General features: G+C 42.2%; 2 protein-coding genes across 3 annotated transcripts; both read left to right on the plus strand.

The window, feature by feature from the left end:
• Positions 1-24,529: 24,529 nt before the first annotated feature.
• Positions 24,530-55,646, plus strand: MTCL3 (MTCL family member 3). 2 transcript variants are annotated; one of them, XM_063124701.1, is made up of 8 exons: positions 24,530-25,523; positions 26,776-27,000; positions 29,231-29,389; positions 33,379-33,450; positions 34,851-36,026; positions 41,278-41,656; positions 52,261-52,430; positions 55,567-55,646. In XM_063124701.1, the coding sequence occupies exons 1-6, from the start codon at positions 24,543-24,545 to the stop codon at positions 41,386-41,388; spliced, it is 2,724 nt and encodes a 907-aa protein (XP_062980771.1). In that variant the 5' UTR covers positions 24,530-24,542; the 3' UTR covers positions 41,389-41,656; positions 52,261-52,430; positions 55,567-55,646. The 2 variants fall into 2 exon arrangements, with proteins under 2 accessions (XP_062980771.1, XP_062980772.1); XM_063124702.1 differs by lacking the exon at positions 55,567-55,646 and adding an exon at positions 53,821-53,999.
• A 30-nt stretch (positions 55,647-55,676) lies between these two features.
• Positions 55,677-69,656, plus strand: KIAA0408 (KIAA0408 ortholog). The gene is made up of 5 exons (XM_063125450.1): positions 55,677-55,814; positions 59,316-59,624; positions 60,704-60,783; positions 65,234-66,572; positions 69,510-69,656. The coding sequence occupies exons 1-5, from the start codon at positions 55,677-55,679 to the stop codon at positions 69,654-69,656; spliced, it is 2,013 nt and encodes a 670-aa protein (XP_062981520.1).
• Positions 69,657-112,071: the final 42,415 nt, after the last annotated feature.

Genomic DNA, 112,071 nt, shown 5'->3' on the forward strand with positions numbered 1-112,071 from the left:
CTGGTGGGAGGGCCAACAATTTTCTTAGGAATTTGTTTTGTATGTTCTCAAATGTGCGTGGTTCTGAACTACCCCATATCTCAGCACCATACGTAATCTGTGGGATGACCTTCTCTGCAAAGACTGATAGCCAGGATAATAAGTTGTCCTCCTTTTGCTTTTGCAAATTTCAACACTGCATTGATTTTTGAGCTTTCAGTTTGGTAACTGATAGCTGACCTGGCCAAGATCCGTTCTGCCTAAAACACATACCTAAATAATTGAATTGATTGGTTTGCTCCAAATAGTGCTTGTTTAGCCTCCATTGATGTTTAGGAGGCTGGGCACCAAAAACCATCACTTTAGTTTTAGAGTAGTTCTCCTGAAGGTGTTCTCTTTTGCAAACCTCCTCAAACTCTCTTAACAATCTTCTCATGCCTATGAGGTTCTGGGATAACAAAACCGTATCATCCACATATAATAGTAAATTCAGTTTCCTAGTGCCCAAGCCACAGAATAATTAAAATTGCTTAGAAGCGTGGAATTGTTTGCATATATATTAAACAAGATTGGAGCTAACAAGCATCCCTGTCTTACACCTATAGTTGTTTTGACCTTCTTTGAGAGTTGACCTCCTTTTCCGACTCTGACTTGAATTGACATGTCAGTGTATAAGTTCTTAATCAGGATCAGGAGGCATTTATCCATCCCTAAGTGCCACAGTTTGTACAACAGCCTCTCCCGGTTTAATCTGTCAAAGGCTGCAGTTAGGTTCACAAAAGTTGCGTATAGATACTTCCTCGGGGCATGGGCATGTTTTCTCTCAGGTGGTTTAGCATGAAACACTGGTCTATGGTTGAGTTGCCACAGAAAAAGCCTTCTTGTTCTTCCCCAATGATGTTATGTTGATCTACCCAATCCTCAGTTTTAGTTAACAGGAATCTTGTATACAGTTTGGAGGTTATATCTAGCAAGCTAATAGGTTGATAGTTTGCAACGATGGATTTGTCCCCTTGCTTAAAAATAGGGGCCACAATACTTTGATCTCATCCACTAGGCAGTTTACCATTTGCATTAATGTAATTGAATAACTTGGCCAATATGGCCCCCCACCGATTTGTTTTCCATGAAAATCTCTGGTGGGAGCATATCTTCCCCAGGGGCTTTCCTTCTTTTTAAGTGCAGAATTAGGTGCTTTACTTCACTGATAGTTATATCCGGCCACTTGTCTGTCTCTAAAATGGTAGGAAGTTGCAATTCATGCCTGAGCCTATATTGCCCACTGGGTTGAACGCTTGCTGGAAAAGTGTTTCCCATATTTCAGCAGTAATGGGAGAGACTATGGCCGGATCTACACTACTGTTTTAAAGCGCTTTATAACAGTTTTGAAAACGGCATATGGAGTGTGTCCTGGGCCCCAACAGTTGTCAAAAAGGTTATAAAGTGCTTTAAAGTGCTCTAAAGCAGTGGTGTAGATCCTGCCTTGATCATAAGTAATGTTTTTTAATTTGCAGTTAATCAGTTGCCAGAATTTGGTTGAATCTCAAGCCCTGGCAGCCTGCTCAATATCTGCCCACAGTTGGATATAGTGGGTAGTTTGCTTTTGTTTTAGCAATTTCCTATATTGGCGGCATTTCATTGTTAGGTCATGCAGCAAGGAGTTATGACTTTCTGCCTGAGCCTGTGTACTCAGTGTACAGAGTTCCCATCTTGCTTGGCTGCATTTCCTGGTCAAACCAACTTTCATCATGATATCTTTGCTTGGGAAGTAACTTATTTATTTATTTATTTATTTATTTATTTATTTATTTATTACTTTTATATACTGCCCCATAGCCGAAGCTCTCTGGGTGGTTTACAAAAGTTAAAAACAGTAAACATTTTAAAAAAAGTATATAAAATTTTAAAATCATCAAACATAAAAACAACAATATAAAAGCATCCAGTATCCAATATAAAAACAACAGCATAGTTGTACATATAGTGCCAAGTTGGTTTGTTATCTTATGAAACAGTGGTAGCACATCGTATGGGTCCTTTCCAAGAAATCTTTTCCTAAGTAACAACATATTCTCACCGAATAGAGCCACCGCTGTCTTCATATGCGGATTTGCATCCCATCTTAGTCTGCGCTTCCCAGACTGAGCATAAGGGAGATTTAGGGGTCATCTACACCAAGCAAGATATGACACTATGAAAGTGGTATGGAAGCGGTATATAAAAGGCAGGAGCCACACTACTGCTTTATAGCAGTATTGAAGTGGACTGACAACTGTTGGGGCCCATTGACACATGCCCTATACCACTTCCATAGCACTATATCCTGCTTGGTGTGGCTCCTGCCTTTTATATACCGCTTTCATACCGCTTTCATAGTGCAATATCCTGTTCAGTGTAGATGAGGCCCTGGTCTCGGGACATTCTTGATCTCTTGTAACCCTCCAAGTTCCAGGGTCAGCGGTTGATGGTCGCCCGTTGGTTGGGCATCCACAGAAAATTTCTTTGCATACGGAGCTGATAAGGTGTTTATCAGGAAGTAATCTATTTGGATTTGGACAGACACAAGATATTGCTCACATGTGAGAAAAATTATGCTTGAGTCAAATTACACTGCAAAAGAGAGAAAAGGTGCCAGGCCACCATCTCATGGCCAACGTTATAATTGTGGGGGACCTGGACATTTTAAAAGGGACTGCCCTGCTCCAACCAATGGGAACTCTCCGTTCAGATAAAGAACTGCTGCTGAGAGCAGGAAAGGAAAAAAACAAAGAAAGGATTTCTCACACCAGTCCAAGCAAAAGGCTCCTTAACGTTGTAAGGATTTTTCAGTAATGCAAAATACCAAAACAGCTGCAGTGTGGCTAATTGACAATGGGGCTAGCTCACACATGACTTCAGATGAAAACTTCTTCAAAGAGTTAAACCCAAGTGAAGGCGGAAAGGTGTTTCTAGCAGATGGAAACTCCATAGCCATAAAAGGGAGTGGAAAAGGAGTGCTAAGCTGCAACAGGCCGGATCTACACTACTGCTTTAAAGTGCTTTATAACAGTTATAAAGCACTTTAAAGCAATAGTGTAGATCCAGGAATAGAGAATGGAAATAATCTAATAGAAGCAAAAGATGTCATGCATATTCCAGGTTTGGATGGGAGTGTCCTAAGTGTTTCTACATTAATCAAAAAGGGGTTTAATCATGATATGAATGCCATATTGGATATGGAAAGAAAGAATTTAACAAAAGGCATGTCAGCAAAGTCATGCAGCAATAGCAAAGATAGATGTGTGAGTTGCATTAAAGCAAAGAGTGTAAGGCCATCTATCCCAAAACAGAGTGAAAGGCAATCAAGAAAACTACTGTAGTTAATACACACTGACCTGTGTGGACCCATGCAAACACCTTCCAAGGCAGGAAACTGCTATTCCAGGTACTGTGTAACCTACCTGCTGAAGGAGAAAAGTCAGACCCTGCAACTGCTGAAAGAATATGTTGCGACTGTGTGCAACAAATTTGGAAGAAACCCCCAAGCTATTCAAACATACAATGGCGGTGAGTACACATCACACCACACACAAACATACTTGAAAGAGCAGGGCATAGCACACAGACTCACGATACCATACACGCCTGAACAAAACTGGGTCACAGAGAGAAAGAACAGAACGCCGATGGAGATGGTGAGGTGCATGCTGTTGGACTCTAAGTTACCCAATCAGTATTGGAGAGAGGCTATGATGACAGCCACCTACTTGCAGAACAGACTGCTTACCAAAGCAACAGGCAGGACTCTATTTGAGCTGTGGCATGGACGAAAGCCAAGTATGGAACACATCAGAGTGTTTGGATCCCAGGCCTATGCTCACATACCACAGGATCAAAACTAGATGACAGAGCCAAAGAAAGAATCACGATTGGCCATGCTCCAGGATATAAAGGCTACAGGATACTAGACACAGAAACAGGAAAAATCACAATGAGCAGCGCAGTGTACGTCGATGAAAGTGAGAAAGGCAATGTGACTACACTGATGCAGATGCCCCAACAGAGGAAATTTGAACCAGGCCTCTGTTATTATTGTGAGATTAACTTTGTTAAGTTTTAAGAAAGGGAAGTGCAGGGGTCAGTGTAGAGCAGATAGAGCAATATGTAGTAGTGTTTCAAGCATTACGTGTAGTATGTGGGGTCATCAGGTGATTATCCATTGTGTGAAATCAGTGAAGTGGTGCTTGTTTTATAAGCGCACGCAAATACTTCTCTTTTCATTTGTGTCATGTTGGAAAGTACTTATTCATATTAATATTGTTTGTGCCTGTTTGGAAGAAGAGGGAAGCATATCCATGCAGGACAGTGGTCTTACAGCTTCCAACCTCTTTACTGTTATTAGAAACATTTCTATCCTGTGTCGAGGAAATGTGTGAATGGGCTGTTTTGTCTGTGCCCACCCTGTTTTGATGTAAGCACTTTCTATTAGAAATTAAGTTCTATGGCAATTTGACCCAAACTGTAACTGAAAATATATTGAGCAACACTTGCTCAACCAACAAGAAGTGTTGACACATTAGTCAGAGTGTGAACCTCCCAGAGAGGATAGGAAGAGTAGTAACCACAAAGGAACAGATGTTCCAGGATTGCAATACCCATCTACATATTGTTTTTCTAGTCTTAGAATTATCTGCACTCTGTACATGCATAAATGCCTTATTTATCATCGGTTACTGTATTGCAAAATTGTATTATGATTGGTTTATTATATGAGGAAGTTTTGTTGTTGCTTCTGAGGATGTTACCCTATAAGTATCTTAGCTTTGCCTGCAACTAGTGGGCAGTCCTTCAGATCCTCTAGGGTTTGCCACCTTGCAGCACTGCAGGCTGCTCGTAATAAACCTTTTCCAAGATGAGAGAAATTGTGTCTTGAGAGTCTTTGACCACCACTCAGCGAACCAAGGGAACCTGCCCTTTCGGGTTCCTCCACAATTTTGGCAACGAGGATGGGATGAGTGGTACACCGGAGACCCCCTGCTTCATGGAGACGTGACACAGGAAATCCTCCAACGTGCACACAAATAAAGCGGGTGAGTAGGTACCCTATTTTTTAAAAAAATTCTCAATAGCTTCCTCTATTTCCTTTTGAGATATATCCTTTTCCATTAAATCTTTATCTTCTTCTATTAGACCCTTCTTTATATATTTATCAATATATATCTCCATCTTCATCTTTAGTGTGACTTTCTCTTTATATAATTCTTGGTAAAATTCCTGAAATATCTTTATTTTCTCTTTCATAATACTACATAGTTTAACTAATTTGTCCTTCACTATCCCTATTGAATTCTTTAACTTTTCCTTTTGTGTGACTCTCGCTAGCACCTTTGAGTTTTTATTACTATTCTCAAAATACTCTCAAATTCTTCTGTACTTCTTCTAAATTCTTACTTTCTAATTCTTTCCTTTTTGCTTGTAATTCTAACAATATTTGTTTATTTCTACTTTGCAAATACTCTTTTTCCAAGTTCTTAATCCCTTCCTCTAAGTTTTTCTGTATTCCCTCTTGTTACCTCCTTAAATTACACATTTCTCTAATACAGATCCCTCTAGTCACAGCCTTCATTGTATCCCACACAACTGGTGGTGAACTTCCCCCATTTTCGTTAATTTCTCATATTTCCGACATTTCTTTCTGCATTTTTTCTACAACCTTATCATATTTTAAAATCCTAATGTTCATCTTCCATCTATTCGCTTCCCTATAGTCTCTTTTTACTTTAAAACCAAGGCTTACCAATGCATGGTCAGTTACTTTAATTAGCCCTACTTTCATATTACACACCTTTATTGCTAGATCGTTTGAGACAAAAATATGATCTATCCTGAACTGGAGAATAATACGTAAAACCTGGTTCCCCCCACTGATTAAACGCCACCCATCCACATAATCCTTCTCTTTTATCATTAACAACAGCCTACACAGATTGTTGGCCCAAATCTAAAAGTCCAAGCAGCACATGTGAAAAGCTGAATCTCGGATGCCACGAGAGTGATCCAGATGACCCATCTGTACCGGAGACTGAGAGTTGCCCAGATCTGATCGAGAGGTTAAAGGACGTAGCAATCTGCCAGGAGGAAGCTGGAAAGCCCCCTGCAAAGACAGGTTTCCAGTGGGGAGAGTGCGGAAGCCAAACAGAGCAGGAGCCCCCTCCATGGAACGACATCTAGTCAATCAGCATCGCTGTCCTTATAATCTCAGATCAAAAATATTCCTGAGATAATGAGGCATAATAATCCTTGCCACGCGAGCCTGAATGCGGGCTATGCACCGTTCAGCAAGAAGACCGCTAAGAACAACTTGGGACAACGCCATTACAACAACTTTGTGTACATTTACTCTCATGTGTGCATTCTTTCTGTAGTTTTTTAAATTGTGAAAATGAAATGTGTGTTAATTTTCAGAGTACATGCCCTTGCATTACAACCTAAAGTAGAATCACATAGGTATTCTATAGCTTTTTAAGTTGACAGAAGTGTTTTATATCAGGTAAGGGTGAGTATGTCTTAGTTACATTACCAGAAACACCACCTGCAAACATTCTTCAAACACTTGTGACTATCAAGCACCAGTTCATACACCACCTGTTTACCCTAACAATCAATGAGACTCCTAAGTGATAGTGAGCACAAATGAATCAGAGTGTTTCCCTGCAAAGTTACTTGAACAAAAAACCATCCAAAGAGTAATTGTTGTATTGTCACCAAAACCAACTAGAGTTTGAACTTATATCTAAATCATAGAATTCTGTGTATTTCATTAAAAGTGTTTTCATAAGTGGAAAATATCTTTCCTAAATAAATCCATTGTCCAATCATATGTAGACAAAAAGACCTTATTTGACTATCCAAACCCAGATGAAATGTATGGTTTTTCATCTATTTGCTACTCCAAATGCATTACATACACAACTTCTACAGCCTTTTGATAACTAACCTAAGAAGTTTCTCAGTTTACAGAGGAAAAAGAAGTTTTCTAACATAGAAGTTGTTTTGATTGCTATATGCTATTTGCTTTTATTGTGCTCCAAGCATGCTTTGTTTCTGTTTCAAGAGGCACTCAACATGGTTCAATAAACGCAGTGCTAAATTTCTGCTCATCACATCGGTTATTTCCCTTCTCTTGCCACTTGATGGAGCTATAGAACTGATTTCTTTCCCTGCCTTTTTCAGGCTCAGCTGGCAAACTAAAGCATCTATAATGGCATGCATTTTCATTTTAATACACTACTAGTTTTTTAAAAAAGAGAATTTTAAAAATGAAGATGCAATAAGTTACTAGTTCTCGCCTCCAAAGCATACTAATAACAGAAAGGCTGCCATGATCTTCCCAATAGTTGCTGAAGGAGGAGTGAAATCTATTTTCATGTGGGGCCAGTCCTACCATTAGGCAGAGTGAGGTGATTACATCGGGTGGCAGATGCTGGGGGTAGCAATGACAGTGTCCCAGCTGTTCTTCCCAAACTCCCTGGCTGAACCCCTCAGTTGGAGGACAAAGCTGTGTGTGCCATAGAACCTGTCATTCACCTCATAAAGTAGCCAGCTGCCTCAGGTGTGGTGGAGGATGCTATTGTCAGGGTTGAAGTAAAATTCAAGTGCCAGTTCAGACAGCTTCTATGCATGTAATAGAGAGGAGATCCATTTTGTCCTTTGCCTCAGGCAGCAAGCAGTCTTGGGCCAGCCCTGCTTTCGTATTTGATTGCATGAGACAGATAACCTTAAAGCCCTGCTCCTCTGTATTTTAAACTGCATTTTAATTTACATCTTAACATGTTATTTTACTGGCTATTGCCTTCTGACTTTTTAAATCTGCTCTTATTTGATGATTATATTGTTGCTTCCATGATATATTATGTATTTTATTGTTAGCCAACGTGGGCACTCAATATGGAAAGGTGGAATATAACAAATGAATAAGATAAATAATCTGACAAAGTTTGCTAGGCTAAGAATGCTTATAACTCTTTTGCTGTTGCAGAATGAAAGATATTGTAGGGTTAAAATGGTATCTTTAATTTGGTTCTTTAATTTTGGATTCCAATACATTGGGAGCGCTGGAGAAGATGACAGTCAAAATAAACATAGCTTCTCCTTTTCTTTTCTTTTTTACACCAGTCTGGCTGAGCCAGGAGTGGTGTTCTGAGAACAGTCCAACGGAGAATAGTCTGCATTACTGAAATTGCAAACCGTTAGGCCTGGCCAATGAAATACCTTTGGTCTTTCGCTCATCTCAAGGCTGAAATATATTGGTGGTTGTTTTCTGTCCATTGTCCTATGTGGGCTTTCAAAATGCAGGCAGGAAAGGCTATTGTTTGAAGATACCATCAGTAAAACAATAAGTAACCGTGCAGTGCAGCCCTCTGTGGAATACCTGGAGTTCAACTTTTATCTTTGGGGGGGGGCTGAGTAAGTATGGTAGGAAGAAAAGACTCTAGGGAAAGAAAAGGAGAGAGAGATTGTGAAGAAATGTTCTGAGGAAACTGAGGCAGGAGCAAAAGAGAGGGGTCCTGACGAAGCTGAGAAGATCAGGAAAAAGAGCAGCATTCTGCCCTTTCTGCAGTTACCAGGCAGCAGTGGTTCTATAACCAGGGCCTAATCTACCCGGAGATGTTATCTGAGGTGTTTCAGTTTAAAATCAGATTTTATCATTTTGTATTTTCTCCTCCCGTGGCACACATTGCCAGCGAATGCAGCATTTACCTGACAAAAAAATCTGATATTACTAGGTAAGCTTCAGGAGAAACTGCATTACTTTGTGTATATGTGGGCAGAGTCGTGTGACCGAATGACATGACACAAGTAAGTTTCCTTCCTCCTCTTTTTTAACATTCATTAAGCTTGGTGTGAAAGAGAGGAGTTTTTTTTAAATAAGTCATCCCAAAAGCAATGTGCTGACTTTCTCAGGAGTAAGCCTCATTGAAGAGGATGTGATTTACTTTTGAGGAGACATGGTTATTCGTGACAGCTAGTTGTTTCTTGAGGCAAAAGAATAAAAACAAAAACAAAGGAGAGAATTTGTCTCCTTTATTGAGCTTATTCTGAGGTGTGATGATGCGCAGGTGCAGATTAACAAACAAACAAAACCTGATGGTCAGCAAAGGGTGAAGCAGACAGGAACGGTTAACTCCTTCCATTCCTGTCAGGTCCACCATTAGCTAACACAATTTTCTTGTTTGTCTTGCAACACTGAAGCCACTCTTACACTCTCTGGAGTAGTATGCAAGTTTAAGACACACTGAATCCCCAAACACACAGAAATAGTGTCTAGAAAATCTGTCTCAAAAGGACAGTGAGAAAATGCCTGTTTTACAGCAAGAAAACTTGTGACTATTACAGGTTAGTGGTAATGTCCACACCTGGGTGTGAGATGCAGTTACACTACAGGAAATTCCCCATGTAGATTGGGCCCAACTCTCATTTACTGCAACCTACAGTTACCTTGAGTCCTGAATTGCACAGATAAAGACCGGTCTTAGGAAATAACCTACTATATAATTGTTGGACTCCATTACCTCTCTCTATTTTGTTTTGTTTACAGACTTACTTTAAGTCATTTATTCATTTGAATGTTTGTTTTGCTTCCTCCATTTTCCCCTCCCCTGTTAAATAAATCTTTAGCTCTTGTTTTATAAGTTGCTCACTAATCATAGGTAACAGTAAACCATTTAATCCATGAATAACCCAGACTGTCCAGGTTCGCACATCACAAGGCAACCTCCTATTGGGCCAGTCAAAGGTTGATTATGCAAAGGGGCAGTGACATGGACTGGGCAGTGACATGGACTGGGCAGGCACTGTATTAATTAAACCATGATTTGTTGCCATTACATGCAAACCAAGTCACTGTCTCAGACACTCCAGGGCAGGATCTACACTACTGCTTATAACGGTTTATAATGGTTATGACAACTGTTCAGGCCCAGGACACATTACATATACAGTTTTCATACCGTTTTAAAAGTGTTATATCCTGCTTGGTGTAGATCGGCCCCAGAAAGCATGGGATGTGTTCGGGGAGCTGCAGACTGGAAAGCAATCAGAGACCTGTCCTTGTTCCAGTGGAAGTACCTTCTGCTTACACAGGGAAGCCCTCTGGATTTTAACTATGGTTTTACTATTGTCCTGACCTGAACAAATATTTAGTATGAGGGAAGAAGCTTCTTGACATTTGGGTGCATCTTAATAGAACGGAAAAAACCCTACTAGTTACATTTTTAAATCTGAAATGAATTTCATTATTCAGTTAAACCATGAACATAACAGTATTGTAGCGAAAATAAGGCAAAGGAAATTGCCAATTTAAATTTTTTAACTTCTATTTAAACTGATGTCATTCCGCTAACAGAAATTACACAGTGCCTGCATAAGGGACCTCTAGATCAATACGAATAGTGTTGGCTTGCATGATGGGTTTTCTGCGTAATGCTATTGGTGCTGCACTACCCCTTCATGACAATCAGCACTGCCTCGTGAAATTCAGTCTTCTGGGCAACTCTTCATGATACTGCTGTCCTTTACCACTGGTAAAATATTTCTGAAGAATGCAGATTTGCTAAAATACATGATGGAAGACATTTAGACATTTTAGTGGCCTCCACAGAACAATCCAAGTATCCAGAAAAATAACAGAAGAGCATTATAAAGGGGAAGACTATGGCAAGGTGACCTGTGTACCTGCCCAGTCTGCTCTCCAGGTGCTAACTGTAAATAGGCAGCTTCAAGGCACCTGCTCTCCCCTCTTGTGGTTCTTTATAGAGCTGTGCAGAACATTTCGATTCTATTTTTGGCATATTGTGTGGGGGAGGTGGGGCAAAACAAAAACTCTGGTGAAATAGGCTGGGGACGTGTAAATTTTGATTAACTTTCACCTTCAGGAAGAGGACAGGATTTATGCTTACTTTTTAAAGTGCGGGTGGTGGCTTATCAAACAATCAATTGATTAAAATGTCGTGTGGAGGGCTCTCCCCCCTCCGTCCAGTGCAGTATTCCATTGGCCATAGAGTTCTCCAGCAGGAGTGGCTGAAAACACCCTAGCTGCTCCAGTACAGCTGGCAGAACTCTCAATGGCTGATGGGATACAGCCGGGAGGAGGAGCACCAGCAGCCCAGAAGGATGCTGGAACTCTCAGCCACGCGATGGTGGGAGGGGCAACATGTTGTGTGACGAGTACAAGAAAAAGAATGCACAGTGAATGTGTTATTCCCCCTTCTGTTGCCTAATATGTCGTCTGAACTCAGACATTCATCCATCCCACGTGTGCCCACCTGTTCCTACATTTACTCTACTGCAGCAAATGCAGGCTTAGGGTCAGTTCTGAGCTTTACTTCCCACTTCATGGATTGCTAAAGGTGAGAAACTTTAAAAGATCTTTTGGCTTCCAGAAAGGAGTCACAGCATTGTTTTGGAATGCTTTTATAGCACTGCTTAGACATGAGCCCGTGGTTTGTTATACTAGTATCTATTAAATATTGCATTACTACAGCACCTGTCTTAGGAAATACAAGAGAAACAAGCAACACAACATAAATGAACATAATCAAGTAAGTGTCCCATATCACTGCACATATAATTGTCAAAAGTTTTTTTCAAGAGAAGGTGGAATTAATTGCTGCAATGCTGTAAGGAGAGGAGCCTCTCCCTTGTTGTTTAGCGGAGGGGGTGGGGGTGGCCTTCTTAGCTGACCTGCTCTCCCACTGGGTTTGTACCTGAGGAAAGATTGTGAGTAGGCACTTTCTGCCTCACCCCTGGCCCAACCTCACTACCTTGATATCTGGAAGAAGTATATCATCCACCTTTATTTGAACCATAGATTTCTTATGATCCTGGGAGATTTTTGCAGGTTAACCTGTACTTTTTATTATGCACATGTAAAAAAAAAAAAATTATGGGATAAAGCTGCCTCTCATATTTTGATGCAAAAGCAGGTTGTGAGGACCTGAACTGGCACTGTGCTTCTGATCTAAATCAGAGCCCAGTGTTGGTTTCCTGCTGAAAATTGCTCCTCCTATTTGCCTGTTTGCAGTGTGTGTGTGTGTGTGGGGGGGGATAAATATGGGATCTCCTAGTTTTGTTTGCTTCTGTTCATGGTGGGAGGAGGAGGGATGCTTGCCCAAAATCTGTTTCTGGTGTCTCCCCAAATATAATCCCAAAGAGAAATATGGCTTGAACCATGCCTATGTATGTTTAGTTTTAAGAAAAGCTCTCCATGGCTTTTTTATGTTTTCACTCATTGGAAGTAACGGGGTGGGTGGAAGCATAAAGGGACATTCGCACATGTAATCTCGAATTAATTCTTACAGTTCCTATTCATTTTAATGGGGCTTGCATAGGATATGTTCAAACCCTGTTGTGCCCAGGTTATGTACATCAACAGGAAAATGTACTTGGTTAACTGAGTGATTTGATAATTATATCTCATTTCATCTCAAATATGAAGCAGCTTGCAATTAAAATCACTACAATTAGATACATACAAGGGATAATAACACTGAATACAGCTTGCTGCGAGCTACTCAAAATAACATCCAGTAAAAAACAAAGCAAGGAATTAAATTAAATTATCACAGTTTGGGGAGGGGCAGGAAATACAGCTTGATGATGTGAAATCATTAATCTTCTGGTGCTTTCTTTACAAATAAGTTAAATATAAAATTAAATACTACCAGCATGTAATTCTATGATGTTCTCATTCTATTCAAAGGGGAAAAACCTCTTCCTCAGAATTTCTCCCTCCGACTTCATATTTGAGATCAAATGAAGCCGGAGCATCGAGTGAGAGGTTGGGCCTCCTTGATGAAGTGATGTGCTACTGGAGTATCCATAGAAACCAGGACTCCAGACTCATTCACACAAAAACTGCTTCCTAAGCAGTCCAGATGTTGTGTGTGTGTGTGAGAGAGAGCCATTGTACTTATAATAGTAACAGATCCTATCAAATTTATATAGGCAATACATTTTCTTAAAGCAATATCAGTGTGGAAACTGAACGGTGGTCACAATAGACTTCCTAAGGTATATACATTACATGAGTCAAACATCTGGTGAGTATTTTGATACAATTGCTTTGCAAAAATGCTCTCTGTATTAATATTTTCATGTTGGACACTGTTTCTGATTCAGATGTATAGTGGTAGTATATTGGACGGGTAACAAAAACTGATTTAAGAAATGCAACCCTCCTGGCAGTCCCACTTTGATGTGTTTGCAAGACCAAACAATTATAGGATTTACTATAACAACACACACATTACATGAATGAGAACAAAATGTACATCTTGAAATATTATGCAGAATCAAAGTTCTGGAAAACATTTAGAACTAAAACCTTTCATTTAAAACTGTTACCACACGTGACAGTAAAGATCACCATTATCACTGATGTAGGTTTTTAAATTTTCATTATGGATCTATTTAAGCAAAAGCTGATTTAATCCTTATGTGGGGAAATGCCCTCAGCATTTTCAAACTGAACACTGAAAATGAACAATGTAAATGTTCTGAAAATCTGTGTTGTTGTTGTCTCCACAATTTCAGTCCCCGAAGACTTTGCAGCTTACAAATGAGAAACAAAGGAATATACATCTCAAAAAACAAACCATATAAACTATAAAATCACATAAATACATTGTATACTTATAATAAAAAACACAATACATAAAAGGTTAGGAGCATGAGGAGCTTCAGGATTCAGAAAATTTCCTAAAGCTTCTGAATCCTGGTTCATTGCTGGCCAAAAGGTGAGCAAGTGACTAGGCCAAATAGGTCTTCCTTGGAAAGGAATTAAAGAAGCACATTAACCCTATTTGGGCATTCCAAATCATGTGATTAACATCACATGGAGTGGGAGAGCAGGGACACACTTATTGCTCCACCCCAATGTTGCATCTCTACTAGGGCCCCATGCCAACATCCACACATGCGGTAAGAGTCTGAAGGGGTGAATTTGTTCTGCCTGCATAGTTCCCATCATGATTGAGAGCACTGGAGGGGCCAAGTACATTGAGTCGGCTACCTCCTTCAGACCTTCCTCCCAATGCATGGACAACAGAGGTGGATGGAGTCAACTGGGATGTGACAGCCAGGCATGGACAGTAAGTGCAACTTTCCTTGCCTGTTCCATGTAGTCTTAGTCATGTGGTTTGAAAAGCCCTGATAAGGCTAATATTGCAAATAAAAAGGCCCTGTTGCTCTTGCCCACCTGCCTCACTCCTAAAGATGGGGAACATGGAGAGGGCCTCAAGTCAGAAAGGGGATCTACTAGGTCATCTAATCCAACCTTCTGGTCCATGTAGGGAATCCATAGCTAAAGCCTCCTTAACAGATGGCTACTCAGCCTCTGCTTGAAGGCCTCCAGGAAGTAAGATGCTGACTGGAGTGCATGGGTAGGCACTTGTTGGTTGGATGGTTTTAGGCTCTCAAGGATAACATCAGCATTTTTAACTTACCCCGTAAGCAAATTATTAATCAATGAAGTAGGAGCAATATTGGAGCTCTATGCTGGATGCAAAGAGCTTCAGTTAAAAGTCTGGCTGCTACATTTTGGACCAATTGCTGTTTCTGAATTAACAGTACACGGCAGTAGTTAAACTGAATCATTGTGGCCTGTCTAGCAAGAGCACACAACTGGCATATTAAGTTAGTAAAGGCATTTCAAAGCATAACTTGCTCGAGCAATAACATTCCTAGTTGTTCCACCCCACAGTTGCCGCTGCACTGTGGGGATGAGTTGTCCCTTGATGTTGGAGCAAAGACTCTTGGGCTAGATCTTATACAGTATAGAAGTGGAACAATGATTCATAGAGATGAAATACAAGCCAGTGGAAAGTTGTCCAGTACAAGCATAATTGAAATTAATGGGACATAACAACCAAGCTGGATCAGATCAAACATTCAGTTTGCACAGCGATGAAGCAGATTCTAACAGAAATCCCACAGCGGGGCAGGATCTACACTACTGCTTATAACAGTTTATAATGGTTATGACAACCGTTCAGGCCCAGGACACATTACATATACCGTTTTCATACCGTTTTTAAAGTGTTATATCCTGCTTGGTGTAGATTGGCCCCAGGTCATGAATGCAATATTACCTTCTTGTTCATGTTCCCAAACAACTAGGGAACTTACTGCCTCTAATAGTGGAGGTTGTAGAGGCATTGATCCAGAGGGAGAGGCAGGTAAGAAATAAATAAATATATTATTATTATTAATTATATTATTATTATTATTATTATTATTATTATTATTATTATTATTATTATTATTATTATTATAGTTAATACCATTGATGGCCTTATCCTCCATGAATTTGTCAATTCATAGAAAGGATACAAGTATGTGCAAGTGCATTCATTTTAACAGGGCTGTTTCACAAAGGCTTGACCTTATGGGAGTTATAGTTTTATTATATATTTCTACTGCCCAACAGCCAAGGCTCTTTGGGCAGTTTACAATTAAACATCTGTAGTCCAGAACATCTGGAGGGAACAAGGTTGCCTACCCCTGTGATGGCCATTGTAGAAATGCATGGCGATAGGGATTTAACATTAGCAAATGCACTTGCACAGACGGGAAGAGCCCTTATGTTGATACAGTGATGGCTGCAAGCAAATGTAAGCAGCTGTCAGATGTATTTATTTATTTATTTATTTTATTAATTACATTTCTATACCGCCCAATAGCCAGAGCTCTCTGGGCGGTTCACAAAAATTAAAAACATTCAGTATAAAACAAACAGTTTTATACTGTTGTTTATAAAACAACAGTATAAAACCATAATATAAAATACAATATAAAAGCTCACCCAGATAAAAACAGCAGCAATGCAAAATTACAAATTTAAAACACCAAGTTAAAAAATTTTTATAGACTGTTAAAATGCTGGGAGAATAAAAAGGTCTTCACCTGGCATCTAAAAGCATATAATGTAGGTGCCAAGCGAACCTCCTTAGGGAGCTCACTCCACAGCCGGGGTGCCACAGCAGAGAAGGCCCTCCTCCTGGTAGCCACCTGCCTCACTTCCTTTGGCAGGGGCTCACGGAGAAGGACCCCTGAGGATGACCTTAGGGTCTGGGCAGGTACATATGGGAGGAGGCGTTCCTTCAGATAGCCTGGCCCCAAGCCGTTTAGGGCTTTAAATGTTAATACTAGCACTTTGAATCAGGCCCGGACCTGGACTGGCAGCCAATGAAGCTGGAAAAGGACTGGTGTGATGTGGTTGAATACATTATGCCTGCTTGAGTGGTTGAATACATTATGCCTGCCCTGTCTAAGTGAAGCCACACCTGTTCACTCCCTATATGGTGCACCCCTATAGGGGAGGTCTTCTCACACCATTCCTCTGAGGGAGGAAGTATATATAACAATGGTAAGATAAAAAGAAACAATAAAAATAGACAGTAAAATGGAGCAGCATCCTGATGACCAGTTGTAAGCCAGGGAACGCTTCTGTGCACAAGTATATTTTCAGGAGGTATTTCAAATATATTATCTTTTCTGCCTCTTGAACAGTATGGTGCCTTGTTCTACCTATGAGGAATATCAAAACTATTGCCAGGCGCTATATTAAAGAAGTTTCCTCTGATTCAGCAAAGATACTGTTTTGAGAAAGCAGGCAGCTCACTCATTGTCTAGTCATAGTTCATGGAGTGTGATGTGCTCAGGGCTGGACCTCACATTAGGCAGAGTGAAACCACTGCCTTAGGTGGCAGATGCTGAGGGACAGCTATGACAAACCCCTGGTAGTTTCTCCTGAGTCTGTTGCTCGTTCCCTTCTGTTGGAGGACAAACAGAACATGGCCTGTCCTGCATCCCCTAAACTGTCTGTTGCCCGCAGGAATGGTGGAAGATGATAGTCACCAGGCACCAGTATTGAAGTAAGATTCAGCTGGCAATGGGAGAGGGGGTGCCATCTTGGCCTTCACTTCAGGCAGAAGACTGCAATTGCTATCTTCATGTAGCTACTGATGGGAAAACCTGATTGACTGTATCCATGTGCTAACTGTCCTGTTTTGGGGCAGGCAAGTGCCCTGGTCAATGATCAGATAGTCCCAGGTGTAAACAAATAGAGAAGCCAGTCCAGTCCAAGGTCATACACAGGAATCCTAAAAGCATAGTAGGAGAAGGCAGGGGTGAGGTCAAAAGCAGTCCACAGAACTCAGTTATGCCAAATGTTGAAGCCAGTCAGGGAGTGCCCAAGAGGGTGGTCCAGGTGGGTCATTGAGAGTCTAGGAGAAGCAAAGTCTGGAGAAATAAGGCAACATGCTGAGGTTAACTCAAAGTTGACTGCAGCAGAGATTTGGTTCCAATAGTGCTGATTTATAGCTGGTGGTTAATCAGCACAGCTGGCTAATTAGGTCAGCATGTTGTTTTCAAGGGATGCCCCACACTGAGGCCTTTTCTTGCTTCTCTGCTGCTCATGTTTGAGGGATGAATCATCTCTGCCTCCTGTATTTGGAGGAGTCCATGAATGACACTGGAGGGACCAGATTGCTCTTCTAATGGTTCCAGGGGAGTACTGTTGGCTGGCGCCTCCACCTCTCCGCCTGGCTCTGGCTGGGGCCTGCTGTGCTGGCTATCCTCCTCCTCTTCCTCCTCCAATGAATCCTCCTCCAGGTAAGGCATGACACCAACAATCCATGCACACACAAAGGTTTTCCTTCCTCATTCTGCATGTACAAATTATTACCGCATGCATGAAGTAAACCGAAACCATCTCTCTTCTTTGATCAGCATGTGATAGTAGTGGCCTGCAATGCAGCACAATTCACGGGCTGTGATTCTCACTGTGTTAACAGGCCACGTTGTCTTATTGCCTTATACACAACCTTTTGCCAACTCCTATTTTTAGCTCAGCTCTTCCATTTGCTTTCTTCTACCTTTTGCAAGTCATCACACAATCCATTGATCCACCTTGAACAAAATTATCCACCAGGTCTAGTTGTTGATGGATTCTTGTTCATAATGTCTTTCCTCGGCCCTCTTTCCCCTGTAACAGTATCCTGTCCAATACATATTAGACTGTATGATATTAAAAATTTATGGCAGATTTATAGTTTCTCTTAGCTCTCCATTGCTTGCATTCCCTTTCACTGCTGGAAGAGGCAGAATCCTTTTGAGGATTTCACTGCTAAGGCCAATGAAACAAACAATTTCTCACTACAAAATAGTCTAGTATTTGCCACCATATTAAGAGTGTGAGTAAAATGAAAATGAAACAGATATTCAGTTCTCTTCTCCGCATGAACTGGTTGGATAAACGGTACTTCTGATGGTCAAATCAGGATTGGTTACGACATCGTAGACTAGTTGGACCACTCTCATACACTACTTTAATTTCATTGTTAATAAAGAGGAGCCAACATATTGTCTGAATGGCTATTTTCAAAAAAGGATTAATCATAAAAGATTTTCAACAATGTATCATGCATCTGCAATGCAAAACAAAATTTACCAGAATACTTGCCCCTATCCTCTTAGGTGCAAATGAATTCATCTCCCATTACAGTAGTTCATTATGTTTGCTATGTGGTCAGGTCTTAAATGGGATCTCTGCATGGAATGGATGAATGTGCTTGGCCTTCAGAGTCTAGATGTTAGGTTTGCACTTAAGTTATCATTGGTTCCTTCTAAGATGAACATTGTTGACACTATACAAAGAGAAGACCACATTGCAAACTTGGTTTTCAACAGTACCACTTTAGAATCAAATAAGGGTGGGGATGTTAGAATTTTGAAATTATCTTCCCTCATGGGGAAAAAGAACTGACTCAAAGAAAACTAGCATGTCAGGGATATATTAGCTATTGTCATGCAGTGATTATTTTTCACATGAGTGGGAGCATTTCAAACTTCTAAGCCTATCCCTAGTCACAGCCTGAAGCAGTCAGAGCCAGTTTTACTGTATGCTGTGTCTCAATGTCCAGGAAATTATTATTGATAATAATTTATATTATTATTGATAAACCACCTGTGGTTTACTAATCTGCTACTGTGGAGCATGACTGTTAGTTAAGTGCTTCCTGATTGCTTGATTGGGTTGCTGCTCCTCAATGTCTTGCTGCACAGCAATGGTGGTCAACCTGCGGCCCCTAGCCTAATGTCAAAAGCGGTCTAAAAGGGATCATTTCAAATCCCTAGCAAAAGTCATCTGTCCCCATCAACTTATTGGGCAGGGCGAAAGAAAGAAGGGTGTCACAAAGAGAGAAAGGATCATGGAAGGAGAGTAAGAAAGAAAAGGTGTCAGAAGGAGAGAGGGAGAGAAGGCTGTCAGAAGGGAAGAGAAAAGAAAGTGAAGGGGAGAGAAAAAGAAAAAAGGGGTGTCAGGAGAGAGAGAAAGGTTGAGAGAAGGTTTCTGAAGGAGAGAGTGAGAAAATGGATGCTAGAAGGGAGAAAAGAGAGAAAGAGAAGAGGTTCAGGAGAAAAAATTGGTGTCAGGAGAGAGAGAGGGAGAAAAGGGTGATAGAATCATAGAATTGGAAGGGGCCTATAAGGCCATTGAATCTAACCCCCCGCTCAATGCAGGAATCCATCCTAAAGCATACCTGACAGATGGTTGTCCAGCTGCCTCTTGATTGCCTCTAATGTGGGATAGCCCACAACCTCGCTAGGTAACTGGTTCCATTGTTGTACTGCTCCAGCCGGAATCTGACTTCCTGTATATTCCATGATCACACACTTAATTGCATTGCAGTCCACTGCTGGCTTTAGCCTCCACCAACAATGGCACATCCCCTGAAGGAATGCAGCCCTTGACCACCACCACCACGACAACAACAGCAAGCTTCTGAATCACTGCAGTATGGCTTCTTTTCCTGTTGGTTCGATTCTCCCATCTTGATGAAGGTCAGTTTCCTTGTGAGAAGAGGATATTCTCTTTGTTTTCATACATAACCATCTACTACACAAGAAAAAGGTCAACCAAAGCTAAATTGTCCTTCAGGTAGATGCACTTAGTGGCCACCAATCTGATTCATCAGACATATGAGATTTATTCTATCAGGTACCTATTTACAGGTAGATGGACTGGAGTTCAAAGCCTTAGGGAGGCATGTGTGTACCTTAGTGTCCATCCATGACACCACAGAAATAGATAAATTTCTCATGCAGTCATTGAGCTATTGGCCACACGGTAAGACATTATTTTATTTGGAAGATGTACAAATACAAAGGAACATAAATCTTATACAGTAGAAAGAACTTTTGCATGCAGTCTGTGGAGTGGAAAGTACTACTGTCTATGGAGCTGTGATTGTGTGACATAGGAAGCATACAATCCATATTTAATATCCCTTAAAATAAGAGGCATCTGCTAATCCTGCTACATAGATAGTCAGTTTTAAAGTTACAAGAGAAATAATGGTCAAATGCCACCATGCAATCAAAATCATAACTGGCAATTTGTTAGGCCTTTGCCAATGACCTTTCATTTCCCCCAAAATGGGTAAGGAACAGGGAGACGAAACTATTGGCAGCCTAAGAACAGGGTTAGTCTTTGTCTCGGATTCTTCGCTTCCCCCCTCCCTCCCCCCCGGTTTCCTTGGGGCCTGGTGACTGAAATGCAATTCAAACAACAACTCAAGTCAAAGAACAAAGGAAAGCCCAGTTGTCATTATGCTGCTGCTGCTGCTGCTGCCGCCGCCGCCGCCGCCGCCGCATCAGAAAACGCCTCCTCCCGTCACTGTAGCTTCGGCGCGCACGGTCTTACTTCAAAGAAGAATAAATATTTGATCAGAATCGATCGTTTGTTTCCCTGGATGGGCTTGGGAAGGGAAGATTGGCTCCTTCCTACCAGGAGAGCTGTAATCCAATTCCACCCAGTGAGCGGCTAACAACGCTGAGCCCGGAGGCCTGCCTGGGCGTGGCCCCTGCCTTTTAATCTTTTCTTTCCTCTCGCTCCCCCACCCCCCTTGCGGCTTGCTCCCCACCCACTGCTCTCCCGGGGCCCAATGAGGTCAGCTCACGAATAGCGCCGCATTTCCCAGAGACGCTCCGGCACCGCTTGGCACCTCCTCGCGCATCCTGATGGGTGAGTGGCTGGCTGGCTGGCTGCGCGGGTGCGCGCGTTGTTTCAGCAGCCCTCGGAGAGGAGACAAAGTGGGAGGTAAGGAACGCCTGGCGCTGGAGCCATTGTGGTCAAAGAAAGGGGTGTTAAAGGGCATGAAAAAGGAACGCGCTGGATCCTTTTAAACTAAAAAAAAAAAAAAAAAAGGAAAGGGAAAAAGTGGGTGAAAACGCGCTCCTTTTGCTTTCTGCACGCTAAACGCAAAGGGCGTTTCAGTCTTAACCCACTGGATGAATAATAATAATAATAATAATAATAATAATAATAATAATAATAATAATAATAATCCAGAGGTGTCCGGTGAAGCATGGGCCTTCTCTTTTGTTTCTTTTCTTCTCCGACTTGGCAGCTGTTTTAAAAGGGAAATCTGCAGAGACGCAACCTTCTCTGATACCACGTGATGGTGTCCCAGGCGATCTAGATATAGTTGTATTGCAGAGTTTGGGTTGGGTGGTAGTGGGGGAGAGATTCTTGATCTTGAATGTAGCTTTAACGTTTAAATAGGTTCTGAAGTTTTTGTAGACTACGAATCAGCTGGTGCTAGTAGAACTGAAGACTTGGAGGGACCATTAATAGGATGTCCTTGGAAAGACTTGGGCGAAACTGGCGACTCGTTTAGCTGCAGTGAAACTTCAGGAGGAAAAAGCTGGTAATGTGAAGGCCTATAGCTATATCTTGGTGCAAGGTTGTTGAGTGCTGCAAAGGCTATAATCATGGATGAGAGTAGAAAATACGTGAATATTGAGCTCTCTCAAATGCTCTTAGTACAGTTTCTGTTTTCTGACAATTCTTTCTATACAACAATTTTGAATTGCCCATTTTAAAATAGGCATTTGTAGAAGCTAAGCTTACAAATAAAAGTTAACATTTGGTAACCTTTAGCTTGAGCAATGCAGTAATAAATACTCGGAACGTAGTGTTCAACTCCATCCATTTTTCTAATAAAACTGGCTTTATAGAATACCATGCCTGCTCATTTGATTCTCCCCTCCCAAACTGATGATTGTGATTTCTTGTACTGTCTGATTCTTGTACTGTCTGATGTACATTGATGGTGCTATATATATAAAATAATAATAATAATAATAATAATAGTGTTTACTGTTTTTAATACCTTATCTAAAATACAGAAATGACTGCAATATCTGCAGCATTGGCACATAAACAAATAGTGTCATGGTCTGGTATATTTTGGCATGTAATGTGCTAGAACTTGACAACTGCCAGAACTTGACAACTGACCTTGTCGACTTTATCTTGTCGACAGCTCTCCCTCTGTATGTCTGTGCATGTACATATATATTATGCACACTATTATATAAAATGTGAACCGCCCAGAGAGCTTTGGCTATTGGGCGATATAAAAATGTAATAAATAAATAAATATGTTGTTGAAATCAACACTGTATAGTCAAATTAGCTTTTTTGGATTAAGAAAGTGGGTAGAGAAGATTATTGCACCACACATGTGTATCAGATGACAAAATCCTCTTACCATTTGGCAGGATAAGAGAGCTTACCCTGGAGAAGTTTGAAGTTCTGTATGGCCCTTTAAACATCTACTTTGATTATGGAAACCCTCTCACTGCAAATGGAGGAGGAAGAAAACTACTAGTTGATCTTGATTTGGTAATCATCTAGACCTCGTGACACTAAAAAGTGTGCATTTAAACTTTCTCACACCATTTCTTCCATGCCTGAATTGTTGTTAATGCAGGATGAAATCAGAACTGAAGGTACATTTAGTTAAGGCATTATAATCACATTTAAATTCCACCTGATTTAAGTGACATGTGAAAATGTCTTTTGTCCCATTCAAGAATGTGAGTGTCCTCAAAATAGTTCTTATGGCTCATTCTGTTTTTAATCTGCAGAAAGAAAAAGACCTGAATAGTTGTGTGTAACACACACAGAAATAGTTTTATATAGTATTCTAAACTAAACTGATGGCATATAGAGAGCTAACTACAAAACAGGAATTTGAAGTGGATTAAGAATTCAATCCTAGGCACACTTTCTTGGGAGTAAGTCTAATTGAAATTAGTAGGACTTCCGAGTAAACTTACTAATGTGGCTTGGCTCTGTAAAGAGGCATTGTTTTAAATTGACCAGTTGTAGATAGTACAATATATTGGGTCTTCTCCTCCCCTTGGTAATAGTTCTTATTGAAATAGATTTCAGCATTTAGATTTTATATGAAATGACAGTTTTCTCAGAATTATTTAACTCAGTCCTGAGTGTTCACCATCATCTGGTTCCTCCTAAACAATATTGATCATTTTAGCACTTTAAAAAGAAGACGCAAACATGCATTGAGCATTAAGGGAATCCATCTTTTCCCTGCCTTTTGAAATACTAGATTAGAAATACAAAAGTATGTGTGGGTGTGGGTGGGTGTATTTGGGGAAGGAGAGAATTTAAAATATTTTGGTATGTAGCTAACTGATATGTTTTACATGATCTTCAGTATGGGTTGTTTTAATTTTAAACTCAAGATATATTTTCCCTCACAGCTTGGAGAATCTGGTTCTTCATTCAAAGTGGGTTCAGCTGTAGAACCGTGTCATGTTGTTTCAAACAGTTATCAGTGGGTTTTTTAAAATTTTTATTATTAAATAAAAAGAGAGGGATGAATGTGAATAAATATAGTTACCCACATTTAAGCAGTGTGGTTGGGTATCAGAATCAAGGGGTTAGTCTTTATATAATGAAAGAACATTGTGATGAAAAACATTCAGTTGTTCAGAATTAGACAGATAGTCAAACTTCTCTCAGCTATTTATTCAAAGAAAGAAAGAGCCCATGGAAGAGGTTCCGTTCTCATTCGGAGTGTGTGTGTGTGGGGGGGGGGGTGTTATTAGGTAGACCCTATAACTGCTGCTTTAGGTGTGCAAGATTTGTGGGAGAACTAGTGCAAAATGTTGGAATGGGTGTGTGGAACACGATGTGTGTGTGCACGCATACTGGATGTTCCCTTTTAAAACTGTTAGGTGGATCCACTCCGGCTGACCTGCAGAAATATTTGGGAGCAAGCGTTTGAGGAACCGGCAACATGATGAACTTCTGTGGGTGAAATGGTTTCAGCTTTTGGACTCAGAACAGCAGCATTAGAAAAGCTCCTCCTCTGAAAAGTCCGTGCCGGCTTCGGCCAATGTGTTGGCTGCAGGGATTTCCAAGCCAGCGCCCTGGTGATGCGTGTGCCTTGGAGAAGAGGACGAGGCTTCCCCACCTAGGACTTTGAGCAAACCTCGTGGAGCAGTTTCACGCTCCGCCCCCTTTCCAGTAGGCACATTGTTCCATTGTGGCGCTCGGGCGGGCTTTGTGTGGTGCGTGCGCTGCTGCTGCTGGGTCATTGGCAAGCCTTCTGTTTGTGCCTCTTCCAGCGGCTCCAAAAGGGAGGTAGGCAGGCGATGACCCCGACAGCTTCGGTCATTCCCCCGACATCTCGGAGATAGCATCCGCCATGAGCCAGCCGCCCAGCGGGGGCTCTCCGGCTACCGCTTCCCCTCGCCTGCTTCCGGAGGGGAGCAGCGGTCGAAACAAGCAGCAGCAGCAGCGAGCATCCTCTCCAGGCAGACCCAAGGAGTCCCCCGCCCGGCAGCCCTCCCCAGCTGCTAACACTCCCCGCTCCACAGCGGCGGCTGCGGTGGCTGCCTCCAAAGCAAGCTCCGCCCGGCAGCAGCAATCGCAGCAGCAGCAGCCAGGGCAAAAAACCAGCCGGGCGAAGGGAGGCGGAGTGGGAGGAGACAAGCCGTCCCCGCAGGCTGCGCCGGGAAGGAGCGCGGGGCCGTTGGGAGCTGTCCAGGCCGGGGATGGTGCTGAAGCGCAGCCTGCCTCGCCCGCGCTCCTGGCAGGAGGCTGCCTCACGCCGAACCCAGGCCCGGCGAGTGACAAGCGAGAGGCGCTTCCCAAAGACGCCGAGCTGCCCACGGCCCGAGGCAGGGAGCAGCCAAGCCCGGCCGGCGGCGACGTGGAAAGGGAGGGCGCCTTTGCCCTTTCTCAGCCGCCACCCAAGAGCAGCAGCCGGGGTAAAGCAGACAGGCCTCTGCGGAAGGGCGGAGGGGAGGCAGCCCCAGCGCCTCCGCCGTCTGGTGGCCAAGGGAAAGGCCGGGCCCTGGCGGTGGGCAGCGGCGGCGGCTACTGGAAGGAAGGATGCTTGCAAAGTGAACTCATCCAGTTCCATCTCAGGAAGGGGCTGGTGGCGGCCCAGATGCAAAGCAAAGGGAACCACCAGGGCGATGGCGATGGCGGCGCCTCGGCGGCTGAACAGCCCCAGCCTGCCTCTGCTTCCTCCTTGACCCCCTTGCCAGCGGCGCCACCTGGGTCCGAAGAGGGCCATGGCCACAGCGGAGCCCCTGAAGGCGCCTTGAGCCTGAATCCTCGGCAGCAGCAGGAGCTGCAGGAGGAGGTGGAGAAGCTGCAGGAGGAGAACGAGACCCTCAAGGTAAGCAGAAGGAGGGATAGGGCAGCACTACAGCAGGAATGGCCTAGCCTAGGGAGAGGGGTTATTGGAAGGTTTCTGTTCTTTTGAGGAGGAGGTAGAGGGAGGTGAACCCCATGCATAGGAGGCAGAGCAGTTGATTGATGTTACCCATTGCCCTACCTGGTTCAAGAAAAGGGAAAAAGCACAAATCCTTTGTCCTTTTCTTTGTCCTGTTATATCCCTTTTTCATTTTCTAGAGCTGAGGCTCCAATTCAATTCTGGTGTTATATTCCTGGTCAAATGTGGGAGGGCATCTGATAAATTAGACTGTGGAAGAGGTGACAGAGTCAACTAGTTGGGTCTGCTTGGGATATGATGATTTTCCATGGATACTGCTTCTGTAGTGGGAAAAGCCATGCACACAGTTGAATATGGCTTGCCCAATGATCATTCTTTGATTCATGCTTCTCATACATACATATTTTCCCTTTGGGCACTACAGAACATACAGAACAGACATGCTATGGAAATGCAAGGACCTCCCCTGCCCCCCAGTATATGAAGCTGTTTTATTTTGCTGTGTCTACTCATGTTTTCTTATTTTTTTCAGATCATAATGCTTTCCCCCTACAATTTGTTTCTCTGCAATGAAAGGGATTGTGTTCCAGATCAGTTTAAAATGGCAGTTATACCTTATAGTTAGTAGTAAAGTATGCAGGAGTTGCATACCATCATCCAGTTGACTATGATTATGTGGTGATGGGAAAGGGAAGACCCCCGATACCCCGATACACATGTCCTACGTAGACCTTATAAGTTGACCATAGGAAGATAGGAGTTGCCTTATACTGAGTCAGACCTTAGGCCCATCTAGCCGAGTATTGATTGGCAGTGGCTCTTCAGGGCTTCAGGCAGGAATTTTCCCAGCCCAACCTGAAGTTACCAGGGATTGAACCTGGGACCTTCTGCATGCAAAGCATGTGTTCTACCACTGCACTACAGTTCATCCTACTCTGCAAATGATGCAACAAAAGCAAGCAATGGGGAAACCATATACTTCTCTTTGTTGCCCAAAATGGATACGTACCATCCTCTATGATGTTACAGTTGCCTCCTGTTAAACATACTGGCACGTGAGAGATATTCAGTGAACAGGCATAAGATATTTGTTGATATTTCTGTTTAAAAGTAGGACCTGTTTTCCTTTCCTGTATTTATTTGAACTAACGTTGTATAATGCATTTCTGCTCATTTCCCTCTGAATGGATGCCAGAATGAGATAGATGAGCTGAGGACTGAGATGGATGAGATGAGGGATAGCTTCTTTGAAGAGGATGCATGCCAGCTACAGGAAATGCGGCATGAATTGGAGAGGGCCAGCAAAAACTGCAGGATCCTTCAGTATCGTCTACGAAAAGCAGAGCGCAAGCGGCTCCGCTATGCACAGACTGGGGAGATTGATGGAGAACTTCTGAGAAGCTTGGAGCAGGACCTGAAGGTACTACAGGGCCAGACATTGGCAAGTCGGTGGGAGGAAAGGGAGGGGAAGATTGGTGATACCTTGAAAGCACTGTATGCCGTAATCTTTCAATGGAAAGTACAGGTGTGTTGAGACCTATTTGCCCAGTTTGGGCAACCTAGTTTAGAGATCGTGACTCTCAATACTAAAAAATTTGATAGTTCTCATTGAAATAGTTAACACTTTCTAGTTCCCAGGTACTTTACATTATATAGATTTGACAATTGTATCATTGGCCCCTCTGTAAAACTACCTGAGACTCTGAAGCAGCCATTTTGTATGAGCAAATATTTCCAGAAGATAAAAAGGTCCAATCCTATGGCTGATGTTTCTGGGTCACATCCTAATTTTTCTTCCATCTGAGAGATGTAAAAAGGGAGATAACATTCTGCTGAATGCTCTAATATGGAAGAATAGTACAGATCTGGTCCACTAATCACAAGCTAGGAGGAAAAATGCCAGGCCTCTTAACATTATATGATATTTTGTCTCTTTATATATTTTGTTGCAATTTCTTAAAGTCAGATCTGCACTGTCATACTCTGTGCCTACAACACATGCTTATGTGTGTTAAATGGAAGACTGCTGTCATGTGCTTAAATAATCTTTGTCCTATTACCAGTGCTTCATAAATAATTACATTTCCTGTAAGAGTGAATGAGTCATTCACTGCTGCTGCTTTCCAGTAAGTAAAAGGTTTCTAGGTTGCCTCAAGTCAAATCCCCTTTCCTTTTGAGTTGTTGGAATTGGTGGGGGGGGACTGCATTAGACCCACAACCCTATGCATTCTTATTTGGGGGTAAACACAATCTAAATTGTGACTTGTTTTTGAGAAAATATGCATTTGATCAGGGTGTAAATATAATTGCACATTTTAAAAATATTAGAAATGCTAGCTAGGTATTAACAGATAACTCTCTGGGTGCAAATAAGAGATATAATGTGAACCGCCGAGAGATGTGAACCACCCAGAGAGCTTCGGCTATTGGACGGTATAAAAATGTAATAAATAAATAAATATAATTGGATTGTAGAAATTTCCCAATTTAAAACAATGCAACAATTTTGGCTTTCAAGAATGGTTAATAGTTGCCTAGTTATTTGCTATTCAGACCTACCAATGAAAATCTGCCCTGCTAATTGGTACCCATGATTAATCTGCTAAAGTACTCTGATTGGAGTAGTGGTTGAAGATCCTTCTCCTCTAGCAACATTGAAGCACCCCTACTGGCAGAAGTAGCAAAGGCCTCTTCCTGGATGGTGGCAGTTCCCTTCCCCTCCATTCCCTTCTCTTCCCAGATGGAGGTGGCTCTAAGCGCATCACCTCTCCTCCACACATCTCAGATCACTTATCTTTCCCGGACAGAGGAGTACCTACCCTCTACTTCCTGGCAGCAGCAGTAAAAAAAAGTTAGTAGCTAGCAAATGCTACTGCTGGCAATCCACCATTTTAATTTCCTCAAAGTGCCTCTGGGACCCCAATAGAGCGGCCGTGCAGGGGAATTTTAATGGCTAGTGCCAGCAGCATTGTTGGCTGGGTACTGGCTCTTTTCCTGTTGCTAGTGCCTGCCTGCCTCACAGTAAAGGAAGGGGAGATAAGTTGGGATGGTGGGCCCTCCACAGGACTTCAGCCATTGGCAAATGCCCAATGGTGATGTGTTCAGTGTTCTAATGGGTCATAGGAAGCTGCCTTATATTGAGTCACACCATGGGTCCATCTAGCACAGGATTGTTGACACTGACTGGCTGCAATGGCTGTCCAGGGTTTCAGGCAGGAGTTTCTCCTGTCCTCTCTGGAGATGCCAGAAATTGAACCTGAGACCTTCTGCATGAAAAGTTCTGCGACTGAGTGACGGTTCCTCCTTAAACTGTGTTTCATTTGCAAGTGCTATCTCAGTCATATAATCAGTGGGCACCACCAGTACTGAGACTCACACTGTCTGGAAATCAACAGGAGTAAGTAGGAGTGGGTACATGGAGCCACAATCATGTTCCCATTCTTTTAAAATCAATGAGGAGAACAATGTATTCAATGTTTTATGGAACTGGATTTGAGATGTAAGTAGTGAGAATGCTGTTCTCTTTTTAGAATGCCAATATCAGTTTCAATTTTTGTTGTCAGATCAGATTTCTAAGATTGCATGATCATAGTCAGCTCTCCCATAATCATGATTTTTTGTTTGAAAGTTTCAAATACTGTTCCATGTAGGTTGCAAAGGATGTTTCAGTAAGACTTCACAATGAGTTGGAAAATGTGGAAGAAAAACGCACCACCACAGAAGACGAAAATGAGAAGTTAAGACAGCAGCTGATAGAAGTAGAGATTGCTAAGCAGGCACTGCAGAACGAATTCGACAAGATGAAAGAGGTTTGTGTTCATGATTTACTTTTGGGGAACTGAGGGATATTACCAGTTTTTATTCCACCCAGAGTGTTGCAATTGTTGAAATAGTGATCAGTGTACTTAACGGAAGAGGATTTCAAAGATACAAGATGCTAGACTAAACCGTGTGGATTCTAAACTGTGGTTATTGGGAGGAGAATACTATAACGGGAAACTGTAAACATTTCCAAGAAGACACTGCTTGAAACATGAAGTGATCGCTACCACAGATTGGGTTTTCTTTTTGCTTCTGTAAATTCATGAAATCTAGTCTTTGAATAGCATCTTTTCTCTTCAGCTCTGGATCATAACCCACGATGGTTGTTGACTTCCATGATTTCCTTCTGTTATGACAAAACACTGAACATTCTCTCATTCTTAATGTTTTGGTTAGGGCAGTCTTCCCCAACCTGGTGCACTCTAGGTGTGTTGGACTACAATTCCCAGCATCCCCTGGTTTGTGCTTGTAGTCCATCACATCTGGAGGGCACCAGGTTGGGGAAGTCTGGGTTAGGGTATCATACATCTGGAGAGAGACTCTAATGTCCCCCCCTTTTTACAAATATCTCTTTAGTTGTTCCTATTATTTGCTTTGACGTGTCCTGTGTGCAATTCATATTCTACAAGATACATACTTTTTTCCTACTATCATCTTTGTCATTGCCATTTATCTACGATTTGATGATGTATAAGAGAGAAATTGAATGGCCACAATTTTTCAAATTACATAGTCAAAACATAAAAGGATACTTTGAGTAAAAGAAAATGTTACTATTTTTATAGTACAGGTGGGCTACTGATGCATTTATAAACCTATAAAAAGCATGCACAGTATTCAGGATCTTGATTTAGGAGACCTCAGTCTTCTCTTGATTGCACTTTACCACTGAATCACAGTTGCTGGAGTTTGATAATGCCAATGTAGTTTCGGACTGTTGAGCTCTTTTAGCTTATCTGTTTATCTCTTTGTATTAGGTTTCCTGGCACAGAGCTGGTCAATAGTAAACAGATCTGTGTGCATGTCTCTTGGTAGCAATATAAATAGGTATCTTAAATTGGGTTAAGGCCTAATCTACACCAAGCAGGATATTGCACTATGGAAGCAGTATGATAGCAGTATATAAAAGGCAGGAGCCACACTACTGCTTTATAGCGGTATTGAAGTGCATTGACAACTGTTGGGGCCCATTGACGCATACAATATATACCACTTTTATAGTGCTATATTCTTCTTGGTGTGGCTCCCGCCTTTTATATACCGCTTTCAAAGTGCAATATCCTATTTGGTGTAGTTTAAGCCCACAGGATGTTTGAAAATTAAAACCAACGTTTTACTTTGATACAAGAGGTGCCCTTGAAATAAGAAAAAAGGGGCCTGAATCCTTACTTCTTTTTCCTGTGGCAGAGCAGAGAAAGGTATCTTCGTAATGTTTATATATAATATGTATGAGTGTTCTAGACTTGCAAAAGTCTTTATACATTGAAAAATACCAGCTGTAATACTAATGGTAGTGAAGTCAATGATAATGACCATTATTTGCAGTGCACAGGTTGGAAGAGGAGCAATGCACTTGAACAGCCTATTAATAAAGGCTATAGGCCAGTACTAGAGCATTGGCTTAGCATGTAGAATATTCTAGTTTTTATCCATGGCAATTTCAGTTAGGGTTCAGAAAGTCCCCTGTCTGAAAACCTGGAGACTCACCACCAGTCACTGTAAATAGTACTGAGCTAGGTGGACCTATTGTTTTACAGCTTCCTAGGTTCTTACCATGTCATGTTTCATTGGCAATCCAGGCATGAATGTTCTTTCTGGATTAGAATGTGCAGTGTGTTCATTGGGTCTCACTCTGGGCTTCAGAAGAACACTTGCATTGCTGTTCTCAGATCTTCTCTGAGAAGTATGGACATGTGTGGTTGCAGGTGATCCAGCAATTCAAAAGGTTCCTTTCTTGCCACACTGGCACTAGAGATATCACAGCCTCATTCCAAATGATGTGCCCCATTAGGTTCCGAAAGGGAAGTGAAAGAAGATGAAATTACCTTGTTCAGCTCTTGGGGGTGCTGTCCTCTTGCGTCTAGTATAATACCAGTCTTGTCTATGTTCAGCTCTCCAAGAAATATGCAACCCCCGTTGGAATGCCAGTGATTAACGTATCTGCCAAGTAGCCTCAACTGGACACAATCTTCATCTGCACTTACTGGACACTTGAAATTGCAGTTATGCATTGGTGGTTCAGCTTTTCTTTTGTTGTTTTAGGGTAACAGAAATGTTAATTCCTTTAAAATCTAATGTTTACAGAGTGCCCAAGGCACACTACTACACGATATATATACAGGGATAGATAGTGATAATTAACCTTATTTATTCACAAATATACCTGATGCATCAACCTGTATGGTCATAAATGGCAAATTTATTCATTTATTGTGAATAAATAAGGTTAATGATCACTATCTATCCCTGCATATATATTGTGTAGTAGTGTGCCTTGGGCACTCTGTAACCATTAGATTATTCATACTACTGCCTTCCTTTTTTTGCATGCAATTCCTTTAAAATGACATAGTTATGGATTTAGTTTATTACTTTGAGTAATAAGCTAAATTCTGTAAATTGTTTTAGAGGACATGTTTGGGCACTTTTTAATGGAATATTTACTTATCTACTTAGAATATTTCTAGGTTGCTCCTCTGTTCAATAATGGAAAAACAAAAAGAATAAAATGCATAAATGAATAGATCTGTGTTTTCATACCAGGAACAGCTTATTATGCAGTTTCCTGCAGTGGAATAAGGAGGCCGAGAAGAAAGAAGTGTGTTATGGATTGCATCCAGTGGTGTCCTTCCACTAGCAGAATGGACACTGCTGGTGGATCAAATTCCCTCTGTCCTCTGGGGACCAGAGTTCAATGCTCTGTTTTCATGAGCGGAAGTGTGTATTAGCAATGGAAACCAGGCACAGCTTGCTTAAGGAAGATAAAATTGATTCATCATTCTGCTCTTGAATATATTATTCAGAAGTAAATGAATGAGACTTCCTTTCAAGGGCTTGGGGCAGTTTTTGGGTGGCATACACCTAAGTAGTTGATCTGAGATTATTCTTTTCTTCTTCTGTAATTAGGAGTATTATAAGTACCCGGTGATGCCATACCACAATAGTTAAAATGTTAATGTTTTAAGCAGGGCCCAAAGATGTGTTGTTTTCTACAGGATAAAGGGTAGCATCTAGTGTATCCAAAAATGGGGTTACAACTGCTTCAGATTATGAATAGTTTATCTTTTGTTTCTGTTCATAGAACAAATAATAATAATTTGAACAGCAGTTAGAAATTGTGGTTCCCATGGAATGACTGAAGAATGGGGCAACTGGGATGAGATCAGTGTGCAAAAGGATCCTGGCAATGTGGACTTCACTTGCCAATACATCCCAGAGCCCCAGGAGGAGAAAGGGTTATGTACTCCCTCCACTTGCTGCTTCTCCTCTACAAATTCCTCTCTCACAAGGGCCAGGCCATGCTGCTGTTCTCCCATATTTTTGTGAAGTTCAATCTAGATCAAACAGTTTGCTCTTTGTCCAGTCACGGAATTTCTATTCCTACATTATATTGAATGCTTGGCTGGGATGTGTTACAACACTTCAAAATTAACAAATGCTATCCTATAAAGCATCAGTTTATCCAAGTCTGATAAACTCTAAATGACATTTAATGCTTTGTACTAACTCCGTGCTTTGTTAGTGCTTTGTGTGAATTCCGTTGCTTCATTTACCTTCAGGTTCAGGCTTGATAACCATCATTCTTGATCTTATAACTTTCATTTGAGATGACTGTAACATGGTCTGTTTCAGTAGCTCACTATTGAACCCGGTTGTTGTTGGATTGCAACTCCCATTAACCCCTGACCAAGCTGGATTTGCATTTACTATACATATGCAGTAAAATATTTTATTACATCTGATCTTTCTTTTGCAGCTTTCTATGAAAAGAAGAGGAAGCAAAGACTTGCAGAAATCGGAAAAAAAGACACAGCAGACACCCACTGAGGTGAGCTCAAATACTTCTGTCTATCCCTTGATACCATCCAGTAAACCTTCTGGCCATTGGTGGCTATGGAATGCAAAAATCCTTGAATGAAAGACTTTCCTCAGTCAGTGGTAGCAAAACTGTTGCTGTTTTTATAGTGCTCTTTCATGGCCCAATGTACTTTAATAACTTTAATGGTATATCTAAGAAAATATATAGGATTTTAAAGTAGTTTATCTTCTGTAGCTATCATTCTGATAGTTAGAGAGGAGTTCCTAGCATCTGTACTCCTAAAATTTAAAGTCTGAACTATTCTTGATCATTACTTCCATTACCATATTATTTTGAAAAGATGTCACAAACCATGTCTCACTGACATTGATTGCATTTCTCTTGATAATGCCAGGGCTCAGAATCTCAACTATTCGTAATAGCCAAACTTGGGGCCCTTTCACATATTACATTTTTAGGTGAACCCCTATCCTTAAAACTTAATGACCTGGTTTGCATATAGCACTAACTCATGGTTTATTTAACCCATGGTTAACCCACGGTTTGTTGCCCTACCCAGGGTTTCTTTGGCAGAGAGTTTGTTTTCTTAATCCCTGGGTTGTTTGTTTTCTTCTTCCTTCACCTCTCTATATCCTGAAAGCCTTTGTGGCTCAGTAGTATTGGTATGTAGAGTGGCTGGTTGTTGTTTTTAACACTGTTGCCTGCCACCTCTGTAACCTGGTGACATAACCAATGAACAACCCATGATTCTGCATTCACACATAATGCCAACCTATGGTTTAAACAATCCAGAGTTCACAACTCAACAACAAACAATGGGTTTTTTTTTTGGGTTATTCATGTTTAGCAAATCATGGTTTGTTTACATGGTTGGGTTTGCACATCATGACAACTCAATGTTCTACAAACCCATATGTTAAATAAACCATAGTTTGGCATTGGCCCTGTTCAGAAGACACCTTAAACCGTGGCTTTAAATATGGTGAATAAGGCTTTTTGCCTTATTCACCATGGTTAAAGCTGTGGTTTAAGGTGTCTTCTGAACAGGGCCATTATGTGTGATCCAGGTCATAGAAGAATTTAGCACCAGACCTTGTTTGATTTTTTTGTTTTCACTTCCTGAATGTTATTAAATGCTGTTGAATAGGCTTTGGGGTATCATTATTCAGGGAACACAGTAATGTTTATAATGTAGATTTTGTAACTTGTTTTTACAGTTGTTTAGTTTTTGAAATATGGATCAAGTGGAACCTCACTTCTATTGAAATTAATGGGAAAACTCCCATTGAGTTCATTGGGGCCAGTATTCTACACTTTATTTTGTAGAAGGGGGAGTGAAAGGAAGGAGGCTGAAGTGGGGTCCTTGCTTACATGTAAAGTAACAATTGAATATTCTTTTCCTTTATAAGGAGGACAATGAAGATCTGAAATGCCAGCTGCAGTTTGTCAAAGAGGAAGCTGCCCTGATGAGGAAGAAGTTGGCCAAGGTAGACAAGGAAAAAGACAGATTTGAACATGAGCTGCAGAAGTATAGATCATTTTATGGCGATCTAGACAGCCCCTTACCCAAAGGGGAAGCTGGAGGCCCCCCTACCACGAGAGAATCAGAACTTAAGCTTCGTCTCAGGTTAGTAGAGGAAGAAGCTAACATTCTGGGGAGGAAAATAGTTGAACTGGAAGTTGAAAACAGAGGGCTGAAGGCAGAACTTGATGACTTAAGAGGAGATGATTTCTCAGGAGCAGCCAACTCCATGATGGGGGAGCAGAACGAGTCTCTCTCTGAATTACGGCAGCATCTGCAGCTAGTTGAGGATGAGACTGAACTTTTGAGGAGGAACTTGGCTGATGTTGAAGAACAAAACAAGCGCATCACGGCAGAGCTGAACAAATATAAATATAAGACTGGAGCTCATGACAGCTCAAGGCACCATGATAGTGCTAAGATGGAAGCACTGCAGGAAGAGCTCAAAGCTGCCCGCTTGCAGATCAATGAACTCAGTGGTAAAGTCATGCAACTTCAGTATGAGAACAAAATCCTGATGTCCAACATGCAGCGCTACGACCTGGCCTCTCACCTTGGGATCCGAGGCAGCCCCAGAGACAGCGACGCTGAAAGTGATGCAGGGAAGAAAGAAAGTGATGACGATTCTCGTCCCCCACACCGCAAAAGAGAAGGGCCCATTGGTGGGGAGAGTGACTCAGAGGAGGTCCGCAACATCCGTTGCTTGACCCCCACTAGATCCTTCTATCCGCCACCAGCAGGATGGCAGAAAAGCTTCACGGATCGGCAGCAAATGAAGGACATCCGTTGCGAAGCGGAACGCCTGGGCAAGACGATAGACCGCCTGATTTCGGACACAAGCACCATCATAGCAGAGGCAAGAATATTTGTGGCAAATGGGGACCTGTTTGGACTCATGGAAGATGAAGACGATGGCAGTCGCATACGGGAGCACGAACTTCTATATCGGATCAATGCCCAGATGAAAGCATTTAGGAAAGAGCTCCAGGCCTTCATCGACAGACTAGAAGTTTCAAAGTCTTCGGATGATCGAACTACAGATGAACCTTTGTCAGTGAGTCAGGTAGATTTTTACTCATAAGCCCTCTAGGTAAAAGGTTTTCTCAGGCCAAGATGTGGTGTGGATATTCAGTCTACATTTTCTGAAAATGATTATTGTATAGTAAGGGTGCATCATTTACATGCCTGTGGCTTAATTTTAAACCTCCCAAATCGTAATTTTCAACCTACTCCTAATATTGGGTTCTTTGGGCTACCAAGGGCTAGCCCCAGGGATTAGCATGGCTGGGCACTTGCTGGGACCCACTCCTCAGCAATGGGCCCATTGCCAAGAACCCTCTGGCCCCACTGCTACTCCACTTCACATCAGTTCACAGCCTTTTGGCTAAGATCAACTCTGTGTGCAGTGTGCTGCACTTCACTTTTGCTGCTGGCTTTCTCGTCTGCCCTTTCCCTCTTGTCCAGATGATGGGGCAAATGATGTCCGCAAGGAGGAGGAACTACTATTACTTCCTGATTGCTTGCTTGTTTGTCTGCCAGCTTTTAACCTGGCAAGCGACTAGGCAGTTGTTAGGAGAGACAGCAACAACTGCTGGCTGTAAGGTGGAGGTAGTCCCATAGTGAATGGGGTGGCACAGCGGGTGACTTACCTGAGGGCCCTCCAAATCCTGGAGCTGTCATTAGGGCTACAAATGGCATAGTTTAGCATAGGAATAAGAAGTGGCAGAGGTGCATAATAAGGAGAGGGATCAGCCAAAGGTTGCATTGCAGTTTGTCCTGGGGTGAGATCAGTGGGCAGAGCCACCACTGCTGCTCCTTCAGCTCTTACTGGATTATTATTATTATTTATTATTATTATTATTATTTATTATTAATATTTATTTATATAGCACCATCAATTTTCATGGTGCTGTACAGAACAAAATAAAACAAAATACAAAACCCTGCCATATGGCTTACATTCCAAAATCACAGTAACAAACAAACAGGGAGGGGAAAGGCCAACCAGCATTCAAAATATGCCCCCTGTTAAAACAGTAGTTGTCTGCTAGAGGTTCAGAGGAAGCCCTGCATAATATAATAGAGAAAGTAATGTGACAGAAGTGATGGCTTACAGAGAAATACCTGAAATCCAGCCTCATAGATAGAACTGACTTAAGGGCATGAACAATAAAACTGTTTGGATAATTATAACTTTGGATAAAGAGAAGGGATTACATTACACAGCACCACAGGCATGAAGGTTTATGGAAGAATGGCTAATCAGCATTTTGTAGGGCAGTTATGACATTATTCTACCCACTCGCAACTTGCCGGTAGACACACTTGTGAACTAAAACTCTTCAGGGCTCTAGCCATCACTGATGGATTTTTCAATTGCAAATGGTACGGACAGACGATATTTTCTCCCTCTCCTGCTAGAACGTGGGGTACTTCCATGAAATTGATAGGCTGTCCAGAACAGTCTCAAAGAGATACTTTCCCACACATCACATAATTGCCTCATTGAATTTTCTTCCAAAAGGCATGGTGATGGCTCTTTAAAAGGATTAGACAAATTTATGGATATAGGGTTATCAATGACTCTTTGTCAAGATTGCTAAATGAAACCTCTACATTCAGAGGCAACATATCTCTGAGTAGCAGATGCTGGAATACATAGCAGAGGAAGATTGTTGCCTTCAGGCCTTTGCGGGGGGTTCCAAAAGTTAGATCAGATAGAGTTTTGGTCTGTTGTTTTGTAACTTACTCACATGCATTGCATCCAAAGGAGTAATTCCAAGAAGTATCTCAGATACTTGATGAACAGCACAAAGTGAGCAACACGCCTTCTACTAATCTGATGTGACTATAAGATAGTTTTGCTTTCTAACAGGGGTAAACAATCTGGTGCTCTTGAGATGTATTGGACTCCAATTCCATAATCCCTGACCATTGGCCATGCTGGCTAGAGCTGATGGGAGTTGTAGTCCAAAACAAGTGGACTACTCCTGCTTTATAAGATTTGAAAAGCACATGAGATCATCATAATGATCTTTACAAGGTCATTTTTGAAGCCATTTCCTACTATGAATATAAGCTGCTGTGGACCTGCCTATTCTTGGCTATGGAAAGAGAGAAAAGCCCACTCACAGATCTTTGCAAGCATTGGAAACAACATGGTCATTTGAGATGCTTCAGTCCAGAAGATATAGTAGTCATCCTGAAAAAGGTTTCTGCATATGGATCTGATTTACTGGATGTGCCGAGTCTAATGTAGATGGGTGGGGAGAGACACCCAGGTCTCAGAAATAGCGGGAATTGCAAGACAGTCCCTCCTGTGCCGTAGCTTCTGAAATCCAGCTCTGTATTTCTGTGCTGCAGCATAAATGCAGCATTCTATGGCACTTAGGTTTCCTTGGAATGCAGAGATAGTATTCAATCTTAATAACACATTGTAACATTTCTATAACATTTTTGTCTGTGTACGGACATCATGACAAACCACAGTTTATTTTCATGGAAACAAATCTGTGTGAGACTGGCTCGCGCAATCACCCCTGTCCTCTCTACCATCGTGGCCAATAGGACAGGTCTGGAAGGGTTTGCTTCCAGTGTTGATTAATTACAGCTCATATTATCTGAAACTGACAGACTGCACTTAATCTTAACTATGGTTTATTTGAAACATGCCAACTTCAAATCATGGATTATGAAGCTGGCTTGTTTCAACAAACCATCATTAAGATTAACCATAGTTTGTAGTTTAGACAACACACTAAACTCTAATTAATTGAAAATGGAAGCAGAAGTTTTCAGCCTCAGAGACATGCCCAAGTGGAGGCTGCTCTCATGTCTTTGTGATAAAGCAGGGTGGACTGACGTAAATCAAGGTGATTTAAATCAGCAAGAAAAAGAGTTGATTTAAATCATTGATTTAGATAATGTTTCCTATTGAAACTTTTTCATATATGTTACATTACAACTAAATAGAGTATTATTTACTCTGCTTCGTTTCTTACAAGCAGGCTTTGCATCTCTCTTGTCTTGCTGTATATATTTTGCATTCTTTCCTTTTTACCTATAGATGGAATTTCTTTACAGTTTCCCATATATAGACAGTTCGAGGTTAACAGCACAATCCTATACATGTGTCCTCATAAATAAATTCCATTGATTTCAATGGTGCTTGCTCCCAGGTAAGTGGGTATAGGATTGCAGCCTTAGTATAAGAATACAGGAAGATGCAGACTAGACAATTTTGTCTTCTCTTTTCCTTTCCAGTGTTGCTCCTTTCTGCTTCACTCTGTCTTGACCCAGTCTTGCCCTCCCAAAAAACAAAGTAGCAAACAAAAATGAAATGTTCATGACTAATAAGTCAAAGCAAGATTTGATCATTACTGGGCTGAAAAAAATCCAATGTATTTTTTTTTAATCCAAATTTTTGGCTTCTTGTAAAGCATCAATTTTTATCCACACTGCTATACTGTCTTTCTGTCTTAACTAAGTCCTCTGACTTGATTGGCCCAACACCATCACATAAGCAGAGAACAACAATCCTGAAAGCCCAGAACTTTCAAGAAGCAAGAGCTGTTAGTTAGACTGGACATTGCCATTTTCATGAGATGAAAAAACTGAAATTAATGCCCATATTTGATTGGTAGGTAACTTCATTTCTATGAGACAGTAAGTGTAGGCTTCGCATGTTTGTGATGAGATTCATTTGTAATTATGTTATTTTGTAAGTTAGAGAGAAATTTAGTATTTTATTTATTATGTGTGTGTGTGTTTTTAAAAAAATGATTTAATTTTTTTAAAATCGACTTTTAATAATAAAATATAGTCCAAATGTAGGCACTGCTTTCACATGAGGCTAAAGATTTTAGAACTAGGGCTGGTTTAATAAGAGTCACTAGCTCTAAAGCCCATATATGTTGTGGGTCAGTGGGCTTATATGTACTTATGATATAATTTGCGAGGTGAGGAAAATGCATGCACGCCCCATTTCACAGGCTTTCCCCCTTACAAACTGAAGAAGGACCATGAGAGTTGTGTGTAGGCAAGTACAGATGCATGCATGTATACCTAAATTCACATGTTACATCGTATGCACAGTGAGAGGTTGCAAATTCAAGCCTAGTTTGCTACTAAATCAACAGGGTTTCCAGCGGGCAATTGTCTGAGTAAACCCACAGTTATATGTTTAACCAACAAATGGACAGGTTGGAATATTTATTTATTTATTTATTTATTGAATTTATATACTGCCCCATAGCTGAAGCTCTCTGGGTGGTTTACAAAAGTTAAAAACAGTGAACATTAAAAAAAAATTATACAAAATTTAAAACCATCAAAAATATAAGAACAACAGTATAAAACAGTATCCATTTTAAACAACAATAGTTCTGGGTCCAGAATAGGCCTTAGTTTGATACAGCAAAGCTTTCAAGCATTGTTATGCATCATTCGGAGTTAGAGGCATTGTGCCCACCCCATCTGAGTGAAGTCACACCCGCTGGCATCCCTAGGCATGGCCCCTGCCATGGTTCCTTCCCCCATAGGCTAAGAGTGGGGTCTGCCCACTTCATTTCCCTTCGAGGGGGTTGCCCCACACCAGAGCGAGGGACAGCGGTATAACTCTGGCCCTTGGACTACCCTCCCAGCTTCAAACTTTATTGACTGCAAAAATATGCTCTAGTTAGGGATGTTTGCCACGTGGTGAGCAAAGATGGTACTGCAGGCTTCAAACGTAGAGACATACTTGCATTAATTAAAATTAATTAATGCATTGTAAAACCCTAAGCGGTGTATCCCTAAGGTCACCTTATTATGCATGCCACGTTTCAGGTGTCTAGGTGTCATAGTCTCAGAACAATGGTGCCAATAGACAGAGGACATTTTAAAAGTCTGTGGTAATAAAGGAGGATGTGTGTCTATCACTAAATCACAGATACTTAAAATACAATGTTATTTAGCTACTGCAATTGAAATGAATAAAACTGAAGAGTGAAATTAAATTGAATGAGCTTACAAAACTAAAAAAGCATGATAGCATTTTGTCTTTACTTTTTTTTTTTTTAGGGCATTTACATCCAAGCATGTACAGCTTGCTTCAAAGTGAACTTGCGCATATCCATTAATGAGCATTTATTTTTAAGACAAAAGCAGTAACAATGTTAGTTCTTTTCAGAACCTGATCTGCTAATACCAATCAGATCTGACATACAAAATCTTTGCAAGGCTAGGCCACAAATGTTGATGCTTTTCTTCTCAAAATATTATGTTTGTTGTTTCATTAATATAGCATTATCTTGTCTTTGTATTTACTTTCCCAGATGTTCCAGCCTATCATTTTACTTATTCTCATCCTTGTATTATTTTCATCCCTTTCTTACACAACGATATTTAAACTTGTCTTCCTTTTCACACTGTTCTTTGTGCTGTAGACCTTTTTCATCATTTTACCATTCATTGTAGCATTATTTTCAGTTTGTTTTATTTTGTCCATCCTCCCAAGATAAGAATTTCAAGAGCTATAGTTTCTGTAGTAAGCACCGCTGTAAAAACACTGAAGACTAGTCGCTTGAAAGAAGGGAAACCAACCAGTCTTACACCACCAAAGGACGAATCACAAAAGAAACAAAACAAAAAAAGTAGAAGAAAAAAGAGAGATCTCCACCACTGAATCTGAATACTACTCATCAAAAAAGCAAGGTAAGTCTGTGAAAAGCAGGTCTTTTTTTCTTTTCTTTTTTACATATATATATATAAACTTCATTTTTGCTTCTTCTCCTCTTCTTTTTAAAGTAATTTTGGGATGGAAATGTAATGCTAATAGTTCTTTTTACAAAATTTAGAACTACTGCACTTTCTCCTGCAGAACCCTTGTATCAGAAACACAAGCTAACTAAAACCCACTGCAGTTTGTGTCATGCAAGTGTGAACGTAAAAAGACTTTGCCCGACCTCTGCTCCTGAAAGAAGTCTCCTTTGGGAGTTGAACATGCAACACCTCCAGATTCCAAGATCAGTTCTCGGGCACATTGAACGGCTTAATGGATTTACAGTGAATTGACATCTACGTTAGGGCTATAGGGTGGTATGAAATCTCAAGGGCAAATGTAGGCCTGGCCTTTATTGGCCAAAGTTGTGATGAGACAGAAAAAACTGCAAAATTTCTTCTCCTGTGTCATGTCCCTTTTCTCTGCCCCCATCTCCTTTCCCATGACTGCTGTTCATTTAGTTCACTTAGCCAGTGTTTGCACCATTTCCCCCCATTGCAAAAAGGTTGAAGTGCCCTTTCTAAGGCTTAGTTACCAGCAGGAAGGGATTTAAGCTAAAGTATGCTGGGTTTTTGACTCCGCCCCCTTTTGCCTTTAGCCCCACCCACCACTGGAATGTAGCTCCCCAGAGCCTCTCCTAAAATGAACTCTGCCCTTGGGCTGTAATTTCCTCTCCCTGTTAACAGAACAGGAATGTTACCCTCCTTAGAACCTGGTGTGGTGTCTATATGCTGCCAAATTGAAAGGAGATCAGCCCAAAAGCCCGCAGCATCATTGCTGCGAGGCTAAATCGAAAAGTGTGACTGTGAGTTGGCGGCTGTGTCATTTAAACAACGCAGCACCACTGTGCAGCCACTACGCGGTTAATAGAGCATATAGCCACTCCCAAGGTCATCCTATTCCAGAGGTCTCTCATAGATTGACAAGTGATAATCTGGCTGAAGTCTTTCATTTAAAATGTGACCAGTTACCTGCCTTTACATCAGACAGATTGAATAACAGAACCCTTAATCTTCCTCTCTCTCTGGTTTTTTTTAAAGTAATCAGGATTGCTTGGCAACAGTCTCCTTCAGCTTATATTTTTAGGGATTTGTAATGTGTCAGTTAAAAGAAAGAAGGAAAGAATCCCTTCTACCCAAAGCTTCTCATATAAATTCTTATCACTAGATTGGATTCTCTTCCCCCCCCCCCCCCCCGTGTTTTTTATCTTTCCCTTGGGTGGGTAGGTGGATTCAGTTTCAGTGTTGCTGATCCAAACCCATAAAAATTTAAAAGTTAATGATACATCTGTGTTGGCAATAAGATGGTAATTCTAGGTGGTTCCCTCCCCTCCCCTTAAGTATAGAAGTCTTCACTCTCACCCACAAAATGACAGGATTTACTGTAACTACAGTAATTTTAAATAGTGCAACATCCCACCGCAACTCTTATCATTCCAGACCTTCATGGGTGGTTTTAGGCTGAGACATCCAGCTCAGTCACACCAGCTGGACTTTGCATTTGGCAAAGGTCTGGAAACACCGGCTACAGTTCCACCTTTGCAACAAAAGGACAAATTAGGGCCTTAGCCAGACCTAAGGTTTATCCTGGGATCATCCCGGGGTCGTCCCTGCCGGCTCCTAGGATCCCCTGTGTGTCATTTAGATGCACAGGGATGGCCCCGGGACTAGCTAAGGCCTAGATGTGAAAGGGCCTTGATTGTTCAAGCCTTGATTATTCAAAGTCTCAGTGTTTTTGGGTTTTTTGTTGCATAAGGTCTGAAAAGAAAGCCTACTCACATTCGCTTGAATGTGAGTAGAATTTACCATGCAGTGGGGACTCCTGATAAGGCAGACTCCACATGGCAAGGTGTGAACTGAAGGGGCAGGGCCAATATGCCAGGAGATGTAGGGGGAAGGACCAGCATGCACAGCCCCATCCTTCTACCCACTTAAGCCATCACATGTTCAGGCAAATGCCTGAATATGGCTACTGTAAAAACAGTATTTCCACTTCTTACTTAAAGCTGTTCAAGACACACAGCTTGAGGCTGGTTCAACGGGGAGCCAAACTGAGTGAAAAATGGTCATGGGAGCAAATGAGAGTCTTCACAATGCTTACATTCATCCTTTATTTATTTATTATTCAGTTTATGATGAGGTTCCATGTTAGAATGCTCATAGTGGGCTAAAAACTGCCTGTCACCAACTAGTATGTGAAACCTCATAAGGGCAGATCTACACCAAGCAGAATATAACACTTTGAAAGTGGTTTGAAAACAGTACATGGAATGTGTCCTGGGCCCCAACAGTTGTTATAACTGTTATAACCATTATAAAGACGTAGTGTAGATCCTGCTTTAGTCAGGGCATCTTCAGATAGACATTTTTTCATGCAATCATCTAGGCTGACCATATGAAAAGGAGGACAGGGCTCCTGTATCTTTAACAGTTGTACTGAAAAGGAAATTTTAGCAGGTGTCATTTGTATATATGGGGAACCTGGTGAAATTTCCTCTTCATCACAACAGTTAAAGCTATAGCTGCAGTATAGCTCCTGCAGCTTTAACTGTTGTGATGAAGAGGGAATTTCACCAGGTTCTCCACATATACAAATGACACCTGCTGAAATTCCCTTTTCTATGCAACTGTTAAAGATACAGGAGCCCTGTCCTCCTTTTATATGGTCACCCTACTCTACACATGCCTCCCAGAAAACTTTTAGCCCTTTCTATTCAAGCTCCTGCTTACACGCACAAGAGAAGTGTACTCCTTCATCACAATCCCCTCTGCATGGGGGCAGGGGAGGCAGAACTCTAATGATACAGATTTCTGAACTTGTGAGGAGGTGTTTCATTTCATGCTGATAAAGGGGAGGGGTTATGTCAGATAGGTGTACAACCAATAACATCCTGCACAGCTCCACCCACCCTTGCAGATGGCATATAGTGTTAAGCAAAAGAAAAACTGTCTGTATAAAGACCCCATTCAAATCCCGAAAAGAATCCAGAACAGGAAGGAGCAGTAAATCACTGGAGAAAATGCCCCATCTGAAAACACCCTCAGTGGCTGAATTTCTATGATTTCAGAGAATGCCCATGTTTCACATCTCCAGTTGCCATGGCCAAGATCCAGCAGCTCCTACTTCACACAGGACACCTGCTTGTTGTAAATCCTGATTTGGGAATAGTAGAGAGAACTTGCAGAAATTGGAGAAAAGGATTGTGTGACCAACCTCACACTCCCCAGTCCTAAAGATAGTGAAAGCTGCTGGCCCAATTCTATGAGCCTCCAGTTTGCACAATATGGTTGCTTGCATGAACCCACACTCAAGGATATCTAGGAAGGCTTGCATGATTGAAAACATATTATAATATGACCTGGCTGTGGAAAATGTGTCTCTCAGCTTACTTGCAGGACCAGTTCCTGGCTTTGGGGATGACCCAAGTAGAAGCTATTACTGAGATATCTCCATTACACACACTTGCAGAGGAAGTCTGTTGAACATGTGCAAACTGATTTCACCTCTCCAGTGAATTAAAAATGGATGACCTATGCTATTACTATAATGTTTATGAGCTGCTGTTAGAGGCTTTCTTAGTCTGAGGAAGTTCAGAAACATGTAGAAAGGCTTTTTGTGATTTGGATTGGTTTTGTACTGGCTGTGTAGAATTGCTAATGGTCTGCAACTAAGGCAGTTAGTACATTCAACTTGAACTAACTTGCATCACTACCTTCACTCAGCACTTAATCGGGGCTAAAGGCAAAAGGTGTGAAACCAAAAATACAAAAGTTACAGCATATTGTAGTTTAAATCTGTTACTGCTGATAACCGTAGGAGGCTTTTAACCTGCCGCTTTACTGAGGCTTCTACTTCTGGATTCTTTGTGGGATTAAGATCGGCTCCTCTGCGTAAGTTCCACACACACACACACACCCCCAGGAGATTTCCCTTCTGTTCCTTTCTATATGTTATACAACCACTAGGTGGTGGTATAGTGGAATTACATAAATACACCAGAATTTCATAACACCATTCAGGATACACCAGACTATCCTTGTTAGAATCCCCGCCCCTCACGATACTTGCTGCAAAGCTCAGGAGAGGCCTCAAGGTGGAGGATGTTGTATGAAGCACTTGCAAAGTACCCTGAGTAATCATGAGCACACCATAAATGCCCTGTGGAGAAAAGCTCTAAGCCTTAGGAAAGTTGTTTCAATCTTTTAGAATGTGGGGGGAGAGAAAGTGATTGATGCTTGGGGAAAAGAGAGTGGGGCCATTTGTGGAACGCCAGGTGGGCTGGATTTGGCCCCTCAGGCTTTGACGTCCTCCACACCGCAGTAAGCTGTGTCTATATCTGGCATCATCTTCGAGGTCCTCTTCCCTCTCTCTCTATTGGGAAAGTTGCTGAGAAGGGAGTGAATATGGGTCTGGACCAGGGAAAACAGAGTACTGTTCAATTAGCCTTTATAAAATTTTTGTTCTAAAATGTATCCAGTCTTGTTAATTCAGTTTTATGTATTTTATATTTACTGTTCCCTGCCTCGATCAAAATGGAGAGGCCGGTAGGAAATTATTCTTATTATTGCTGAGCTTAGGTTCCTCATATGGATGCAGCTCACAGACAGCTCTAGACCATTGGGAACATTGGTGAAATTTGAAAAAAGACTCCCTAACCCAGCTTTAGGCTTTCAGTTTTCAAGGATCCTAGTGATGTATGGTTCCTTTAAACCCTTTGGAGTAGCTGCTTTTACTGTAGGCAGGTCACTGTTCCCCGAGACAACAAAGAAATAACAACAGGTAGCTCACTTTACTCTCTCCTCCCTCCTGTGTGTTTGTGGTCCTGCTTGACCTAAACACAACAAAATTAAGTTACTTATGGATAAATACTCCACGGAAATAGATTCTGGGTCACATTGGTACAGTGATACTGCAAATAAAGCAAATGGAAATTTGAAGGCTCTGTTTCAAGGGCAAGGATATTTCTTTCCTCTGAAAATATTTGTGCCCAAAGCTCCTGATTACAGATATAGTAAGACAAGGGTCTGATGATGTGTGTCACCAACACTTTGGAATCAGAAGTGGGGGGTGGGGAGCAGGTGAAGCAGAAATATACTCAGCCATTGAAAAACAGAAAAATTGCCAGAAACAGTGCCTAAATGTGTCACAAAAAGAAAGAAATATGAACTGCGACTGACCTTCAGGAGTTGTTTACAACATGTGCAGAGCCTGAAGAACATCACACTCCAGTTCCTTTTTGCTTGGCTTGGAATAGACTGGATTAGCATTATGCTGCTGCTATGACAAGGGAAAACAAAATGCAAGACTGAATTCTGTTTGTGAATAGAAAGTGGTTACCATCAAACGATGTTGTGAGTGCTGGAAATAAGCATAAGTGAAAGTGATAGTCCTCTATTTCCAATAAGCCATGTCATAAACATTGAACACACCGAATAATAGGGATGTTTGAAACTGCAGCGTGGCTCAGTCCTCCGCCTCCCGAATTAAACTTGGAATTTTCAAACATGCAAATAGTGATGGAAGTGAGGATTAGCCTACATACTGCTGATGTCAAAATGGCCCTTAAATCTGAATTGAGAGATCCTTTCTCTTTCCACTGTTCCAAGCATAATGCTGCATTTTGGAAGCTGTTCAAAAGTCATAGGTTTCTTAGATTTTCCAATGTCCTGTTTGTACCTCTCTTGCCCAACCTAGTGAAGCAATTGAGGAGAAGTAAGTTGGCAGACAGACATGCTTGGTTGCAGAGATATCGAGCATTATTATTGGATATAATGACAGTTTCCCCAGCTGCTGTGGATTTTGCTTAGTGGTGATAGCTTTATAGTGCTGTGAACTGTATTTGCCAGCTTATGTAGCATAGCATACAATGCAGTATCTAATATGTCTGGGCAAAATGCAGAATCTTCAGCATTTGTAGAAATATATGACATTTCTAGCCTTCATGACTCTGCAGAAAAGATAGACCATGTGGGAGCAGAAGCAGATAACATGTCACAAACCAGAAAGGCTTTACAGTGGTCTGGGAGCAGAATGTCCCTTTCACCTTATGGCTTTTAACCATACACTGTAAACTGTACATACCTATTTCTCAGAAATGAGACTGGGATCCTTCTCTCTGCTAGTTGTCCATGTACAGGAGATATGGCAGATTCTACCTGCAGTCTGAAGTGGTTCTGGTCCAGAATTCATCTCAGAGTTGTGACAAAAAGGTATTAATTTGGAATAATATTACAAAGTCTGGGGCATTGCCTCTTCCTTTCTCTTGTTGTCTCAAACACAGGACAAACACAGATTGTCTCCTCAAACTGAATGTACCAAGACATTTATCAGGAAGTGGGTTTGGCCCCTTTGCTAATATGGCACTTAGCAACTTCTGCCTAAATCTTGGTAGTGCCTGAAGAAAGCTGTCTTGACTGGCTGGAACTGAAACAGGATATATGAAGTAGGGTTCAGCAGCCTGGATAGTGCCTTTAGAGTTCTGGCTGGTTCTGACTGAAACCCAGAATGGATTTACAACCCCACTGAAACCAGAGCTACCAGCCTCCACTGCCCACAGTAGAATTTCACTCCCAGGATATGAGGGGTTGGGAGGAGCCACAGGACCTTGAGGGCAGGACTAAACATGTCCCCCACAGCCCTGCTATATCCACATTACTCTTTGCTCCAACAATGCCTGAATACAGCTTCTGCGTTAATGTTTACTGTACACTACAGAAGTCCATCTCTCTCTCTGTCTCTCTCTCTCTCTCTCTCTCTCTCTCTGAGCCATAAAGTATACAGAGGCTAAGATGCTTAGTGTCTTATAAATCTAAACCAGCTCCTTAAATTGTGCTGATATAGCTGGCAATAGGAAGCCAGTAGGGACTTGGAATATTATTATTCTGTGCTCCAAATGACCCTGACCACCCACCCATCATAAGGTGGGGTCACTGCATTCCATTGCAGCTGCAGCTGTTGAATAGTCTCCAAAAGGCAGCCATGCAAAGAATTCATGACACATAGGTATTAATGAAGTTGATTAGGCTTGTTGTTCTCATCCTTTCTCATTTAGTCTTTTTGCCAGATAGAGATTGATAATATTTGTCAAATATTCTTCCAGGCAGAAAGAAGCCTTCCACATAGAAAGAAGCCACAAACTGGACAGTTTGTTTGGAGTGGGTGGACTGGGGCAGTTACATATAATTGAATGAACTATTATTTTCAAGAAGAAAAAAGAACATATGAAATATGTTTAGGAAGGTTGCTACCATAACTGTACTTCTGACAGTTATACGTGCATGCTCCAGCAAATCTAGGCTTCTTTAGAAAAAGACAACTGCCTTTTAGAAAAGAAATCTAAAACTGGCTATTGTCATAGCTCTAGTATTTACACAGGCTGTTTTGGCGAGGTTTAAAACTGGGCTCCACTATAAAACCTAAAAATGTCCTGGACATGGAAGTTGTTTACATAAAATACGAGAAGATATAAAGTTACAGGGCTGGGGATTGGAAGAGGCTTTAAAACCATCCTCCGTGTGCTGACGTCACATGGAAACCAGCTGCTGGGGTGATGCTAAACGGAACTGTTTTTCAGTTTGCAAAAAGTTGCAAAGTTGATCTAGTAGAGTTCTAAAGGCTGTCCTGGTGGGGAGGCTAATGCCTTTCCTTTCTCTGAAGAATCAGTATTTTCAATAGAGGGAAAACCCTTCCCCACCTCACTGCTTCCACTTCTACTTTAAATTTTTACTGACTTACTAGCAAAGGGATCCCTCCTCTACAAAAGGTAGGTTTATTACTTTGTTTTTGTTTGTTTTCCATTTTAACAAGAATATTTTCAGAAAGTGGTAGGCTTAAACGTTGTGTCCAAAGGGTCATTTAGACTTCTGTCTAATTTTTCCTCCTGATTTGAATGTAGGTCAGTAATCATCTTCATGAGATGTGGATTATTTAAGGAGAGCTCGCATTGGCTTTTCCTAAACAATGAGTGAGAGACCAGACATCCCATCTTTTTACGCATTTGATTTTTTAATTTTCTCAGCACGGGGGTGTCTTGGACGTGCACGCACGATAGCCCAGATGCCTGCTGCTGGTATGATCAAAGCTAACGGTTTTGTAGTGCGTACTCAAAACCTGGCACAGCTAAATGACTGGGTTGCTTGTAAATCAAAAGAAGGCTATGCCTGCCTGAGAGCTGCCTTGTGCATCCACTTTTGTTCATCTCAGTTAACACATAACACCTCCTTGGCTTATGTCACTTGCCTGTTATTTTTAGTAGCTGCTCTCCATACCCCCGAAGGGTATTTATTTCAAACTATTTGGAGTTATATGTGTATTTGGGTGCAGAGAGTGTGTGATAAAAGGAGAGTATAATGGTAGGCAGCATTTTTTAAAGCAAAGCTTGTTTATTTCGTGGAAGGGAGAGAGAGAGAGAGGAAAGTGCCACTGATGCACATGACATTGATTGTTCGCCTAAAGTTTATTGCTGTATTGAGCTTCTGACCTTGTCTAGGACATGTTGAAAAGTGTCAGGACAGCACAAGGACAGACGCCCTGCTGTTCCCCAAGGGAAATGAAAACCATGTTTTGCTGTGGCTGATTGTTATTTTCTTGCAAAAGGAAAACATTTCCTATTTGCATGCAGAAGTAACTTTTTTGTACATGTCTGTGTGTCTCTGTCTGTCTGTCTGTCTGCCTGGACATATGTTTACAAAGGAGAAATAAATTCAGTTCTAGTCACTCAGGCAAAGAAGGGCTCATCTGAGAAGAGAAAGAGATAAGGGGAAGAGCTGAGATCCTCTAAGGAATTTATCCACCATAATACCAGCTTGAGCATTTGGAACAAAATTAAACAGTGACCCACTTCCCTATGGTGTAAATATCAGGCTTCAGTATCCACAAAATCAATTAACAAGAAAATGTGAGAGAAACAGAAGCAGCGGCACAAATGAAAGGAAAGCATATACTCTTGAGAAAGTCAGAATGTTGCTTGGCTAGAACGTTGCTTTCTCTAAGTTGTACCTACAGGTGTTTCTGGGCATAAAATACTTTACTCAGGTCTGGTAGTACTTCAAATGGAATAATTTCCAAATGTACTTATAATCTTTATTGTGATTAAACTTGCAATGACCCTGTGGAGAAGGTCACTATTGTCTCCATTTTATAGGGTGAGAAGATGAGGCTCACAAAGTAACTTGCTTGCAGAATGAATCCAGGGCAGAAGTCATTTCTCTTAACTGCCTGGCCACACTAGCATGCTGCATAAGATGCATGTGACAATGTGCTAATGTTCTAGGAGTGTTTGGGTAAGGAGGAACCTGTCATAGGGCAAGAACTTGAGCTATGTGATGCTCAGCTCTCTTCTGGCCATCTCATTGTACACTACACGTAATTTAATTAGTCCTACTATGCTGTTCCAGAAATTGATTGCATTGGGATTGTCACCAGTGTGGTTTAAGAAATAATGTTTGGTGGAATTGAACATGGAAAGAATTGATATAAGCAACCAAGCAATAATTATAGAAGTGCTCTATGCTCTTTAGATTTTTAACATATTAAGGTGCACTGTAAATGTAGGCATTATATTATAGAGAAATCAATACACATTAAGGTTTATTTTCATGCTTCTGCTGTAATATTTATCTTTTATCCTCAAACAGATTTTCTACTTTGTCCCTTTATTACAGACCTGTGCAAAGTGAATCTTTCTGTCCAACCTCCAGTTGTTTTCGACCAGAGCTCCCATCACCCCTGACCATTGGCTATGTTGGCTGTGAATGATGGGAATTGTAGCCCAAAACATCTGGAGGACAACAGGTTGATGAAGGCTGCTTTATACTCTGCAATTCAGATGAACAAAAAGAGGCCTCCTTTGAATTCCTCTGTACTTTATTTATTTATTTATTTATTTAGTATTGCATTTGTATCCTACCTTTTTTCCTCTTAAGGAACCCAAGGTGGCGTACATAATCCTCCTCCTCTCCATTTTATCCTCACAACAACAACCTTGTGAGGTAGGTTGGGTTGAGAGTCTGTGACTGGCCCAAAGTCACCCAGTGGCTGAGTGAAGCCTAGAACCTGGATCTCCCAATCCAACACTTTAGCTACTGCACCACACTGGCTCTCATGTTTCAGCATGTCTACTCAAATGTAAATGTAACACCCCTCCAAAATATACTTTAAGGTTAAAAAAAAAACTTAAATGCAAATCCAAGTATTGCACATTATTGGAAACTTTGAAAAAGTACTGAAATGGCTGCACATGCTCTTCTTAAAATGGTATTTAGAATGCAAAAGAGGTTTCAGTGCAGTGGAAACTTTAACTAAACGTTTGTTTTTGAGAAATAGTCACTTCAGACCCTGGCACTGAGTTAGAGCTTTGGCCTTAGAAGTGGTGGAAGCTTCATCTGCTGGCTGCTTCTTACATGAAGCCAAGACCTTTGCTTAAACAATCAATCCCTCTTGGCCTTCCTTATGAAGAATCCTGGGTTGTCTTTGAGCAGCTCTGCTACTTGCAGTGACCCTGAATTGTAATAAAGCCATCCTGAATTTTCCCATGCAGGTATAAACAGATAAAGAATTTGATGAATCCCAGTTCAGTATTGGAAAACATTTGAAGCAAAACTGAGAGAGGAGGTGGCGGGGAAACACCAAGCTGTTTGGAGCTTCAGAGTCCAATGACAGACCTGGGTGAGATCTGGAAAGACAAAGGCTGAATGCTGCACCACACAGGTAAGTCATTCAATGGCATTTGTGTGATTTTAAGAAAGGGTGGAGGGAGGGAGTTCAACTGCCCATTTATGGGTTGATTGTATTTTCAAAACTTACAGCCTACATGAACTCCCCCAAAAAGGAACTCAAGGTGGCTTTCAAAAACCGAGGCCACATAATATTAAAAAACAATAGCTTGGATCCAGCAAAAACGCTCAGCGGATGAAAGAGGGCCTTTTGTCAGTGGGTGGCTTTTGTTTCAGGAGAACTTTTGCTCTGGCAGAACAGGGGAGCAGAGAGAGGATGCAATCTTTGCTACTTACCCACCCTGCAGTCCCCTATGTTCCCCCAAAATGTGCTCCAGAGGGTCAGGGAATCCTCCGGAAGAGTTACGGAGGTTGCACTGTGGGCTGCAGAAGGACACAGCAGTTGGGGTTTGGACTCCATGGCCTTATGGGCACCTTCCAACTCTACTATTCTATGATTCTATAAGCCTTATTATTGGTTCCCATTCTCCAGCCTTGACGGTTTGAATTCAGAAAATACAATCAAATGTTTTTAAACATGCAAAGCAGGGATGCACAGAAGGTAGACTGCAGGTCAGCAGCAGACCACTGGCCAGTTTCTAGTTGACCAGCTAGTGCACTGCAACACATCTAGAGGGTGCTTGGATGGAAAAGACTGATCTGGTGCCTACTGGTTGTTGGGATCCTTGCAAAGAATGCTGGACCAATTGGAGTCTTTTGTGTGATGGCCCCCAAATTGCATGATGGCTCTCCCTAAAGAGATCTGCCTGCCACTGACTTAGTTGACTTTCTGATGCCAAGTGATGACCTTTTTATTCTCCGAGGCCAGTGTACCATACTGTTTGTTTTACTCCTCATATGTTTTAAGTGGTGTTTTAAAATTACCCTCCTTCCTACAGATATTTAATTATTTATTGCTTATAAAAATAAAATACTGCTGGTTTTTTTTTAATGTTTTTTCTTTTAAGTGGCAGTATTGGTTTTATTGAGTTTGCTTGTATTATGTATGTCACCTGACAGTTTTGGCTACAAGGCAAACTCATTCACAAAAAAATAAATAAATCTTGGTCCGATCCTGCAAGGTGCTTTTTCTGCTTGTAAGCAAAAATGAATTGTTTAAGATATATGCCTTCAGCCTTCCTTGTTTAGCGATCTTGACTTTCCACTTCTGCTTTTTACATTTAATACATTTGGGTGGACTATGGGAAGTCTTGAAAATCTTCCTCCACACCCCTTAAGGTAGACTATGCAAAAATGAAGTCAGCTTCCCGCTGTTGTAGAGTGGTTTGTTTGTGTGTGTGTATTTATATATGTTTATTGGGCAGAGGGGATGGGGAGATACGTCAGTGCAAAATTATTTTCATTACTAAACTTACTATCTTTAGATTCTAGGCTGTCTTGTCAAAAAGCTGTGTGATAGTAGAACATCTCTTGGCCATTCCAAGTCTTGCAAGATTGTTAAGACTTAAGTTTCCATTGCCAGACACACTTCAGGGAGTGCAAAAGTTGCTCAGCTGTCTGCAACAGCCTTGCATTACTTTGCAAGATTGGGACACCCATGATCTGGAGAGGTGCTTCAATCTGAATGTGTATTTCTTATTTGTGTGAATACTCCCCCTCTCTCTCTACCTGTTATTTAAATGCATGTTCCTTTTCAATATCCTGTTTTTAAAAAAATGAAGGTGGAATAGTCCATTGGTTGACTGATTGCACATGTAATAAATAAATAAACAAATAAAATCTCTTTTTGCATAGGTTTTAAAAATATTTTTATTATACAAATATGTTTAAAAGCAAAGGAACAAATACAAAGGTGCAATTCCAACATTATAAAAGCAAATGTAAAATATGTAAATAAATCAACCAATTGTGTCCTTATAGGTATACCATTGACAATCTGTATACATGCATTTTTGTGGGGATTATTTCTGTTCCAATATAATACATGCTTTACCAGTCATTCATAAAGTTAATTGTAGCTCTTTTGCTGGACTGTGTCTTAATAATAGTAATTAGCTTATTCATTAACATCGTATTCCATTTCTTTCTCCACCATTCCTCTACAAATGGAGTTTCATCACAGTACTCCTTTTGTGCGATAAGACTTCTTGAACATGGTTATAAATTATTAACCAATATCCTGTACTTTTTATTATTATTAAATTGTGCAAACCATTTAACTCTGCAAATTTATATGCCATTACTGCCTTTGGTATACAGATTATGTGTCTCCTATTACACCTTTAATAGCATTTTAAAATCTTTGCAGAACCTTGTATGGTTTTGCAAAAGTGCCAGAATTTTTTTTTAAAAAAAACATCACTGCATTTCCAACATTATTTCAGTAGTAGCACTGGACATTTTTTTATAAAAATAATGCTCGCAAGCATTTAATGTCATTGCATTATTATTATTATTAAAAAGTTAGGTGCTACATACGTAAAGAATATAAAAACATAAGAGGAGCCATGCTGGATCAGACCAAGGATCCGTCTAGTCCAGCATTTTGTTCACACAGTGGCCAACCAGCTGTTGACCAGGAACCCACAAGCAGGACATGAGTGCAATAGCACCCTCCCACCCATGTTCCCCAGCAACTGGTGTACATAGACTTACTGCCTCTGCCACTGGACATATCAGGACCAGTAGCTAAAGATAGTCTTCTCCAGGAATTTGTCTAATTCCCTTTCAAAGCCTAATAAAATGGTGAGCATCACTACATCTTGTGGGAGTGAATTCCATTGGTTAACTATAAACTGTACGAAGAAGTATTTCCTTTTATCTGTCCTGAATCTCCCACTAATCCGCTTCATGGGATGACCCCGGGTTCTAATATTCTGAGAGAGAGAGAGAGAGAAATGTCACCGTATCCTCATTCTCCACATCATGCATAATTTTGTACACCATAGAGGGACTATTGTGCAAGTCCCTCTTTGCATAGATTTTCAATTTCCACCATTTCCATTTTGTCACAGATTTATTGTGTTTCTCTTTTTCTTTTCTTTTTTTAAAAAGCAAAATCTGTAGAGATGAACTTCACAACGAATTTTTAGTGCAAATGACATCTGTGGGTGTCTCAATTTCCCCTTTCCTCTTTTTTCTTCCCCAACCTCCCCTCCGCTCCCAAGAAGCTGGAGCTCAAGGCAAGTAAGCTTTGTTCCAACTTAATCAGTTCCACATTCCGGGAGAGACTTAGCAGTGAAAAAGAGGGGCACAAGTTCTCAGTCAAACCGCTGCAGCTATGGAGCTACAGACACAACTGGAGAGCATGACAGAGAGGAACTGGAATAAAGAGAAGATGGAACTCTTGGAGCGTTTCGACAATGAAAGGAAGGAGTGGGAATGTCAGTGGAAGGTCATGCAGAAGAAAATAGAAGAGGTATTCCAAATAATTTTGAGCATCAGCTAATACTGTAAAAGCTAATATTGTGATTGACTTTTATACAAAGGCTTCGAATATGCTGTCACAGAACCAAGGTGTTGGAAGTGATCAGCCATTATGACCAACTCCTGTTCTAAAGAACAATGAATATCTGACGTTGCTTTATACTGAGTCAGACTGTTGGTCTATCTAGCCTAGTATTGTCTACTCTGACTGGCAGCAGGTTTTCAAATTCTCAGGCTCGGCTACCTAACGTCATTTAATTTAAGATGTTAGGAGTTGCACCTGGGACTTTCTGCATAAGTGGGGTGAAAGAAAGCATGTGATCTACTTTTAGCCATTCCCCCTTGCCCTTGGCTTAGAGCTTCTTTACATGAATTTATTGCATGCTCATGATTGGCAACTCACAAAAGTTTGCAGCTCATTTACATGTTGTCATGAATGACCAGGACGTCTCCTGTGGTATCCTTTAGAAATTCCACCACGAAAAGATACACTTTTAAAGTGATAATAGCCTGAAAAAAAGCAGGATCCGCCACTAGATTGTGCTGTCTCAATGAAGTATTCAGTTCAGAGGAAGTATTCAATTCAAAGCATGTAGCTGCCCCTCTCTGTCCATATAATGCATCCCATAACGATTACACCAAAAAGCAGGAAGCACAAACGCCCTGGCTAAGCAACGCAATTTCCCCTTAATGTAAAGATGCCCTTAGTTTTAGACATTCCTGACAGATGGTTGTTTATGTCTCCATTACATCCTCAAAGGAAATCACTTCTACAGCCTTCATAGACTGCTTGTTTCATTGCTAAACTGCTGTTATAATTGCTGTTAGGGACCATTGTCGATTTTCCTATGTGCACTCATTGATTCTTGTCTAGTTCTTGGTAGGCCTGATGACTAGTACTCATTACTTTCATGTATTTATATATGTTTGAACACAGTTCTCTTCTGCAAGTCATGACAAGTTCATCCATTTCAATGGGTTTGCTTTAACTGGACTAATGTTGGATATAATCCATCGTTCACCACTCTGACTCTTTAATAGCAATGTGCACAGATAAGGACAGGGAACAGTGGTGAGGTGTTTTAAAGACACCTTTTATTATATAAAAATGGTTGGACTGGAAAACATGAAAGGGTGGGGGCATCGCTATGAAACTGTGAAGCTTTTGTCGATGTTAATGTGATACTGATGTTAGCAAATAGTTGCCAAAGGCTCTTGGCAAAATTCAGTGTGCTTTATATAATACCTTTTAAAAATAAAAGTGTCTTGAGCAGATCCACATATTAAGAAGCAGCAGCGCCTGCTTTATTTACACGAAGTACATAGTATAGATGTTGCTTCCTGAAATAAGTGATGAGAAATCTTGTTTATTAACATGTAAAGGAATGCCTTGCCTCTAGAAATGAGTGACACAATGAAGGACACATTTATGCTGGCTTGGCCCAGCTATATTTATTGATGGCACTGAATAGAAAACAGATTACAATAAACAACATACCAAAGCCTAGACACACGTTGTATTTATAGTGCTCCACATGAATTTGTTCTTTGCTAGCCCTAACACAGTTCCAGCCAGGGACAACTTTACTATAATTATTTCTTATGCTTTCATGATAAAGTTGCAATTTCAATGCTGTACTTTGTCTGCTAATGCACAGAGTTTAATCCCGGTAGTGGTTTTGTATCTGCATTGTGGATTTTGCACATTCATCCAAAGTGTTGGATCGTAATTTTCTAGTTTGGTACATCCCACCAAACCTCTGCCATTTAGTAGCTTCAGAATACATTGTAACCGTAATGAACTCACTGACCTCTTTGCTGTGGTCTTGATGCTGCTGCTGTTTTGGCCATCAGATGTCTTGTTTGTCCATGGAACTGCTGGTGTTTCATGAATCATAGCAGCATGGTCCAATTGTATGGATGGCACCTTTTTAAATTTGCAAATGGCGTTGGGCTGGAATGGTGGGAATTGAAAGGGGGATGCAATTGACATTCCTCTCACAGATCAGGGTTGGTGCAAAAAGGTTGCCACATGTTCCTAATGCTTTGGAGAGATAGCCCAGCTAACATAACTAGACTAATTATGGCGCAGTCGGTGACAGTGCTTAGGGTGGGAGAGATCTAGGATGAACTCGTGCCTCCTACAACAACTGCTTAGGACTCCTTAGGGACATTGCTTCCATGCCTGAGAACCACAGCCCCATGTAATGAAAAAACAACTAGATTTTCAGTATTTGCCAGACATGCCTTTTCAGAAATACATGCCACTGAAGTCACTGGGGCTTAGTCCCAGGAAAGTGTTATACAGTTGCAGTCACAGTCTATATTTCTCCTGATATCAAAGAGCTGTGGTGTAATTTTTTTGAAAGCTTACTATGCCATCGGAGAGTAGCTCCATGAGACAAGCATTCCCAATCTAGTACTAGGGTGGACTAAAAATTAATTAATTTAAGGCACAATCCTATGCATTTTTAAACAGGAAAAAACTCCTACAGCTCCCAGCATTCCCCTGCCAGCCATGCTTCCTGGGGGATGCTGGGAGTTGTAGGATCTTTTTTCTATGTAAACATGCATATGATTGCACCCTAAATAACTTAAGATTCCTCTTGTGAACACATAACACCCAGGCTCAGAGGAGGCTGCCCATTGCATCTCTGTAAGATTCACTTGTCTTGGGCACTGTTCAGGATGGGTCCTTGTGCCACATTTCTACATCAGGTCTGACTGGTTCATTTGATCATTTCCAATGCACAGATGTGGTACAATTACTTGCTGTCAGAGGAGCAGACCCATGATATCGGAGTGAGTCACGGCCTTGTGCGCATTGATTTCCAATGAGAAGGCAAGTCCAGATCAAGAATTCGTACAGACACACAGGGTGGGCTCTTCTGAGGGCAGGTAATTCTTACTTTTGCACAGTTCAAAAGTAAAGAATGAAGTGTGTCTCCGATTCTAATTCACCCTGAAATATAGGTCAGCACGGCAAACACACTACCCTAAACTTAACATCTCTCACGCGTGTCTCCTTTTGCTCTGCTCTCCAGATGGTATGTGTTCTCTACCATAGGTTTTATATTCTCCTTCCAATTAGCATGTCTCCTTCAGGCACACTGTGCAATCCCTGTAGTTCTTTCAAGCCAACTGAGAGATGCTTCCATTTGAGAGCTAGTGTGGTCTCGGGTAAGGGTGCAGTGGGAACTTTTCCAGGTCCTGTCCCAATATGCAGCAGCCACACATATGCTTTGCATTTAAAACACAGCCAGTGCTTTAGGAACGGCAGTCCTTCCTTTGTATCCAGTGAAAAGAAATGAGGCCGTGGCCACTAGCTTGACAGCTCTTTCTAAAAATACGCTTCGGATTTCTCAGCCCACCAATGCATCCAAACTTTGGAGTCTGATGACACAAGCTCAAAGTGAAAATAAATATCATCCTTTGTTCTTCAGGCTTGTAAGAGCACTGTAGTCTAATAGGAGGCCTTTTGTTTCCTTTCCAGCTTTACCAGGAGGTAAAATTAAGGCGTGAGAGCAATATGAATGCCTTTGAGAATAAAACCATTCATACCAAGGCACAGCAGCAGTCTCATTCCCCCACTTTAGAATGGAGTGACACACCAGGACTGAACTCTTGTTCACTAGACAAAGAGAGTGTGCTCACCAAGGCAGAAAAGGAAAGCAAGGAGACGAGAAACAAGAGGAGAAACCATGTTCTTGCAAAGGAGAATCTGGACTTTGAGAGTTACAAGGAATCTGGAGATTGCCCAGGCTTGAAAACAACCAAAAATTACACTCAGGATCTCAATATTGTAAGTAAACTTGCCCCGGGTGTTTCACTGAGGGTGGAGGTAACCCTGGATTCAACATGTAACACTTCAGTGCATTCTTATAAATGGCTGTTTAAGAGCTGGTCTAAATGTGTCCAGCTCATCTGAGTCTATTCCAAGTAATCTGGAAGGTAACAAGATCAGGTCAACCTGACCTCAGCTGAAATGGATGAGTGTGAAAACATGCTAAGTACAAATAAATGGAAGTGAACGTCACCCTGCCCTCTATTACCCAAAATACCTCTCCCAGAATACTGAGGAGTCAGTAATCATCAGCGAAAGCATGCATCTTCAGATTCTTCTATTTGCTGTTATCTGTTCAATAAGTTTGATTACATAACCCAGTCTTCCCCAACCTGATGCTTTCTGGATGTGTTGGACTGCAACTCCCATAATTCCCAGCCATGTTGGCTGGGAATTGTTGGAGTTGCAGCCCAACACATCTGGAGTTCACCAGGTTGGAGAAGGCTGACAAAACCTCTTCCTCAGTCTGTGGCCTAACACTGCTTTCATGCAGTGCAATTATTGGTCTGTAAAATGGGAGCCAGCCTCATGAATGTGTGACCTGTGCCCTTCCCTTCCCACCTGACCTGAAACAGTCCCACCCCTTCCCCAACACACAATTATGATTACAGCTTGCCATGGAATGATTACGGCTTGCCGTTGCTTGGGCACCAATGCAAGCCATGATTAACATAAATCTTCACAACTGATTACAGTCCCAAGTTTATAAGAGGGTCAGGTGTCAGTGCCCATTCAAGAGAAAGCCATGTTAACACTGGGGAGGCAAAGGAGAGGAAAATATCTCTGAAGGGGGAGGAGTGTTGTGTTTCCAAGCTTGTACACCACCACAACCAACCACCCTCCCTGGGTTCGGACATCACGGCAAACTGCACCCAGCAAGGGTAATTATGCTAATTAAGTGGCACGCAAGGGAAAATGAGGCACTATGCCTTATTTTCCTGCTGTGATCATATGAATCTGCCCACTATCTACCTTAGAGCTATTTTTTCCCCTTAAAACTTGTTCACGTTAAAACATTGCATTTTGCATTTATAAAGGCTCTTAAAGAACTTGCCAAAGTAAGTGAAGACTTATGCAGCTACCAAGAGGAAATCCGTAAGAAGTCCAACCACAGAAGGTAAAATGATGTCAGAACTTTCTGCTTTAAGCACATGGGAGATAAGGGATCATATACAAATGTTGGAAAAACAGGATTAAACTTCTTGAAATGATTACACTTCTTTAGCCCTTAAATGTGCATGGTTTTAAATTTCCATTCAGAAACCAGCAATATAAATGCATCTCTAGCCCTTACTTCTGTTTGCAATATATATGAGTCCTGGGACAAAAATTCCAACTCCACTTTGCATTGGACCATTTGTCCCTGAAAAAGTGGGGAGCGGATGGCTCCTTTTGGTGAGCTGGGCAAATTTCTACAAAATATAGCATCTTTCTCAAGGGGCGTTTTCTCTATCCGAAGAATGCAGCCTGGAAACTGTGAAGAGATGTATTGCTGCTATGGATGGTGCTGAGGCTTTTTATTAAAGTTCAAAAAAGAAGTAAACCCTCAGCCACCTCAAATATGTTCTAAACTAACACTTAGCCCCCCCCCATTGTAGAAATTTGCCTGCCCCCCACAATCTTTGGGGAAGTTGCCTTCTCCCCCTACCTCCCATCCCTATGAATTGCCACAAACAAAGGACTGGTCTGAAAGGTTTGACCCAGCTTTAATAGATGTGGTTTACCTCAGATTTGTCCTGACAGTAGTGCTGCCCCTCACCATCCGGTTGTGATCACTGCCCAAGTGTCAGCTTGTTCTGTGTCCCACCCTTCTTACCAGGTGGCCTGGAGGAAACGATAGATGGGTCCCTTTTTATTTCTTTTTAAAAATCTTTTTACAATAGTTTGACTGTCATGGTGGGCATCTGTAAATGTTTTATATTTTTTAAAGAAGAGGACCAACACATTCCTTTTTCAGTACCTGGTCACTCTCCTTCTCTGTTTATCTCTCTCACTGCCCCTCAATTGCTCTTCTTCACCTCACTCCCTTTTCAAGTGGTGCTCTTTCTTTCTCTCTCTCTCTCTCTCTCTCTCTCTCTCTTTCTTTCTTTCTTTCTTTCTTTCTTTCTTTCTTTCTTTCTTTCTTTCTTTCTTTCTCCTTTTTACAGAAAAGGCTGGCTGTGGAGCAGAGTGCCATGGGGAAAGCCCTGAGGTGGCTGTGAATCTGCACTGCATAGGTTACACAACAACGCAAGCAAAGCTTCACAGCCACTGCGGGGCTTCCCCGTGATGCTGCATTTTGAAAAAGTTGAGGATTTACCCTGACTTATTCAAATGTAGTGACAACATGGTGCTTCTGCTATGTAACATTGCTCCAGGGCCAATCCAGGGTCAAACTGGGGGGGTGGAGCCTGGTGGAAGGCAATTGGTCGCCTTCCACTAGGAAGTGGGTGGGGGGTGGCTGCCCAGAAACCTTGCACTCTTCCTCAGTGTTGGGATTACTCAGTGCTACCCCAGGAGAGGGAAAACACGGGTTTGAAGATGGAGGCGGTGCCAACCCAGACAGCTCCTCAGTCCAGTCACACCCCAACCTTGTTTCCCTACAATGCTTTTGGGCTCCACCTGGGAAATGAAGAAGATAAGCACGACTGGAGCTTTGGTCTTCAACATGCCTGACCACTTCTAATAAAAGTAAAAGGGGAAATTTAGGGCCCTTCTGAGCTGTGCACCCCCAGATCTGTGCCTTGTGGTCCAGCCCTAGCAATACTGCCTTGTGCGGAGTATGTTTTGCCATGTTATAGCAAACAAATAAGTGGGAATAGGAATCTCATCTGTAATATATTTACCTAGTTCACATACTAGCTTGGTTGTGATATAAACATCAGCTGAAGCTCTTGTTAAACCCCCTCCTCAACTAAGACAGCTGCAAATTCTTTAATCTTGTGAGTATCTGTGAAACCACACCTTAATCTTCTCAAAGGGTCCACTCTTAAAGCACTTTCTCTGGTTGCTTTAAAAATATTGTACAAAGCATGGCATACTTTTGGGGCAGTTCCGCAGCTTCAGCTGCTTGAGCAACCAAAGGGAAAAGAGACACGGCTTTTATCGCTTTGGCATTGATCCAGAGAAAGTTAGTCATGCTTCAGTGCTGTTGATAGCCGTAACGAGTTGGTTAAGGCTGTCAATTGCCCTGAAGTTCCATTGCTTTCAATAGGAATTAACGGCAATCTAGCTCCCATAGATTGGGAACAGGATTAGGATTTGGTTCATAGGGAACTGGACAGTGACTTTCTAATCCAAGGAATATTGTAGTTATCTGATTAAGAATGCAAACCTAAGGAACTGATGCCTGATAGAGGCCTCTTGTTTGGAGCCCTCTGTCTATCCAAAGTTCTGCTAACAAGACCCGGGCAGGGCAGGAGAAGGATGAATGCTTTTAGAGCTTCTCCATCCTCAGTTTAAAATGTTTTTAGCTAGATGGGCCTCTCAACCCATCTAACTTGCTTGTCAGGGAGTGGGCAATGATGAAGAGGCTCTTGGATTGAGCAGATCTAGGCCTCTCCTCTCCCTTCCCCTCCCCACCCACCATTCTACCCTCTTTTCTCCCTTTCTGATGTCTCTTCCAAAGTCACAGTTGTGACCTTGTAAAAGAAGCCATCCATGGCAGCTAGGCCTGGGAGGGGTGGGGTAAGAGCCACGATTGGATCTCCTCCATAGTCATAGCCTTGTCTGTGGTCGTGAAGGGGGAGATCTGTACCATCTCTCCAGACATTGTCTTGTAGCCAGGATTGCTCTGTAACATTCCTTTTACATCCCCTCCCCCTGCCATATCATGATTTCCAAAAACTGTAAATAAACATCATTCATCATTCAGGCTGCCCAGCTCTACTGAGGGATTTAATTGATTGATTGAAGTTCTGAACTGCCTTCCTGAAGCCAACAAGGTGGTTTACAAAAAGTTCAAAGAATAAAAACCATAATCAAATGAAAACTTACGGCAGAATCCAATACTGCCCGCATGCAACAGGACCTCCTACTAGCGCAAAGGGAACCTAGTAGTTGCCACAGTAATCAGAAAGGAGCCAAAATCCTTGTTTCCAGGAAGCGGCCAGCTCTATTCTAGAAATGAGCATCTTCAGGCTTAATTTAGCCGTGCCACTTCCCCGTTGTTTAAGTGGTGGTTCCTGCGAGTGAATATTGCCCATAGTAAAGACATTCTAAAAACAACCTTAAAAACCATAACAATGTAAAAAGCGAAGTTAAAAATGTGTGTTTTGAACCCCTTTCTCAACTCAGAGAGAGTACGGTACAATTGCAAGTCCAAAGGGAGGTGTTCCAAAGTTTGGGATTTGATGAGACCCTAGTATAGCTCCTTAAAGCAGCATGCCCCATCTGGTTGCCCTTCAGATGTTTTGGACTATATGGCCATGGTGGCTGGAGATGATGGGAGTTGTAGTCCAATACATCTGGGGGCTGTCTATACGACGCAGCTGCCAACTTGCAGCCACCACAGGCTCCCCCCCCCCCCCCGGAAACTGTGCACTTTAAAAGTTGCTGACTTGCAACAGTTTTATCCTTTACTGCGAGGTCACCACCTTCTGTCCGCCATCTCTCGGGGGTGATCTCGCTTCGGGTTCAACCTGGTGGCATCCCCGGGAGCAGATTGAGGTTCAGGGTCGGTCATGATAAGCTGGGAAAGCAGGGCACAGGGCAGGGGGCAGGCTCGATGGGCTGAACGGCTGCCAGCGTAGCGGCTTTTCCGGCTGGAAAACCTGTGCTCCCTTTCGCAGTCAAGCTTTAACATTCCCACCCAGCAGTTGCAATGCTGTGGGGTTTCAAGGGAATGTGCAGGCAAAGCACACTGTCGTCAAGACATGGCCCTGAAGGGTTTAAGGTTGGGGAAGGCAATTATATAAGATTAGCCAGAACGTTTGATTGAATTTGGCTAATAGGCATTACAAACAACTAATACATCATGCAATAACAAAACATAGACAGAAATCAAGTTAAAGAATCACCTGCATTGCCAGTTGCTATAGCAGGGGGGTCAGCAGAAAGTGAGCCGCCCTTCCTCCCTGGATCCAATACGCCTTCAGCCTGACGGAGACACTACTTTTAAGCACAAATATGTTAGCACGAATATGTCTTGTGGCCTCAGCAAACTGGGCTGTTTTGCATGTAATGCAAAGATCACAATTGGACGGTAAGCAGCAAATCTTTACATAGATACTTTTATCCTGTAAAGATGCCAAAATCTGTCCCAGGAATCTCTCTCTCGGGTTTTGATATAGATGGCAGTATAGTAAATACTGTGAGATATCCTCTACCTCTCTCATGCTTTGTAAGATCAGAGATAAGTTTTCAAGGACCTTGAGCAGAGGTTGTTCTGTTGATCCTGTACTCACAAAATACCCGGTATGTTGAAGAGAGTAGATTTTAGTGTAATGGCTGTCTTGAATGATGTCACACACCCCACGGAGTGCTGCACGGCATGGGCCTACTCAAATAAAGTTCTACTGCTTTGCAGGGCTGACTAGTGTTGTGGAGACAAAATAAAATTGCTGCTGCTCCCTTTCTTGTGTATGCAGAAAGAAGTTGCTTCCTTTCCTGGGAGAGCCTGTAGAAAATGAAAACAAGCTGATTACACAAGAAGTGAACCATGCGAGTAACAAGGACCCACAACCAGCTTCCACTGCATTTAAAAAAGAAGAACAAAATAACAGGAAGAATTTGATGGGGGGCACCGGCAGGTGCTTGAAAGAGATGCCATCAGTTGCTGGGGTTGAGAAAATCACCCTTTTGCCTTGGCAAAGAAGAGAAGCTCCTCCCATTCCTCCAAGAAGCACTTCTCGGCATTTGGCAAGCTCTCTTGAACACATTTCTGAAGCGTTAGCCAAAGACACAGGGCACAAGAGCAACGGTAAGACCCAGGATTGTCTCAATGGGAACCCAACTATGAATCCACCTTTTGCAAAGCAATTGGATGTGCCAGTGCTGCTGACAGATGAACGGAAACCTGTTAGTGGACCTGCAGTGTCTACCACGGTGCCCGTAGAAAAAAGAGATCCATCCCTTGAATGTAAGTTTCCAGCAGGATTTTGTCACAACACGTGGTCTTGTGATACAAGTACACTTGGGGATTGTCCTAAGAATGGCTCTTCCTCACACTCCGTCCAGAAGAGCTCTTCCGATGGAAATATGGTGCCCCAGAAACAGCATCCTAAATTGCAAAGCAGTGTGCATTATACCAGTGACATTTACACTCCTGTGTGTGACACCCTGGGCGATTCTGGCTATGGAACTGGAAAGACTCAACGAAATGAAACACTGGAAACTAAAATCGATGAGTTTAACAGGACTGTGTTTCACACAGATAAAGGGCAAAAGTGTCTGCAGAAGACCCAAATGGTGCCAGTACCATCTGGAGATCCCAAACCCCATTGCATACTGCAGGACCTCATGGCTAGCAGAACACAAAAGGAAGAATCAGTGTGTCTTGCGAATCCCAAGCTGTCTTCAAGAAAGGAAGAAAAGCCCTGTAAACCCAGCAAAAATGTCAAACCAACTGGGCAGCAAAAGCAACAAAATGGATTTCTAAGTGGCTACCAGCTTATGCTTCACGAGCACGACTGGAGGCCAAGTAATTTGTCTGGTCGCCCACGGTCAGCTGACTCAAGATCCAACTATGGTGTTGTTGAAAAGCTCCTGAAAAACTATGAAAAATCAACCTCCTTGTGGAACTCAAAGTTTCACAAAGAGCAGTGGGTGCAAGCCGATTCTGAATTTGTCGATGGCAGCTGTGAAAAATTGGGTCATTATTTTGAAATGTTCCAGGCAGACCAAGGCAAGCAGGAGCAGCAGAAGAACTCAATCAGACATGTTGGACTTTATACCAAGCATGGCAAAGAGAAGCAGAAATTTCCTGAGGTAGGATTTCAAAATGAAACAGATCCTCTTATGTTTATTTATTATTCCTGTCTGTCACTGATAAGCATCCTGATGCCTAAATGGAATGTGTATTATATACTATCTTCCCAGAATAGCAGCAGGTTCAACATGTAAGCCCATTGGCCAGATGAGAAGAAGGCAAGGGCAAAGGCTCAAAGTAGACATTACATGCAAACATATGTGATGGTCGTTCCAAAACCCTGTTTTTTGCTTGAAAGTTGTTTCAGGAGGTGGTGATTGAGAGCAGATACACCACAGGGGAGTGGAACACATCATATGCATCGGATTATACCCCAGCCAGGTTTTCCTGTGGGGGAAAGTGTGAAAAGGTTAAGAAGACACTAACCCTACTTTTCTGTTCATCAAGGCAAAGCCTCAAGTTGTAATCCCAATTGTAATTGCAAAAAAATCCAATTAAGCTAAAGATGTCTAGAGCTTGCCTCATTTAGGGTAAAACGATACATTATATTAAACATGTAGGGTGCAGTTGATGCTCTCTTTTTAGTAAATGTGTAGTTTATTTATTTATTTATTTATTAAACTTTTATACCGCTCCCATAGCCAGGGCTCTCTGGGCGGTTTACAGAAATTCTAAGTCAGCCACTCAGTTAAATCAGTTCCTGATTTGGATTGGGACCTCTGCATGCACGAAGGGGAAGTTTAAACCTACTCTGGCAGCAGCTTGCTTCCTGAAATTCACTTCACGCTCCTCTGTGAGAGTATTATAAAAGAAAAGACAAATTCTCTATTGTTGCCAGTGAAGTTTTTCCGCCTCTTTTTAACTCTTCACACATGGGAGTGTGGTGGTTGAAAAGCAGGCAGTGGGAGCAGGTTTAAATCTCCCCTCCCCATATACGGTAGTCCTCAGCCAGATTGGGAATCTGTGCACTTACTCTCGAGTAAACAAAAAGAGGACCAGCTGCATTCTATTTTTTTTTTCTTTTGGTCATTGCAAGTGAGATCACAACCTGGCAATAGCATCTTTTTATATGCCTTCTCAAGTTCTCTGTACAGGTATTGTGTTAAGCTACTTCATAATCATAAAAGTGCTTAAATCATGGAAACTTTCATATGTCACTTAAAACATTGAAACAGGATCCTTCAACTGAGTTCTATGTGAATAAACAGAAAAGTAAATAGAACCATACTATACGATTATCATTTAGTTTACTGTATGTGTTTCACAATTGTAACAAGTGAAAGAGACTGACTTGATTTGGATGACATGATAACCAACGGTGGTTTAAATAGTCAACAGTGGGTTATTGTGTCATCTGTCGGGACTTTTTCAGCCAATGCAAATAACCAGCACTCTGCAGAGTTGATTATTTGAACAACCATTGGCTATCGTGTCGTTTGTCGGGCACTGCTGACTATTTTGTTGCACACAACTGGTTATTTTCAGTGACTGTAAGTCTCCTGGCAAGAGCGACCAAAGCGGTAGCTGCTGCTCTAGTCCAGCTGGCAGAACTTGCAATGGCTGATGGGATACCAATGCCGGGGGGGGGAACTGGGGGGGGAGAGGGCAGAGGATGTGTCAGTTGAACACACTATTGACTAATAGTCAACTTGACGCTGGCCTTAATCCAAACCACAGTTGATTATAGTCATGTCATGTGAGGAGCACCCTCTCAATAATCAACTGTGGAGTTGACTACCGTATTTCTTCGATTGTAAGATGCACACTAATTTCAGTACCACCAACAGAAAAAAAGCTTTGATTCTAAGAATAATAATCGCACCCGCGATTCTAAGATGCACCCCATTTTTAGAGATGTTTATATGGGGGGAAAAGTGTGTCTTAGAATCGAAGAAATACAGTATTAACCCACCATTGACTGTTGTGTTGCCTGAATGCAGCCATAGTCCACAAAGATGTAAAAATGAAGCAGTAATTTTGATCAACGTAAGGCTTGCCTTTGTGAATATTTGATAGAATACAGTCTGAATAATGAGACCAGATTGGACCCAGGCTAGACTTCAGAGGCTGGATCAATCAGAAATGAATCTGTTTTGTCTTCTGCCTCCCTACCTTGGTCCATTTAAGAAGGAGTAGGGCAGCAGAAACCGCTCCTGTTAATGGTGGTCTATAGTGGTAGGGCATCATGGCTGCTGCTAGGAATGATAGGAAAGGTACTTTCAAATATTCCTAGACTTGCTTACTGCAAGTCCCAGGTTCCACAGCCCTACAGCAGTGGTTTCCAGGGGTCCTTCTCACCACAGTGGCAGGGAAGGCTCTCGGCAGGCACAGGCTACAGGGAGGCCTCTAGAGTCGAGACATTGCCACATCCCCAGGGGCACTCTTGGGGGCCTAGGAATCTCGCTGGTTTAGAATGGATACAATTCAAAATCTGGATGTCCCCCAAATTCATCAGATTTAAACGGGCCCACTCTGAACCAGAAGTGGGGTGCCTGCCCAACTCTAACTCTGTTCCTAGCCAGATATTGCTCATTTAAAGTGGCCTCTGGGTCTGCCACTCACTCCGTATTGCAGTTTGTTTACACACTTAAAAAAAACCCTGGCTGCATGCTGACAGGTGAGTTGTGTGGGTAATGGAGCCATCAAACCAGCTGTTCACTCAGCAATCTGCTTGGATAAGTGTGGTACCTCTCCAGATTTGGTTGTATGCAGATAGGACTACAACTCTTAACACCAAGTTAAAGCCTTCCCAGTGTTTTGTGTCTTACTTGCATGCCACATATTTCTTCGACACATGGAGGAGTTCTTTTGCCATTACATCTTTACATTACTATGTAAATGGTAAATAATACATTCTCTGGGCCTTTAAATAGCTGGAGACCACCTGTTGTAAGGCTGACCAGCCTGCATTATGCCATTCTCTTAAAATTCCATGCATGCTTTTTGAAGGGTTTTGTTCTGCGTTCTTAACCCAAGTGGCTGCATTTGTATCGTAGGTATCTGTGCCAGCAAAACAATCAAATGGTAAAGGTTTCTCTCGGCCAGCCCGGCCAGCAAACAGACGCTTACCTTCCAGATGGGCCTCCAGGTCACCATCAGCTCCACCTGCTGTGCGGAGAGCAGCTTTGAACGAACTCTCTTGAACTTTTGTGGAAGGATCCCAGTGGGCCCAACATAAGAATGGATTCAGTGGTGTTGCAAAAGTTCCAATACCTCATAAGGACTCTCTTTTCCTTGTTCCTGATCACAACCACTTCTATGCAATTGTATGTTGATCAACAGTCTTTTTGACTTGCTGGAGAAACGGCTTTGATTCTTAGATTATCCTTATAGTCTTCAGTGTTTTTATCAATTAGATAAGGATGTCCTTTCACCCCATCCATGTGTATATATACTTTTATAGCTCACAGCCATTTTTCCTTTGAATGCCATATGCCAACATTCATCTCCCTAGTCAGCTTAAAAAAGAAATTAAATAGTGCATAGTTATGTATATTCTTACTTTTCCCGCAAACAGCAGGAAGAAATGCTGTATGCATGATCATGTGTTTGTAGGTGCATGTGTTGGAATAGGAAGTATAGCAGTCTGTATTTAGAAGAGACAAACTCAATACTATTGTTGACACTGAAATTATAACATATGCCTATATACATACACATGCAAACCTTTGTGTTTTCTTTTGAAGGTTTGAAAATATATAGCTCTGGTGGTAATTATATTTTGTATATCTTTTACAGGTTTCACAGGTCTCGTATTTGATATACAAAAATTAACATATGCATTTTTTATAATTATGATAGCAGTGAAAAGGCATTTGCACATATGTACCAGAAGCTCAATGGATTGATTCTTGCTTGCTTGATGTTCTCTTTTTCCTTCTTCACTTCTCTAAACTTTACAATGCTAGGTCCAAATGAGCTGGACATATTTTTTCTGAATTAAATTATATACTATTTATAACTGCATTAGCCTTTTTCACAGTGCACAGACATTCCTAAAAATGGTCAGCTTTCTTAAAATGCTTGTGTCACTGTAACATAGCTCAGAGCTGGGCTCCAATAGATTTATTTAACCAGAAATATGTGTTGTAGAGACGGATGTCTGCACAAGGATGAGACAGATGCCCATACTACATCTTTGGGCAAAACTAAACTGGACAAGAACTATCGGGCTTCCAGTACAATTTGCCCCATGTCCTGATATGTCCACCTTGCCAACTTACATCAGTGATGTAGACCTGAGGTAGTGAAACGCACATTGTAATAATGTCCAGAAATGGAATACAATGAGCTACAGAAATTGGAGAAGAGTAACTTGACAGTCCAGTCAGATGCTGGTTTTGGTGATAGATTCATAGTTCTTGAAATGTTTCATTTTTACCCTTTCCCCTAATGGGGTTCGATCCAGACTTAGTCGTGCTTACAGACCCATCAAAATCAATGGGACTTAAGTTAGGCCAGATCTACACCTTGTGTCAAACCATTATGAACTCATCATGGTAACACTATATCCCTCTTGCGCCTTTTTACCTCATAGGACACATAATGACATTTGTTGTGGTGTTTCGGATAATATGGAATAAAAAGCAGGAAAGAACACGATGAAATTGATATATGGAATATGTAATGTGTCCCAACAGTTATCAGTGCACTTCAATACCACTATTAGCAGTAGTGTAGATCTAGCCTTAGTCATGACTTACTTGTCTCATTAATTTCAATGTGTCTACATGGGTATAATATGACTAAACTTGGATCAACACACACTGTCTTTTAAAGAAGTAGCCAAATCTAGTAACAAGGAGTAGTAGCAGTTAACTTTTAGGATTTGCCAGCTGTCAAAAGGATTGAGTCTAGTTTTTTTCTCTCTTACAAATGTCCAGATTGCAGACAGGGGCTTGAGTCTGGCAAGGTACATGTAATCAGCTTGTTTTGAATGGCAGCCGAAGAATAGGCCACAGTTGAAGAACAGTGGTCTACCTTTTATCTGCTCTTTCTTAATCTGCTACTGGGCTTTCAGTGGTCAAGGCATCTGCACACATTCTGCACCCGTGAACGATGCAAGTGGCTCTTGGTTAGGAGGTTTGCTTGCATTCTGGCACAAGCCTGACATACAGTACATAAATATTGCATCAAGATAGGATTGCTGTGGTGCCAGAAATCCTAGACTGATGGCATTAGAAGTATGTATTTGCCATCATCTGTCTCTGTGTTGTTGGCTGATAGTATGCTATGTGCGTAGCCTGGTTTATTTCCCTTCCCAACAGTCTGAATGAAAGATGGTGCCTGCTAAACTGCCTTGTTAAGGATGATGATGATGATGATGATAATGATAATGATAATAATAATAATGCCTTCTTCCACTTGATGGGTTTTTATCCCCTTTAGAACTGAATTGAGGGTAGGAAGTGGAGGAGTGAACAGCAATTACCTGGCATACTAGGAGCAAAGAGACAATGGTCTCTTACATTTCCTTTCCTGCTCCACTTTGGGCAGGTAGCCTGTTTACAGACCTTTCAGACAATATACTCTTTAACATACATATTTATTTAATGGTCTCAAAGAGACACATAGAGAGAGTGAGAGTAGACTTCTGTTATTGTGTAAGGTGATTGTAATACTCTTGAGGAAATTGTTGTGTTAATCCAGATAGTGATTCTGTTACTCTTGTCCTAAGAAGAGCCAGTTAATAGATCTGTGTATATACTGCAGTAGACAATTAAAAATGAAATAATAATTCTGTGCCACAGTAACCCATATTTTGTGCCATCCAAAGTTGAATTCCGCAAGCTTTATAAATTACATGACTTAAGCAAATTTGCATATTTTTGTATTTTATTCTTGCTTCTGCTGGTCATGGGTAGGGTAAGGGTGGAAATCATTAGAAATCCTACTCAACTCTTCCATCCACCACAAAAAGCTTTGGACATGGTTTGTTTTGAATAGCAGCTGAAGAATAAGCAACAGTTGAAGTACAATGGTTTGCCTTTTATCTGCTCTTTCTTAATCTGCTACTGGGCTTCCAGTGGCCACATCCTGCACCCCTGAGCGATGCAAGTGTCTCTCAGGTTTGCTTGCATTCCGGCACAAGCCTGTCATACAGTACATAAATACTCCCAAGTCAACCATCAGTCTGCTTTGCATGGCCACTGAGTATGACCAGCTTTCACTGGGCTGTTTCATTCCCACATCCCTTTTAGTGTTTCCCCCCCTAATTTTTTGTGTACTTCTGCAAAATGTGGAGGTTTTCCCCAGCCTGCTGGTGCCTTCCCCTTGTGCATGTTTTGACTACACACCCGGAGAATGAGTTTGCTATTAGTATATACAAAAAAGGGGGGCTCAGCTTGCTACCATTCCAAACTCACTGTGCTTAATTGCCAATGCACGGAAGCTAGCGGGACTTTAAAATCCTGGCCAGCAAAGATTTCAGAAAGGTGGCCCATGAAAAGGGTGGAGGAGTTGTCTCTCATCCCTGCTCCCATCCTGTCCTACGAGGCCAGCCCTTGGGCCCTAGCCATCTTCAAGCAGCAGTGTCCAGGAAAAGTGTTTGTGGAGACCTAAGCATGGAGAGAGGGGGAAGAGAACTTGTCTGGCAGGTTTTAATTATTTCTTAATAAATATGATTTCCAACTCCTTTCTTGCACAGTTTTATTTATTTATTTATTACATTTATATCCCAGCTTTTTTCCTCCAAGGAACCCAAGGCGGCGTACATAATCCTTTTCCTGCTCTCCATTTTCTCACAACAACAACCCTGTGTGGTAGGTTGGGCTGAGAGTCTGTGACTGGCCCAAAGTAACCCAGAGGGTTTCTATGGCCAAGTGGGGACTAGAACCCGGATCTCCCAACTCCCAGTCCACCACCTTAGCCACCACATCACACTGGCTCTAAGAGTATAAACTTATTTCTTCTGACTTTGTTTTTTAAATGTCTGTATTTTGGTCCGGAAGGTATCAAACCTATGTTATTTATATGGACGTGGAGGATTATCACTTGTTCCGCTGTTATTTCACAAAATGTGTTTAATATTTCCTCCTTGAGGCACTCCCACAAATGCAAACACTCATTTTCATGCCAAAGAAAGACGAACAGTATAATACAAAGGGGAAAATTCCCCAAGGATGACAACTAATTAATTTGGCATGGTAGAAATCTCTTCCCAAGGCTGCCTGTGGAAAATATTAGAATTGAAATTTAAGATGGTTTTGCTTTCCTTCTCTTTAAATAAATAAATAAAAGGTGTAACAGGGAAAACATTATTTTGCCCATGTTTACATTTTTCAATCTACTTTGTTGAAATGTTCTAGCACAGATATTTTGGAAGAGTGACTTGAAATCTGTCCAAGACATGATTTGCCTGAAAGATTGGTCAGTAATCCATGTGAAAGCTCTCCATGCTGAGCAGTTTTTAATCAGATGCTTAGCTAAGCTGAATGTGCAATGGCTCATTTCTCAGATGTCGTCATATTGAGCATCTCTGAATTGAGAGAGGGGGAAAAAACTTGTGCTTTCCTAAGAGTAACTATAGCAAAGTACAAATGAGCCATTGACCTGGTTCATATGATCACTGCAGCTTAAACAAGCCATGTTGACTTGTTTAAGCCGCAGAGTTTGTTGAGTGGGATTTGTGCAATAACTGGCCCAATAATTGCCTCCCACCCCCAACGCTAACGTGCTGCCCTTAGGTGAACTGGAGGATGCTGTCCCATTGCCAGTGTTGAAGTAAGGTTAAACTCTCAGAGCTTTGCTAGACCTACCTGCAAATCCGGTGATGAGGAGGGGCCAGCCCGTGCTAGAAGTCGCGCAAGCTGTCGCTCCTTTCCACATGTCAGACGCGACGGGGTAAAGGAAAGCCCTGTCACGTCGGCCATTTTATCTTCATCTTAAAGGGGATGGATGCGCACAAGCGCTCGTGCACTTAGGTAAGTGTTTTATTTTTAAAAAAATCATTCCCCCCCCCCCCCGAACTTCCCTCGGCTCCGATTCCCCCTCATCTCCCCATGGCTCCATTTCCCCCCTCATCCCCCATGGCTCCGATTTCCCCCCCCCAATCTTCCCACCCTGCCTTGATGGCTGCAGTGCTCCTGTGGAGCGCTGCACCCCATCCACCACTTTCCCTGACTACTCGTGAGTAATTGCAGTAGCTGGGGAAAGTGGCAGACTGGTCTACACGCCCACAGTCTTGGGCTCAGCCCGAGGCCGCGGGAAATACCGGGCCAAAAGTGGTGCCAATTATCCCGGGCCAAGGGAGGGTTACCCCTGCCTGGGCCTGGGATCCCCTGTACATCATCTGGACACACACGGGCAAGTCCAGGGCTCGCACCGGGCTAACCCATGGTATAGCAAAGGCCTCAGTCTGCTTGGCTTCTGTATGTGGTGTGTGTGTGTGTGTGTTGCATCTTCACCTCAGGCAGCAAAATGTCTTGGGCTGGCCTTGCTGTCACCAAACTAGAGTTCCCACTTTCCTTAAAGGAAGCCACAACAATTAAACTAAAACCAATATTAGTTGGCCAACTGTTGACAGTATTCATGTCCTCAGAGTATCTAATACTTTAGAGTTTGAAAATGCACATTTCTCCATCACTTTCGATACCCCATAGTATTTTATTCAGACATGTACACACACACACACTGTTTGCCACATGAAGCCTAAATTGGATTTTTGTGAGAGTTTCTCTGCTGCAGCCTCCTCTTCTATTGACATTCATGCCTGGTTTGACTTCACTATAGATTTGGTCGCCTCTTCCCATGCTTCAAGCAGGATTTTGGCTTTTTTATAATCACTTTTTTGGTGGTACACCACAGTTAAATGTTTATTGAGCCAATCTGAACTTTTAAAGAGGGATGTTTACCACAAGAGCCAGCTATGGGGGAAAGAGGCTTCACGATGGTCACAAGAACCAGCCAGGCATCATTTTGCATAGCTACTAAAACCGTTGGCTTCCTGTCTTGGCCACTTTAGAAGTTTGAACATCTGTGGGCTGTCTATAGATAGTGGCTTTCTGCACGGATCTGCACTGTGTCAGTTAGGCGACACAAGTGCAGCGTCACAACCACTGTGGGGCTTCCCCACAATGCTGTGATTTGAAAAAGTTGGTTATTTACCCCAACTTTTTCAAACAGAGCTTCGGCTATGGGTGGTATATAAATGTAACAAATAAATAAATATGGTGCTTCTGCCATTGCTCCAGGGCCAATCCAGGGTCAACCCAGGGGCAGTGCCTTTTGGAAGGCAACCACCAATTGGTTGCTTCCCGCAGGAAGAGAGTGGGGGCGTCTCCAGAACTTGGATGGCCACCCAGAAACCCTGTGCTCCCTTGGTGTTGGGATTACCTGATGATGCTCCAGGAGAGGGAAAGCGCGGGGTTTGCAAGAGACGTGGCACCACCAATCCACAATAGGCTTACCAATTAGAACAGGGACAGGGAACCTTCCTTGGCTCGAAGGCTGAATTAGTTCTGGGAAGCATATCAAGGGCTTCATGTTGGGATACACACACACCCCAAGTGAATGGGGGCCACCACACAGCTTGCATTCAGCCTCAGAAGGATTGGCTATTTATTTATTTATTTATTTATTTATTTATTTATTTATTTATTTATTTATTACATTTCTATACCGCCCAATAGCCGGAGCTCTCTGGGCGGTTCACAAATAGACCCTATTCTGTCTCTCTCTCTCTCTCTCTCTCTCTCTCTCTCTCTCTCTCTCTCTCTCTCTCTCTCTCTCTCTCTCACACACACACACACACACACACACACACACACAATCATACATACACACAGTTATTCTCATACACAGACAGACACACATATCAGCCCTCCCCTACAGCTATCAAGCTTTTTAATATATTTTTAAAGCCTTATTGCCGTGGGGAAGGGTGATTCTTTGGGGAAGGTTTGCATCATTGGTGAGGGGATGGTCACTCCTTCCCTCCCATGCAGCAGCCTTTCCCCAAATGCCCCCATGCTGCAATTATGTTTTTAAATGCTCCCATTGGCACAAAGAACAACAAAGAGAAATGCCATGCTCTGCAGTTGAAGGACTCTGTTGGTACCGTTCACACAAGAAAAAGGAAAACTAATACTTAAATATATACTGAATCATATACCCTAACCATCTACCTGTCCATGATCTTCACAGTGCATAGAATTTGTTGGATCCCCATATCCTTGCAGTTTGCAGGACGTTCATCACATACCATAAAAATCAACGAGCCTCCCAAACTATGTTGAAAAAACAAAACACACTAATTATCCATAGGCAAAATGAGATCTTCTGTGGCTGAACTAAGAGTAGTTTAGAGCTTGCAACCACCAGTTGGAGGCTATTTTAAGTTGTTAAGGGAAGTTGTTCATGTCCAATAGCCCACTATGCACATTGGGTCATTTCCCACCCGCTCTCCTGGAAACTTTTATTTTTGGAGGTTTCCAATGGCATGGAGATAATTTGCCTGATCTATATGTTCAGCTGCTGCTCATAATCGGTGCCCCAAATACTACACCATGGTGTGTGTTTTAAAGCTGATCTCCATATGGTGGCTATAGCAATGTATATGCCAGGTGGCTGTATTTATTAAATATATGGGACAAATCTATTTGGAAAGCCTTCAGTCTTTTCAAATGTTCCGAAAAATGTGAAGCCTTTATAATGTGTGTGGGGGAAAGAGTGTTGTAAGTGAATTGGAATGATCTGAGACTGAGGGTTATGACACCTATGACACATCTACACCAAGCAGGATATAGCACAATGAAAGTGGTATGAAAGCAGAATATGTCATGGGCCCCAACAGTTGTCAGTGCACTTCAATGCCGCTATAAAGCAGTAGTGTGGCTCCTGCCTTTTATATACCGCTTTCATACCACTTTCATAGTGCAATATCCTGCATGGTGTAGATGAGCCCAGAGCGTCATCGTTGTCGTCGTCATCATCATCATGATGCTTCTGATGTATAGCAGCCTTCCTTAACCCGGTACCTTCCAAATGTGTTGGGAGTGCAACTTCCATCATAGCCTATAGGCTAATGTATAGGAAACTGCAGTTATTCAATTTCATATTGGTACTTTAAAAGCTGAATCATGTTCTCTTTCCTGGGTTGGGTGTTTTGTTTGGTGAGTGTGTTTTTTGACTACCCAGACAGACTCAAATAACCCCAGGAGAAGCACGTTGATGTAATGCCAGAGGCAATGTGTTGCTGTTGTGTGAGATACGAGAGTAAAAGAGAGTAATGCAATGCGCTGTCTGCCCCCAAGAGTGCTTGTCCACTGATCTGTTTTTACTGTTTTCCTCCAGCATTTCCAGTTTTAGTCAGCCCTATGAAAGCTGAGTCCTTTGATTCATTTGGAAGCATAATAGAGCTTGAGTATCTTGGATTACCATTCAGTCTTCAGAGAGAAAGAGATTCTAAATGACAGTCAAAGCACCATTAAAGTCCAAGGTATCACGAGGGCAGCAATGGAGAACAAGCGATAACATTGCTGTGTGTTGTCCACCCAAATTGATTTTATTTCCCCTAGCTAATTTCATAGCCCAATGGAAAATGAAGGAGGATGTGTTGTATTATTGGCAAAACAGATTGATGGAACTGCCCTGAGTAGACTAGGCAATGGACTTAACTGGCTTTAAAATTATTTTATGGGATTGGGGGGGGGGGGGAGAGAAGTGAAAGAAGATGTGGAGAAAGGCAGTCTACAGCCACTGCTCTTGCCAGAGGGCTACTCTGACAAGAGAATGGAGGCTGGTGGGCCAGAGCCCTAGTCCCCACAAAATGGCATGATGCCCACTGTCACAGATGTGGCATATTCACATCCCTCCTTTGTTTCTGGGATTGGCCATTGGGGGGTGGGGGTCAGTGGCATTATTCCAAGGCCCACCAATTCCTGTGAATGCTGACCTATGCCTTTTCCTTTTAATATAGACTCTTGTTAGGCATCACTATGCAAAATGTTTCCAGGTCAGGTCTGGGACTTCGCTTAGGAAACAGCTACCTTTTGACCTTGCCTGTACTGGTCTCTTCCTCAGTCTGCCTCGCTTCAGAGCTTACCTTCTCAAGAAAAAAAAATTGGGCTCAAGCAAGCCTTTCTGGAAACACTGCTCATCCTGAAGGCCCTCTGCTCTAGTTCCTCACACAGACAGATTCTCTGTCATTACTTGGTGGTGAAGGAAATGCACTTTGCAGTTGTCAGAGGTAGTTCCATACGGTTCACAAGTCCCAGAGGGCTGCCTTGATGGAGTTGCATTGGTCCTGCATTCCCTCTAAATGCAACAGTTATGCTCCTGTGCGGTTGTGCTGGGTAAACCCCACACCAAGGAGGGAGTGCAGGGTTTCCAGTGGTCATCTGGGTTCTGGAGCCACTCCCTGCCCTCTTCCTGGCTTCTAGCAACCAGTCGCCGGTCGCCATCCACCCGGACCCCACCCCTGGATTGACTACGGAGTGAGGTCAGACAATGGAAGAGCTGGGGTGACCTCACTCCCAACAAAAAAGTTGGGGTAAGTCCCCAACTTTTGAACAGTGCACCTTCATGGAAAAGCCCTGTGGTGGCTGCAAATCTGTGGCTGCATCATATAGCTGATGCAGCAGTGATTTGCAGCCACTACGGTGCTTTGAACATGTTTAGACAGCTTCCAGGATTCAGTTTTGGCAATACGCTAGCCACTTATGAATCACCAAAAAAAAAAAAAGGACAAGAGAGAACACAGATGCACATTTAGAAATAATCTCTATAATTAAAATAGAAATATAAAGTCCATCTCACCAGAGTGAGCCAGTGCAGTGTAGTGGTTAGAGTGTTGGACTGGGACTCGGGAGTTCCAGGTTCTAGTCCCCATTCAGCCATTAAGCTCCCTGGGTGGCTTTGGGCCTGTCTCTCAGCCTCACCTACCTAACAAGGTTGTTGTGAGGATAAAATGGAAAGGAGGAAGTTCATGTAAACTGACTTGGGTTCCTTGCAAAAGGAAAAAAAACCAGGATATAAGTGTGGTGGTGGTAGTAGTAGTAGTAAAGTGGACAATGACCGGGTAACCTGTGTGCCGTTCAGCCTGCTACCCAGATGCTATTGACGGGCAACTTCAGGGCTCCTGCTCTCAAACTTGAACTGACCATCCTTCAAACAGAGGACACCTTCAAATAGAAGACTTTCCTCTGTAAAGTAGTACTCATGGCCACTGCACATGGCAATGTAAACCAGTTCTGGCCCTGGCACAACTAAAGGTCAGCCTGCTCCCTTTCTTTCTCTGCCTCCTGCCTGCTGTTTCCCAGCATCCTCCTCCAGCCTTTTTCAAACAGCCTCCTTGGCTTGTGTTCCAGCCTGACCATCCTGTGCCACGTTTTGGGGGACCAGTTCCCTCTAGGTTCTTCTTCCCAGGCTTTTTACAAATGAATCTGCCTTTGTTCCCAGCATTTAGCCTACATTGACTGACAGCAACTCTACACCCCTTTCTGTGGGACCTGTCGCAACGTCTCCTCCTGACTCTGGTCCTGAGCGTGATGAGAATCACACTCTCGGCACTCTGTGTGTTTGGCGGCCTACAGCCAGTGCTGACATTCCTGGGGTAAAAGACTCTTTGTACGGAGCTAGTGCCAGCTGGGATGGAGCTAGTGCCACTGTAATTTGTTGCAGATGTACATTTACATCTGGAAATGGAGCTAGATAGCCATTGTGGCTTCTGGTGGAGGCCAAAAGGATCCACTTCTCTGTCTGGAGGTTCCTCCATTTTACTTTGTGCAGCAGCACCCAGCATAAATTTATTTATTTATTTATTTACAATATTTATATGCCGCTCCCTATTCAAAATTTTGGAGTGGTGTACAAGATAAAATACAATAAAAACAATAAAACACCTTAAAATAGATTTTTAAAAGCAAAATGAAAGGTAAACTGTGAACTGTGGCTGGTCATTAAGGAAAGGCTTATACATGCAGAGGGCCAATATCTTTCTCCCTGCCAATAACAGCACCAGCACCCAGGGTAGATTTCTACATGGAAATATTTGCTGCATAGAAAGTCCTGCAACATATGCTGTCCACTCAGCAAGTTGGAGTAATTGAATGAACTCCGCACAGGACCATTTCAAGAAGTTTTGTTGCATAAGGCAAAGGACAAGATGCCCCCTTATTCTGTCTGTCTGTCTGTCTGTCTGTCTGTCTGTCTGTCTGTCTGTCTGTCTGTCCGTCCGTCCGTCCGTCCGTCCATCCATCCATCCATCCATCTGTCTCTATCACATTTCTTGGCTGCCTTACAGGGCAGAAGCCATCGCAATGTGGCTTACAACAATGAAATATGTAAAAAGACTCCCCATCCACAACTGGACCATCAGCTGAATCTTTCTTCCACACTGGTGATGGGACAGCGCTGTCCGCTGCACCTGAGGGCAGCAGGCTGACTTAGGGAGCACAGCGCCAGCTGCATGACCCACACAGCTCTGTCTTCCAACATCTCTCCACTGCTCCCTCACTGATCCACCTGGCAGCTGCTCATTGCCTAATTAAATGCTGCACTGCAGCAGCACTAGTGCCAGCAAAGAGCAGGTGTCATGGAAACAGAGTAATGCATGCACATGTACTCAGCCTGCTTTCTCAGAGTTTTTCTGCATGAGGCATTTATTGTGCGCTTCTCACTGACATTCTTTAGACAATGCCATGACTCTACAGTTTTACTTCAATTTTTAAAGAGCACTTTTGGGGAGGGAAAATGTAGTATGATTTGTGAAAGCACTTCTATAATTGCATCATTATTATTATTATTATTATTATTATTATTATTATTATTATTATTATTTACATTTATATACCGCCCCACAGCCAAAGCTCTCTGGGCAGTTTACAAAAATTAAACACAGTGAACATTAAAAAGAAATATACAAAATTTAAAACCATAAAAAGCATAAAAATATAAACAAAAACAGATAATATCCATTTAAAACAACTATTCTGGGGTCAGTTAAGAAACTCAGCATATGCTGTTAAATGCTTGGGAGAAGAGAAAAGTCTTGACCTGGTGCCGAAAAGATAACTATGTTGGCGCCAGGCGAGCCTCGTCGGGGAGATCATTCCATAATTGAGGGGGCACCACTGAGAAGGCCCTCTCCCTTGTTGCCACCCTCCGAGCTTCCCTCAGGGTAGGCACCTGGAGGAGGACCTTAGGTGTTGAGCGTAGTGTATGGGTAGGTTCATGTTGGGAGAGGCATTCAGTCAGTGCCAACTAGAGGTTATGGGGTGGGGTGGGGGAAGGAAAGGCAATGTTCCTGGTATAGTGCTCGGATCTCAATTCTGAGATGAAACCAAAAATAGAAACAGTGGATTAACAGTTTCATGTAGAGCAGCTCACAGCCAGGACCCTTTCCCAATAGAGTTCTGTCACAGACTGAGAGAAGGCAACTAGGCAAGATAGCCAGGTAGCCCAGGCCCACAACAAGCAAGCTCAGGAGAATATTTATTTATTTATTTATTTATTTATTTATTTATTTATTTATTACATTTTTATACCGCCCAATAGCCAAAGCTCTCTGAGCGGTTCACAAAAATTAAAACCGTTAAGAACATAATAAAACATCCAACAATCTAAAATGGAATGGCCAAGGGGACCCTGGCCCCCTGCCCTACAACAATTGCCTCTTGAGGCGGCTTACTCATACTGCCTAATGAGCCAGCCTCCTCAGCCCTCTTTTTTAAAAATGAGCACAGAGTTCCAAGGAGTTAAAAAGGGGTGGGCGGAGAGGAGGTATTCCTTTCCTTTGTAGTAGAGGAGATTAAATCCGTTCACTTATCTGTTGTTTACTCTCCTGCACCCTCTTTATGAAGATGGTAATTGTCTGCTGATGGAAAAAATATGTTCCATGATACAGCCATTATCTGAGGCTGAATAAATAAGTAGAGGAGCGAGTCTGACAGCAGCCAGCTGGCGAGAGCAAAATACAATTCCTAAATTTCCTTTTGTCTGACAGAGATATGTGAAATACATTTGCATCCATTATGTCCGAATGTGTATCGTTCATCCACATCATTATTATTTATTTTATTTTATTAATTACATTTCTATACCGCCCAATAGCCGGAGCTCTCTGGGCTGTTCATCATCTAGAAAGGTTTGGTTGTAAAATTCTCACAACTCTCAGTTCTAGATAATTGGGTTGTTGCTATTTTTTATTATTATTATTATTAGGAAGAATAGAATGCAGTGAAATTGCCAAAAGACATGCAGAAAGAAAAGCTGGTCTTTTTCATGAATACTTTAAAACAAATGGGAGTCCATCCCCCTTTTTCTGCAGGAGTTTCTCTCTCTCTGTGTGTGTGTGTGTGTGTGCATGCACACGGATCCTACTTGGAAGGACACATGCCCAGAGCAGTGCCTCACCCAGAGATGCAATGTGCAACCTCTTTTGAGGGCTGGTAATTTTGCCACATCTCTGGACTGAGAGAAATTAAATAAATCACACCCAATGCAGAAAAAGAGCAAAACTGCTCATCTCTAGCAGAGACCAACTAGAAATGAACATGCTCAGAACAGTGACTCATCCAGAAAAGCAACAGGCAGCCTCCTTCTAAGATAAATCATTTTGCCACATGTCTGTCAGGAGAGATTAAATCAATGACAACCAATGCAGAGATAAAGCAGAATTGCCCAACACTACTGGAGACCAATTGGAAGGAAGCAATGCCAGAGCAGTGACTCATACAGAGATGCATACACAGCCTTCTCTGTGGGGGGATGTGTTGGGCTCACAAGAGCTTTTCAAGACTGAATTATATTATTTCTCAAAGCACATGAGCCGTTCTCTAACGGCACATAGTTTGGAAATTACTGTGCTAAAGTAACAGGGAGTCTCACGCCAACTGAGAATTGGCAATGCATGCTGATTCATAGGCCAGGAGAATAGTTTGAGTGAGAGCCAAGCTAGCTGAGATGGCAGCCCTTGTGGAGGAGGAATTGCTCTGCTCCTGAATCTTTGCACAATGAGGGGGAGATATAAAGTTCAATGTGGGCAGGAGGGAAGGGACAGCTTAGCCATTGGTGATGGTCACTATTTGGATAGCTTTAAAAGGGGGCTGGATAAATTCCTGGAGGAGAAGGCTATCAATGGCTACTAGCCCTGGTGGTTGTGTGCTATCTCCAGTATTTGAGGCAGTGAGCCTGTGTGCACCAGTTGCTGGGGAACATGGGTGGGAGGGTGCTGTTGTACCATGTCCTGCTTGATTGGTCCCTGGTCAACAGCTGGTTGGCCACTGTGTGAACAGAGTGCTGGACTAGATGGACTCTCGGTCCGATTTAGGTTTTTATGTTCTTATTCACAATCCCTCCTATTTCCAGACAGGGTTGCTGTTGTCGAAGCTATTTTTCTTCTTGATGATTGTAATCCTAGCAGTAATCCCTGCTAAGAGGGGAGAAAAACAGTTTTAAAAGTTGTTTCAGGTGGGAAAGAAATCTGTGTTCCCTCCTCCAATCCTACTACGTTTGAGTGGATTGGAAGGCCTCGGCTCAGGTCCTGCCAGCGTCTACGTGAGCCATGAGAGAACTGGCTCAAAGCAGGTTTTTGGTATTACTATTTAGGCTGGAAATTGTGACCTGGGTGTGTGTGTCTATTTTATTATTTATTTATTTATTTATTTATTTATTTATTTATTTATTTATTTATTTATTTATTTATTTATTTATAATTGCATTCCTATCCTGTCTTTTTTCCTTGAAGGAACCCAAGGCAGTGCACATAATCCTCCTCCTCCTCTCCATTTTACCCTCACAACTACAACTCTGTGAGGTGGGTTGGGCTGAGAGTCTGTGACTGGCCCAAAGTCACCCAGTGGGCTCTCATGGCCAAGGGGGGACCAGAACCCAGATCTCCCGACTCCCAGTCTGACACTTTAGCCACTACACCACACTGGCTATTTGATGCCGCTTTGGACACGGATTCCCTCAAAATCCCGCAGCATCACTGCTGCGAGGTGGAATAAAAAAAGCTAGATGGCAGGAGGGAGTGCAGGTTATCCAGCCAGGAAAAAACTCAGCGCTGGTGGTCCTTTGGCTTGCCAAGCTGCCCTCTGCCCTGCGTTCATGGGCATTACCCTGCACTAGGATCCGCCCCTAGGGACGCCGCCAAACTGAGGCTGCCAGAGACAGATGAAAGAAACAATGTGGTGGCATCAGAGCAACTTGGAAAGTCATGGCAAAATGCCACCACAAAAAAAGAAGAAAAAAAGGGGGGGAAGAAGCAGTTTGGGGGCAGGGGGAAGCCCAATGTGGCTGTGAGTTGGCAGCTGTGCCATATAATCCATGCAGCACCACTGCGTAACCACTACAGGGTTAATAGAGCATATAGGCACACACCCCTGGATGCTAATGGGGTAAGCATCCAGCAGAGATGTAGCCGCTAGTCATAAATGAAACAGTTTCAGTTTGAGGGCGGATGTTTGCCCTACAGTCTCCAAAGATTACCAGACAAGGACAAGGCAGTGCGAAGAAAGGGTAGCTATCTTGAATGTGATTACAGCAGATGTTAAAGCAGTTCGCTGAAGTCTTCCTATTCTCTGACTTATTTCAGCCCTGTTTAATTGTGCTGTATCAGCTCCCAGGGGCCTTGTTAACCTGCCCTACAGGTCTTGTGGAACTAAGCTTGTCAGCACTGAAGGATGCCTTCTCATTCCAAGCCATTTAGCTTCTCGCTTTTGCTCCTCTCCAAGTTCATCTAACAAGCAGATTACATCAGTTATTCATTATCTTTAGAATTCAAGCGTGTCGCAATGTGATCCCACATTGGAACCAACACTAATTCCCTTCCTTCTCCCCATGATTGATGGCAGAGGAGCTGGGAGGCGGGCCAACGGGCTAGGGCACCACCGATTGGCCAGAGCAGTGGGAGGATGTTCTGCTTTTAATTGTTGGGCTTCAGTGGGAGAGGAGAATCCCAGGAGGCAGAGGCGGGCAGGAGGCCATGTGGCTGTGGAGGGAATGAGAGAGCAATCTCCAGGAGAGCAATGTTCATTTACAACTGGAAGAGGTGGGAAATCTGTTGCAAGCAGCATAGTAACTAACTATACTTTTTTTAAAAAAAAACAGAGGCTGAATATTTCTGCTTCACAGCACACTGCAATTGACCTTAAAGTGGGCATGGTGGAGCAAAGGGAATTCAAACAGAGATTAGTGTGAGAATCTAATGAGATAGAATTCATCAACAGGTTTAATTCTGTTGCCAGAGGCTTTCATCAGGATGCAGGAAGTTTAAAATCACACTTATATGTGTTAATTGGCTTGCCCCGTGCTAGAATGCACTGTGAACAACCACGGTTAACCACGTGATTGTCACTGACAGTGTTTTCTGCATTTAATTTCCTTCTGACCTCACTGTTTACAATCATTCCCACCCTGTCCACTGATACACCCTGGACCTGATAATAGGCACAATATAAATAGAAGAAAAATTCAAGCTGTTTAATCAATAGTCTGGGAAGATCTCCTCCAGGTGATTTCTACAGTGTCTACTTAGCATAATGCTGAGCCAGCCTGGAATGTGTAGAGATGTACATCTGGGTGTTCTTGGCTGGCTATATTCTTTGTTCAGAGGTATTTGCAGAAAAAGGAGAGGTAGGAAAAGTCGGGTTCATTACAAGGAAATAGGTAAGACTCCTACATCCAAGACGTGACGATGAAACAGCAAATAACTGATGCCAGAAAGCTGGATGCATATATACTGAGATGGATCCAGACCTAGACATACGCAGAACAGACCCATTGAAATGATGACTAACAAGTCTCATGGATTTCAATGGATCTATTCTAAGTATGACTAAGTCTGGATCCAATCCACTAAATTACAAAACTACAGTAAACCTGCTTAAATATACCCATACTAGAATAAGGCGTTGTGCCATATAAAGCCTTCTTTCTGCAGAAGGAAGGGATATGCAGTAAATAGTGCAGCATCATGTACTGTGTGTACCCCAAAACAAATGACGCTAAAAGCCTCATACCATATTTACTTGGAAGTAAAACCCATGGATTTCACTTGACTCCAAACCAAGTCATTGATAGGAAGACAGCCAGTTTGAATGTAAATAGCACTTCTCTGTCAGACATAATTAATGCAATCAGAACCAAGCTAATGTTATTGACTGGAATTTATTAAATGAGCAAGCATATATATATATATATATATATATATATATATATATATATATATATATCACATACTCTATTTATAGTGCATGCTGCTATGCAATATTCTTAAAAGCTTTCCCTTTCCATTTACTTAATTGTGAATGAAGTGTTAAATGCATATTCCGGTAAGGACACAAGCTTTTCCATGAAAATCTAAGGGAATAAATATAACCCACCCACCCCCCAAAAAATAAGGCCATAGGGGTGTGGGGAGTGGATTCTGAAGGAACTGAATTAATCTATATTGATTTTTTTTTTTACTGGGAGACTCAGGCTTTGCAAAGACAGGTCCTAAATGAACTCCCCCCCCAAAGACTTGGGGGCTGCCTATATGCCAGTGGGCTGCTGCCACAATAAGCTAAACCCCGGGCTTTTGCTGCGTTAGGGTGGTGGCAGCTCATCCCTACACTGCAGCAAAAGTGCGGAGTTTCCAGCTGCCAGGCCCAGCCCCTTCTTGGGTGGACGGTGACCAATCAGGGGTCAACATCCACCCTGCCATGCCTCTGCATCGAGGATGGAGCACAGTTAGATGGCTGAAGGGCCGTGTTCACCATGTTCCATCCTGAAAAGTCAGGGTAAGTCCCCGACATTTAAAAAGCAGAGTTTCTCTGGAAAGCCCCACGATGGCTTCGAGGTGGCTGCTGCGTCATATAATCCACACAAAGCCATCTTGGGGCTTCCAGGATGTTTAGACAGCCCTTAGGTTTGCCTGTTTGTTTTTTAAGCAAGAAAATGCCATGTCGGGAGTGGGGTATTTAGAGCAGAGAAGGGGGGGGGGGTGGCTGGGGAAAAGAAGGTTTCTTGTGAGTCTATGTGTCTTCTGGTCTGTTACGGACTGGGATGACTTTCCCTACTGGTGGAGCCTCTTCTTTACAAGGGTTCCCTGGAGAGGGAGATGTCTGCTAGGCTGCCGCCAGTGAGGATGTACATCATGACACACCCAGGGCTGTCCAGCTGTTTGGGGAGTGTCTGAGCCCTAGTATTAAGGACCCCTCCCTTCGCCCCAGCTCTAGGAAAAAAGAACAAGAAAGGTACTTCGGATTTTCTTTCCCAAAGCCCCAAAACACCTTGTGAAAATCCTAAGAATACAAATGGTAGCTGTGTAACTATGCAGTCCTTTGCTTGGGGAAGAGTTTACAGAGAATTCCTTTTTAAAACAACACGGCCAAATGTCCAAATATTAAAAAAAAGAGTTTATTGGAGGAGGGGACTAAAACAAAACAAGGGAAGGCAACAATCATACACAGAATTTCAAATAAAACAAAGAATCTACCTTAACTAGTTACATCTGTCCTACTTGAGTAGAGTCCTGGATACCAGAGCATATGCAGAGTTCATTACAGAGAGGATAGTCTGAGAGAGATCATCATGGCCTCCAAGTAGTTGATATATGAAAGGCTCATGAGGAGTGAGCAAACTCTTACTTTTATAGCAATCTGAGTTCAGTAAAAGCTGCTCCTTAGCAGAGCCTGATTTGTGTTTTGTCCAGCTGTGCAATAATAACCTCTATTACTGATATCAGTGATGTAACTAGCAAAAAAGTGAAATTACTGAGTGGCTGGGCCCACTTCCATAAGGACCCTAAACTTACATCTCAAAAGGTCCATCCGGTTTAAACCAGTTATTTATTTATTTATTTATTAAATTTATATACCGCCCCATAGCCGAAGCTCTCTGGGCAGTTTACAAGGGCAGTTAGCCTATTCTAAAGGAAGAGCATAAGTTTTTGGATGTATATTGGAGAACAAGAAGATGAGAAGCCTATTCAGGAATCTCAGCATGATGCCAATTTACCAGTACTGTTGAGCAGCATCAGATTGTATGGGTTTTTCATATGCTCTCAATACTGTATATAAATAGCTAATATTTTATCTGCTCTTTATTATGTTTTAACCTCACTTGTTTATTGTTTTTGAATTTGATAGCTTTGGTGTTGTTTAATTATTACTATTTTTTTAAAAAAAACACCTGTTGAAATAATTAACAATTTGGGGGTGGTGGTGTTATTTATTATTGTTGGACATGATTATTGGAAGAGAAGGATATAAATAATCTTGAGGGCTACTTTTGTGCATTCCACTCTGAAAGTTTATCCCTGTATAATTGTTAATCTTTAAGGTGCCACAAGGTTCTGTGTTTTTCTTGCTGCAATAGACTAACCTTCTGGAAATTGGCTAATTAAAAGTTTCTGTCATCTGCATCAGCTTGCTCAGGAGTGAAGGCCACTTGGTCACAACATGTTTTACAGCAAAAAAAGCCTTCTGTGACTGAATACTGGCACTTACTGCTAGGGTGGGCAACTTGCAGCCTTCGTCCTAATTTCACGCAGCTTGGAAAGCTCAGAAGGGGAAGCTGAACCAGATGGAGCAAGGGCCGGAGGAGGCAGAGAAAGGCTCTGTGCAAGCAATCAGCTCAGACCTCTGGCAATGAGTGGAAAAACCGGTGGAGGAGCTGAAATGGACAGAACAGTGGAAGGAGGGGGAGAAGCCCTGTAAGCTGAGCTTGCATCAAGAGTTGGGCCCTTGCCAAAGGCCCACAACCCAGCAAGGTCCATGGAGTTGTTGCTCCTCCATCATTGCCACGTGCTTGTTCACCTGCCTCTTACTCTTGCCCAGACAACTGTGGTAGTGAGAAGGATAAACAGTAGCTGCCACTGCCTACTTGCTCACTGGTTCTCTGCCTGTCCAGCAAGCACGTGATCCATGCCAGCTACAGGTTTTTGAGGGCCCTTGGGCATGGCATCTTTAATGGACCCTCAGTGTATCTCAGCACAATGGTCACCAGCTGCCACAGCTCCTCTTCCTCATCACAGCTACCACTTGCTTGCTTGCCAAGCCGAGAGCCAGTGAGCAAGCAGGCAGGGGCATCGACTGCTTCTTCTACCCATCGACACCGTAGACTGGGTCAGAGCGAGAGGCAAGTGAACAAGCAGGTTGCAAGGGTGAACAGGAGGAGGGAGTCCAGTGAGCGCTTGCTGGGCAGTGGGCCCTCAACAGGTGCCTGACCATGCCTACCCTTGATGCCAGCCCTGTGAGTGGCAGGAATGATATCAGTTCAAAACCCTTCTTGCAGCCTGATGGGCAGTGGGTAAAGGAGGAAGAGGAAGTGGGGCAGAATGAAAGAGAAAAGGAGTGACTCTGGTCTTAACCCACAGCTGGCATGCAGCACCGACAGACTGATCCTAAGGGAGTTGGCCTTTGACCAAAAGCAAGAAGAAAAGAAAGAAAGAAAGAAAGAAAGAAAGAAAGAAAGAAAGAAAGAAAGAAAGAAAGAAAAGGGTCCCCAGCTCCTCTATTACAGAATTATAGCAATTCAAAAATTAACTTAATGTAAGGAGAACAATGCTGTGACCTTACATATGAGAACTTGAGAGGAAGGTGTCAAAGTGACTACCTAACTACATAAAAGATGTATGTAGCAACTTATAAGTCTTCATTCCCGAGTGTGGGGCCATTTTCCGAGACATCCTTCATTGGTGCACTGTTAAATTGTGGTTGCTAAAAATAGTTTGCTGTTTCTCATGCCAATGTCCATCCAGTTATTCCTCTGGCCTTACCTATTTGGCAACCTTTTTGCTTCTGCTCCCCTCCCTTCTTCAGTCATAGTTCAGATCCCTAAAGCACAATGTTCATGTTGTCTCACCAAGAGAAGTTATTGCCATATGTTTCCAATTATCATATTGTATTGTGAAGTTTCTGGTCATAAGGAGATTTCCATAATACTTCTTTAATTCATTGCAGATCTGGTGATTTTGAAATAAAGTATTATTTCTAATGCATAACATCATGAATATAATATAGATCAGGTCTTTTTCCTGTATGAGACCTTGAGAAAGGCATGCTAGATTCTACAGTCACTTTCTTACGTTTTAGGCTACTGGACATAGTGGTTAGATCACTATGGCTGAGTTCAGATGTAATAAAAAACAATGGCTTGTTGTTTTAGGTCTGAATCCACATCTGCCTACAAACTGTGGTTTGGTTGTGAATGAAAGCCAGGATTCAAACCCATGGTTTGATGCTGGTTTGCAAACATTCACAGACTGCTGAATCCTGAAAAATGAGAAACAAAAGCAGACAGGCAGCTCAGAACCATGGTTTGCTTATTGTATGTCTCGAAGCTCACAATACCGGGGTCTAATTGGCTATGGCACCCACCTTATGGAGTGCCCTCTCCACAGAGGTTCACCAAGAGCCAAGATAGTTAGTTTCTAGGGCATAGGCTAACTTTTTTTCCTCTTCGCGTGGGCATTTTAAGTATCATTTGTTTGCGTACCTTTGATCTGCTGTTTACCATTGATAGCTTTCTGTATGGTATTGTTACCTGGATGCTGTAATTGTAAGTATATTGTAAACCACCTTGGAATAAATTTTGATGAAGAATGGTATATAAATAATTTAAATTCTAATACCTAACCATAGTGTGAATTCACAAACCACAGTTTCCTGTTACTTCTGAACCCATCCAGTATCCTAAAATGATTGATAGATGATAGGGAAGTATTTTAGAAAGAGTGCCAAAATTTGAACAGATTATTTTAGCATCATTTAACTAAAAAACTTGGTGATTCAGATTTTGTAAGGGTACAGAAGAGAGCTGGGGTGGGGGTGGGGCATGCTTTCATTCCTGACTATCTTGAATGTTCTTGAGCTATTCCCATAAATATAAGAACCACATTTGTTAATTGAAGCCAAATTCTCCAGAATCAAAGACAAAACAAGTAGATTCAATACAGCAAGGACTTCTTAACAGTACAGACTCTGGCCTACTGCCATTGGAAGTCATGATGTTAAAATGCTCATTGTTTTATATAGGAGTGCAATTGATTCCTGCGTAATAGCAAGATCTTTGTTGCTCAAAGAATCATTGCAAGCTTTTCGGAACGGAAGGCAGGGTGACACCAAAGCTTCTCAGCTGTGTTACAGCATGGTTTTAACCCATAAGCAGAATCACAGGCACCACAGCACCCAGCAGTTGAATAAGGAAAAGATCATACAGGAAGGCAGCCAAGAAGAGAGACAATGTTCCAGCTGCTGCTGCCGAAGGCATGTTCCAGTTGGCATTTGGTTTCCTGCAGATGCCAGACACATCCCATATGGAGTTAAAGGGTGGTCCCCAGCGTTGGATCACTGGGAGGAAAATTCAATAGTGGCAGCAACAGATGAAGTAATGCCAAATTAGGGCAAAAATAACAAGTATAGGGTGGTTTGTCTAATAAACTCTGTGTAAATGGAGCTCTATTACACTTTTAGGAAAGGAAAGCCACACAATTTCATGATGTATTTATGTCTGTATGTCCATACTTCCCACTAATCACCCACCCAACAAGCACTATTTTGATATGCATCTGAACACATGTAAATGGGGGAAGTGGAATTGAGCCCACTGCCTTTTCCCCATTCTCTAAATGGGGATGGGTGGGTTGCAGCTCAGGCCTGCAGACCAAATCCTGCCCTCCAAGGGTTCCCCATACACTCATGCCCCTTTGCCCAGCCCCATTTCCTGTCTCCCAACCACCAAACCTATGTAGAATAAATTGAGTATTTCCATTTTAGGTGGAGTCAGGAGGATGGATTCACTGCTGCTGAATAAAGTCATGCTGCTACATCTCTGAGAGGAAGGCTTGGTCTTTTTCTGGAAGGAGAGAACAGAGCTACCCAGTCAGCAGCAGGATTTAGGGCATTTCTACATGAGTCTTTCATTGTATGCTCTTAATTGGTCACTCACTTTTTTTGCAGGTCATTTACATGACATTGTCAACCTCTAGGGCCCCTCCCATGCTTTCTGGCCATTATAGCAGCATTATTCTCAATGGGGAAATGAGATAAGAGATTTTATCTCACTTCAAAGTGGGATAAATTTCCGGTGATTTTCCGGAATTCTTCTGTATTGCAGATATACCACAGTGGCATCTACTGGCTATATAATAAAACATATTGAACTTGCCCAGAAAGACACCCCTCCAAAAAAAGACATGCAAAGGATGTGAACTTAATCCAGCAAGGAATCTAGAAGCAGAAGCCCTAGTAAGGGTGAGGGATTTTAGCTTTGTGTGGAGAAGCCTTTAGAGATGTTTCTCTTCCTGCACATCATGGACTGAGTTCTCTTCAGCATTCAGTGAGACATGTGGACAGATGCACACAGATATACAATATTTTCCCATTTAAAACGTGAATTAAAATGCAAAGTGAAAAATGGACCCTGAGTATATAGATGCAAAAGGAGGACGAGTCAGCTGTGTCATTTTTCTGTCAAGGACATCATATACTGATACAGCTGTAGATACATCCCAAATCTGAATAATGTTGACATTCATATGTGAAAGCTGACTATTACAAATGAATTTCTGGGGATCCCAAAACCTCTGCTCACACACACTTCTTTATTACGATCCATAGATCCATGGAAAAAAAAAACAAAGAACAAGAATCAAACATGAAATCATACAGTTAGAGCTATTATGAACTTATGTCTAATACATAGAGAGCTCTAATCCTGGCCGCCACTGTAAGAAATTTAGCAACAGCCAAAGTTATTCCTGAGGACTTATCTTCCAACAGAAACTTAACATAAAATTTGTCTGAACTTCTGGACAGTTTACTCAACAATGGGGTGATCATAAGATGGCGGGCCTGATTATAAAAGCTACAGGACAGAAGGATATGCTCCATCGTCTCCACAACCTCTGCTCAAGGAAGTTGTTGAGGCTACCATGAGTATGCTTATGTGACATTACACTATCATGCAAGCAGACTACTTACTCATCAGAGAAGTTATTTTGTGAACTTCCCAGAGAGCTCCGGCTATTGGGAGGTATAGAAATGTAATAAATAAATAATTGTGCAAAGGAGGCAGCAGATGAACCACCTCAGCTAGCTTTGAATAGCACACTATTTAGCTAGAGAGACAGAATTATGGGCAGTGGGTTTTCAAGTTGTTCAAAACCAAACAACGGCTTCCTTTAGTAACGGCAGAGGAGCCTCTCCTCAGGATAGTTCATATCGATAGAGGCTGCCCCCTGATCTTTTGGTGGTGGAATTCCAGGCAACCAGCAACTGAGGGAGAAAGGTTTAAACCTTCCCCCACCAGCATGCAGTAGTCCAGATCCGGACCAGGGCTGCACACACTTACTCTAAGATAAAACCAAGAGAAGGGTCAGCTGCATGTTACATGACTAATGTAACTTGTAGTTTGGCCCTGACTCTGCATGAAGCAGAACTGATATTCTGTATTTCCCAGAATGTTTGGGATATAAAAATAGGAATATTCTACTTGAAATCAAACTTGCTTCAGAATGCTGACTAAAAGACCTGCCTGATGATCATGCAGTTTGTCTGTGGCTCAATTTGGATTACTCTGTTAAGAAACAGTCTAATTTCATTATTTTCTTATACATACTCACTTACTTGGACATTCCATTAAACTCTGCAGGTCTTACTTCTGAGGAAATATGCCTAGGATTGCACTCTGCTTCAGCTTTCTAACTCAATTGAGAAAAGAAGGATGAGTTACATTTTAGCGTTCTTCCAGAGATCTGCTATTCAATGTGATACATTTCTTGGAAGGGATGGTTTGCATTCAGCTGACAATGCTGTTTTCATTACAGACAAATGCATTCCAACAAAGCCGAGCATCCGCTCTTAGCCTGCTGAGCTGAGCTGGGGAAGCAGGAGGAATCAAAACGATTCTGCAGTCAACATGACATAAGGGTAGAAATTAAAGAAAAGACAATAGATTTATGTTCTAAGTTCTATGATTTGAAGACTGTAACTGTATTTCCCTGTAGCATTACATTAGAATGGTATGATCTGCAATTCAATTACATATGATTGTAAGATGGAGTTTTTAGGAATAGGATTTAGAGTTAAGCATTGGCCATGGTGGTGGTGTATGTGTTGGGAGTGTGGGAAGAGTATGATAACTGATGCTAATGACAGACACAATCCAGCCAAAGGCAAGCACATTTAATTCCCATTGACTCCAATAGAGAGAGAAGCACATAGCGTAACTCCTTCCAAAGGGAATCAATGAAGGCTGTGTCTGTACACCACTGCTTTGCGTCCTGATTCTCCAAACCTCCATGGCATCACTGCTGAGAAGCAGCATCGATATGATTAAATGGCAAGACTATCTGTAGAGGAGAAATCACAGCGCTGTAGTCAGATAGTGGGAATGGGCAGCAAACCGAAAAACAAAAAAACTTGTTTTTGCTTTTGTTTTCCAGGAACTCTGCACAACTTTGAAATCCTATAGCAGAGTTAGACATCACAGCTGCCTTTACTTTTGTTCCCCAGACTGTAATACCATGGCGGCCATTACTCGGCTTGCCCAGCCTGTCCCCTACCCTGCATTCCTGCACCTATCCTGCACTGGGAACTGCCCTAGCTATGCCCTCTTTCCTAATCTGAAGTGAAGCCACCAGTGACAGACAGAAACAACGTGGCAACATCGGGGAAATGGAAAAAGTTACAGTAAAACAGCATGGTGAGAAAGTGCAGGTTTTTTGGGGGTGGGGGGAAGCCTGATGTGGCTGCGAGCTGGTGGCTGCATCATATAAACAATGCAGCACCACTGCGCAGCAACGATGGGGAAGACAGGCTGTATAGAGACACTCATAAAATTTAAAAGTGTGCCAAAATTTTGGTCAGATCATGCCCAAAGATTTCTGGATTACACCTTTGCTTTTACTATCATCTCAAGGAGGAAGTAAGAAAGATCAGGCGAACCACGTTAACTGCCTTCATTGCATAAAAGGGAAGAAAAAACACCTCCCAGTCTGCTAGTGCACTTTTAGCAGGACTGTTTCCCATAACTGTTGTATAGCACTTTTTTTTAATGGCTACAGGGAGACATACACATCCTGCTAACAGCATCAATAACATTTTAGGGTCCTGGAGAGCAAGTCGTTGATGATGCCCTGGGGGATAAATGATGTGAACAGATGGTACCGTCTACTGACCTACACAGTGCAGAACAAATGTCTCACAGGCACAGGTTCAATAGCTGAGATTCTGCTGCTGCTACGGATGTGTGGTATATTAAAAGTGTGTTGAAATGATGACTTAAAATACATTTGTAAGTGTAACTGTTAATTACTCCTTGGGATTCAGAATATGTTGTTTTCTTTATGAAGGAGCCTGATACAGACAGGCCAAATTTAGGGCTACCTCTGAACTTTGTTCTTCTGTTTTGAGAACGAAATCCACAACAGAGGTCTGTCAGGGCTACAGCACAGATGCACGCAACCATGCACCCACATTTGCTATCCTCCACTTCAACACAAATAGTCTGGCAGGTGCCATCAGATTTCAAAGCCTTGTCTACAGCTCTACCAGGTATTTTGTCTGTTCTCAAAGGCTAGGGTGGCCGGTTATACATTGTCAAAAAAGAGGACACATATCACCCAAAAAGGGGGACATCAATTTGCATAATATTTGCATATGCAAATGTATGTTTTTGGTGCAGAAAAAATAGCTATGATTTAGAAATAATAGCTATGATTTAGAAATAATAGCTATGATTTAAATAGAAATGCAATACATCTCACCATAGTGGGGAGGCCTGTGATCAGGTGACCTGTATGCCTGCTTGCACAGTCCCTTGTCCAAAGGCTAATGCTTGATGGGCAACTTCAAGGTCCCAGCGCTCTCCTTCTTTATGGTTCTTTGATTTTAAACCAGACCTGGACTAGACAGCCCATCCAATACAGAACACCCTCAAAGGACTGTTCTCTGCCAGCTTGCCAAAATAGAGGACTGTCCTCTATAAAGAAGGACATCTACAGACCCTTTCAAAGGCTCTGTGGTCAGAGGCTGGGAAGCCAAATGATTAATATAGCCCCAGCCCTAACTCTCTCCAATGACCAGAGCCACGCTCAGATGGTTCCCAGCAAACTGAACCTATAAAACTTCAGCTATGCAACCAGCTTGTTACGAACACCAACATCTTGGTGAAGTTTCTGCTGGGTCTTGCACAGCTCACAGCTCAGGAATGCAATATGATGCATTGTCAAATTACACTGCACCTAGACATATATAATTTCAGTGGTGAGAGCACTGTGGAAGTGTACTCACCACAATTGCAACACCTGTAGCATCTTCTCCCCTCAATTGGATGGGAAAACCATGGTTGGCTGCGGTGAGCCTGCGAAACAGATCTGAGTCAGACCATGGGTCCATCTAGTCCAGTATTGTTGACCCTGATTGGCAGTGACTCTGTTTGGCAACAATTTTTACAGTCATACTTGGAAATGCCAAGGATTGAATTTGAGACTTCCTGCATGCAAAGCAGATGCTGTGCCAACAAAGAGGGGGAAATTGCAATGGTATAGTGGTAAGTTTTGAACTGCAGGACATCATTATGAAAACCTTGTAGCTATGCCCCCGAAGAACATCCATAGCCATGCTCTAAAGATGTGTGTGTGTGTCTATCTATCTATCTATCCATATCTATATTATTATATTCTGTTTTATACTATTTCTTCTCAAATGAGCTAAAAAAAAAGTCCATCATAAAACCTAGACTGCTAAACCAACCAACCAACCAACCCACTAATAAAATCTCACAATGCACAGTTACGTGGCATGACTGCAATCCTATGCATTGTTACCTCTGGAAGTAAGCTCCACTGAACTTAGTAGTGCTTCTTTCTTCCTGAATAGGTTCAACTTATAAAACACACCGAGTTTAACAAACAATATTCAGCCAGCTGAAATGCAACTTTTCATTTTGAATGAGAAATGTAAACAATCTTTCAAAGAAGTGTTGCCAGTTAACCGGCAAGTGTAAAGTAAGAACCCCATCAAAGAAAAGGAAAGAAGTATCCAGACTCTTCCTCTATCCAATCTATCTCAAATTTGAAAGCCTGGTTATCAATTTATTCAACTGCCATGTACAAGGAAGATCAATCAATGACCTGGTGCTCTGGAAGATATCATAGTATAACTACAAGGACGCTTCTTCCTCGGCTCTTTTACAGGCAAGTTACACGCTGGTTTTTGGGGTGCACTGGGGGCGGATGGAAGCGCCCTGAGAACTACGTGCGGATTCCCCTTCAGTATGTTTAGTTCCCTTTAATTAAACACATTTCATTGGATCAGAAATAAGTAACCTTGTTTATGTAGAAGCTGTGCTGCTAAGGTTATTTGGCCTTAAAATTAACTCTCCTCATGAGCCAAACCAAGCTTGTAGGTCTTTCCTCAACTATGTCAGCAATGTTTAAAGAGTCATCTAGGTTACGGTCCTACATTAAAAATAAAAGCATTACAGACTGGAAGATGATTGTAAATAAACTACTGCCTGCCCATGCTATCGCCTAACATGGCACCATCCTTTTACAAACACAGCACAGGGAATGAGCAAAAGCTCATTCATGTGTGAGTCAAACTCCACAATTCGAGGTCCAAATATTCAGAGAACATGTAGCAAACAATGCAAATTACATAAATTACATAAACGTCTTTAATAAATAAATCAGGTCCAATATGTTAAACCCAAACTCTGTCCCACATTAACGTAAGTGGTCTTGGCTTATACCCACATCTTAAAAAGAGGGCCACCCAAGTATTCAGGGTTAGCTATCCAGTTCAAATGATACAATAATATTTTTCTCTGTCTTTCCTTCCACTTACATGACCTTTCAGTAGTTTTCAGGCAAAAAAGAGAGATTAACAATAAGGGTATATCTAACAGTGTCCCAATGCTGGCACTACTTTTTATTTACTTATTATTATTCTTTGGGCCTGTTCAGAAGATACCTTAAACCCTGCTGGTAAAAGCTTTCGGTTTACCAGCAGGGTTTAAGCTGCCTTGTGCAATGCGTTTTACTAAACCCTGCTCACTCACAAACCACGTTGGATCTTCTGCAGCAGAGTTAGCAGCTCTAACTGTGGCTTAAAGTGTTGTGTGTGACAGCACGACTTGTGGTTAATAGTAATCACAGAGAACCACAGTTTCATCTGAATGGGGCCATCATCAACAGGTAGATACCACCTTGTGATTTTGTGCCAGCAGAAACTAACACTTGCACAACGTAGCTAGCACAATGGCAAAAAACGGCAATTTGCCACCAATATTCAAGGCACAGTGGTAAAAAAAGGGAGTGATTTTTCTTCAAATCATTGTGTTTATGCTGGGACACCCTTGGATATTACCCTATGTAGACATAAAATCCTATTTAGCAAATTTTTCTTTCTTTTTTTTCTCATTACAGCAAGAGCGTGACATTATGTAGGATGTATAGCCACTTTTATGCATTGATCATCATAAATACGTTTATGTCTGTATTCACATCTGCTTTGGACACTAGTGATGGAGATGAAACAAGCTGGACCAGAGCAGGCCTGTTTTCAATGACAGCTACTTTAAATGCCCTCCAGAGGAAGCGGGAGAAAGTCCTGTGCCATCCTTTCCTAATATTTCCTCAGAACGGGCACAGAACAGAGGGGAGAGTCTGACCTTGAGTTTGCCACTTTTGGAAGATCATACTGACTTTTCCTCCCACAGCAGAGCCAAGAAGACAGGAGTCTGCCCAATAAGAGTGTTATATAAATAAATATTTATTGCTATAAGCCACTGACATTTTCATCTCATAAAGAGGCCTATTCTAAAATATGAGGTATTGTAAAGTGATAGTGGGCTTGCGTGTTGTTGAGTGTATAAAAATAGCTATCAGCTTGGGGGAAAATCCATTTGAGACATCCTTCACTGCTTTAAAGAATTCCTCTCAGCCCCTGAAGTAGCTGTAGGGATTCCACAGATTTGTTGACTTCAGCCTTCCTCAGCTTGGTGCCCTACAAATAGGTTGGATTAAAACTCCCATATTCCAGCATAGATGTTTTGGCTGTGTGTCTCAGGTTTGGGAAGGCTAGTTTATTTCATAGAACCATAGAGGTTTGGGTGGGGGCTTGGAAGTTATCTAGCTATACCCTAGCTAGAACGGCCTACAAGCCTAACCCCCAACTCTATGGTTTTATGAAGTGTGTCCTCTATTTGAACGTCTGCCAGAGAACTGTCATCTGTTTGAAAGCATCCTCTGTTTAAGGGTTGTCCACTCCAAGTCTATCCATAAGAACTGTTGACCATCAACAGTTAGTCCCTGAGCAGCAGACCAAACAGGCAGGCTCAGAGGTCAACGGCACAGGCCAACAGCACAAAAGCCTTAACTAAATAACATAGTGGTGGTCAATCCATTGCTGTATCAGCATCATTTTCCCGGCATTTAGCACTTCAATATCCACCACACTTCTGTTTCATAATCACACTGTAGTTCCAATTCAGATGATTGAACCCAATATTATAAGGCAATCAAGGCTTATTTTGAGGCAATTGCACTTCAGGTGGTATAACTGTGTGTGTAATCTGAGGTTAAATGCTAATTAGCAAGAACTGTGCAATAAGCATCATAGGTTCTTAACACAGAACCATAGCGGCTATAGGCTGAACATCTAAAATGAACAACAGGGGCAATGGATGGATGTTCTTCTGCACACCTTATTATTTTAAAGTGATGGGGAATGCAATCCTATGGCCCCTAGGCAGTGTCTGGGGCACCATAGGAAGCTGTGGATCACCTTCTCTGTACCCGTAGACAGAGCTACTGGAGTGATCATTTTGTGTTTTGAAAAGCCGAATGTTGCACCATTCTTCATTCATTAATTCTGGTTGCTCTGTGTCCACTTCAGGCTGAGAATATGTGAAGAGAAGCCGAAGAGAAGAGATCAGAATGCCTGCTTTTGCCAGCTTTGGAGATTTGCCAAGCTCCTAAAGTACTAAAGTAGTTTCCCTTTGTTCTTTGCCTTTACTGCTCCAAGAACTTACCTTCAGCTTTCACTACGTAAACCTGTCATTGTAATTAATGCTTCTGCACTCCTGGGCTTCCTCGACATGACTATATATGGGAAGAACAGAGAGGCAGCTCCTCTTTGTGAAATGAAATAAATGTTAGCATTACTGTCCAGGGAGAGAAAGCTCAGGGCTTCCATGCGGCAGCCTACACAATGCAGCTGGACCGCTCAAACAGCCGCGTTTGTCACAGATAAGGGTCAACATTGGGAAGGGAAGAGAAGGCGTGGAGTTGAGCCATAATAATAATAAGGGAAAAAAATCTGTTAGACATGGTTCTGATTATATTGGACAGGTGCCTGATGCTACAGAAGGAAAACTTCTGAAAATGTATCTTCCAGGCTGTGGAGAACAAGCAGTCTGGAAGCTAGAAAAATTACAACAGAATGTCAAGGTGTGTGTGTGTGTGTGTGTGTGTGTGTGTGAGAGGGAGAGAGAGAGAGAGAGAGAGAGAGAGAGATGTATTTATCTCTCAGCTGTGTGGCACCACGCTGAGCATGGTGTTGTAAAAGAACCACATCAAGGCCAAAGTAGGTTCTTGTGTTATTATCTCCACTTTGAGGACCTTTTTTTTGGCACAGAGGGTACTTCCAAATGAGGGTTTTACTGTGCCATGATGATGATGATGATGATGATGATGATGATGATGATGATGATAAATTTATTTCTTACCCGCCTCTCCCTCTGGATTGAGGTGGGGAACAACATCAAATATAAAAATACTATAAAATATATAAAACTGATTAAAAACATATAAAACTAATGCATTAGTAAAATAACATTATCCTCTGGGTAATAGTCCTCAGCTGGAAGTATCCTGGCTGTCAAATTGGAGGGGAATCTATGCACAAACTAAGACATGATGCACAAAGTTCAGACATAATGAGCCATCAGCTTGCCTCATACACAGAATTTTATGGGGGATCCAGACAATGACATCTTCCACTCCTGTGTTTTCCCACCATCCCTTCTTTCTTTTTTCCACTCATAAAACCATTAAGAAAGAATAAACAAAATAGCTGCACTAGGAGCCCTCTGCTGGAAGCACCTTGACTGTCAAATTGGGTGGAAATCTATGTACAAATGAAGACAAAGTTCAGACGTAATGATCCCAATCCAATAAACCATAGTTTGCTAGCCTGAAAATAAACCGCATGCTTGCACACTCCTTCTTCATCCCTTCCCATTCCTCTTTGGCTCTCATGCCTCACTTCAGTGAACCTGTCTTGGTTTCTCTTTCCCACAACTGTCCTGCTTTGGCTTGGTCAGGCTCAGCCTTGGGCCAAACTAGGGATAAATCTGTTTAGTGAAGTCAGTAGGCAAGCAAAAGGCCAAAAACTCAGTATTATGAGTCCAACAAAAGGGCCAACCCAAACTATGATCTCTTCAGGTGTACAGGGGCCAGCAGTGTGAGAGATTAGGCAAAGGAGAAGGAAGGAATAGGAGAGGAGGACGGGGCTCCTGTATCTTTAACAATTGTACAGAAAAGGGAATTTCAGCAGGTGTCCTTTGTATGCATGCAGCACCTGGCAAAATTCCCTCTTCATCACAATAGTTAAAGCTGTAGGAGCCCTGCCCTCTTGACCAGATACAAAAGAGAGCAGGGCTTCTGCAGATTTAACTGTTGTGATGTAGAGGGAATTTTGCCAGGTGCTGCAGGCATACAAAGGACACCTGCTGAAATTCCCTTTTCTGTACAATTGTTAAAGACACAGGAGCCCTCTCTTCCTTTCCATATGGTCACCCTATGAAGGAAGTTTTCAAGGTACTGGGAGCTGAAATAAAGGTGTAGTTGCAGCAGCTCCCCATGCCTAGGACTGAGCCATATAAACTGGAGCTTCCAAAACCCCACCAAGGACTCAATTGTAGAACATTAGAGACTTCTGGGATGAGTCCTGCTCAGGAGGAGTGCTTTACTCATGAGGGCCATGCCTTTGCAAATAGGCAGTTTTTCTTACAGGGGTTGTTCTGGCCTGCCTCTTGAGATGCCGCCGCTTTTGTGGGCTAGCTGGTCACTAGGGGTGTGCACGGACCCCCCGATCCGCTTCTCTTCCAGATCTGCAATTTGTGGCTTGGGCCGCTTCACTCTGCCCTGCTCCGCCTACAGTCCGCTCCACTCCGCTGTGGAGCTCCGGATCCGGATCGGAGCTCCGCTTTTCCCCCCCATAGGCTTGCATTGAAATCCAAAAAAGTATACAACTTTTTTTCTGTTAAAGTTAGAAACCTCAAGTTTGGCACCATGATACTTCATGCATGTATACACACGCATGCCAAGACTCAAGCCAATCCAAGCCTCCCCTGATTTTTGGGGAATTTATGAAAATCGGACCCCCATTTTCAGACATGGGCTTTTCTCTGAGATTTTGACAGATAATTTTTTTTGAAGTGGGCACCCTCACAGATGCCATCTAGATCCACAATCATGCCAAGTTTCAAGCAAATCCCATAATCCCCTGATTTTTGGCGGGGCTTTAACCTCTAACGCACCACCCATAACCCCAATTCACATCCCTTCGATATCTCCGTCAATTTTCATGTTAGAAAGTAAAACCTCAAACTCGGCACCATGATAGCTTATCCATACATGCTTGCAAGTTGCCAAGCCTCAAGCCAATCCCATCATCCCCTGTTTTTTGGGGAATGTATGAAAATCGGACACCCCATTTTCAGGCATGGACTGTTCTCCAACATTTTGACAGATAAAAAAATTGGAAGTGGGCACCCTCACAGATGCCATCTAGATCCACATTCATGCCAAGTTTCAAGCAAATCCCATCATCCCCTGATTTTTGGCGGGGCTTAAACCTCTAACGCACCACCCATAACCCCAATTCACAACCCTTTCGATATCTCCGTCAATTTTCACGTTAGAAACCTCAAACTCGGCACCATGATAGATTATCCATGGATACACATGCATGCCAAGACTCAAGCCAATCCCATCATCCCCTGATTTTTGGGGAATTTATGAAAATCAGACACCCCAGTATCTCAGGGATTTAAAGCTGCAGACAGCTCAATGGGGCCATTTCAAAGGAAATCCCAACATGCCATGAATTGGGGAGTAGAGATAAACCTATATGAATCTTCTTCCACACTTGAAAAATTGATTTGGAACTTCCAAAAGTCTAAGTGAGCGCAGGAAGGACTTTTCCCCTGAGTCAAAGCAAGACACACACAAACCATCCCTGCGAGGCGGGCAGGGGAGGAGGGAGGAAAGGCAGGCAGGCAGCAGACATTTCTGGGGGCATAAGGAAGTGAGCCAAGGATAATTTCAAAGCCAGTAATGCAAACCATCCCTGTGAGGTGGGAGCAGCACAGAGAGATGCCTTTTCTTTTGCATCCCATAACTACTAGGAGGCTAGGAGGATAAGAGTAAAGCTTTGTGATCCTTGCTTCAGAGTTGATTGACTGCACTGTGATCACAGCCATTACTAAACAACAAAATAATAATGTTAATAGCAGTACTAATTAATATTAATAGCAACAACATCAACAACATCAACAAGGAGTTGAACCACAATGAAAGCCTGCCTGACTTCACTGAAGAGGAAAAGCCAGGAGAGCTTGGGCTATGGGGTGTAAATATAAAATGGAATAAATAAATAAAAAAACAAACAAAGGAGGGGTGGAATTAAAAGCAGCAGTGTTGCTGAATAAACAACAAGAAGATTTTTTAAAAAAAGGCTATATCTGTCTTTTACCAGTAAGAGGGAAGTGGACGTGCCCAGGGGGAGGGAGAATTGTGCCAATTTTGACTGTCCCTGTCTAGGGACCACTCTTTAAGAAGCAAACTTTCACTTCAACTCATGATAGGCATTGGCAATAGCTTGCTTCTCCACTGGTTACTCTTTGGAGGGCTCTGATGACCCTCCAAGGGTGGGAGAGTGTGTGCACTGGGCACGTCCACATGCCCTAGGGGACCTCATCCCCTTGCACCACATCTATTCAGTGCTGTGTTTCCTATCTGTTATTTATTTGCTTAGTATATGATTTCAGGTTGTGTTTGTGCATTTGGTGGGGCTACTGTTTTAAAAAACACTGGGAAAAGTCCGTTCAGAGTAGAAAGAGAAGTTTCCCAGAAACCCAAGTTACCCGTTTTGCCTATCCCCTCCTCCAACTTTGGGATCATGTGATCATGACCGGGAGTTGACTCTGCCCCTCAGCACTTCGAAAAGGTACCTTTTCATGACTTTTTAACATATTTTTTCAAAAAATTCTAGCAAGCGAACCGCACCACGTAGAGAGCTGAGAGTAGGCTCAAAATGACCCCCAGCCACGACTCTCTAAGCACAAGAAGTTTCAGAAAGATAGCTTAAAAAACAACACAGTTCTCCCCTATTCTTTTCCGCAATGCAATCCTATGGGCGAAATTTTTCAAAATGGCGATCGGAGCGCTCCACGGAAAGAGAAGCACTCTGCCTATGGGCGCTTCTCTTCGCCTTGCTTCTAAAGGTCCGCGGTTCACTTCTACTCCACCTCTGGGCAAGGCGGAGCAGGCCAATTCGCTTCTGATTCTCCAATTCTAATCGGAGCCGAGCACATCCCTAGTGGTCACTCAGCTTCTGCCACAGAGGTGGAGTTCTCTTGCAGGGATAGTGCCACGTCCATCTCCCCCTAAAGGCCTGGCTCCTCCTGGTCTTCTGGAATGGGGTGCACCTTGATGTCGTTTGTCTCTGGGAACTCAAACTTCTCCTCCGAAGAGGATTCCCTAGCGGGGGGAATGATATCACTTCTCTCCCCACAATCTCCACCGGACAGATTCTGGGGCAGGTTTTGAACCTGGTGTATGGCTATTTACACTGCCCACTTTGTTTTTATATACATGTGTTTGACTTGCTTAGGTTTGTTTGTAATATATGAACTAATTAACAATATATTTGAATTTCTTGAAGTTTCTTTTGCCATCTAATTCCCCAAAGTAATTATTGCTCATCTTCACTCTTGTGTGCTTAATACCTCCCCCCCCCATTTTTGAAGAAGCTTGCATCAATGGGTCCCTTCTACCAAGATGCGCCATTGTCAAAGTTATAAAATCCCTTAATGGGAGTGAGCCCTGAACGTGCGTACCCTTGTATGCGTATCTACAGAGTACATTTGGTTACAAATGTTTCTTTTTATTAAGTCATTGGGATGAAATAATGCAGCATTGTCTATCTTGCCTTTAAAAAGGCAGGCTGTGAAATATGTCCTTAAAGTGATATATTACCAGTGCTGCACTATTAATGTTACTGTTGAATGAACTTGGCAGTGGTCAGAGGTTCTCATACTTTACTTTCAAATAAACTGTTCAAGAGCCATGTGCCATCTAGTGCCCTTACTGGAAACAACAAACTATATTTTCCCGCAACTTCTTTTTTTAGACCTGAGAATGAGAAGGTGAAAAATATCTCTTCTCACAAAGAGAGTTTCCTTAAAAATTGCCATATATCAGGAAATTGATCATTTGGGTTTTGATGCCTCCTGTTATGATCTCTCACAGCTTTTGCGTGGCATACAGCTGAGCAGAGAATAGGCATGGTTAAAGATTATTCATATGGTATTTCTGCTTCCACAGGGACAAGCTACCTAATATTTGGTATGAATCCTTTATATTGGAGCTACACTTGGCATGCTGTCCTGGCTTCCTTGGAGGAAGGATGAGATAAAGCCATAACAGCATAACGTAATGTAAAAATCACCTAGCTGGCTTTAGATTGTGAGGAACTGAATAAAATGTTGGATTAATCAAGGAGATCTGAGTTCGAATTGCTACTCAACCATGAAGTTGATTGGATTGTCTAGGCCAAGTCCCTATCTTTTGGCCTGTTTTCAGATTTAAAGAAAAGAAAGAAAAGAAAAAAGAAGGAGGCTGCTGGACCCTTCAGAGTTGTGCGCAGTTTGGGACACAGGGAGTGCTAAGAGGCACACAAGCTCAATTTCCTCCCTCTACACAACTACTAAATACATGGAAGAGCAGCCTTCGCCAACCAGGCACCCTCTACATGTGTGTTTAACTGTAACTTCCAGAATTCTCAGCCAGCACGGCCAATTCCAAATAGGATGTATAGGAGCTGTGGTCCAACACTTTGGGGTGGGCACCAGATTGGGGAAGTCTGACTTAGAGCCTAACTGACCATCACAGAGTTGTGATAAGGACAAAAATGGGATAATCTCCCATGTGTATTGCTCTGAGCTCTTGAGTAGAGAGGCAGGATGCAAATAAGGTAAATAAATCTATGGTGCGACCACACTTAGAATATTGTATACAGTTCTGGTCAATGCACCAAAAAAGAGAGACATTGTAAAGTTGGGAAAAGTACAGAAAAAGGCAATTAAAATGATCAAGTGGAATTGTTTAGCTTGAAAAAGGTGAGTAAGATAATAAAGGTGTACAAAATTATGCATAGGGAGAAAATGGACAGAGAGACATTTGTCTCCCTGTCTCATAATACTAGTATCCAGGGTCATCCCATGAAGCTGATTGGTAAGAGATTCAGGACAGGAAGTTCTTCACTCAGCGCATTGCCAAACTATGGAATTCACTACCCCAAGATGCATTGATGGCCACCAACTTGGATGGTTTTAACAGGGGGTTGGATAAATTCCTGTAGGAGAAGGCTGTCAATGGCTGCAAGTCCTGATGCCTCTGTGCTACCTCCAGTAATCAGAGTCTGTAAGCCTATATGCAGCAGTTGCTGGGGAACATAGGTAAGAGAGTGCTGTTGAAGTCATGTCCTACTTGTGAGTTTCCCATGGGCAGCTGGTTGGCCACTGTGTGAACAGAATGCTGAACTAGAGGACCTCTGGTCTGATCCAGCTTCTTATGTTCTTAAATGAATTGGCAGGACTAATTTATATAGCTTCTCTCCCTGCCCCCTATAATTCTGGGCTCTTTGGAAAATATTACATTCCCACTATTGCAATAGTAGACAATTGCTTTCAGTAGAACTAAAAGGGAATACATTTTCATTCTTTGTCTATGATTCAGAGAACCTAGTATGCAGCAGAAGACTGTGAGGGTGAACCCATAAAATGGGTGGTGGTATGTGGTGTTTATCTTGTAGTACTGATTATCTTTTGGGAATTGGACAATAGGAGACTCTTAGATCAGTCCTGTCTCCCTTCCAAGGTGGTTTGCATGGTAAAAACAGTTTTGTCAAATTTAGCAGATCGCATGTAAACCACTCTGGGAGTCCTTTTGGCCGAGGAGCAGAGTGAAATACTTTAAACATACAATCCTATGCATGTTTAGACAGAAAAATCCTACAATTCCCAGCATTCCCTGAGCCAGCTTTGGGAGTTTTTCTATCTAAACATGCATAGGATTGCACCCTAAATAAATAAAAAATATATCTATCATCTTCTAGGGCTAGGGTGGGCAGAAGGTAGATCTGATGACAAAATGACTCCCCCCTTCCTGCCCTCAAGCATAGTCCTGAAATGAAGAAATCTTGGGTAATCAAGAGTGGGTTTTTATGTGGAAGGGCTGTGAATTTCAATCAGTTGATTCTCAAGACAAATTCCTGGGCTCAGAATTCTTAAATTCTAAATGTATGCCTTTTGCATCAGGATCCAGCTGATGGATCTTGGTATCCTAGTAAAAAATCAAAATAGATCCCAGAGCCTGAAGTCCACCTACTCCTGGGCTAGGGGGTACACATGAGGAGCTGATCCAGTATATCTCATCCCGAATGAAGCCCACTGACTATTTGATGAGTCTAGATCTAACACAGTTGTCTATCAATTTCTTGTATACAGGTATAAGATTCGTTACCTTGTATACAGGTATCATATTATTCATACCTGGAAAATATGCACACTGAGCTAGAAAAGCAGCCACCGGCCACATTTCAGACTGCAGATGATATTATCCAATACGACTAATCATCAACACCTTGGTGATATTAACGTGTTGTTACCCATTCCGCCACTAGGTGGCAGCATGCTGCCTAGAAAAACACGACAGCAATGGTCCGCAATCAAGGACTACAAAACGTTTCCTAGGCCCAACTACACAATTTAGCGTGGCGGGAGAGCACATCACGGCAGATGATGCCGTCGCCAACCCGCAGCAACCACACAGCTTCACTCTGGAAAAGATGCATTTTCGCAAAGACCTTTTAGAGTGACTCCCCTCCCCACCCCACCCCTTAAATGAGGTTCTGCAACAGTGCGCCCACTTCCACTGCATTACATTCATCAGCAGAGGGCTGTGAATCCATTTTGAGTTTCAGTCAGAAACAGTCAGAACTCTAAAAGAGTTATCCCAGGTGCTGAATCTAAATGTGGGGGTGGGTGGGTTTCAGCGCTCTCAGTAGCTCCTTTAGAATGTCGGCTGAAACCCAAATGGATTCACAGCCCCACTGAAATCAGAGCCACCAGCCTCCACTGGAATCCACCAAAAATCACAGTTGTGCTAAAACAGATACATATTAGCAAGAGTCTGAGGAAAACACCATTAAAGAATCTTGCCTGTCTTTAGACCAGCTGTCCTTGACCCAGTACCCTCCAGATGTTTTGAATGTCAACTCCCATCAGCCTCACTCAGCCAATGGCGAATTGTCAGGAATGCTGGGTGTCATAGTCCAAAAAAGGCTATTCCTGCTGGGCCAAAAACTCTTGGATTAATACTGGAAGAGCAAGCAGCGGTAGGTGAAAAGAGAAATGGGACACTTGAAGCAAAGGGAGCTTGGTTGGAGATCTTCATGATGGTTTAAAGGATTATGGGTAAACCTCCCATGGTTCATCCCATGATTAACCCCCTATTTAGTCTTGGCCTTTGGCTAGAAGAAATGGTCCCATCCTCCATTTGAATTGATTTGTCTGGAGACTGGTGTGAGAAAATGGGAGAACAGTGCTGCTTCTTTTAATTGGCTGTCCAGCGGCACTTCAACTGCTGAGAAATGGACTGATGCCTGTAGCTGCAGCCTGCTCCATTGGAGAGCCAGCCATAGCCAAGCCAATAAGCAACACTGGGCCAAGGCAGGTTTCCATGGCAATGCCTTTGTTGGATTAAGAACCATGCCTAAAGTGGAGACGTGATAGGCACATCTGGAGACAAAGCATCTAGTGCAACCTCAATGTATGCGCCAGTGTGTGGAGGTGAATGCACTTCCCCATCCACTTTGGTCTCCTCTGGTTGCACACAAAGGCTGGTAGAAGTGGAGTGCATCAATGCTAGGAAAAACATTCACAACTAGATTGTAGCTCTTGCTTTATTGCTCCCCCTCCCCCAAACTCTCTCTCTCTATTGTCTTTTCATCCTAGCCCCTGTATGCACACTGTTCTTTGGTCATACTTCTTCCTTGGTTTTCAAATGAATACCACTTATGTTTTGAATGTGGGAGCAGGGTCACACCCATGTCCTCTGCTGATACGGGCACTTGCCATGCCCCTGCTGGCCACATGTTTGGCAAGCATGAGATGGGACCCCTATGCACATACCTTTGTACACATGGAGAACTCCTCCACATAAGAGGCAGGGCAGGTGGGTTCCTGGGCCATACTGTCTAGCTGGATTTACACAACACAACAAGCCAGACTATGGGTTGAGTGTGATTTGTTGTTGAACCAAGGGTTGTTGTTGAATCATGCTGTGTAAACCCAGCCATGCTAAAAACAACAACATCTTGATTTGTCAACCATGAACAACCCACAGTTTACAACCCAACAACAAATCATGGGTTCTCTTCATGGTTTGTTCATGGTTAACAATCCATGGTTTGCTAGCACAGCTGAGTTCACACAACATGATTCAACAACAATCCACAGTTCAACAACAAACTACACTCAACCATACTCTGACTTGTCACGTTGTGTGAACCAGGTCTATCTGTCAGTACATATGCAAATTCCCTACTCACATGTACCAAATGTGTGAAGTAGCAGGAGCTAGTGCCTTGTGACCCCTTCACACATTAAGGGCACAATCCTATGCATATTTAGACAGAAAAAGAGTCCTATAACTCACCATGCTAGCTGGGGAATACTGGGAGTTGTAGGACATTTTTCTATCAAAGCATGATAGGATGGAGCCCTTCCTGTGTGAAGGAGCTCATCTCAATTCCCCACCCCATGTCATTCTGAAATAGCCATGTTGGTTAGTTGATTAGCCCCATGAATGGCCTGAATTGTGTTCTGAAATGTACAGGAACAGAAGCCTGGATACTAAATGTCTCTACAAATAGTATTATTTAAGATTGATTGAATAATTTCTGCAGGCATCTCTATGCAAATAGAAACAATTTTATATAGACACTGTGATATTAAATTTTCCCCTAGTTGATAGTGTTAGCACCTGTTTGTGTATAATAGGTATGTATTTCTTTTTCTTGGGTTTAGAAAGCCGGTGTAGATTTTATAAGCAGTTTGATTAAAACCATAATTTCTTCCATTAACTGCCAAACCTGCTCTGAAAGAATGGAATAATTAAACAGTGAATACTATACATGCTTCCCAAATTCTCTTTATTATGCTCCCCTCCACACACACAACTTGGGATTCCAAATTACCTGTTTTCCTTTCCATAGCAGTTAATGATCCAACAGTGTGGATCAGTGTGTGTGTGTGTATTTAGAGGTGACTGATGCACTCTAGTACAAATGCACACATTGATTAAATCACAGAGCAAAGCCTTGTTGCTATTGTATTCTTTTTTGTGCTTTGATTTAATTAGTGCATCTGGGTCTTGTCTTTGAAGGCCACAATATTGGTTACACAGTTTTACTGGATAGACGAGTGAGATACTGTGTAGTTGACATAGCAATCTAAATTCTAAGTATGCCTTTTTTGGTGATTTAAAGAGCAAACTCACTGGTGTTTGGCCAGTTCTTTGCTGCTTTCTGGTACGAAGTTCAGCCCTTTGCATCAAGAGCCTTGGTAGGTAGCAGAGCTACCAAGCTACTGCCAGCTGAAGGAGGCAATACTGGGCTAGACGAATCAATGGTCTGTTTCTGTAGAAGGCAGGCTTACATGCCATCTTCCAACCGAAATCTGTGCGAGAAGAGTGTGGCCTGCTGGAGTTTAGAATGTGAGTCACTTTGCTGTGTTCATCCTCTCAGGACACACTGTCAATGACTTTAAGGTGAGAAAAACCAAAGTCAAGGTACAAATATATTCACAATTAAAAGTACTTAATGTTAAAAAGTACAAATATTTAATAACATTGTATCCAAAACGTGTGTCACAATATATAAAATAAAAACAGAATTGTGAAGCCTAAAACCTGTGATGCTTAAATGTTATACTGATATAAAAGGATACATATGACAAATTATGTATGCGTATACATACGTTTAAAAACTACAAATGGCCAAACATATATTGACTTTTCATCCTTGTCAGTGGCCTGTGCAAAACATTACTATGGCCTGAGCTCTAATTAAAAAAAAAATCACTGGATGGATGAATGTGTATCTATATATCTTTGGGAAACTTTCATTCTAAGTGAGCCATTGCTTGATGAATATAGTTGCTGAAATGGGTGTAGCAAAGTGGATTGAAAATAAAAACGTACCCTTCTCCCTCCCACCGCCCCCTTAGCCTGCAATAGTTTCCAGGCCATGTGTGTATACATTTTAATGTGAC

Source organism: Elgaria multicarinata, chromosome 4 (assembly GCF_023053635.1).
Source record: "Elgaria multicarinata webbii isolate HBS135686 ecotype San Diego chromosome 4, rElgMul1.1.pri, whole genome shotgun sequence".
Taxonomy (NCBI): Eukaryota; Metazoa; Chordata; class Lepidosauria; order Squamata; family Anguidae; genus Elgaria; species Elgaria multicarinata.

Excerpts from the sequence above, each read along its gene's own strand:
- MTCL3 (XM_063124701.1), top strand. The coding sequence starts at position 24,543 with ATGAGCCAGCCGCCCAGCGGGGGCTCTCCGGCTACCGCTTCCCCTCGC. Across the intron at positions 25,524-26,775 it reads AGGAGAACGAGACCCTCAAG|AATGAGATAGATGAGCTGAG; the intron begins GTAAGCAGAAGG and ends AATGGATGCCAG. Across the intron at positions 27,001-29,230 it reads GCTTGGAGCAGGACCTGAAG|GTTGCAAAGGATGTTTCAGT; the intron begins GTACTACAGGGC and ends TGTTCCATGTAG.
- KIAA0408 (XM_063125450.1), top strand. The coding sequence starts at position 55,677 with ATGGAGCTACAGACACAACTGGAGAGCATGACAGAGAGGAACTGGAAT. Across the intron at positions 59,625-60,703 it reads ACACTCAGGATCTCAATATT|GCTCTTAAAGAACTTGCCAA; the intron begins GTAAGTAAACTT and ends GCATTTATAAAG. Across the intron at positions 60,784-65,233 it reads AAGAAGTCCAACCACAGAAG|AAAGAAGTTGCTTCCTTTCC; the intron begins GTAAAATGATGT and ends TTGTGTATGCAG.